Consider the following 144,179-nt stretch of genomic DNA (forward strand, 5'->3'; position numbering starts at 1 on the left):
CAATACCCATCACCCCTAACCATTGACCATGCCATCTGTGGCTGATGGTTGTTGTAGTCCAAAATATATGAAAGGCACCAGGTTAGGGAAAAGCTGTTCTAAGGCCAGGGTAGCTAACCTGTGATCCTCCAAATGTCGTTGGATGATAACTCTCGCCACCTGCATGGTCAATGGTCAGGGATGATGGGAGTTGTAGTACAGCAACAGTAGGCTAGCCACCCCTGATCAAAGGTATCTGGAAACTGGGATGTGATAGACAATAGAAAGGATTCCCCCCCCCCCGTAAAAAATGTAAATATGTCATCACACAGCCCCCATTGGAGGATTTGTAGTGTGAATCACCACAATCCTGGATTTGCATGAAGTCGGGGTGGGAAACAGGAGCAAAAGGTTACATGATATGCAGGTGGAAGAAGAAGCAGGAAGTCAGCATGGAGATGGTGCAGAAAATGCGAGAGAGGAGGCATGAAAATGGGTATACAAAGCCTGGCTGCAGAATAGAAGAGAGAGGTGGCTTCAGAAATGGGGTTGGGAAGGTGAAAAGCAAGCTTGGGGGGGACACTCTAGGAGGTCAATGTGGGGAGGTTGGAGCCAGCAGTGGTACAGCCCCAAGTTGGAAATATGTGCGGAAAGCTAATGCCTCTGATGGTTCACCCTGAGGTACAAAGCATCAGCTATATTGCCAGTGTACATTTGTGCAAACAGACAAGGATCTAATAAGTTCAAACGTATTTTGTTTAGCTGCTGATACGGATACGCTCCCCCATTATGCCTTAGACTTCATTTTGCGCCTTCTATGTATCGTTATTTGTATCCTATGGGGTAAATCAGACGTGTTACCAGTCTCCGTGAGATCGATGGAAATTTCTGATGTGTCTGCCGCCACACTTGAGCGCAAAGCACTGGAGGGCATTTCGCATGCCGAGAAAGGTCAGAGCAAGACTACATCAGTCTCTGAACCTAAGATATTCTGAACTCTTCGCTACCCATTAAGAAGAATGAAGAGGAGCTGTGATTTGATGTACACCATCCAAAAGAACTGCTTGAGGCAGGAAAAAAGTTACTGCTACTCATTGGGCGGAAACTAGGTCTCTTTAATAGATAGGAGTGTGAAACTGCTTTTTAAAGCAAGAATGAAGAGGAAGATCCTCCCTCTCAGTAATTCCTTGTCAGGGCTTTGCGGGGATCCCTCCTGAAAGCAACCAGCTGGAAGGGCCACAGGCAAGTAGACAGTCTAGGTCAGGCAGACATCAAGGACGCAGAATGGTCAGTTGAGGAGGCATAGGCAAGATATACAGCCAATTCTGGCAGATGGTCTGGATCCTGAAGCTGAGAGTCCATGAGAAGAAAAAGTAAGGCGAGGCACAGGAGCCTCAAAAGAAACTACTCCCTCTTATAAGCTGAGGTCCTGCTCATAGGCTTTCCCCTGGTTGGCCACTGTGAGAACAAGTTGCTGGGCTAGTGTGTTTTTAAGTTGCTTGGAATGAAGAACCAAGCCTGAAGAACCAATGGTGCTACTAGGTCAGCCACCCATGCCCTGATTGGCTCCCCAGGTCACCTAGTACAGAAGCTGTGGTACCCATCTCATCTCTCTGGACATCATCTGGGTACCAGATAAAAGAGTAAATAATAGTTCCATCTGCTCTAGAGCTGCTCTGGTGGTGCAGAAGGAATTGTAGTCCAAGGCATCTGGAAGGGGTACCAGGTTGGACAAGGCTAGTATAAACTGAGCATCCCTGCTCTACAGATAGCTTTGGTGAGGCGTACCTCGTCCCCTCTTGTCCTCTGCTTGTGACAGCTTGTGGTTTCGATTATGAGTATCAGTCTGTTGTGGACCGAAGTGTGAAAGATCCTGCCTTGCCTCCAGTCAAGGGATCGGAACGGATGACCTTCTCGTTCTTCCCAGTCCTATAATTCTAGATTAAGTAATTAAGCATAAGGCTCGACATGGATAATTAATACAAAATGTTCATCAGCCTAGTGGCTCTGGGAAGTAATAATTTACATCTGTAAATTAATCAGTTAATTAATTGGTTAAAAGCAAGAGGGATAATTGATTAAAAATCTTTAATCAGCTGGCAGCCATACTTACAAGGTGAGTTGCAAAGCTAACACCCTGGTCTTCCGCACACATACTCGGAACCAAGTTCTATTGATTTGAGTGGAATTATGCTCCCAGCGAGCATGCTTAAGATCAAATTTTGAATTTATAATCTCTGGTGAAATGAGTTCATGACTTATAGGAGCATTACATTCTTTCACTATTGCTATTCAGCTCATCGTTTAGGGAAGCGCATTGGAGAGTCGGCCCACACTATCTTTATCTCTGTGAAATAATCTCTCTAACTAAATACTTGCATTGGTTTGCCATCCCAGTAAACTGTTTCCAATACATTAATCTTGTTAACTCCGACAAATCCTAACCTTGTTATAAATGTGTCATTAGATAAAGAATTATTATAGAATCAGCAAACATAATGAAAGGAAAGCAAGGAGTGCAGATGTATGTGGGGGGGGGGAGATTGCTTTTGAAATTGTTGCAGTGTTTGTAGTTTTGTAATTCATTAATACATTATCATGGCTTCCGAATGTGGGTTTGGAGGATCTGAGCATTGTGAATCGCGCCAAAATCTATATATGAAATTGATCTGCAGGTGTGGTGCAAATCTGCAGCGATAAAAGAACAAATCCAAAAAATGACCCTGGCTTTCTCCTAATTGATATCCCCTCACCCCTTGCTTTCCAAAGCATAAGCAGGCTAGCAGCAAGAGCAACAGTGTTTTGCAAACTGGATCATAGATGTCTCATATTAATTGGTTATCAATAGGGCCTATTTCACCCACACCCATGTACCCGATACTACGCACATTTCTTCGATGGCCGTTTTGCCACCTGCATGCTTATTTCTCGGGCCTGATTTACCCATTTGGCAGAGTGAGGTGGTAGAATCCTGAGACTGTGCCCCATTAGTTTGAAGGGGTATACATCACCTTTGGAACGCCGTCTCTCATTTTTGCAGCGAAATGTAGCTCAGTTGCTTAGAGCGTGGTGCCGATAATGCCAAGGTTGCAGGTTCGATCCCCGTATGGGACAGTCGCATAGTGCTGCATCGCACGGGGTTGGACTAGATGATCCTTGGGGTTCCCTTCCAATTTTATAATTCTATGAAAGCTCCCTGCAAATCTGAAACACACAAACCCAACACAGGAGAAAGCTCAGCCAGTACTCTTGCTTCTGCTTGGGTGGTTTTGTTCTGCTTTTGGTTTTGTTTTCTTTCTTTCTTTTAATTAAGTAGGGAACTGTTTAAAACTGTAGCAAACAAAGTGATGCTCTCATGCAGCCAGAAGTAATATGGTTCATTTTACCCAGTGCTTTAAAAAAATGTATAGGGGTACTCTCATTTTCCTACTCATATTGAAATACTGCCCCTCAATGAGACCAAACTTAGATTCACAAAATGTTTAGGGGTATGCATACCCCTGCGTCCTCCGAGAAAAAAAAGCACTGATTTTACCACCTCAGGGCTCTACCACACTATATTTTTAAAGCAGATTCTTTCCCTCAAAGAATTCTGGGCACTGCAGTTTACCCCTCACAGAGCTAACTACAGTGCCTAGAATTCTTTGAGGAAAAGAATCTGCTTTAAATGTGCTCTAAAGGTATATAAGTGAAGTGTATACACAGCCTCATTGCTAAATGTGGGAAGGGGAAAGCAAAGAAGGGCCAGCTGGCCCCATCCCACCATAGCACCCCTGCTTGCCCCACTCGTCCTTCAGTGGGATTCTAGATTTTGCCATTACATGGGGCTCAGGAAACCCAGTCCAAGGATTATATGCAACAAGAGGTCTAGGAATGTTGTCAGTTGTTCTCACGATTATAATTTGCATTGTGATCATTTGTTGTGATCATGGAGTTGGAAGAGACCACAAGGGCCATCCAGTCCAACCCCCTGCCAAGCAGGAAACACCATCAAAGCATTCCTGACAGATGGCTGTCAAGCCTCCGCTTAAAAACCTCCAAAGAAGGAGACTGCCCCAGGTTCTAAAATTAATAGTTATAGAAAAGCAGTGGCTTTCTTGGCTTTAATGTTTTGCTAACTATGACACGGTCTAACATATCAAAGTGTGCTTTCCTAGAACCACAGGTATTTATGTTCCTTTAAGGGGACCGATGAACTTACTCCAACAGTTTATCAAACAAGCTACACTTTTCAAGAGCAGATCTGCTATACCAAAATATATGAACGTCTCCAGATGTATTCGGCTTATTGCCGATTCATTGGTGCACTATTGCTCCATCTGTCTACTTAAAAGGTTTTTATGAAGAGGAATGAATTAACTGTCCCTACAGGGAAAACTCATTGGACACTGTGAGCGCAATGCTGATGCCAGAGGAAGACCAGAAGGGGAGCACCTTCAGTCAAAGGACAAAGCGGAGGGGGCATATCTAAATTGATGCCGAGGTGAGTGTAAGGCCCGTGAAGCGATACAGACACAGAGTTGCTTTGCTGCTCTTAATGTTGTGCATGAGATAGCTAACAGAAGACTAAACTGATTGAGATGGCTGAGGAAATAATGGAAGGTTATTAGACTGGAGTGGGTATCGGGCACAAAACTGCTTGGACCTTTGCTTTCTAGGCATGAGACAACCACAAGTCTGGATGAACCCTTGTTTCATTATAAATGCATGGTGTATTATTATTATTATTATTATTATTATTATTATTATTTCTGTATTTTAGAATTTCTGTTTTGTTGGAAGCCGCCCGGAGTGGCTGGGGGAACCCGGCCAGATGGGCGGGGCATAAATAAATTATTATTATTATTATTATTATTATTATTATTATTATTATTATTATTATTATTTTACCTTAAGCAGAAAGGGGGAATTCATGTTTGATTCCTCTTGGCTTTGTGACCCCCTTTTTACAGGGGTCATTGTCAGGGACGGGGCAGAGGAGGAATGGTGGAGACTGCCTCCCCATCCTGAGCCTTCCAGGGAGGAGGAAGAGGAAGAGGAAGACAGTATAGATTTACAACAGGGTTGCAGCTCAGAGGCAGATGAGGGAGGAAGCTGGGAAATCATGGGACAGCCAGACCAACACCCAGCTGACGCGTTGTCATTAGAAAGCATTCCAGACACCCCCCCCATCTCCCGGAACCCGGCTAGCCTTAAACGTAAGATAGCAAAGAGCTCAAAGACAGAGGGCACTTAGAAGCACCCGTAGAGGAGATGATGGTGATGACGAAGTGGGAGAGACCGGGGGGTGGGGGGTGGAGATTCACTCGGGACAACCCCATTATCCAAGAGGCTGGGTTCTATAGCCTCTCTCTGTAAAGATTGAAATAAAAAAGGACCGTAGGAAACTTTCCCTTGTCTTTATACTTTCCTGGGCAACCACCCGGGAGCCGCTGACAGCATCCTGACAGTCATGGAGAGAAACCTAGGATCTGGGTTTTTTTTTTTCTCATGGTGGACCAAGCATGTATACGAAACTCTCCTCCGCTAGCTGCCAGGAGCCATTGCAAGAGTGCAGGGACTGTCTAAAATCCTGAAAGGCTCCCATTGGCTCTCCTCCTAAGTTCCGAACATGCCCCTTCCCTTGGAAGATTTGTAAGTCACCCCCTGAGAGGCTGCATGACCCCAATCAAGCTTGACTGGCCTGCTGGATCAGACCAAATATCCATTTAGACTTGGGATGAAGACACTGTGATCCTCCAGGTATTGCTGGACTACAAATCCCATCACCCCTGACCATTGGCTATACTGATGGTGCTGATGGAAGTGTGAGTCCAATGGTATTTGGAGGGCCACAGGTTCCCCAACCCTTACCTAGGCTGGCACCTTGCCAGACAGGTGCTTCAGATCATTAAGTCCAACATCTCAACCATATTTGTCCCCAGCACCTGGTAATTCAAGACTTAAGTTTTGCAGGTCTAGTTTAGGGATCTGAACAGTTTAGAAGTGCAGCAGTGAGAAAACAGAATTATGCTGGTCATTTTAGAGTCCCCGTCCTAACCTCCTTAAAATGATGTATGTGAAGTATCTGGGGCACGTGAGGAAAGTGTGCCTTGGAAATAATTAAGACGCGACTATTGAATTATTTTATTAAAAGTCCTTGGAATGTTAGAGCAATGCATTCATTCCTCTGCCCAATTCCATTGCTATTGTGGAATTCATTCTATTAGCTGGTATATATTGTTCAATCTAGTGGAGCTCGGCTGGTACAAATGCATTCGGGATGGCAGCCAATGTTTCCCAGCCTAAACATGTTGCTTATCTACTAGGCAATCGTTTGGCTCCGTTGATTACAAACCTCTTTAAATCTCAATCTTCTCCTGCAAGGGGAAAACAGAAGGAAAGGCCACCTTTTCTAGGCTGACAATGCTGTCATTTCCTCTGTGAGGAATGTTGAATAGTAAGAACTTTTGAGATCCCCCCCCAGCTTTGAAAGTTTGTACATCACTGAAGGGATTTCACCTTCAAAGATCCCTCATTCCAGAGGGAATCCCCTTTTGAGGATTTTCACCCTGCAGAGGAAACAGTCTCATTGCCTTTGATTATTTCCTTCTTCAGACACAGTCACATTGCTTGGGTATCCTCTTTGAAGTTGAGTTTCTTCTCTCTCTCTCTCTTTTCTCTCTCTCTTCTCTCTCTCTCTCTCTCTTTACACCTTAAAGGATTTCCCCTTTGAATACGTTCACATTGCTGAGAGGTGATCTTCCTTCACTGACATTGATCGTCTTTGAAGATTTGCAGAATGTGGAAGAGAATCCACAAAACCGGCATTGTGATAATAATTGCACTGTGGTTAAATGGGAGTGCTGTGGGCTTAGCCACTATTCACACTGAAAAGGATAATAGTGATACTTTAAAATATAGTCCTCTTTGTCCGAATTTGGTTATAACTCATTAGCATGGCACATCCTTTTCACATATGAGACACTGTCTCCAGAAATTACAAGTAGGAGCTGCCTGAGAACAGGCCAGATAATATCAGCTATTACATTTTTATTCCGCTCTTATGCCAAGGAAGCAAGTTGTCATACAAGTCACCATCCCATTTTAACTTTGCAGCAGGCAGAGGCAGAATGTTCCAAAATAGAGGCTGTGTTCACAGATCACAGTAAGCCAGGGTTTCTGGTTTATCGTGTTTTACAAGTCAGAATCTAGTTACAAGTAGGTAGCCGCGTTGGTCTGGCGTAGTCAAAACAAAATAAAATTCCTTCCAGTAGCACCTTAGAGACCAACTAAGTTTGGGGACGCAGGTGGTGCTGGGGGTTAAACCACAGAGCCTAGGGCTTGCCGATCAGAAGGTCGGCGGTTCGAATCCCTGCGACAGGGTGAGCTCCTGTTGCTCGGTCCCAGCTCCTGCCAACCTAGCAGTTCGAAAGCATGTCGAAGTGCAAGTAGATAAATAGAAACCACTACAGCGGAAGGTAAACAGCATTTCCGTGTGCTGCTCTGGTTCGCCAGAAGCGGCTTTGTCAAGCTGGCCACATGACCTGGAAGCTGTACGCCGGCTCCCTCGGCCAATAACGCGAGATGAGCGCCGCAACCCCAGAGTCGGTCACGACTGGACCTAATGGTCAGGGGTCCCTTTACCTTTTTAAGTTTGTCAATGACAAACTTAGTTGGTCTCTAAGGTGCTACTGGAAGGATTTTTTAAAAAAGTCAGAATCTGTAAGTCAACAATGAATTGTGTTTAAGGCCAGCTAGTGTTTGTGGCTTGCTGAGAGAGAAGCCGGATCTCAGATTCAGAGGGAGTAGGAAGCCAAGGCTTCTGGGTTTGTTATCACAGTTACACCAGGGAAGTTTGAGCTGCTTCTTCATAGTAAGCCACAATAAGCCAAAAAATCTGGTTTATTGTCGCATGCAGAGGCATCCACCGCGACGTTCCCAAGGTTAAGGCATTTGAACCAAGGTGTTTCTTCTTTCCATGACACAACACTGACTCTAATGATGGGTGAACACACGTTGATCTGATTTGGAATGCCTGCAGCTTATGTGAATTATTTTCCAAAAACACTTTTAAACATGACTTTATTCTACATGCAGAGAGTCATCCTCATTTGCATGTTGCACATTGTACCAGCTCCCAGGGCAGAGATTGTTCCTGCTTTGATCCTCTCTAGTCCTTTTAGTCAAAGTTTGGCTTTGCATGTCATCCAAATGTTGGATTGTGGTTAAGTTCTCTCCTCTTTAATGATGATTTGTAGCCAAGAAGAAACTATGGTTACAGATCTAGGTTAAAGAGGAGAGAGCTTAACCACATCCCCATGTTCAGACAACATATCAAGCCAAACCATGGCTTAGTTGCTGCATTGCCCTAAGCTAAAAGAAGCAGGGACGAATCTCCTCTCCAGGAGCCAAAACATGTGTGTGCTCATTATATCATCATCATCATCATCATCATCATCATCATCATCATTCCCTGATAGGGATCCAAGGCAACTTACAGATAAAATAAGAACAGCTAAAGTCATTGAAAAAGAACAAACATAAAAACAACAACAAGTAAACCTTAATCGAATTAAAACTGTCTCTCTCTCTCTCTCTCTGTGTGTGTGTGTGTGTGTGTGTGTGACAGAGAGAGAGAGAGAGAGATCTATTAAAAACATACAGATAATTCCAATAAAAACAGCATGACACCAGTCCTTTCATTAAAAACAACCAGTTTTCAAAAGCCTGTTGCTATAAGAAAGGCTTCACCTACCAGCAGAAGGACAATAAGGAGAGAGCCAGTCTAACTCATCTAGGGAGGAAGCTCCAAAGTTGTCTGGGAGCAGCCACCAAGAAGGCCCTCTCCCGCATCACTACCAAGTGTGCCTGTGAGGAGAGTGGGACCAAGAGAAGGGCATCTCCCATTCCAACAAGGGTGACTCTCTTTGTGGATGGCATTGTATTATTAGATACATTGCTGATATGGTATAAAGCTGGGGGTGGGGGGCATGGCCGGTCAGAGGTGTGTGTGTGTGTGTGTGTGTGTGTGTGTAACAGGTTAGCCAATCCTGTAGCTGTTATAGCCTGCAAACATTTTATATAGGGAAATCACAGGTTCATAGACAGATTTTCCTTTCCTCGGTCACTAAAATGGAAGATGTATCTCTACAAAGACAATAGGGTTTGTATTTGTGGTATCCCCTCTACTGAAGTTCAATAGGGGAAGTACAATCAAGCAGCTTCATACTATGCATGGGGACAGTCCTTGTAATTTGGATTGGATGTGATCCTCCATTCAGCCTACATGGTCCAGTCAACTCATATGCCACGGCGGTTTTCTGTGCTGGAGATGTAACACAGAAGGGTGGCCACGGGGACCAATTGGGTCTTATTGATAGCATTTTTGGAACTCTGCTGGCTTGCTAGCCACTTCAGATGGTAGGAAGGCTGGAGACTGGGAATTCTCCAAAATAGTTGTTTTTCTCTGAAAGCTTCTGCCATTTCCCCAGGGGTGCCGCAAACGGAGCCAGCATTTGTACATGGGCTTTGAGATCTCCAGATGAAATGGATTCCTCAATTGTTTGGCTTTGGAACAGTCAGAAAGCATCCCACCGCTGGCTCCTTCTTTAAGAGAGTTGGGGGGGGGGGTTGTGCTCAGTGGCATTCTGTCCAGCCATCTGCTTCTCTGAGAACACCTCTGAGAATTTTGGTCGTGAACAAAAGTAACACAGACATCTAGGCTGTCACCGAGAGCTTTTTATGTGTGAGACAAAGAAAAACCAATCTAGGGGACTTGAGAAACGAGAATTTGAATTTAAGCATCTGTACTGGGAAGGAAAGGCAGAAAACAATGTCCTGGGGCTCCTTTCACACTGCAGAGGATTGGATTGTTTCCCAGTTCTATTGTTTTAAAAATAATATTTGAAACCAGTGGGAAGGAAATAGCCTTGATGGCAAAGGAATGGATGTCTTCACCCACCCTCCAGAAGCCTGAGAAGGTGGAAGATGAACAGTTAAATCTTACATGTTTTGACCTGTAGATAGACAAGGCCAGGCGGCATGTCGTCCCGGAGAATGGCTTGTTTTTATTTCAGGGAAATAAACCATAATCTGCTAAGAAAGAAAATGCCAGAGGATAGCCTATAGGACTTGTTTTGACATTTCAGATCCCTTGCACTAACAGGAGAGCTTCTGATCTGAAGGTTGAAAGAAGAAGACCTTTATGGAGGCTTTTACCTATAACGTCTCCTTTACGCAGCAGCACGGCTGGGTCCACTAAAGCAAGTCAAAACCAAAGCTGACTTTTGGAAATGGTTAGTTTACAGGGCCACCAAATCAAATAAATAAAAAAGGCCTGGCTAATGGAGCAAACCGTCTAGCTTGTCAATTGTGCAAATTGACTACTGGGACAAAACTGATAAAACCCCTACTTGGGCTGAGATGATGAGTACTGAGCAATGAGGTTTAAAGGAGAGATGGATGAACACACGCTTCCATAAATTCTTACTCCATATGTTTTCTCAGTTGTAGCTTAATGGTTGTTCAGAGTTAGCAATGTGATGTGCATTAACTCCTTAAAGCCAACCTAATAATCATCATTGAGCTTCACACCCGACTCCTTTATTCAGAGACTGCATGCTTCATACGGGTCCCGAACCATCAAGTGAAGAAATGTAGAATTTACCATAGTTTTAAAGGCACATTTTAATTTCTATAAATTACTTACTAAAGTAGGACAGGTATGTGAATACTTTACAAATGGCATGAGAGAAAATACTTGCATGTGCTTGTGGTTATTCCTGGAGGAGGGGGTCATGGTTTTCTTAAGAATTCCCTTTTCTTTACCATGTCCAATACTTACTTTCTTTCTATCCATTCCATTTTCCACTGTAGATATGACATGAATTTATTCTCCAGTAAGCTCAGTATCTTGCAGCAGACTTATCTGTGCGCAACCCTTTCCTGTACTCACAACATGTCGTCTTTGCGTACAAGATCTTTAGGTATATAGTGGAGCTGAAAAGGTCCCCCTCTCCTGGTATGCAAGCTCTGGGAGCTTGTGGGGAAGATAAGCTAGAGGCAAAGAAATTCAGTAGGTTTCACAGGGAACACTCAGCATCCCATCAGTATTTCATCCCTGTCTCAGGTATTGAGCAAAGAGAACAGACTGAGTTTACTTTTTATCTGCACCTTTGAATTGAACTGTCTTCTCTTTCCATACCACATCCAGAATGACAGAAGCAGAAAATTGTACCAGAGAACTGGCGACGTCTGAAGATATGTAGTATTTTTATATCACTTACGACATGTGGTTGTCTATACAGGGCTGAAGAGTCCTTTTGTCTTGGATGAAGAAAAAGGAAAGTGGGGGGTGTTTCAGAAAATCAAATATTTCTAGTAGGTGACATCCATTTTGTAGCTGTTAACATGAAAGATCCCATTAGACCTCATCTAATTTGAACATGTTTAAACCGGCACATTTAACTCAACTTTGCTAATGACTCTGTCTTTAATGTGTTTCCCTGAACCTGAACAAATTACGTGATACATTTAAAATGCAAATATGCCTACTTAAGAATTAGGGCTATGATCCACAAATCACTAACTTTCTAAAAGCCCAGTTCTAACCACATTTATACAAAGGTCCCACTGTGTTTACTCCTGGGTAAGTTTGCAAGTGATTGTAGCCTAATCATCTTTATTGTGGTCAGTGGGGCTACTCCAGAGTAAGTGATATGAAATTCCAAGCTGTGGCAGGCTGATCTTATGCATGTATGCTTAGATTAATTTCAATACCGGTATGCTCAATGGAGCTTACCAACAAATGTGTGCACAGGATCACACTATTATGGTATACTGTGAAAAAACAAGCAAAACTTTCAAAATCTTTGTGGACCCTACAGATACTCATACTTTTAGTTATCATACTTCTTTACAATGTTCTAGATATTTACAGTGGTACCTCAGGTTAAGTACTTACCTGTAATTGGTTCTGGAAGTCCGTACTTAACCTGAAGCGTACTTAACCTGAAGTGAACTTTCCCGTTGAAAGTAATGGAAAGTGGATTAATCCGTTCCAGACGGGTCCGCAGAATACTTAACTTGAAAGTACTCAACCTGAAGCATACTTAACCTGAGGTATGACTGTACTCTATTTCTTAAATACCTTGATGTTGGCCGAGATACAGGCTACATTGTGTAAAATCTGTTATTGTTTCAGATAATATGTTATGAAGTACTATAGAGTTTCTACTTATGCTTAGGATAGCTTTTAATGCATAAATGGACTATGATCCACAATCCAGTTAAACCACAGTATTTTGTAAGGCACATTATATGTGTAGACTGGGCTAAACATGAAAACTTGCCATTATATCGTACATAATGGCACAACTACTTTCACTGTCATCAGGAGGACATCATATGATGTCAATGTCATACGCCAATGACATAAAAACAAATTATATTCCATCTTCATCACTGCACAACCTGTTGCATGGAGGCAAAGTGGTGGGCTCTCGTCATCTCTGTTGTCCATGCTGGTTGAGACTGGTGGGAACTGCTGAGACTGGTGGGAGCTCCAATCCAATGACTTTTGTAGAGCACCTCATAGGCAACTCCTGTATTATGGGGTGATTATATCTTCTGAAGCTTTCTTCTCCAAAGACCGTCTCACTTTACGATTTACACTTGGTTATGGACAGTGCTTTGTTTCTAGAATGAAAGATACACTGGGCGGTTACCCTGGGCACAAAATTTCCTCACGGCCAGGTGGTCCTTGGGGTATGCTGGATCTGAGTTGTTAAGGCCTTGTAAAGGAAACTTAGGGCTAACTACTTCTGAAGAAGATGCACTTGTGTGGCAATGTCCCTCCTTCCCGTCTAATAAAGACACAAGACGCGGTAAATGAGTTTAATTGGGTGGTTAAGGCCACAACTTTATTGATTACGAACGTTGATCGGAATTGGCTTAGGCGTTGGAACCTATCAGACTATATCTGACTCCAACCCGTGTGTTGGAGCCCGTGAGAAGTTAACCACTAGTAAGGAGCCCAGTGATGTACATCTACCGGAACTCCTCCTGTAGCCACCGAAGCGGCGTGCCCTACGGCCCTGGCATCTCCAGGCTCAGGACCAAGCCCCACCCCCGGAATCCTTTAATGGAATTACTTCTCCAAATTTGGGCAGTTCCTGACGTAACCTGCCCCTCCCTGTCTAATTGTTATGCAAATTTCCAACGCCTAACCACCACTCGAGCCTTATCCCTTCCACTGTTAGTATACATCAAAGAACTATGGTTGTGATCTGCTGATAGGAACGATGTGTGACTGTACAGACTCAAAGCTGATTCAAGTGGGAGAGGAGGCTGTTAAGGAATTAGTTAATTTTCCATAAGTTAGTGCAAAAGATTTCCCCCCAGGATGCAGCTGCAGAGTACTCCTGACTGTCTTATCCCTGTTGTTGTGCTGACTGGCCTATATCAGAGGCTCCAATTACAGCATTCTGGTTGTGGAGAGTAGTGGGAACATGTGGAGAAGGATTGTTGGAGAACTGGGAAGACTGAAGTTGTAGGACTTTGGCAACTATGGACTTGCTGGGAACTTTAAGCAAGGACTCTGATAGCTGAAAACCCTCTCTGGGCTCAGAGAGAGAAGCATTCTTGAAGCAACTGTATATAGTGTGTGTATGGTGTGTGTTGTGGAGTGGGTATTCAGTGATTTCAGCCCGGTGCAGATAAGAAGCTGGAGGCGAGGATCTGGTACAACATCTCTTTACTTCAAAGAACAGGTAAGAGCCAGAACACAGGAATGGGGAAAACTGGGGCTTATATAATAACAGAGGACTAGCAGGGAAAAGATACATTTTCTAGCAGGGAAAAGATACATTTTGGCGGGACCAATGGCACGGATTCCCTCCTGCGGAAACCAATCCGGCAGAGGTTCCAAATCCTGCACCCTGAACCAGCAAATGATAGACGTTCCCGCTGGAACTTGTACATTCAAATAAACTCTGTAATACAATACAATAAACTCTATATTACAATACATACTTGGCTGTGCTATTACTTTAATACACAACAGTGTGTTTCATGTCTACTGAGTAAAACTCTGCTACACTTTGTCTCCTGTGGGAAGTTTAATAACTTTGCTGAACTCCTGACTGCGCAGTCACCCAGCAGGTTATTGGGAACAAACATCCAACAGAGACATTGTGCATATACTCTTGAATCCTTGGAAATTTGCAGGTGTTCACATTTCGCAGAGCCCAGATATTCTGAATATTTCTTTGCCCATTTCTTATTTAGTCATCTAACAGAGAACTGAAGTCTCCAAAGGCTAGAGGAAAGCTGTTTTGAAATGAGTGAACAGTGAAACAAGTTTTTTTGAGCTGTGTTCTATTTCCAAGGATATGAGGGACTGTCCTTATTGTGGAGCCTCTGTTGGAATGCTACCAGACTTTGTTGGCCTTGTTGACATGCTTAAGTTTCTGATCAGATTAAGGCTGCATTTGAATTTTGAGTTTATTGTGTTAGTTTTACTTGTTATAATGCAAGTGCTTCTGTCCCAATTTCTAATGTTTATTTTACACCGTATTACCTGCTGTGTTATGGAACTGTGGATTTTTGATCAATATATTTCCATGCTGCCCTAGATTTCATTCACACCAGTAGACAAGGTGTGACACAAAAAACAAACAGCCTTGGATGTGTTGCTGTTCCCCAACCCATTCTGGGCATGCATATTTCTGTTCCCTTGTGATTCACTATGCAGTATGCCAAAATATCACCCAATTTCTTTGTTGCGTGAGCAAAATGTTATGGGTTTCCAGGGCTGCAAATGGACTCCTCCCGCTCCCTGTAAGCAACATGGGAATTAGCACTAAACTTCCACTCAGGTTCCAGCTGTGGATTTTATGTTGTGCGGGAGATCAAATAAAATGTGGAAATAAAGAGATAAGGAAAAGTCGGAAAGCTGGATATAGCGCACTCTGAACACGGCATAGTAACCATGTGACCCCCCCAAGATATTTGTGCAGGCTGTAGGGGTAGCAAGAAGGGTTTAAAAATATGTAACCAGAGGATGAGACATACACATATGTGTCAAGTACACTGAAGGCCTGCCTGCATGAATATTATGATTGGGAGTAAGAGAAAGGTAGTTAGTTAATTATATTTGTATGGGCTGTGGATTTGTATCTGTCTTTACTTTTTTGGCCTTTCTGGTCCATCCTGTTTTATTAATATACAAAGGAATATATTTTTATAATAAAAAAGGCTGAAGCTAAGGCAGAACGACCCCTGTTATTATTTCTCAAAGCAAGGCACTGCCACGGAGCCAGCCTGTTTGAGGGACGGTCTTGTCCCCGGGAAATTTGAGGCTTGAAGCATCACTACTGCTTTCCATGTTTTATCTTCCAATAGGAAGTCTCTGATCTCTGGCACATGCAGTCTTGGAGTTACATTATTGTGGTGTGGGGTCTAACAGAGGCACAACGTAAATGGACCCTGTGAGCCCTTATGGTTGCAAATATACTTATGCAGCAAGGCTGAAAGGAAAAATACCCAACTTCTACTCCTCAGTGCTCTGAATTTCTCCTTGCCCTTTCTACATCAATCTCATCTGGATACCTGTTCAGACATATGGGCTGCCTATATTAATTTATACAGTATGTTTAAATCAGGACCAAAGGAGTGTTTTTTTTATCCTTCATGTCAGCTGATGTTCCTGTCTTTTGTTTTACTGCTATATTTGCAAAAACAAAATGTAAGTGAAAATGGAGAAGACGTCGTGTGCAATAATAATTTCCCATTCCTAACTTGTCTTTCTGGAAGTAAACCCCACTAATGTGAATGCTGTATCTATTCACACACTGAGAGTCAAAATCAACGGAAAAGTTAGGGGGAAGGTAGTTCTTGAAGTAGGCAAAGGGGGCATAGCTGCCAAGTTTTCCCTTTTCTCGCGACGAAGCCTATTCAGCATAATAGAAAATCCCTTAAAAAAGGATAACTTGGCAGCTATGAAAGGGGGTGGGGGGTGGGAGAGGCCCAGTGTATGATAGGGTTTCTTTCTCCTTCAGGTCAAAGTCAGACAATTTATGGAGTCTCTCCCCGTGCAAATAATCATTATTAACAAAGAGATGCATATAAATATGCCCAGAGATGAAACTCCAAGGTGAAGGGATCCTAAATAATTTCCTTCTGAAATTGTGCTTTAACTCGTGCTTCAAAGCCCAATATAGGGAAATAAAGACAAATCCCGCTCTTTTTTCTTTTTGTGTGTGTGCGCGCGTCCCATTTCTCTCACCATCTCCCCCCCCCCCCGTTTGCCTTCTGAGGGCAAGAAATACATATACACAAGAGCCGTCAGCCGCGCGGACTGCGCATGTCCGAGGCCTCTCGCGCATGCCCACTGAGAACAAAGGAGTTCCGCGGGTCTGATGGGGAGAGTGGAGCCTCCTAGATAGAGCGCTCGGCAACCTTCGGCGGTTTCCGTTGGGGCCCGGCCGCCATTTTCTCGCTCCCCTCTCTCTTTCTCGCTGCTCGCTACCTGCGCGGCTCCTTGCCCTGGTCGCCAGCGCTTTGTCCTGTTCGGCGATGGACGGGTGAGTGAGGGAAGGAGTGAGGGACGGACGCCGCCACTGCCGCCGCCACCGGGTGGAAGAGAGGGAGGAGAGAGTTGCCGCCGCCGCCTCTCCCGCCTCCCTTCTCCCCCTTTTCCGAGGGGGGCAGGCTGCGCATCCCTTATGTGTCAGGGGCGCTTCCCGAGCTCCTTCCTTCCCGCCTGCCGGGCTCGGGGCGTGAGGAAAGCCTGGGGGTCCCGGGAGGAGGGGAGAAGAGGGGCGTGTGTGTGTGTGTTTTCCTCTCCCCGGGGGGAGATGCCTGGCGAGGCGGTTGTCACTGCCCCGGGTAAGGGGCGGTGGTTGGGGGGCCGGTCTTGACTTTTGACAGAGGCCTGGGCCTCTGGAAGGAGGCATCCCCGCTGGGATGCTGGGCTAGACAAGGCCCCTGTTTGCCCTATTACATCCCCGCGACCCGTGGCATCCCCGCGTTCACACATTACTGGCCCCTTTGCCCATGGGGAACGCCCTTTTCTTCCCTTCCCTTGTCCCGTCGCTCCCGAGCTCACCCCTCCCCATTGTTTTATTTGGGTTAGGGTGACAGAGGAGGAGGAGCAACAGCGATGCCCCCCATTTGGGGCAAAGGAAGCAGAGGAAGGAGGCTCTTTTGTTTCCATTGGGGCCTTGTGTGTGTGCGCATACCACCTCTTTTCTCCCAACCTCCCAAGGTGGAAAAAAAGATGCCTTTGTGTTTGCTGGAGACAAGGCAGACCAAGCCGAAGGAAAGGAAGGCAGGGATTGCAGGCGTCAACCATATGGAAACAAGGCAAAGGGCCTCCCTCCATTGGTAGTGAGGAGCTTGGGTGGGCAGCCTGTGGACGTATCGCAGGCAAGGCCCTCTTTTTATTGGAAGCTGGGAAGTCTGGCTCCTCAGTGACAGCGTAAATAGAGGGCTGATTTATTTATTTTACTGCCTTCGTCAGACCTGAATCTGCTTTTGAAATGAAGCCGGCCAGCTCTTGTGCACATGATAAAATGGTTGCACTGGCTTTTTATTTATATACATACATATACACACACACATTATATATATATATGAGAGAAATAAGATAACTGCATGATGGTTGGCGATCATAACAGGAGCATGATGAGCCCTGCTAAAACTTGGGAAAGTTAGTCAACTTCCGTGGGCAGCGGGCAAGATTATTATACTGTATGCACAAGTTGTATTCTCTTGAACAGCTATTTGCTACATCCACATTCAGTGTCGGGATCTAGTTCTAGGCTTTATGAAGTTTATTGCCCTGCCTTGCTAAAATCTGTTTGCTGAATTGCCTGTGCAACTCTTTGTTGACATTAAGGACATAAGAAGAGTCCTGTTGGATTAGGCCAAAGGCCTATCTAGTCCAGCATCATTTTCTCACATTGGCCAACCAGATGCCTGCAACATGAGGGTAGTACTCCTATTTCACTCTTGTTCCCCAGCAACTAGTATTCAGAGGTGTGCTGTCTAAAATGCTGGAGGTAGCATATAGCCATTATGTAGCCATGATAGCCTTTTTTCTCCATTAACTTTCCTTATACAGTCATACCTTGACATCCGAACGCTTCGACTTCCGAAGGTTTCGACTTCCGAAGTCGACAACCCCGGAAGTCTTTTCGCTGTGCGCAGTCTGCGCCTGCGCGGGGTCAGCACATGCGCAGAAGCACGAAATCGCGCTTCACGCATACGCACAAGCGGCGCTTTGTCATCCGAAAACCTCAACTTATGAAGATGGCCGCGGAATGGATCGTCTTCATAAGTCGAGGTACCACTGTACCTTTCTGAAGTAATCATCACATTTCATAGTAGCATAGTGTTAACTACGTACTGTGTAAAGAAGTACAGTGGTACCTTGGTTCTCGAATGGCTTAGTTGTTGAATAAATCAGCTCTCGAACGCTGCAAACCCAGAAGTGTTAAGTTTTGCAGACATTTTTCGGAAGCCGAACGTCCAACACGGCTTCCAATTGAGTGCAGGAAGCTCCTGCAGCCAATCAGAAGCCGTGCCTTGGTTTTCGAACAGTTTTGGGAGTTGAATGGACTCCCGGAACGAAATAAGTTTGAGAACCAAGGTACCACTGTACTTCCTTTTGTTTATCCTGATTTCCCCACCATTCAGCTTCAGTGACTTCCGACTCTAGTTTTGAGACATGGAAAATAACTTCCTCTACATCTAGTTTTACAGTATAAGCCTGGTCTGTTGTGCTTGATTAGATCTGGCTAGGATTTGCTCTCTTGTATGTGGTTTTAGAGTTGTAAAGAAAACATGAACAAAAGTTATTTTTTATCCTCTTTGGCTCCCATTATCACCAATCCCAAGTTTGGTTGTATGTGTGGCACCAAGGTAGTTCTTGCCACCTTGTTACTTCAGTATGTCATGAGAAAGTCTAAATTATTACAAATAAGCATTTTAATGCCAATATATTTAAAAAATATTGAATGTTTGGTTTCAAAGAGAATGCCTTTCTTATTAGAAAAGAGAAATAAAAGTGAATTTCCTATTTTAAACTTTCTTTTCTTTTTCAGCATTGTCACTGATGTTGCAGTTGGTGTGAAGGTAGGTTATGAATTTAATAAATAATCCCAAATTTGGTATGAAATGTTAATTTGTAATGTTGACTATTTGTCCCGGTCACTTTTGGTCAGGGGTGCCAGCAGCATTTTCTGCTTCTGGTACACTGTATGTGGATTGAACCCTCAGCCCTACCCACAAAAGAGGGACCAATCTGCAAATAACTTGAGTGTGTTAATTTATATTTATAGATAAATTTAGAAATAATTACTGTAACTTAAATAGAAATTGAATATATTTTGCCAGAGTGGGAAAGACTTTAACCAGGTCAGGTGACCTTGTAACCCTATGTGAATTTGATTGTTTGGTAAGTATAAGGCCGTGGTGGGAAACTTTTTCTTTCTATAAAGGGTCATTGACTCACCAAAACAAAATCATTCCAGGGGCCATACAGAAATATACTGCCTGACTGACAGAATGTCAACAGATGAAGCTTTTCCCATAATTGTATTTCCATCCCAGAAAGGGCTTAACCAGTTGAATTTCTGCCTGCCATGCAGCTCTTAAGGGCACAAGAACACCGCTGTCCATCCTAAAGTATGCAAAGAATACATGTTTCATGAATCCTAAACTGGCTATATTTTCATAGGTCTTTTGATCAATTGATCTCAGTTTGGCAACATTCTTTCCAAGGCCAGGCAGGATATTTCAAATGTTGATATCAAAAGAGATTTAAGATTTACAGCAACATAGGTTCAGTTTCCTGTGCTTGGATGATTCAATATGTGCAGAGCAATCTGTAAGGGTCGGTGGGGGACATAACTGAAAGTGGATGAACTGTGTCTTTCCATGCCCTGCCACACCCGTGGTTTTTTATTTTTTCTACTAGTTGTGTAATTTGTCCCATATTCCAGGTGTGTGTCTGGGGAATGGAGGAGATGTGGATCCACAGCCTCTTCTGGAATGCTTTCTTTCTGCACTTTCCAGTGCTCATGCTCTGTCAGAACAGCACTGGCTACGTACCTTTCCCTTGCCTCATACTGGAGGCCTAGGAAATCACATCTCCCTCTCCAAGGGCAGACCTATCTGCCCTCATAGTGAAAAATCTGATGACTTCCTGGGTCCTCCTGTGGGCTGCGTTGCAGGATTGGTATAACCCATGCTCTCACAATAACAGTCCACTGCCCTCTCCTTCAGTATATATGTGTGTGTATATACTAGTGATATATTCGGTATATATGTGTGTGTCTATACTAGTGCCTTTGCAGGGTAATTGTTGTCGTCGTTGTTGTTCACCTGTACCATCCTCTTGTCAGGCCTACTGTTATTCTTTTCTCAACAAGTTTTAACAAATGAAAAGTGGACGTTAGCCGTCTGAAATACCTTCCTATAGGTAGCAAATGTTTAAGTAACAGTCTTCTGTATCCAACCAGCTTTATGTCTGTGGAAGTAAAATATTTCTGTTTTGAATTGAAATACTTTGATATTTTTCTCATCATAGTTCCTACTGTAGGGACTGTGTGTCTTAAGTAGGGACTGTGTGTCTTAAGTGGAACTAGAATAGTTTTAAATAGATTTAATGCAGAGTTCATAAAATAGGACTGAAAGGAACTAGATTCTAGCTATATTAGGAACATTGCAAAGGTCCAGGATTCTAATCAGTCACCCAAACGAATCCATAATGTTCTCAGTTTCTGGACCGCAGACTGGAAGTATATTGTAGATTTATGCACTCATGTCTCCTTTCTTCCTTTTGTGGTTTGCTTTTACTGTGGTATTACATTACATGTGTGATTCAAATATTGCCAAATTGTGGTTTGACATTACATGCATGAGCAGACACCTCCAAGTCACCCTCTTGCTTCCCTTCATGTGTTATGATTTCTTTACTTAATCCTGAGTTCTGGGTTCTCTTGTATGCAAGCTTTGAAGTGGGTTTGCAAACCCTATGAAGGATTCTGCTTAATGTTAATTATGTATTTGCACCAATGTAACTATAATGTTACATCATAGCAAAAGCAGGCCATGAAATGGAAAGGGGAATTCACATGGAAGATGGGAACATGCAATCTCAAAGAATTCTCACAGGGATAAAAAAAAAAGCATGCTTGCACTGGACCTGGCAGTAAGAATCTTCAAAATTGTCTAATCTGAGAACAGATTATACTAGGAGAACAGGTAGTAATAACCTTTAATTTGGGGGTATTTGAGATCCTGGTTTATTTTGGGCAATCTTGATTAAAAACACTACTGCTCTGAAATTTAGAACTTGTAACATTGTAAGTTCGGATTAACATGGGATAAAGGCCAGGTGCTTTGTACTTATATACCATACTGTATCAGTGCTTGAAAAACGGTGGTGGTAAGAGAAAGTATTAAGCAACAATGTACCTCTGAGCATAGATTCAGTCTAGGAATTTGTTTTCAGTATCAGAATTACTTTTGAAATCCTTTCACATGCAAATCACTCTTATTTTCCCCAACTTCCTTTGTTCTTAAATATTTGATAGCTAGACACCCTTTAGATCCATTGTAAATTATTCATCTACCAGTGGATCCTGAGATGTCTGCTACCCCATACCTGACTTAAATAAAGCTTGATATGGTACGGTGCTGTGCTTATAAAATGAATATGCCTTTCTGGAATGTGAACATATTTGGACCAGTAACAGGAGTAGAATCTCTCATAGCTAAGCAATGCATATATACTTTGAGAATGGAATTGAATTCTGGAAGCACCCATCTTATATTCTTCAACACAACTGCCTCTAAGAAGAATATAAACTGTCATTCTTCCAGATGGCATTTTGCCTTTTGCAGAGTTGAACTGACAGTTTTGAGGAGATAGTTTAATTTGTCAAAAGCATCATTGGTGATATCAGCACAGTTCTGGTCAAAGGACTGTCTGGCTTGCTGCCTTCCTTCTTCAGCAGAATAATCATGTCATTAACTGCACCTCTTAACTGGAAATGACTTAAAATAAAGTAATACATATTAACTAATAACTTATAAGAATACAATGTAGTGGGAAGCAAAACATTTCCTGGCATGCTTTGTAGCTGACCAGCTGATTGACATCAACAAAACCAATTAATTGAATGGAACTGTGTTGTTAAATGGCTTTTCAGAAAGTGAAAATTGGGCAGTGAGTGCAGGTTAAAAATCTGCCTGACTGTATGGATTCATTGGACGCACACATCTTTCTGAAATGATCACAGTTTTCTTCCTCAAGGCAAGTCATATACAGTGGTACCTCGACATCCGAATGACTCGACTTCCAAAGGTTTTGACTTCCGAAGTCGACAAACCCGGAAGTCTTTTCGTCACACGCGCGTTCTGCGCCTGTGCAGAAGTGGCGCGCGTGGTCGGCACATGTGCAAAAGCGCAAAAATCGCACTTCGTGCATGCACAAAACGGGCACTTCGACAACCAAAGACTTTGACTTACGAAGAGCGCCGCGGAACGGATTGTCTTCGTAAGTCAAGGTACCACTGTAGTTTAATCTGTATGAACTCTTCTAACTAGAGCTATAGACCAAATTTTATAGGCCCTAAATGAGTTGTGCGAATATTCTAGAACATTTCCAAAAGCATGAGTCTAGGATGTACTTTTTGTGCACCTAACAACCTAATCTTGCTGTTCCTCCTTGGAACGTGTTTAAAACGGCTAGAGCTGGATACGACAACAAAGTCTTAGAGGAGGGACTGTATGGGTTGGGGGTTGGGAGGAAAGCTGGCCTTTGTTTGACTGATTTTGGTTTAAGGGTTTCCATCTGGCAACTACTTGGCTATGGTGATGATTCCATTTTTTGCCTGCAAAAAGTGCTAGCACAAGAAATTGCTGGTTTACAGTTCTACTTTACAAAATGTACCAGTATATTGCCTATTCCAGTTATCAGTGTAGGAATTGCTGTTTGAATAGTAGCTGATTATATGCTTTGCAGATTTATGTGGTCCTTGCTATAATGGGACAGGTACATTTGTACAGATATGAAGTGCTTCACCATATATTCCATTGCAGTTATTTCTGTTAGTGAAACTAGGCTATTAGTTTTGTAAATCAGTATTTGACTTGTAGACTGAATCACTTTTTGTTTGAAACCACCTACACAGATTCGTTTGGAAATATTTGGAACACACAACCCACTTGATTTTTTTAAAAAAAATATTTTTGAGGCATGGGAGATAATGACAAGAACATTATTCCAAGGAAGGTCAAAATCTGTACTGCCGTAGTGTATGAAAATATGTTTCAGGTCCAGGTTTCCATTCAAGAAAACAACCAGAATTCTTGGAACACTATAATCATAGTATATTTTTGTTAGGCAATGAAATGTTATGTGTAGTCTACAGAAAGCATTAGGAGGGCAGCTTAAATGATTAAGACTTGATTTATTTACAGTTGTCTGTAACATGATACAACCTATTTTATACATGATTTTTTTTTCATTTCTATATGATCACTGCCTATGATAGCGCAGGTTAACAAAAAAAAATCACTTTTCCTGTAAGAAATCCTTCCTGGTTAATGGCGCCGGAGGCAAAGTAATATACAAAAATTACTTTAACCTTCAAAGTTATGTGACTACTCTCATGCCTTTCATAAGAACTTAAGAGCCTTGCTGGATCTGACCAAGGGCCCATCAGGTCCAACCTCCTGTTCTCAAAGCTGCCAATCAGAGACCAATGGGAAGCAGAATATAAACAGGAGAACACTCTGCCCACTTACGTCCCCTCCTCCATAAATTAATTTGCCTAATCCTCTTTTAAAGCTATCCAAATTGACGAGCATCATAATGTCTTATGGTAGTGAATTCCATGGTTTAATTATGTGCTGTGTGGAAAATTGCTTCCTTTTGTGTGTCCTGAATCTTCCAACATTTAGCATAATTGGATGACCCTGGGTTCTAGTACTTATGTGAGATGGACAAAAACTTCTCTTTATCCACTTTTTCCACACCATGCACCTCTTACTATGTCCTCTGTTTGCTTCCTTTTTTCTAAACTAAAAAGCCCCAACTGCTGTAACTTTTTCTCATAGGGTAGTTGCTCCATCCCTGGAGCCATGATAGTCTGTTGCTGTAAAAAGAGCAAGAACAAAGACTCTTGTAGGACCTTAAGCCATAATAAACTTGTTAGTCTTTAAATCCAACAATACTTTTTTGTTTTTGTTTTTAAATAATTTTTGTTACCTTTTCCTGCACCTTTTCCTGCTTTCCTTTTTGAGGTGTGGCAAACAAAACTGGACACAGTATTCCAAGCATGGTTGCACCACAGATTTTTTTTTTAACGCCTTCTGTATTTCTGCAGTGTTCTTTAATCGTGTAGAAATGCCCTAGCTAAAATGTTACCATTCTTACTCTTATTCCAAAGTTAGTGGCTTAATGAAGTGATAAGGTTTTGAATACTTGGGAATTCAAAGTTTTTCTTCTTCTTGCTATTCAAAAACCTAAATGCCTGTGTTATGCTTCCCTAGTAATTAAAGAGATTAAAGGGTGAGTCATCACTTGACCTACTATGATAGGCTCAGAGAATTGGAGAGAATTTATGGCCCTGTTTCAGCTATGTGGACAGATGGCATAAAAAAATCTACTGTGGCAAATCTAGAACAGATGTTTTCTGTAGGCCTAGGAGACAAGAATGTCACGCCAAGATGCTACATCTTTGTGGGTGCAATAAGATCAATATTTGTAGAATCAGATCTTTGACTGTACCCAGCGTATTGTTGGCACTAATTAAGTACCTAACCCTCTATAATATGGTGCTTAAGGAAGGGAATACAATTTAAATTTCCTCTCTTTGGGGGATAAATTTCAAGATATGGAGGTGTTTGGAGGATTAAAGCCTAAATTCAACCTGTCTGTTCAATTCCATGCCTCTCCTGACTCATTTATGCCGATCAGAAGAGGGTTGACCAGTTGGATTCAGAGAGTGATTAATATCTCTTTTTGAGAAGAAATAGTTGCAGTCTTTTTGAAGGAGGTGGGTTTGAGGCCATTTCCAAAGGAACTCTTTCTAGACACCAAATATAGTCATGATTGTTGTCCAAATAAAACCTTCCCTGTACTGGAAAGGGGGGGTGGGGTGACTGTAAAATTCAGGCATAGTTTGAATGATGATGAAATAGATTGACTTCAGTGTGGCTTCCAGCTTGTCATCAGAACTGAAACTGCATTGGTTGTTATTTATATGAACTTTATTAGGAGAAGGAAAAGTGAAGTGTGATCCTGCTAATATGTCTGGATCTCTCAGCATTTCATAATGCAGTGTTCAATTTAATTTGGCACTGCACTCCCCCAAGTGGTGCCCTCCAGATGGTTTGGACTAAAACTCCTGTCATTCCTAACTATGAACCATGCTGGCTAGGGCTTTATGGAAATGGGTGGTGAACCTGTGATCTGAGGATCAATCTTGGCTTTCATATTTGGCCTGTGGAAACCCCCCCCCCCAATTATTGCATGGTGATTAATCTCCCTTTCAAGAGATCAAGCAGGTAGTGGCTGCTGAGCTCTAGGGCATTCCTGAGTGATCCTGATTTTCTAGATGTACTTTATTCTGACCTCTGCTTCATTTTTGAGACAGTTTGGTGGATGATTAATGCCAGGGGAAAGCATCCATGTTGATTTCCCATAATCTCAAAGTCACGTTAGATACCATTACCAATTTCATACTTTTGGATTGCTTGTCCAGGATGAGTTTTCCAGCTCAGTTCTGAGTTATACCAGAATCTGTCCACCAAGAAGGAACTGAAAGTGATTTTGGGAGACTGTAGCTCAGTATCATGGCATTTATTCTATGGTGTTCCTCATGGTTTTGTATTGTGCCTTGCACTGTTCAACACATTCATGAAACCTACTGGTAGAACTCATTTTGATGCCTGTAATCAATATATGGTTGATACCAAGCTCTCTCTCATTTCTTTTCATTAAATCTAGATGTAGCCATAGGTGTCCTGAATAGGTGCATAGCATGCTCATTAATAAACTGACAAGACAAGAGAGAAGTGCCATTAACTGATACTGTAATGGCATATCTTTCCGTGGAAGCGATATTGAACCTGTTCTGAATTGGGTTGGCTTCTTCTTGAAGTATCCACTTCACACTTTGATGTTCTTTTACATTCAGCATTGCTGATGGATGCATAGGTGACATCCATAATGTGTCGTGTCTTCAACCAACTTCAGTCGTAATGTGGTGTACTTAGGCTTCCTTTTGAAAACAATTTGGAAATTCAACTGATGCAAAATGTGAAAGTGGGACTGACTACTGAGACCATATGCCGCTCACAAAAACATCACTAGCTACCACTTTACTTTGGGGCTCATTTCTAAGTCATAGTATCCACTTGGGAGGCTTGGTCAATAAGTTTATTAAAAGATTATTGAAATGAGCAAGAAGAAAATTTGACTTAAATCATTGGTTTGAATTAAGATTTTTATTGATAGCTTCTTCATATATTTCGTAAACAGGGCTCCAAGAAAACAAATATCCAGGCAATTTCGTTCATTCATAATTTTCTCCAATGAGAACATAATCTGTGACTGCTTGTAACATACTTATATTCATTGCCCTTTGAAGTGAATTAGTTTTCTTTTTCATAGAAACAGACTTTAATTCAATGTTCTTGTTTGAACGTACTGCTAAATAATGGTTTAGAGCTACATTCCGACTTTAGCCTTAGTTTTAATTATGGTTCATTGGTCCAAGAGTGGTTTGTAAACCACCATTTTAAATTTACTTGTTTGGACAAACTATAGTTAAAGTTAACAATAGATTGCAATGGTTTTGATATATTGGCAAATCCTGGTTGGTAGAAAATTGAAGTAAATGCTTCTAGTCACCATTTGCAGCTGTGCCAGAGATGGGGAAATAGAATTGAATGTGTCTAAGGCTTGTTTATGTAGCACCAAATCATAGTTTAATGTTCCCCAAACTGCGGCCCTCCAGATGTTTTGGCCTACAACTCCCATGATCCCTAGCTAACAGGACTAGTGGTCAGGGATGATGGGAATTGTAGTCCAAAACATCTGGAGGTCCATAGTTTGGGTTTGCCTGGTTTAGAGGGAAACAAACTAGGAGTCCTAATTTGGATAACAAGCCACGCTCTGGTTTGTTTTGTCCATCTCATGGCAGGAGTACTCAGGAAGAAGGGGTTGAGTACTCAGGAATATTTGAGTTGTTTGCACTAGTGTGCTGCTCGTTCACATTAAGCAATAGTTTGTTTTAAACTTTTGCTTGATGTGACATGTGAATCAGGTCTCTAACTAGGTTTCCTAGATACTCATATTTTTAAAAAAGATCTGTCAAACTTACATGCTTAATATTAGTGTTTGCATTTTTAAATGGCAAAGTGCTTACTGTTTCTTTCTTTTTAGAGAGGATCTGACGAGCTTCTTTCAGGCAGTGTACTCAATAGTCCGAACTCTAACATGAGCAGCATAGTAGTTACTGGTAAGTGATGCTTTTTGAAAGGAGACTTTTTTCATTGTAGTATCAAAATGTATCAATGTTGCAGAAGAAGAATGGACATCTGGACAATGTTTATTATGCCTTCTTAGGATCTGTTTATTATGCCTTCTTAGGATCTGAGTTTTAAAATATCAAATGCGTAATACAATACTTGTAAAAAAATAAAATTCTGATGCATGGGATTCGGAGTTACCCAGAGCAGAACTACACTAGCTGGACTTTCACGGGGGCAGAATGGGATGGGGGTGGTGAGGCAATCTTCACCAATTCCTTCTGTGCACCCCCCCATGCATTTCCCCCTGAAAATCTGTTCTGGAGGGTTGGGAAACCCTCTTTAATACTGTGGGGAGGAGGCATAAAGGACTGCAGGGGGAAGGGAGAATCATTGGACATTACCTCCCCCATCTTCCACCAAGGAGCCTCCATTGGATCTTGGTCCCTTCTTTAAATTATAGGAATAAGGAAGGAAGGAATAATTTATTGGTCAAGTACAGTACTTGGAATTTTGCTTCGACTACATTGCAGTGTAAACGTACCTTATACAAAAATGACAGGAATTCTTATTTAGTTCAACACCAGGTCTGAGTCCAAACCTGCATAACTTTGAAAAAGGGATTCTCACAGTTTATTCTTAATGCCTTTTTTTTATTGGTTTTTGGAGAGGGACCTTCTGTCAGGCAAGGAAATACTCAGGCAGACATTTGCGCTTTCTGCCTGTCTGCACTGTGTCATCCAGCCAGGGTCTGTTTTGATATTCTGTGTTTCATTCATGTTGAAACCTCTCACCCACCCATTTTTTTTAGACAGGTTTGTGTTGCTTCAGGTAGTCAGAGCAACACATGTCGTTTGTACCAGGTCTCCTATTCCTCTTTGCAGGTTACCTCTCCTTCCCTAAGTGAAACACCATTTCAAAACAATGGCTATATCCTATTAGTTTGGGTAGCTTTTTGAACTACTGATAGTACTACTACTGCCCATAACTATTATACCTGGATGTAACAGGAGAGGAGGGGGGGAATACAAGCCCCCTCCAGCAATCTGGCCAGGATCAACTGTCATATGTCTCCTTCCCTCCAAGGACTCTGTTGTGTAGTCATTATATAGCTATTAGTAACTGGCACTTGAATCTGCATATTTTCACTGCCACTCCTCATCGTGCCTTCCCTTAGTGCAGGGAAGGGGCTTCCGCTCACATCAGTTGCAGGCAGCATGGACAGTAGTCAGGAGTCATGAAAGTTGTAGTCCAGCAACAGTTGGAGTGCCACAGGTTCCCCACGCCTGCTTTAGTGTCACATGTATCAGCTTGTAAGATCTGTTCTGATCATTGTACAATGCTTAAGAATGTATTAAGTGCATAATAGAACTTATTGAGAATAGTTACCCTTGAATACTGGTGTTAGCTTTCCAGATAGGTCTGAAGGGGGTACCTGCCAGAGTGGCTGGGGTGGGTATGTATGTATGTATGTATGTATAAATAAATAAATAAATAATAATAATAAATAAATAATCTGCATGAGCATTTGTCTCCCCATAGTATGAGGGAAAGAGAAAATCCCATGCTCAAGCCTTCATCATACAGTTGTACAGTGTCATAGATCTTGTGTGCTGAATTATTTCTTTTCTGTCACTTTACTAGCCAGTAGATAATTAATGTGTTCTTTTTATGCTGGACTTTTAACTGTCCATCAAATCTGGGTTTGTCAGATTTTATTGTTTTTATTTATTTATTTAGTAAGCCCCTCTGGGAGGTATGGCTGAGGAGTGGGTAATATATGTTTTGAAATCATATATAAATAAATTAAAATAGAATTAGAGTGGGAGAGCCATGTAGCTATATCCCTGCATCAGTGGAGACTTGTGCAGTAGCCTGGAGGCAATTTTTAATTGCTAGGTAAGTTGCTAATTATAAACTTGAGTTATGTAAATGTTAATTATGGAGCACTGTAAACACATTTCTTGTTTATAAGGTTTCAAGCAGGGATCAAAATTAACGATGTAGCAATATATTTAAAACTACCTTTACCTTAAGTATTGAAATTAGTTCTAAGTTGAAATGGAAGGGCAAGGGAAATAATTTTGTTAATATTTTCATGGACCCCTCCACAAGCTGTTCCTTGGGTGACTTTTTTGGGATGAAGCGGGGGTGAAAGGGTATAAAAAAATGTGTTTGTTGTGAGAGGGAAGTATTTCTTCAGTCTATCAAGATAGGAAGCAAAGTTTTTGCTGAAAATGTAGATTGCCTTGGGAGCTGGGAAGTTCCTTCCCCCTCTTCATGGACATCCAAACTGAAGTCAAAATACTGCTTCATTTGCTCTCAGTAACATAGTCTTTGGCTTTATCACATTCAGCACTTGATTCCTGTTTTTTGTTGAAGAAGAGTTACAGTATATTCCTGTGTATAAGACTACTTTTTAACCCAGGAAAATCTTCTCAAAAGTCGGGGGTCGTCTTATATGCTGGGTCGTATTTCTTATACGGCGAGTATATCCCAAACTCTATATTTTGACTGGAAAAGTTGGGGGTCGTCTTATACGCCCAGTCGTCTTATACACCGGATTATTTTTTTTCCAAATTATGTAGCAGCAGCTACATCTCTACAACATAAGAATAATAATAAAAGGCAGAAGGTCTGGAGAAATTTTTGCATCTTTCAAAGGTTTTTGTCATTAAAATCTAAGTGTTAGTATTTAGTGCAGCACTAATTGGAAAGAAGAGTCCCGTGTTAATGTTCCAAAGAGTAGCTCACCCATATATATATATATATATATATATATATATATATATATATATATATATATATACACATACACACACACACACACACACACACACACACACACACACATACTTGGTTGCAGCTCTTTACATGTCAGATGCTACTCTGGAGAAGACCTTCCCCCAAAAAGGGGCCTTAAAAGAACCCCCACTCATTTACATTCATGCTTGATATTTTGGTCACATATGCCAGGCTACTATTTTCTTGGACTTGTGTGATTTTAGGAAGTTTCTTGTAACAAAAATAAAAATAAATACTAGCTCTTAAACCTCCTGTTAGCACATAGCCATCTTAAAAATTATACCAGGCTTTGCTTACAGTAATTTAAAGATTTTACCACTAGGTAAGCATTTAGTTTCTGCTATTAAATCAGGAGTATCCAACATGATGCACTCTTATGCTGTTGGTATACACCAATGTTGTTTAAAACACAATTAACCCAGTTAGTATTGGCAATGGTCAGATATGATGGGAGTTGTAGTTTGGAGGTACCATGTTGGCTATCACTGACTTAAATGGTCATATATGAAGTATAATAAGTGTGGGGTTTGATGTGGTTGTCCTGCTTCTAGTATATTTGTAATCTTGAAAGTTGCTGTTCCTGTTTGGATGAGAAACAACATTGACACTTCCAATATTGGACTTTGTTACATGTGATATGAGTTTAAATATTTGCATATTCAGATTCCTTAAATTGAAAGAAAAGTTTCCTGCATTTCTCCAAAGATTCTCAGCATCATGAATAAGTTAAGATCCTAGACTGACTTAGAACAGACTCTCTATGTGGTCCTACTGTTGATTTTCTAATAAAGCAGAGATTTGTTTAACCTTTTGTAAAAGTGAGAGTGAAAATGTTATCAAGAAATTCCACACTAATACAGACGTCTTTCTAATGTGCACCATGAGGCCTACTGCAGTCTTGTAACCTCTGAAGCAACACTGGATTCACCCTTTGCCTTGAGAGGTCTGGTGTCTGATGAGGTAACAGTTGCTCTGCAGGCTTTCCCAGCACCCCTTGCTGATGATGCCAGGGATCACCATATGCTAAATGGGGCCACTGTGCCCTTTTTATTAGCAGGCTAAAATTCTCTCCTAAGCAGCTCACCACAGGAACTCTGGTAACTTTCAAGCAATAAACGATTGATGAAGGGAGGTTGCTTCATCAGTGGAGGAGGATGTTAGAACACGCACCAGAGCCAAGAAAATGAACAGCAAGGACTCTAATGGTGGTGGCCTGCAATGTGAGTTTCTTGCCTGAAAGCACATAGACCACACCAGCTGCACATATAACCCTGTTGCTCTGTTGGAAGAGATGAAAAGAGGATAACTGGAGCAAATTTCCATACTTCCATACCTCATTGGAGAATAGAAGGAGATCTTGACAGGAAATAGGAAGCATTGTAGCAAAGACAAAAATAGAAAGAGTATCTGAGTAGAAGATGACAACCGGAATTGCGAAGTAACCGCAAGAAAGACAGCCTATTAGGAGCAGGAGAATCAGAAGACAGTTTGAACAATAGAGCTAAGAAATCACTTTCAGTATTAATTCAACAAGAACAGCTCTGAACATCTTTCTGGATAGCTACAGAAAGATATTCTTTGTGGGAAGGAAGACTCTTGGTGCTTCAAGAACAAAGGTGACAGTCACAGCCTACAGAAAGAAGAAGAGAAGTGTTGTGGTGGTTGAAGACTCCCTACTGAGAGGTTCAGAGTGGCTTGTGAATGTACCAGACCTGTTAACTTGTGACATAAGCTGCCTTCCCATTGTGTGAATTCAGGAAGTGATGGACAGGTTTCCCAGACTTGCCAAACCTGCTGATTATCCCTTCTTGCACACCATGTGAGATCAAACATTACTGTCTAGCACAACTATGACTATCATATGTAAGTATGAAGCTCTGGGGATGAAAGTGAAGGACTTTGGAACTTAAGTAGTGGTCATGCCATTTCTACTTGTAAAAGATGGAGGGCTATGAAGAGAGAGAATAATACTTCAAGTTATTAGAGTTGATGGGAGAAGTTCTGTTTCTGGGACTGGTGTGAGCTTCCTTAAGGACTACTGGAAGGAGATGGGCTGCAACTTACTAGGACTGGAAAAATGTGTCTAGCAAAAGAAAAAGTATGAACCTGATCAAGAGCTTTGAACTAAATTCTGTAGCAGTTGGAGATAGGTAAGTTCAAAAGGTAAGCACTGAAGATGGGGATCTGTGTGCTGTAGGGGAACGGGGAATTGTGTGGCTGACTAGCAAACTAATAAAATCTCAGGAGAGAGATTGGAACAGAATTTTCAAGGCTTTCAGTGACTATATACTAATATGCAGCATATTGAAAATAAATGATTTTGAACTCCAAATACAGGAAGATAAATACAATTTGCTGGGTATAACAGACTTGGTGGGAAAACTCGTGTGATTTGAATGTAATAATTGAAGGTTACAAATTGTTCAAAAAAGAATAGGTGCAAGAGAAAGAGAGTAGCATTATATGTGAAAGATGCTCAGGCCTGCACAGAATTCATGAGAGTGAACATGTTAGCCTTGTCGATATACCATCAGGGTCAAAATAAATGGAGAAAAAAATAAAATTGTGGTTGGAGTTTTCTGTGGACTGTCAAACATATGTGGTGATGTGAATTATCCTTTCCTGAAACAATTTACAGATGTTTCATGTAAGCAAATTTAGTAGTATGAGAGGGTACTTCAACTGATGTCTTCTGACTGATACCATGGAAGATACTAGAACAGAGAAGAAGAGAATCCGTTTGAAAGTGCTTAGTAGAACCCAGCATTCGTCAAGAATAAATCTTGCTAGACTAATCTTATCACTCTTTAAAATCAGGTTAATGGATGGCGGGAATGCTGTGGGTGTAATCTATCTTGATTTCAGCAAAGTGTCTGACAGAGTACCCCTTGATAATTTTGTTAAATGTGGCTTAAATGTGGGCTAGGTAATAGTATTGTCAGAAGGATTCACAGCTGGTGAGGAAACCATACTTAGTGCTCATCAGTGGCTTCTCATCAAACTGGAGGGAGGTTTTGATTGGGGTTCTTCTGCAGGGCTTTGTCCTACCCACTTTCAATGTTTTTCATCAGTCAGTGACTTAGATGAAGGGGTAGAAATAATTCTTACAATATTTGTGGATGACACAGTTGCTAATTAGATAAAAAGTATGATTGTGTATATTATTTATAAAATCAAATAAAAATGTACAAGGAATTAAAATGTTTTAAAGGACAATCATTACTGTTTTTCCATCAAGAATGCAGCTTTCTAGCCTTTTAAGAAGAAGGTAAACATAGCTTAAAATGTGTGTCAGTGTAAAAGTCTATTCTAACTAAATAGGTCAGAAAATTGTATGATATGATTTCAAAAGAGTTACGGTACATTCTTCAATTCTTCTTTAGCAAGTGAATTCTCTTCAATATCACTCCAAATTTCAAGGTGCTTTTTTACCTTTATCATCAGGTATTGAATGACCTTACCACTTACTACATTGATGAATATAGGGTTCAATAGAAGTAAAAGTTTACGATGCTGATAAATGGCTGTCTTTAACATACTAAATTAGCATTTCATAAATATAATTTTGGGAATCATCATTTACTGAAAATGAGTATAAATAATTGGCTTCTATTTAGCTAGAATATTCCATCATAGATAGGCTTTGAGTAATAGCTTTATGATAAATAATATTTTTATTTCTTTTACAAATCGCTGTAACGCTGGAGTACAAAGTTTGGCTTTCCATATGTCCCTTGTATTCGAATTGGTAGAGGAAAATCAAGTAACCTGATTTGTACATAGTATACTGTCCAGTATGGGGACCCAGGTGGCGCTGTGGTTAAACCACTGAGCCTAGGGCTTGCTGATCAGAAGGTCGGCGGTTCGAATCCCTGTGACGGGGTGAGCTCCCGTTGCTCGGTCCCAGCTCCTGCCAACCTAGCAGTTCGAAAGCACGTCAAAGTGCAAGTAGATAAATAGGAACCGCTACAGCGGGAAGGTAAACGGCGTTTCCGTGTGCTGCTCTGGTTTGCCAGAAGCGGCTTTGTCATGCTGGCCACATGACCTGGAAGCTATACGCCGGCTCCCTCGGCCAATAATGCGAGATGAGCGCGCAACCCCAGAGTCGGTCACGACTGGACCTAATGGTCAGGGGTCCCTTTACCTTTATACTGTCCAGTAAGGTCAGCTCAGCCTCTGAAAAGTGTTGTCTTCCTCTCTTGCAAGCCACTCATGATAGCAAAGTTTTCAGACAGGCTGTGCTGAACTTGATTACTTTATGAATGAAAAGAAAGCAGGATTGTGGAAGAATTAAATCATGCCCGTATCTACTTCCATCAGTGTGCAACAACTTTGGTTATTTATGACTACGTATATGCTTTTCAAATGTTGCATTGGCAGGCAAAAAAACAACACAAAGAAACTTTTTTGAGTTAACAGGAGCTTTTGCAGGCACAGTATACCTATTTAAGTTGGGCTCTGTTCTTCCTGCATGTGCTCTTGTACAAGCTGTAGCAGTTTATGGATCAGCAACTTGGTCTTGCGTGTCTGTTTTTCTCCTTGGGTTTCAGCTCTTACCTGAGTTACAGTTTTTCGGTATTTAACTTCGCCAAGTTGAAGCCTATATTTCTCAGTTCAGGTTTGCTTATTTTTAGTTTTTGTATCTGCATTCTTCCTCATCTTTGGTAGATTTCAACAAATAGGATGTCCTGTTTACTCACTGTTGATGAGAATACTATCTTGCTGTGACCAACAGGGTACCAATGGAGGAATTTCCAGTTAAACACACCAGTGCAATTAACCTCCTTATATGTGATTATTGAGTTTTCCCTGCTTTGGGTAACTCTCCTGAGAGACCACTCCCTCCACCCCAACTATGGACTTTTGAAACTAAAACAAATACAGCTCAATAAAGTTTTCTACATCTGCTTTGGTCTTTAAAGCAGTGTGTAGTAATTAGGTATGCCCAAATAGCAAAAATAAGATTTGGAAGTACAGGGAGATTGTAGAGGAGGATTTGTAGAGGTATTGTAGTATATTAAGATTTAGATATAAGTGTTAAATAAGAATTGAAACGTTAAGCAATTAATAAGCGATGAACTTTGTTAGTTAAGGTAAAAATAAGATGATTGAAGTATGATATAGAAATTACTAAGGATGATATACAGTGAAACGCAGCAAGGAGGGACATGAGGAAGTCAACAATGTCAGGACATATGAATGATAAATATGGGTGTTTTTTTCTTTTTGTGTTTTATATGATTTTTTTGTATTTTTTGTTGTGTTTTATATATTTTTTCAGTTTTATAAAATCAATAAATATATTTGGGGGGAAAAACAAGTAGCAAAAATAAAACTGGTTGAACTTTTCTTCTTAAAATATAGGTTGACTTGAGTGCATGCTTATACCAAAACAGCAAGCATAAAATTCTAGCAAGCTCATGAGCAGTGGTGGAAAAGAAAGCCGATAAATGCTCATTCCCCCTTACAGTTTGTACATACCTCCTGAGTGTTTTTTTATTTCATAAAATTTATTTACTGCTTGGCTGTAAAAACAAAACTAAACCTCAAAGCAGTTTACAAAAAGAGTAAAACAATAAAATAGTAAAACAATTAAAAGATACAAAAAAATTGATCCAGCAATAAACTAAAAACACATCAGTAGGGTGTTTTTAGCAACTTTCATTTAACAGAATGAAAGCCTCTGGCCCATCTATCTAATCTATCTATCTATCTATCTATCTAATTTGTATACTGCCCTTCATCCGTAGATCTCAGGGTGGTTCACAAAAACCAAGATAGGAGGCAAAATTTGCAGGTGCTATTCTAACCATTTGTTTTGTGACAAACGTTATACAGTACCCATATTGCTAGGAGGTAAGTCTGAGAGGATACTGAAATAGAATAGTTTCCGAGCACAATTCAAAGTTTTGGTGCTGACCTTTAAAGCCTGAAATGGCCTCAGTCGAGTTGTGAGTGTGTAGACTGGTGGAATCACAAAACCAGCATGAAGGGGGAGTGTTAACCACCCATCCACTAATGCTGCTTGCTTCAGTTACCAACTTTGCTGTCCCCTTGTCTGTAGAAGTTACTATTCTTTTAGTGATTTGTTCTGTTTACAACTCTTTTTTTCTATTTTCGTAACTAGCAATCAGTGCTATGTTTACAGTTAAACTTGTTACATGGAAGCAAATTCAGTGCCAAATGCAAGTCCTGCTTAGATTGGTTCTGCTTAGGAGCTCCCAAGTGTTCTTCCAATTGTTTCTTTGCAACAGGGCTTGCATTTGGCGCTGTTTGAATTCAACATGGTATACAAACCCTGCTGCTTTCAAGTGGACTCAGAATCCCCCTGGCATCTTATGACATAAGGCGATTGGCAGAGCCACCCACCTGTTAAAAGACAAGTGGCCACTTTTTGATCTGGCCTGCCTGATAAAAAGTGGTTCCCCACCCTTGCTCTTAGGAGAAAGAAAAGGATAATTTTATAAGAGGCAACCTTTTTGAGTGGCATTCACAATATGAATATGCCCCTCCTTGTAATACTATGATGCAATTGTGTTGGGTTAACTTGGGGTAGGAAGAGGTGAGAGACAAATGGCAGTTTAGTGTAGATCACTAAGATGGCAGTCCTATGCACACTTGCCTTATGAGTAAATAATTATAGGATTGTGCTGTAACTATTCTTACAAGTACATTCTTTCAAAGGAGAATTTTTTTGCAATTCATCGTTTCTATGTATGTGTTGGGGAGGCGACCAAATGCTTATTTAATGCGGTCACTGGTAGGTAGAATTGGAGATATACTGCCTGTGATACGGAAGGTAGCACATAGCCATCAGGGCTAGTAGCTACTAACAGCCTTATCTTCCATGAATTTGTCTAATCCCCCTTTGAGTGCTTCAGGTAATTAATTGTAATGAGTGATCAAATTAAAAACCTGATAGCCATGCTACTAGGTTTTGTAGGACAGTATTATTGCATTCTTCACTTTGATTTTAATACATTATTTCTATTAAATCGTAGGAAAGATTGTTAACTATTCTCTACATTATGATAACCATTCTCTTTCTCACTGGTGCATTCTTCGTTGTTTCTAATCTAATTGCCTGTTTCTCAATTGCCAGTTCCTTCCCCCCCCCCCCTCCACAAGTAATTGATTTCACCTTCTAGTAGCTATTAATATCTGCTTTTTTCTCTGTGCCAATTGTGATCACATCCCTTGCTCACAACATAAATCAACCATCTCATGTTGAGTAGCACATTATGATAGCAGCCTGAATTTTGAATAGTATTTTTAGTATCATTTAAGGATTCTTAAACTTTTGGCATACTGTTCTATGTAACAGAAAACAAAAGGTGGAAGCAATGATGTCTGTTTGGAAAGAAATCGGGTCTTCACAGTGGTTGTCCATGTTGCTTGACTACTTAGGATGAATTAAAACATTTTTTCTGAAACATCTGAGAGCTAAAGCACTTTGTTTTTAAACCTCAATTAAAATTGAATGTAGATATCACACTCAAAGCCCAGGCAGTTTTCTTGGTTTAATGAGAATTGTCTGCCCTCAGAACTCCTTTTTGCGTGGTTCCTGACTGGAAAAAGGCCAAGCCACACCAGTAATATATAAAGACCCCATGAGCTACTTTCAAGGATAGGTTCTTTGATTGCACTAGGATGATGTAGATCCCACCATAACTGTGATGGAGCAGGACTACTTACCCCATTGAGCAGTGAAGGTTAATTCAAAGAAAACCAAGACTAGAGCAGTCAGCCATGCAGAAATACAGTGAGGAGGCTCCTTTCTTGCTGAATTATTGCCTTTTGGGCTCACCAGTGCTTTAATTTATTTTTTGAGGTGTGCTACCAGTTATCCCATGGCACATTAGTGTTTCCTAGCACATAGTTTGGGATAACCTGAAATGGTTATCAGTTATTGTACAGTTATCATTGCTTCTCAGTGCTTCAGGCAATTAATTATGTAATGGTTGCAGGAAAAATCCATGGTAAGTTGATTCGCCAAATATTACAGGGCTTTGTGAGGAAGCACATTAGCAGCTGCATTTTACTTCAGTTAATCTCCTTTTTAAAATGTTGGTTGAAAGAAAAAAAATACTCATTTCACATACTGATTTGGAAACTGTATGCATGCACAAATTGTATTTTTCTTGATGAGTTTATAATAAATAGGGTAGCTTTCAGATATGAAATGAATTATAAAAAAATGTCTTTCAGCCAATGGTAACGACAACAAGAAATTCAAAGGTGAAGATAAAATGGATGGGGCTCCTTCTCGTGTTCTTCATATCAGGAAATTACCAGGGGAAGTGACAGAAACAGAAGTTATTGCTTTAGGCTTACCTTTTGGTAAGGTAACCAACATTCTCATGCTGAAAGGAAAGAACCAGGTACTCTCTAATTTTGTCTTACTATTTTAGTATAGAAAACATCTACACACCAATCAGTCTAAATACTCTGTCTGCCTTAAGTTGAGGCCATACCCCAGCAACGGAGCCTACTCTACTAGCCAGGCTTGGAGAAATTTTTCAAGTTAATAAGTGCAGAATTCAGTGTTCATGGACACACACACACGCCTTCTACAAGAGTGAGATAAAAGGTCAGATTTTAAGCATCAGTACCCATTGGTTGGACATTTGCTTTTATTCACTTGATCCTATCTTCTGCTGTTGTGTTGCGGTACATAGGTTTGGGTCCTAAGCACAATTCAGTTAAAGGTAAAATCTAGCTCATGCTGATTTCAGTGGGAGAGAATCATGCACATTCTAATCTCCCCTTGAAATTGATTATGGTGGTAGATTTCAAAATGGTGGACTCAAATGTGTCTCCTCCCCCTGCCCCCAAGTCTCATTTTCCAAGCTGTACACAGGTCCATTCAGGCCTACCAAGAAAGGGCGTGTTTTTGTATGACCATGCCTCTCACTACCAGTTTCACCTTTCCCAAGCCTCTTGTTAGAGTGGGGGACTACCAATACAGTGGTCTTCTGGCACTGGGAGCTACCTTTCCCGCGTTTTGTGGCATCAATAGATGTTTCTGCAGATACAGTCATGAACAGGCCTTAAGTTTAAGTTCTCTGCTGCTGTCATCACCTTATGAGCAGCAATTCAGAGAGGGACAGCAGCAGTGGCCTGTGCTGTGGCCCAATCATATCCATATTTGATTGAGCCCAATACTGAGCTCAGTGAAACTCATCATGAAGAGCCTAACTAATGCTAACACTCCCCAATGTAAGAGCTGCCTGTTTGCTGAGCATTCTGAAGACTCTGAGTTCTGATGGAGATACAAGCTAACACTCTTAAGAAGTCTTTTTTCTGTTTCATATCTCTGTAACTCATTCATTTTCTCTGCTGCTGCCAACTTTAAAGGAAGGCAATCATTAAGGGGCAGATAAGTAAATACCAGTTCTTCCTTCCCTGCCTCCATTTTCTTGTACCTAAATAGGAGGAGGGAGATCACCACTTCAAATTCTCAGCAATCCGAGCCAAGCTGCTCTTTTGCTTAGCATATCAGGTTCTTAAATATGGCTTGATGGTTGCTTTTCTTTCTAATACTGGTTAATGCAGTGTCCCTTCAGTTATCATCCTATACTTCTATTTTTTTGTTTTAAAACGTGTGTCTTTCAATGTGTTTTGTGAAAAGCTTACATTTTGGTGTCTGAAAACTAATCTTATCTAAAAATATTTCATTTGAAGAAACCTAATTTTTTCAAAACGGAAATTCTGATATTACTTTACCAAATCTGGTATAACAAAGATAATAGTTCTGCTATGATAATAAAGACTTAAGAAGATGAAAACCTTTGAGGAACTTCTCCTGCCTCCTTAACATGGGATCACATTCACAGCCTAATTCTAAACATTCAGAAATAAGTTACACCCCTTAGGCTGTAATTCAGCCCTGCAAGCTTCTGCCTGTGGAGTGGCACCAGTGTCGCAATGCCAGTGTGGAGCTCCCTGTTCTGCTGCCAAACATGCGGGTGGAAGTGCAGGAAGTAGGAGGGACTGAACCAGCTCAAGACAGCTGTATCCCAAGCTGGCTCCACTGCCATCCCTTGCCACCATCAACCTTGATCTAGCCTTGAGTGCTGGTGTGGTGGTTTTCCTATCCACTCCCACCTTCCACCCTGGCCAGTGTGACCAAGGGGCTGTGGATGTGGAGGTGGCTGTCATGCCTTGCATCCGGGCTTTGGATTGTCATGTTACACTCATAGAGTTTACTCCTTCTAAAAGGGACTGCTATTTGTTCAAAGGGCTAAACTTGGAGAATGAGGATGAGACAACTATCCATCTTGTTTTGCTACTTAATTGAAAATTACATACGTGAGTTTGCAGGAAACAATAGACTTTGGGAACTATGAGATGTGATGTATCTTGTTGAGCAAGATTATTGAGGATGTTCTTGAGCAAGAAGCCTGAGGAATGCTTTCTGCTGAATAGTGTTTTTACATAGTTATTAGAGGATGCAATGAAAGAGCACTTAACTCTTTAACCAGCCTGAAGACTCATTTTAGGCGAATAGAATAGTCCTGCTTCATATTCTTTCCCCAAATATACCCAATATTAGTACATGATCTAAAGGAAACCTTTGTTTTCTTCACCATAATAGCTTTTGCAAAGGCCACTAAAAGCTCTCTCACATAGTTTGTGCATATTAGCTAAGGAAGGTGATTCTTATCCCTTCCCCGACTCACCAAATGATTGAACTGATGGCCAGACTTAAACCTCTCCATCCAGCCCAGCACTGTATCTTTTTTTTTTTGCAGTCAAAATCAGCATGGTCTCGGAAGACCCAAAAACTGTTTTGGGGCGCCTAGATTAGGTCCCCAGACCAGGAGTCAGCCCCTCCCTGCTGTAAGCCATTTCTGACAGCACATTATAAACTTTTGACTTCTTGGTCAGGCGTTCTAATAGCCAAGTCAGGAGATCACAGGCCTTTAATAACTGTTGGTAAAGGGATATAAATCCAGATCCATTCTCCTACAGTATTGGATGCTGTCTGTGGAAAATAACCTTTGCCCAATTCCCTCCTGTGGTTCGCAGCCACACAGCTTACTGGAGGTTTTTATATGAAGGCTTTTAAATAGTCACCTACCAATTTGAAACCTGTGGAAAAAATGAATACTTTCTATTGGGTCAGGGGAAGGTAATTGGCCACCATGTCTTTCAACATATTGCTGGAGCCTGTATATTTCTCTCAGAAATTGGGATAGTGGAGTAGTGCTCCCTTTCATTTAGGATCAGGTTTGGTAAGTTTCAAATAGCCACAGTGATCTGCTGATGGGTGTAACAAGTCATTTGCTTTTTAAGGTTATGGAGCTTGGAGCGCTGCTGCTTGTTCAGACCTCTATGCTTCTCCCTTCAGCCAGGCTGGTACTGATCCTCCTGTCATCTGTGTTTTGGAGAGGAGAACCCATGTAAAAGTGCCTTTCTTTCTGAAAATTGCTCTTGGGATTCCCCTCTGCCATTTTTTTTTTTTTACTGTTTGCCATGTTTTGGTTGTCAACAACCCATGGATAAGAGCAAGTCGACAACCTTAACTGTCAGACTGTAAATATCTCCAAGTTTGCTTCAAGTGGGTGTATCTGAAAAAAATTGTACATGCTCATTTCCATAGACATCAGAGCTGTGGCTGCTTTTGCCCTCAAGGGAAACTGTAGCATTTTGTGGACAGTTAGGGCACATTCTGACCTAGTCCTTGCTTAGTAAGATGTATAGATCTGTAATGTGTACAGTTTTACATTTTAAGGTCTGGGTTCTGAATGATTTTGGCAAGTGTTTTAAATGTCTCATCCTGAAAGGGCCTGGCAAATTCAGAAACAGAATATATTTATGTATGCTGCAAATACTACAAAACCATTTTTAATATTTTTATAGGCTTTTTTGGAATTAGCAACAGAAGAAGCTGCGATCACTATGGTCAATTATTACTCTGCTGTGACACCTCACCTTCGTAATCAGCCCATTTATATCCAGTATTCAAACCATAAAGAGTTAAAGACCGACAATACACTGAATCAGGTAACTTGTCCATTCTCAATATTATAGTTGTTAATGTTGTATTGATTCCCTGTGTGTAAACACCCCATCATCAGTCCCCGTCCACCATTCTGGTTAACGTAGGAGATTTGCATTTGGTATTATTTTATGGTAAAGGCAAATAGTGCAAATGCCTAATAGTGTTAAACAGTTAAACTCCCTAAACATTGTTTCCTCAAGTCAACTTGGACATTAATTTTGGCTCAAGAGCTCGAGTTCACCTATAAAAGGAACTTGTTTCCTTCTTATGTGGATAATGTGCAGTCTTATTTCCAGTATGTTTAAATAATCCATTTAAATTTCATAGCACTGGTAACCTTGCCTTATTTGATCTACTCTTCCCATAATGCAGTCACTGCAAAATATATTCATATTCACTCCAGGAAATAACTGAGAATATAGTCATTTGATCTTAAAGACGTTAAAAACCTATTCTTTCAGATCAAGACTGTATTCTTACTGGAGCAGGGAAACTACTGCTCTTACAGGTGCTAACTTTAAAGATCTTTTTATGCATTTGATGTTCCCATTTCCTATGAAGGGTGTTAAAGCTGCACTGACCCATGCTATGTCAAATGGTAATATCTTCATGTTCGTTTCTTGTGGTTTTTCCCTTGATCATACTAACAGTGCTATAACAAGCAACACTTTTTAGGACTCTTTCTGTTCTAGTCTTCTCTTCGTTAAGCCTTGCCTAGAGACTGGGCATGTCTCATTTGAAATATAATTGTCCAATCAACTTTTTAGCCAGTTTTCCATAGGTGTTAAAAACTTGCTTGTTACCTGTGGTGGTAATCCTTAGAAAGTGTGTATTTTCTGGTAAGACCTGTTGGCAATAAGCCTTCATTACAAAATAATTTTACGTAACAGGGGCAGGGCAAACTGTCTTCTTGATGGTTGCTGAATTCTGTTCTGATAACATCCGGTTGAATGACACTTTAAGTGTGAAAGCCAGAGAATGTGCTGCAATTTGAAGAGCTTAATTATTCCATAATAGGAGGCCAACACAATTTCCGGAAATTTTACATCTCTACTAGAGGGTCCACTGTACTTTAACAAACTGCACTTTTTAGTATATATTGGTTCCCTCCTCACATAGGATTCCCATTCATAACCCTGTAGTCACCATTATAGTAGCTGATATAACCCAATCTTATTGAACTAAAGAAATGTTTGCATATTAGTAGACAAAAGAGGGAACTCCTATTATTGCTGCTGTATTGAACTTGAATCTCAATCATGTAAGATGTAAAAAGTGTCCATGTAGATTGTAATGGGTTTTTAAAGATTGAGAAAGAGCAAATAGCAGTGCTAAAGTGAGAGTTCCGGAAGATTCCTTTCAGTCCAAAGCACATTTACTGGGAAGTAAGACTTACCTATGATATCCAGCTATCTTGCTTTTAATGAAATGTGGCATACAGTAATGCCAAGCACAGCTTTTTCAGTAGGATTTTATAATATTGCCCGGGGGGGGGGGATCTCCTATTGACTTCTTAAACATAAATCCATTTTGCTACCACAAAGGTTTTGTGTAAGTATTAGGAAAACAATATTCATAAAATAAAGTTTTAAAGACATAAACAAAAAGGTTATGTTCCATTGATTTCAGTGGTAACAAGACACCATTTTATTTACATTCTGCCCACTAGATCATAAAACATGTATATTTTATTGTTGGTGTTCTTATTGTTAAACCACTTTGGAGTGTTTTATGGAAAGTAAAATATGAAATAAGAGTGGCATTCCTTTCCGGCATATTTTATTTAAAATTAATGCTGGTGTGCTTAAATAGGCACATGTGTTGTTTAAGTTGTGACTAATAATAATAATATTGAGAATATTTATATACATTTTTGTAGCATCTCTATAATGATACATTCAGGCAAAATGGATCTATGGTTTATTTAAGAAGAAACCAGTATGGACAATTTTAGAAATGGTGACTGCATTCTGATTATCATATTTCAGCTTAAGAAAAAAAAGCTGAGATATGAACAAGCCTTTTGGCATTTTCATGCAGCCCCTTCATGTGAGTGAGCAAAAACAAACCAGGAAGTCTTTCATTAACTGTAGTTTCCCTTTTTTGACCAAACCATTAAACTTTGGTTAACAGCAGCACCACAAGCTAGACAATGAAGGTAAGGGTGGGTGGAGTGTTGGGATAGGTCCTGGTATACCAGGAGTCAAATCCCCACTCATATGTGCCTCTCTCTCTCTCTCTCTCTCTCTCAACCTAACCTAACCCATAGGGTTATAAAATGGAGAGAGAAGAGAGGCACATATGCCACATTGGGTTTTTTAGTGGAAAAGTGGGATATAATTTTAGAATAAATGGTTTGAAGTTGGACTTCAATCCTGGTTTTGCTGACGTTAACCATAGTTTCCTGATTTATCTGAAAAGAGAAACTCTAGTTAATGTAAGACTTCCTGGTTTGTCTGCTCCTGCTGTGAAGGGGCTGTATGCATGGACAGAAGTTTCATTCAGATCTTAACTTACTAATTTTGCCATTAACTATCTTTAAATCACTATTTAAGAAAGTACTTCACACACATTTCTGATTTTGTGTGTGTGCATACTCCCTGTTTGTTTGTTTGAGTGAGTAAGCACTTAGAACCAGCACAGTTACCAGATGCAGAATGGATAGTTATCTGGATTTTCTGGGCTGTACTCAAGATTCTCTATTCATTAGCTCTAGGGCTCTTAGGAGTTTTAGTGCTGCACTACAGTAGAATCCAATGCAACAGTTGCACTAGCGGAAACTTGTGCCGTCTATTTCCCCAAAATTTACCAGCAGTATGCTTATGCATTCTCTTGCACAACTACGTTCCAGTGACACAAAACATTTTGCTACAGGAACAAGTATACTGCTAAGTGACTAACTTAGTGCTACATTGGATACAACTCTTGGATAAACATTTGTCAAACCTTGCTTCAGAATACTATAGAAAAAACCCCTAAAGTCAACATTTGAGTGACTTTAAAAGTGACCCCCCCAAATAAAGATCAACCACTCAATGCCCCATTACCTTGAGACACTGACTTTCCCGCGGCTGCATAGGACTAAGATTCCATCAGATGCCCTCAATGTATTTAGAGGGGAGATACCTAGAACTCTACATGGAACACAGGTGCACTTATGGATGCAGTCAGGTTGAGGATGCTGTATGTTACTACCTGCTTTGCCCCTTGTATTCAGTGTCGAGAGATTTTTTTTAAAATCACCTGTTCTTGACTGTCCCTCAGTCAGATTCCCCACAGTAGGTGACAGTTGAGCTCCTAGTTGATAAAGATCTCCAGATTACATATCTGGTACCAATTTCGCTCTGGCAGCTAAGAAGCTCCCTTCTAGACACGTTAATGCTTCCTAATTTTAAAACCTCATGCTGTAAATCTTTATGTTTTAACTTTTATAGGTCATGTTGTGTGATTTCAGCATTGTTCTTATCCCCTGCTGTACATTGTAAAGGCCTTTGGATATATTCAATAAATTGATTGACTTTAAAAGTGTAAGTTCACTCCACTGTGTCAGTGGGAGTTCTGTCACTGTGTTGAGTATAAAGTTGATGTTGAGAAATGGTAAAAGATGCATAAATGTGAAATAAATTTATATGTACATTTATTGGATTGATAGATAACAGTGTACTTTTCACTGAGACCTTAGATACAGTGTTCAGGCTGCCTTCAGTTGGCAAACTGCCAAGAAACAGCTAGCCAAATACATTTCTAAAGAGGTGATTGTGTCTGTGTCCCGTGAGCTTTTTGTCAGTTGATGTGTAAGACCATTGCTCTTATGTCAGGTAGTGGAATCAGAAAGGTCAGGCTCTGATAGGTCCTTAGTGGACTTTCCAAACTCATTGGTTTAAAAATCAGTGAGCTGTTGAATTATCAGAGAGTAGCTTTTGCTTGGTTAAAGGTTTTTGGTTGAAGAGAATTAAAGTGCAGACACGCCACTTTAAGATTGTGTTCAGAGTTTGGAGAAGAAGCAGCTGGAGCAGGGCTGAGAGGCGAAAGGTCCTGGTGACATCAGGGAGAAAGAATTCAGGATACTAGGGCTGAAACCACAGAAGGCTGAAGCTGAAGAAGTGACTAGAGGGAAGACTTAAGGTTAAATCCTCTGCAAAGCCTGTGTGTTAACTTGAAGGAAAGGATAAAGGCTATTGACTTGGAATAGGGAAGAAAACTAGTGCAGAGTACTTTGAAATAACGGTAACATTTTAAAGTAAATATCAAACAAAATGTTTCACACCTAACTTGCAAGTATCATATAATCTGATAATATAAACAGATTGTTATAAATATTTGACTTTCAGTGTTAAATCTTCTGATCTGTTCATCACATACCGGTAGCCTAAACCAGGCATGGGCAAACTCGGCCCTCCAGATGTTTTGGAACTACAACTCCCATCATCCCTGACCACTGGTCATGTTAGCTAGGGATGATGGGAGTTGTAGTCCCAAAACATCTGGAGGGCTGAGTTTGCCTATGCCTGGCCTAAACCCAGTTATTCTGGGCTAATGGGAATCTTTAAAACGAAGGGAGATTAAAGAAATAAAAGCGGATACCTTCAATATATAAGATACAAATGGCAAGGATTCTGTACAAGACATTTACCTTGTACAGATAAAGGCAGGATCCTACGCTTAGAGATAAGATATAAAAAGTAACAAGGCATCACGGTGGATTACACCTGAATGACTCAGTACATTGATTATGATTTCCATACAGGCATCATTAGGCTGACTGGACACATGTTTGATACATGTGTAGATTCTCATTGCCATCCAGGGCCATTTATTGTTGCATGACTAGACTTGAGCTGAACTGGGACTAGAATTTTTAATCACTTTTAATGAGAAATCAGCGCTTTTGGCTTATAAGTGTCAAAATACTTTGGGATGCCTCATGGGGGGTGATTCATAAATGAAAAAACAGTAATACCTAATATTTTATTTCTTTATTTAAACTAATTACACATTGATTAACTACAATAGTCTCTAGGTGGTTTATGAGGATCTGATATAAAAAGTAAAAAATTAATTAAAACTATAAAATTGGTTAAAATGCCTTTTGAAATAATAATAAAATAGACTTCAGTAGGCACCACAGAGGTGGGCCGGGAGGAAACCATGGTCTGTGGGATCAAAAGCCCTGAGAGATTGAGAAGCAGAGTTGCACTCCCCCATTCACATCTTGATAAAGGTCATCCATTACAGCAAACAAGGCTGATTCATTCCCACAACTGCACCGGATCCCAGATGGAAACAAATCCAACTATTCATGTCCTCCAGGAATTCCTGTAAGTGCCTGGCCTCCAGCCTCTCCACTACCTTACCTGAGAAAGGGATATTTACAGCCAGGTAATAGTTGTAAACCATAGGATCCATGGTTCATTTCTTCAGGAGTGGGTGTGCCACTGCCTGTTTATGGGCAGCAGGTGCCACTCCATCACATAAAAATGCAATTCACCATGCCCTGCTCCCATTCGGTCAGCCCCTCTTAAGTGGATCCCGCTAGCCAAGGTGGGTAGGGATCAAGAGAACAAGAATCCTCTTTCATCACTGCAAGAGTCCTGCAATTATGAAATAGCATTTAACAATAATATGAGTTTTTCCTCTAAGTGGCCTTCTCCCATTCTTTTTCTGCTTGTTTAATTCATTTAAGGTATGTTGTGGGATCTTGAGTTTGTACAATAGCTTGGGTAAAAATGTTTAAATATATGGTACTGATCATTACCTGCCATGCTTTTTTTTAAAGATAAAATTGGGTAGTATCCAACCAACACGTTCTGTCAGCACAAGTATTTCTGCTCATGGAATGGAACTTTCCTCTCCTTTTCCCATGTGCTCCCAAGCCCTACCCAAAACCTGCTCCAGAGGGTTTGGGAGAACTCCAGACTCAGGGGGCATGTTGGAGGGGGGGAAGTTCCAGTGTGTCAATGGAAATCCTCGCATTGGTGGGAATGAGTTCATTGGATGCCACCCATTGATTTGCAGCCTTAAAACTCTCTGTGTGACAAAATCACTTAAACCAATTTGACCATAGTAGTAATTATGTTGACTTGTTTCCATCTGTGCTATTAATAGAAATTGACTGTGGTATCAAGATTTTTATCCCACGGTCAGGGGTGGTAGAATTTGCAATCCATCAACTCAAGGCTGAAGAACACTTGGTTAATCTGACCTTTATTTTTGACTGACTCCAGTTAAGTTTTATAGTACAAAGAACTGTCAAGTTACCTAAAACGCAAAAAGAGGGAGGGGTCCTTTTTGTTAAAACCGAGAGATAACATTATCCAGAAGTGTTCTCCTGTGAGAAAATAGATTATTCAGAATACAGAAGCTTGGATTCCTTTGCACTCTTATGTTCTCAGGCAGTCTTCTTATTTACCTCTTCCTGTTCAACAGCAAGCAGTAGTACTTTCTTTGCTGGAGGTTTCCTTCCAATCTTTGGAACTGCTTGGACTGAAGAGGAAAGGTGGGGAATAATGGGTCTCGGGCCCATCAATGAAAAAGAAAATAAAAAATGGCTAAGCTTACATTCCTGTGCATCTAGAATATACCCCAATCTTCTAGAGCTTGCTTGTGGCCAACTGCTGCACCTTATTTCAACAAAATGTACAGTGTTTTGTTGCTGAAATACCTATTCCATCTCTGGCTTCTCTTCAGCTGATGAGAATACTGTTATTTCTGATGCTTAGAAGTGATAGGTAAGTCCTGCAATAGCACAGATTTTTCCCCTTCCATCTTGATTTCATTTCAGAAAAATATACATCTGCTATGCATTAACAAATTTAGTCTAAATTATTACACTCTGATACACTATCAACATCCAGTTTAATGTAGGTAAAGAGTGTCAAGATGTGGTGCATGAAAGTATTCATACTGTCATATGGAGGGCAAAAATAAAAGCTAAAATATTTTTAGAAATTCTATTCTGTCATTGACTTTTTTAAAAGGTGCATTGAAGCAACTACGGAATATACTAATCTTTAAATCTAATTCACATATTCTCATTTTGAATGCTTTCCCTTCTCTTTTATTGTAGCGAGCTCAAGCTGTTCTACAAGCAGTAACTGCAGTACAGACAACAAATACTCCCATAAGTGGAACCACAGTTAGCGAGAGTGCAGTAACACCAGCTCAGAGTCCTGTCCTTAGAATAATTATCGATAACATGTATTATCCTGTAACTCTTGATGTTCTCCACCAAGTAAGTCTTTCTTTTTATGGGGATTTTTGAGCAGAGAACCAAGCAAATGTGTCAGCAAACATGGTCATTGAGTAAACAAAACAACTTCAGTTTGTGTAGTGGAACTTTCCCTCCCTCTCCTCCTCCTGTGTCCCTCCACTCTCTCCCCCCCCCCCCCAACCTGCTCTGGGGAATTCTTCCAACCTTCCAGAGCATATTTGAAAGAGGGGGAGAGGGAAGGGGAGGTTCTACTGCACAATTCAACCCACAGAAACTGGCTAGGAAATACACTTTCAGGATCTATGTAGAATGTTTGTTTTGCCCCCCAGATGTGGAAGGGGATGTAAACTTTTAGTAAGAATTCAGCAGAACCGTATGGTCCAAGATTCATGAATGTTTTCAGAAATGCACATTTGCATGAGTTTCATATTCCTGAGACTTCCTGAATTTGCCACACTGTTGCAATGAAACTGCTACAGAACAGCATTGCAAAATACAACGTGTTGGGTGTATCTCTGAGTGCAGCTATTGTATACTGTATTGACAATGACTGGTTGGTTTGACTGGTTGGCTTGCCTCCCATGATATCAACTACAAGCTGTGTCACCACAGTGCTATATTTTATTGTTCAAGTTTTGTATTTGGGTCTTTACGCTGGCTGTCGCTTAAGGTTATTGTGGTTCTAACGTTACTCACCCAAAAAAAGAATAAAAGTGTATTATGCCTAGATTGTTTCATTCATTTATCACAAATTGAATGAATGAATGAGTAAATGTACCTAACTAATTACCCAAGGGAATGCAACCCTCAATAGGAAAATAAATAAATAAATCTTACTCTGCTGTAAATCCATGTGTGTACATACCTGCCAAGCGAGCATAATGCTTCCTGCATCTGAAGAAGTGGCCTCTAGTCCAGAAATTATTCATTTTTTTAATGTGCCCCAAGACTCTTTCCAGCAACAGACCATTGCAGCTGCCCCTCTGAAACTAACCAGATTCATTGATGTGAACTTCTTAGGGGTTTGTGTGGCTGTGTTTTGTTTTGTGACTTGTAAAGTTGAGTACCTGTATACCTTTGATTGTTTTTCACAGATATTCTCTAAATTTGGTGCAGTTTTGAAAATAATTACATTCACAAAAAATAATCAATTTCAAGCACTGTTACAGTATGGTGATCCAGTAAATGCCCAACAAGCAAAGCTAGTAAGTATATTTAATTCTGTTTAGCCTTTATTAATAAGTATAGGGTTAAGTATAGTTGTCAGTACTTGTTTTGTCAAAAATGTATTTGTGTGGACAAAATAAGTAAAAAAAAAAAAGAACACCAGTGTCACAGTGGCCTGGGTGGGCTACTTCAGAGTAACAACTCTACACAACTCTGCATTTTATCCTTTTATTGGTGCTGTGTATTTACAGTGCTGAAAACAGTGCTATTTACAGAGGGTAGTACATGTTGTCAGTCCTCCACAGAACCTCCGAATGGCGGTTCACGCGTTTTCTTCCAACAAAGCAATCTTGGCATACTGAATCTCCTCCCCCTGCGCTTCTTGCGCAATTCCGGGGTAGCTGGGATCGGCCTCTTTCCCACTGCCTCCCTGCTTCCCTGTTCCTTTCCCCGGCGGTGCCTGTGCTCCGCTAGGGTACTCAAGCTCCTGTTTCCACTTCCTGAATCACCACTCGAGGTCTCCCCCTCCCCGCTGGGGGAGGAGCTGGTGTTCAGGATGGGAGGGGGCTTTCGGTAGCTCTTATCCCTCACATCCAGGATCTTACTGCCTGTGAGTAAACATTCTGTTCCTAAATCAACAGTATCATCACTGTTTCACTCAAAAATAACCTGGGACCAAAACGAATAAATGCTTTTCAAAGTCACTTCATAGAAAAGGAGTTTCTTACTCTAATCTTCATGTAAATTACTAAGTTTCTCTTAACTGTTTTCTTAAGGCTACAGCCTGCTTTCTAATCTTAGCCAGCATTTATAAACATTAAACAATCTAAACATTAGTTGAATTGATAAGTAAAGCTACGAAGCAGAAATGTGAAAAGATAATTTACAATGCAATCATTTGTGTATCTATTCTAAAGCAAGTCCCACTGAATTCTATTGGATTTGCTCCCAAGAAAATATGTATAGGATTACAGACCTTAGACATCTAAATACCCTGTTAAGATGCTTTTTAAAGTGGTTCATGATGTGCCTCTGGGTGATAAAATATCCAACATTCTGAAGGGTCAGTTTAAAAACCTACTATTGCAGAAGAGAAGCTAAATGAAATTTTCAGGTTTTTACCATAAAGGTTAATGGTAAAATTACTTTGCAGGTAGTGCTCTTTATAGTGAATCGGAATGTGGCCTTCAAAGAAATTGAAGGCTCAATAAGGAAGTTTAAAGAGCAATTTAAGAAAATCAAGCACCTAGATGAAGTAGCATTTCCTAAGGAGTCTGATGAAAATAGCCTTGTCAACATCACTGTTGGCTATGAAGTGCCTATGATGTTCAGACTTGCTATTCAGGTTGAAAAAGTGAATTCTGGCATAAAATGATTCTCTTTATTTCACATTGGCTCACGTTGGGTTATTTCCCTATCAGACTGTTGTTATTGTAGCTGAAGCATCTGAAGTTGCCATTGCCTTAAAACTCCTGCCTTTGCAAAGCACACCTAAATAAGCTCTTCTATGCATACCATCATGGTGGATAAACGTTGGCTTCTAAGATCAAGTGTGCAAATAATTTGTAGATACATATAAGATCAAATGTCTCCGTCAAAAATTACCAGCAATACATTAAAATCTGGATTTAACAGAAACATATGTTAGTCTATTCCTACTTTTAATCTGCTCAATTAATTGGAAACTCTTCCTTAATCAAAAAGTATTTAAGTGTTTGATTAATCAGCTATATGTTGCAGCACAGCTTATTGCCAATTAATTCTGAAAGAAAGGCCTTGATTAGTTCTCTTCACAGGAATATTGTCAAACTGACAAGTGTTGCAACATTGTTGTGTGTTACTTTGTTTTCAGATAAACACATTCCTTGATCCAGTCACTCTGTTCTCTGTTTTAATTTGCCCGGAGGACAGTGCCATTTCATTTTTTTTAGTACACCTGCTGTCCATATACTTTGACATTGCTTGGTGTTTCTTGACTGAGGTGGTGATAAGATACTGTTGAAGACGGGAGAGAGATGAGAGAGAAATTTGAGAAGAGGTGTGAGACAGGGAAAAGTGTTATCACCACAGCTATTCATAGTGTCAGAACTTGTGTTCCATAGGTTGGATTGGTTTCCTTGAGGTCTCAAAACAGATGGCAAATGTTTGCATCATCTAAAAGATGCTAATTATGTGCATGCATGCTGTGAGATGCTTTTATGGATGCTCATTTAGAGCCACTTGTAAGCTCAAGTTTTTCTTGTTTCCTCATTTTTGAAGTTGGAAAGGAACTTCTTTATTTATTTTTACAATTTAATAGGGAACATGACAACATAACATATATTTTATGCTTTTGTGCTTGTATGTTATCTTTTTTGAGCTTATTTTGGGGGCATGTTTTTTCATACTTATAATTTACATTATATTGAAGACTTGCAGGAGTTGGATATGAAAAGATGATAGTTTCTGCCCTTAAAACTACTATCATCCATCTGTGCCATTGGGTGTTTCATTCACCTGGAAGGCTTGCATTGATACCCCATTTCATTTCATCTGAGGGAAGGACTAGGTCTATCTGTAGTAGCCAGGTTCACCTCTATTTCAGTGGAAGGTATGATCACTGAAGTTTCGATTTGAGGAAGGAAATACCTGTTTTGAACTTTGTAACTGACACTAGTTGCTGGAAGCTGCAGGAGGGGAGTGTGTTCTTGTGCTCAGGGCCTGCTTACATGTTTTCCATAGGCATCAGGTTGGCCGCTGTGAGCCCAAACCTGAGCCTGGGCCATGCACATCAGAGCCCAAACCCAAGCCCAGGCTGCCCATGCCAGAGACTGAACCTGAGCCCAGGCCACCCGAGCCTCTGTGCATTTACTATCCATGTATAAGACAACCCCCAATTTTTGACTTAATTATTTTTTTGCAAAACCATTGTTTATACACAGAAAAATAGGGTAATTCTAGTTCCAATGGTTTTAGTAAAATTTCTAGAATAGCTAGGCTAACCAGTCTGTAATTTCCTGGCTCTCATTTTACCTTACATCCCCACTTTTTGTAAAATGAAAAATAATACAAAGTTAATAAACCAACTATAATTATATCAGCATTATCTAGCTGATAATGTCCAACTACTATTGAATATAATATTTGATAGTATCCAGTTCCATATGTGTGGTGATGTATTTTAAACATTTTCATATTTATTTCAGTGGATGTGTATATGCTTAAACCTCAGCTGTAACATCTGTCATGTGATCTTCATTAATATTTTCCTATTTTTCTAGGCGTTAGATGGTCAGAATATTTATAATGCCTGTTGTACCTTACGGATTGATTTTTCCAAATTGGTCAACTTGAATGTAAAGTATAATAATGATAAAAGTAGGGATTATACTCGCCCTGACCTTCCCTCTGGTGATGGCCAGCCAGCTTTGGATCCTGCTATTGCTGCTGCCTTTGCAAAGGAGACCTCTCTTCTAGGTATGATTTTGTTTCTTTCTCCATTCTCATTATTTACAGTGTCTTCTAAGACAGTATCTGCAGATTAACTTTTTATCCATGCAATCATTGAGAATACTGAATAAAGTAGACCCTGAGCTCTGAAGAATAGGTCTGTTGATTATTACTTTCAATAAACTTTTCTTCCCTTTCAACAAATTCTGCTCAGATTATCTGATTCCTCACTCATTTTTAACCTGTATCCCTTCCAGTCTTTTAGTTTGAGTACCTTCTACTGAAGCTAACAGGGCTGCCCATTATCTCAGCTTCTTTTATTCCATTTCTTTACTATGTATGTTTTATATTCATTGGGTACCCCCCCCCAAGAAACTATAAAATGAATCTTAATACATGTGCTATTTCATGTAAGGCCCTTTCTAGTATTATTGGATGGGGATTGCTTGGCCCCACATACTTGAGAGCAAGAGTATCTGGCTTTTCCTCAATCTCAGATGCATTAACTCCTATATCGCTACGGCTCCTCTTTTATGAAAACTGAAGCAATGTGGTCTTCCCATCAGAGAACTGATGAAACCTTACTGCTTCAGACATGACTTTAAACCTTCTCTCTGTATAGCATTTGCTCTGCCATTAAATTATAGCCACTCTCATTTCATCTACTGCCAGGTTTGCAGTCTCTCTATATGTATTACAGTGAAGCTCAGTGGCATATCAAGGCATTTTTAATAAGTTTGAAAATGTAATTCTTATGCTTACTTCTTTCTATATGTTCTTGCTGCAGAGCTGAGAATTATTTCTAATTTTCCTTTTGCTTAGCTCTCTGTGGTGTAAGCAGTGGGGTGGGGGCAACCTTGTTGCTGAAATCATATTACTCTTTCCCTTCATTGGGGCAACACATTGTATTGTCGAAAGACAATTAAATTTACTTTTTGCTTCGTGCTGATGAATATTGCTTCAAGGGAAAATGCACTGAACTGTGAGTATGGCTATAGGTGATTATGCATGCAATTCAATTCTGTTTATTTTATTTATTCTATACCATTAGATATAGAAGCAAGAATGTTCTCTTGAGAAATACTTAGGTGCACATGAGCTAGTGATTTTCCTGACCATGTGAAGTTTAGACATAATCCCTTATTTAAAAAAAAAACCCCAACAGCTTTGGGACTCTGCTGTCCATGTCTGCTATCTCCTGATGTAACATAATATTCAGAACTAGTGCAGTGCTATTCATACTGCCTCTTAACTTTCATTCTTTAATGCATCTGAGGTTTATACAGTCTGGTGCTATTTCTTGGTCTTTCTGGGTGTCCACAATTAAAATGATATCCATTAAAATTTTAATGGATATCATGGCCCAGATGTATATGTATGATATGTTTCCTCATACATTTTTTTTCTTCTACAAAAGGATAACTGCTCATTAAAAAGGATGGCCAATTTAAAAATAGAAAAACTCGCTTTCAATCTATTAGGAGAAGTGCTTGATTCCTATTGATGATATAAAATTTGTACTTTATTAAATAAAATTGGATGAGGTGCCAGAAGTTCACTATGTCTATTTGTGTATCTTAAGAGCAATAACATGATGGTGGTGACTTAATTTAACCCAGGGGATGGGGTGGGAATTAAAAGTTCACAAATTCAAAACTAGAGATGCATTTGAGTCATTCCTGTCTGCATTTGGATACTTTCACCAGAATTCGCTCCTGTATTTTCTGTGAATAAGCCAATTGCTATCAATCTTCAGTTAGTCCTTATACTACAAGTAATACCTGGTTGTAAGAAAGAATTAGCGTTGAATTGGCTCTAGTAAATTTATTCAACATGGCTTATTCAACATTTATTCAACATTAAAAACAATGGATACCAGCATGTAGCAAATCAGTACATTAAACAACAACAGCATCCACACAAAAACACAACTTTATCAGTAAACCAGAGCAACACAACTTTAAATTTATTTATTTATTGCTTACTAACTTAAAGCCTTGGTACAGCTGGATCATATTTCATCAAATGCATGGGAGAAAAGGGAAGCCATAACCTGGTGCCTGGGAGAAATGGGCACCAGACCAGTGTGGCTGGAGAGATGCTGTCATGATACCGTAGTAGTTGCAAATTATGTGTGCTTCCTCTGATGCTGTGGAGGTACCGGTAGCATGCCTCTGAATACCAGTGGTTAGGAACACCAATAGACGGTGTGTTTTTTGCCCTTCCATTCTGCTTGTGAACTTCACATAAGGATCAGGTTGGCCACTGGGAGCAGTAGGGTTCTTCTTAAGTTTTTATATTTGAATTTTAAAATACTGTATGGATCCATAATGCGAGAAATGTGGTTCAGAAGGTTTTGCCTACAAATAGCTTCCTTAATGTAAAAGGAGTGGGGGCTGTGCCAATACAGTATCTTCTGTAATGTTTCTATGTGTTTGCTCTTCTCCGGCCTTTAGTAGAAATGGCAGAAAAACAAAAAAAAATTTAAGCAATAAAATTAGGAGTATGGCAGAGAGTTGAAAAAGAGTAACTTTTAGAGGGTAGATAATTTTCAAGAAAACTATAGACTTTTTTAAAGCACCCTTTCATACAATCATAGCGGCTAAAAAGGGATTTAAGAAAAAATGACTTTAAAATGAAAAGGGTAATAGTGCTAAAGGCTGAGATCATTATCACCTTTGAGTGAGTTTTGAAGAAGAAGAAAAGCTTTGTATTCACTCACTACAGATTGGCAGAGTGCTTAAAGAGGAAGATTAAGAGTAATTTAAAGCAGTCTTCCAAAAAAAGCACCACCCTTTAAATTACCCCCTTTAAACATCCTCGCAAGTCACAGTAGCTTCCAGGATCAGCCAGCCACAATGAAGGTGGTAATATTCTTCCAAAATACACCTTGAGCCAGGAGACCTCTTGGTAAGGGAGAGCTGGGTGAGTCATTGGGTGAAGTTCGCTGTACTTCCGCTTTCTTGTGAGTTGATGGAGCAGAGGAATGACAGCAGCTGCAACTGGGCTTTTTTAAACTAGAAATGTTATGTTCTCAGAACAAGCACACATTCTTTATATGGAAGCTTTAATGTTCCAGTGTTTGTTTGTTTTTAAATAAAAAGCTTATTTTGTTAATTTCTAAAACATCCTTAGGTGACGTGAGTGCTGCAGATGGCATTGTGCACCTAGTAGCTCTTTAGCAGCTACAGTGCTGCTACAGGGTGTTTTCCCATTAATCCCCAAAGGGTTCAGCTGATAGTACGTGCACATTTTTCAATTAATCTCTGCAGCATTGAATAATTATTTATTTAGACTGTATTGAACAACCAACTCTTATAAGACCTTAGGTACACATGACTTCTACATCCAGCACAGGTAACTTGTGAATAAAGGATTCTGGGTGTCTACAGCATTTTCTTTTAGAAGGCATTTGATTTAAGAAGTTGTGGCTTCTGTGTTAGAAGGAGTGACTGTCTAGATTTGAGATTTGGTGCTTTGTGGCCCTGGGCCTTCTCTCTAACTGTATATCGTTGCAAGAAGTTGTGATGATTTCAGTGGTAGGAGGAATGATTTTCCTCACAGGATTTAGACTCAAGATTTAGACCCATCAGAAGTCAAGGAGATAAAGAACTATACAGCTTTTAGAAGACATCTGCTGAAGGCAGCCCTGTATTGGGAAGTTTTTAATGTTTGATGTTCTATTATGTTTTTCTATGTGCTGGAAGCCACCCAGAGTGGCTGGGGAAACCCAACTGGGTGTGCAGGATATAAATAATAAATTTATTATTATTATTATTATTACTATTATTTGATGGTTTGTGACTATAAGCCTTCCTTCACTATCTGTAGATTTTTGCAAACTATCAAGGGAGCAGGTCAGATGTATTTCTCTTGCCTTTGTTTTCTTATGAATAAAGGCACATTGGAGGCATGCCTTATTGAGTAGCTGAACTTGAAAGTCCTTGGCCCATTTGTTAGTGTGACTTGTTTTCATGTGCCATTGAAGCTGCCATAGATTTCTGATGAGTAAATTAAGCACGAACACCTTCAGTGAGCTATTTCTGCCAGGATAGTGTTTGTGTTAACTGAAATGGTAAGCTAAGGACTAATATGGAGGAAACTCAAGGTTCTGTGTCGCGTGCTAGTGAACTAGTAACGAGGCAGCTGCTTTTCGCTCTCAGGATTCTTTGGAACATTGGTTTGTCATAAAGAAGTGGAATTTCACATAGGTCAACCTACAAATGGATAGATCTGGACAAAGGCGCAAAACCAACACAACACTTCTAAATTAGATTATATTGGAACGACTTGTGTGTGTTTCGTAAAATATGCTTTATTTTAAAATTAGGGCTTCCTGTTGCAGCTGTTCCAGGAGCGCTGAGTCCATTGGGGATTCCAAATGCTGCTGCCGCCGCCGCCGCAGCTGCTGCTGGCCGTGTGGGTATGCCTGGAGTTTCAGCTAGTGGCAACACAGTCCTTCTGGTTAGCAATTTAAATGAAGAGGTCAGTGAACCTACTTGTTCACCCTTCTTTTTCTTTTTTTTAATACCATGCTTCATTTTGTAAACTGCATAAGTGCGTCTTTATCTCGAGCTTGCTTTTACTTTTATTTATTTATTAAGATCAGTGGCTCGCTCCGCCCCCATGCTACTCAAGATTGTTTTACAACTAGATACCAATAAATTGTTTCTATTATAGTTAAATACTTCTGTTTTCCTAGGTAGCCAGCATCTTTTAAAATACCCATTGCTATTCGGCTACCTATTTTTCCTAAGAAAAATATGGTAAATATTGCATGTTCTGGATGCCTTTTAATTTATTTTTCCAAGTACCTATGTGATCCATTTTGTAAATTAGTTCTTAAGAAAACTGCTGTTCTGTTTTGCCTGAGCTAATTATTTGCTTGTTCATTTCATGCTTACATGTCATTGCATTTTTGTAGTATTTGTGAACAGCTCTAACACATTTTTCTTTGAAGGTTCTCCCAAAGATCTTGCTGCAGCACTCTTCAATCTCTCTTAGTAATTTTATCTTTCCTTCACAGTTTTTATTCATCTTTTCTCCTAAAAACAACAACAGTTTACTTCAATACTTCTTTATCTCTGAAATCAAAAAGGTTTTCTTTAGTTTTGCATTTTATCATTTTGTACCTTTACTTTGACTTGCTGTGAAAGCTGGTATGAAATGTGGGATAGTTTGTATCCATTTGTCTCTTTGGAATATGTGTTTCATATTTTTTTTGGCCTCTGTTTTTTTCAATATGAGCCATTATGCTTTTCTCATTTTTGTCATTTACACTCTTGCACATTAAAATGCTTGGATCAGAGTGCCATTTTGAAAAACCTCTGCCTGCATTTCATAACCAGCCATGCTTATGCAGTTAAAGTTTAGAGTTGGGCTTGATTTTGTTTTAAGTTTCTATTGCATGGATTTTTCTTTTCTTTTCACATTCAGATGAGATGTAATTTACTGTTTGATATGGATGTACTTTACCCATATTTTGTCTTGGGTGACTACACTTTACTCAGTTTTCTTGTACAATACATAAACCAACCATTTTCTGACCAAATTCCTGCATTTCCTATGTACTGACCTATATTTTATTTTTTTTTGTTCCCCACTTCCTTATTTTTCTTCTGCATTGCTGTTTCCCTTCCCCGTTTCATCCTTCTCCCTTTGTTCTCACCTACCCTTTCCCTGTCTCTTCCCAAATTCCCACACCCTTCCCTGTCTTTTCCTCTGCCTACCTTGTCTACACCCCCTGTCTCCATTCCCCTATGTTCATGCTTCTGTGCTTGAACAAAATGTTCCTCGGACCAACTTGCCCCAATTAACCGCCTTGAACCATGATCCATGACCACCTCACCATTCTGCGGGAACCACCCTTCGTTATGGATGATCTGTTCATCTCCGCTCTTCCTCGACTCTTCTCTCTTCTTGTCTTATGCTGCTTGCTCTTCTCTCCTTCTAAAGATGGTTACGCCCCAAAGTCTGTTTACCCTCTTCGGTATGTTATCGTTAGCACTATACTTTTATTATTGATTTAATTATTTGTTTCACCTTATTTGTAGCTAGCACTTTGGCTTTAAAGTTGAATAGTAAATCTTTTGCTATTTTTCTTTTGCTGTTTTTAAAGCTCTCCATAGATGCAAATTTTTCTTTTAATGCATGCTTTTTTATTTTGCATGATCTTTAATTTAATATCATTCACATAGCTTTGAGGGTTTATAAAAAAAAAAAGCCTTCCTTTTTTCAAAATTCACCTATTCAAAATCTTGTTCTTCTTTATTCATTTGCGTGAATGTTGGGAGAAGTGAGAGACATGTTCCGAATGTTTCATTGATATGTCAAAATGTGCTGTTCAGCTATCCTTAAAAACGTTGTTTCTTTTGGATTTACTTCTCTGATTCTAAAAAGGTGTTTATGGGGATGTGCAGCGTGTGAAGATTTTATACAATAAGAAAGACAGTGCTCTTATACAGATGGCTGATGGAAACCAATCACAGCTCGGTGAGATTAGTGGGTTTTTCTCTCTCTTATTTGCCACTTAAATGTTAGTTTTTGGTGTCCTTCAAGCCATGCTTAAATGTCAGTGTTTGCTTCTAATCTTTCTAAAATCTGAGATTGTGTAGGAAGAATTTTTTTCCCCTCAGATCACAACTCCTTACACTGCTTTGGAAATCTGATCCTGAAGTTCCCCTTGCTTTTGAGTGGCTTGCTAGGCCAGAGAGTTCCTTGTTATTAACACGAGCTACTTTTGTGAATACCATGGTTGGGATCCAAAGACCCATGTGTACACATAAAATGCTTCCTTGCTTGCACAGGTGGAAAGTTGAAGCTTTCTCCCTTCCTTGTATATCTCCCATGTCACATCAAATATAACTGCATCTTTAGGCATAGCTTTTGGGAAGGGGGGGTAGGATGTGAGGTTCTTGAAAAACCTGGTGTATGTGGAGCTCAATGTGTATGGCCTTTTGGATCCCTGCCCATAAACGTAACATACGTCTGAAGAAAATAAAGCCCTGTTGAAGTCATAATTTGTATTAATACAATGACCATAATAATGACTTACTAGAGTCTGGCAACGTATGAAAAAATAATTTGTTTATTGCTTTGCTGGGCACATTTGCAATATGAACACATCTTTTAGATTAGCTGCCAGTAAAATTTAGACTGAAAGATTTTGTCAATTTATCGAAAGAAAATTGCCATCAAATGTTCCACCCCAAACACTGAACAGATTAGAAATTACAATACTGGATTCAATAGAAGAAACACTGAAATGAATAATTTGTTTTGTTTTCCAGCCATGAGCCATCTGAACGGACAGAAAATGTATGGAAAGATTATTCGTGTGACTCTTTCCAAACACCAGACAGTTCAGCTACCTCGAGAAGGGCTTGATGACCAAGGACTGACTAAAGACTTTGGCAATTCACCTCTTCATCGCTTCAAGAAGCCTGGGTCAAAAAACTTTCAGAATATTTTCCCTCCATCTGCAACTCTTCATTTATCTAATATCCCGTAAGTGTGGGGAACACGGCTGAAAGATTCATAAAAGATCCAAACGTTAGCTTCTAATCGTCTCTCTCTTCTCCCCTTTGTCCCCCTTTTTGTTTAGACCATCAGTATCCGAAGATGACCTACGCATGCTGTTTGCTAATACTGGGGGAACTGTGAAAGCATTTAAATTTTTTCAGTAAGCATGTTTTCTTTGAAACTTCATTTAAAACGAGAGAGCAGCTGCCTTTGGTAAGAACAAGGTTTATGTTACAATTTTCTAGTGCTGTTTTGGTATCTAATTTTATTGCTTTGTTCCAGAAGAGATCACAAGATGGCTCTTCTTCAGATGTCAACAGTAGAAGAAGCTATCCAGGCTTTGATTGATCTGCATAATTACAATCTTGGAGAAAATCATCATCTGAGAGTTTCTTTTTCCAAATCAACCATTTGAAGTGCAAGATCAAAATAATAAGGTTGTATCACGTTGTTTAGTGTTGTCATCTATGACTGTTCGGGAAAGCGGGGACCAGAGATGGACATCTGTTTTTCATGCTGTTACCATTCCTTGATTGTTTATGTATAAATGAAAACAAAAAAGGATTTACAAGGAAGAAGCAGTGGTATTATCTGCTGGTTTTACATATGTTTATGAAAGGATTTTGTTTAAAAAGGGATTCTGAGGAAATCCCATAGTTTTTCAACTTAGTTAACATACGTGCCTTAAAAAAGGAAAACCTAGAGTTGCTAGAATTGCATTTACTAGTTTAAAAAATTGGTTGTCTGGGGCACATTGTTACATGGGAATTAATGGGTGCAATCCAGTAAACATTAGGTTTGCCTACATCCCATTGAAATCTATTGATTTTTTAAAGCATTGATTTCAGAGGGACATCGCTGCACCTAACTTTTGCAGGATTATGCCAAATGTGTATTAGGCAGGAGTGTGTAAAAAGGGTTAAGCTTTGTTTCTCCTGCTTGGAATTTATTGGCTTTCATGAATCTTTTTTTTTTTAAATGAAATATGTTGCGTTACTTTAAGAGAGAGGCAACACATTTGACTTGTGCTTCTCTCTTGTATCTTTCTTTTTTAATTAAGTAAAATGGCCTTGTGTATTCCAGATTTAGTTTGGTCAAGGATATAGGCATAAGTCAAGAGTTAACAAGATGCAGAGAAATAATTTCTTTTAAAGACAGGATTATTATTTTGTTTGGGGTTTGTTAGTTAGTTTGTTTTATCCCACGGGCTTTGAGCCTCTGTGGGGAAAGCATTGTTAAGTCTTAACCTTTTTTGTACACACACTCTGGGGGCGTATCATATAAATGTTGGCACTAAGTAATGTCTTGTTTGTGGCTGAATATTTTTTGTAGATGTTTTTTGAAGTTGACATGACTTATGTGCATTTAAATATATATTGCCATTTTTAGTTAGTAATTACAATTTGAAATATGGTTGTGGATTTCTGAGCATGTGCAGACCGGTCTAGCTAGTTCAGGAGTTGGTGCATGTATTTCAAGGATGAAGAAAGTGTATTGCAAACTTTTGCAGGAAGATTAATAATTTTTGTGGCAGTTTTCTTATAAAACAAAAACAAAACTGACAACCAGGTGGGACCAAAGTTTATGTGCCTTTAGTCTTAATTTACCTTGCATTGTAATATTCAGTTTTAATAAATCTCTTCAAAATATTTTGTATCTAGAAATGGATCTGACTTTACTATAAACATGACTCAGAATCTACAGGAAAAATTAATTGATTTGAAAGCAGTTCCTCTGTCAGTCTGAACTGTTGTCTTGATTCTGTTCAAATGACCAATACTTTTTGCAATTGATGTACTTAGTTCCAAGAGTCATAGATTCTGTTATCTATGTAGAAAAAGGTCATGTATATTTTCTATTAGTTGAGTTTTTACATCTTTAGAAATGTAATATTTCAGTATAGTTTGAAAGCGGCACAATTAAAAATTAATTTTCTAACAAAGTTGGGAGGTTTGATGGTTGTTTAATTTCTTCTTATGTGTACGCTGCTTGCCTCTGTAGCATGCTCAATAAACACTTCTGTAGCTCTGTATTCACCTCTTCTGTCTTTCTCTGCTGCCTTTTCTCTCTTTTCTTCTTTGTTTTCCACTTCCACTGTGCTTCTGAATTCATGTTTATTCTCTGCCAGGGTGGGAAAAGCATAATAATCTGATTTTTATAATTGTCTGGATTTATACAATATGAAAATCAAATGCTACGGAAAATGTAGCATCTCTTAAAGTGTATATATTTCACCAATTTAAGATTGTAAATGCTTTGTTGAAGCACAGATAGAAATCGATATTAAACATTTCCCACCCTGTTATATAACCTACAGCTTTAAAGACATAACTTTTATTGTAGCTTGTAAGTTCTATCTTTTCTGTTTTTTAAATAGATTTATGCACTAATTGACCTTTCAGGTTTGCCATGCTTTTGCTGCAGTTTCATCTTCCATTTTCTGTGTCTGCTAAACAAATTTCCACTAATCATAAGATAACTTTCATGGGTTCAAAGCAAAATAGCCAACTTGCTCATACAGAAATTTAGCAATGACTGTGTTCAAGATGCAATGAAGGGGTGGGAGAGGGATGGAAGGAAATGGTTGTGGGGACATGTCATCAACTCCATACTCTAAACAGTGCTGAAAAGATTAGTCTGACATTTTTCAGAAAAAAACTGGCATCAAATACAGACTTAACTTCCTATATGTTCAAACTATAAATACTACTACACATTTCCTTCATTTAACTTCAGCTGAACAGTTTAGTAATTCCAGATTACTTTGAACTTCATGTTCTTTAGGATAACATCACCCGTGTTTAAAATATACATATCAACGATGGTTGCTTATTAATTTCAGTAGGGTCTACCTTGGACTAGTCTGCTGATTTTTCAGCCATCATCTGTATATTGGTCACAATGTGTTGATAATTTGGACCTTGATATCTTAATTCCATTTACTTTGTTAATGGGCCATGTTTCATTATAGTGAAAACAACACAGCACAGACTAATTACATATAATTGCTGCTTACTTGTGTGGCAACATTAACACATTGTAGGTTCTGGTCCTGCTTGATCTCAGAGTACACAGATTAGGAGACAGGTAGGCAAAGTATTCTACCGATAGTGAAGAGAAGCCTCCCTAGCAGTAACAAAAAGTGTGTGTGTGTGTGTGTAACCCCAATCCTCACATCTAAATACATGTGTTTTAAGTTGTGTGCTTGTGTTGTTTTAGACATTTTATTCCTCCCGATCTTTTGAAAATCTCTAGGCAGCTTACAATACAAAAACGGACATTATAGTGCAAGAAGCAGAGTACAAAAGATGTTCACTACCATGCAATGCAGCTTCCACACACTATTAGATAATCTTTTTGAAAAGTATTATGCCAGAGATGAGAATAACTGCTTTAGGAAAAAAGCCAGAAGTCGCACTAGACAGGAATGAATCTTTGCACCCACATAAAGGGCATCTTAACTTTACAGCATATGATTTGCTGGTGAACCCATTACATTTACTCTGCAACATTTTTCTCATACAAGTCACTCTCAAAAGTGTGAAACTTGAAACATACCTTGCCAGATCTGGAGAGATGGACTTGAGGATTGAAAAGAAGAGGATTTTGGCTTCCTTCAACATGTCTTTTTTATTCCTGATTCTTCAGGAACAAAATGTCTTCTTACGTTAGAATTTTTTCCCATTAAGTTCAACATTTTATTTTAAGCTTTCTTGATATTTAAGAACAAGGTTGGCTAGAACAGTACATTTTTCATTTTCCAAGAAAGCTGGTATTTTGAGAATTTTTGCGAACTCACACTGGCTTGTAGAAAAATATATCAGTGGCTACAATTTACTATTCCTTGCTTTAAAGCAGGAGTTATAAGATGACAGTGTTCTCTTTAAGGTTTTAGTTGTTGACATTGAGTGACTCATCTCTTCATTTTGTTCATTATGGGTCTGTTAAAAGTTCACAAAATTAATAAGCAATTGGTACGATGCCTTTGTCAGGTGACATGCAAATGATGTGAATGTCATTTGCAAAGCCAGGTGAACCTTTTAAAAATGTAAATAACTTCAGATACCATGGATTTAGTTGATGAAGAGCAAATGTACCGTTGAATGATTTATTAGAATCATTTTTCCTGATTAGTAATTGCATCAAATTTTTCATTTTGGAGTTGCGCATTATTCGGAGGGTGTTTTTCTGTGCAACAGCAACATATTTCTGAACATCTATCAAATTTCTAATAAGCACTTGAACATTATTAGTCATATATTTGGCATTTACTGGAATTCATTATTGGATCTCTCTTTGTATAGAATTGCAAGCCTGGATTCAGGTTCATGCATACAAATCTGTACAATGAGTTCTTCCACATTGAATTAAGCATTGGGCAGTGTTTAGAGTTTGGATCATTCACTTGACATTGATGTCAGGGAGAAACTCCATCTCTGCTAACATTGGATTCTGTATATATCTATTTGTCTTTGGATCCCTACCAAAGTCTCTGGGCCAAAACAAACATTACAGAAAACATTTATCCTTGCTGAGTCACCTCTCCCTACAAGATCTAGATTAACTTATCCTAATGTCATTATGATGTGTATGTCTCTGACATCGTATATATTACACCTTCCTCCAAAACTCCTAAAGACAACCACCAACAGCTTCATATATATGTTAAATGGCATTGCTGGGAGAATAGTTCCCTGTGGAAGCCATTGGAAGAAATCCCAGGCGGCAGATGAGCCCTCACCCATTTCTCCTTTCTGAACATGGGCCTGAAGATAAGAATGGAGCCATTGTAATACGGTGTCTTTGATATATCCATCCCACTGAGCTAGTGGAGGAAGATACCATGGTCAATGGTATCAAAAACTGCTGAGAGATTGAACAGAAGTAACAGGGTTGCACTACTCTTGTCTCACATGATAACGGTAATCCATCAGGACAACCATCAGATTGTAATAATCAGCCTCATCCAGAAATATCTGCAGTTGCTCCACAATCACCTTCTCCACCACCTTTGCCAAGAAAGGGGCTGGGGCCAGTTATTACAGCTAATTACACTCCGCTGGGTCCAGTGTGGGATTTTTAAGGATGGACCAATTCCGCTTTAAGGGTAGCATACAACCCCACATCACATGGAGATAGGTTTACCGCACCTGTGGACCCATTTAGTCACCCCACTCTTGGCTAGCTTTAAAAAGGCAGGATGGTTTGTTTGTGTGGAAATTGATATTGTCAAGACATCAGATTGCAAAGGAGCTTAAAGTAGATGCAAGGGGAAGCTCAGATCTGCCGTTTTTGGTGATTCCCCTGTTAAGGCAGGAGTAGGGTACCTCAGGTTCAAGAACAAAATGCAGTTCTCCAGGCCCCTCTGTCTGACTAAGCTGCATTGTATCCTTGAGTTCTGATAATGCTTCTTGCTTGCCTGGGTGAAAGATAGGGTTGGAGGCAAGCAGGAAGAAAGCCTACTGCACAAAGGTCACTCTCTACTTTACCTCTATGCTGACACATCAGCGGCATGTGAATATTGGAAGGTTGCCTCAAAGGGCTGAAGAAGATTCCCCATCTCTAGCATAAGGGGAAAGATTGAGGCACTCATTGTTCATAACTTACCCTTCCAAAATCCTAAACGATGTACATCCCAGTAAAAAGCTCATTGAAGAATCTTCTCCTGGCAGGGGAATTGTTAAAGGTAAGCAACTGTTTACTTGCTGTATATAGCATTTTTCAGTGAAATGTCAGATCATCTTCTAGATCCTCCCAAAATTTTACAGTCAATTGGAAGTTTTTCAATTATTAGAAGCAATAGGCAAAAGGAATAAGCACCCAGAATGAAGAAGTATTTTAGTATGTGGCCTAGATCTGGTTCATCTCTTGCGCCTTGGGTGAAACACTCGGGTGTCACCTTATTGCTTTAATGAAATCCTGCAGCTCTCATATAGTGAGAAAATAATAAGGTAAGCAACTTTATTCCACTCACTGGAAATTAGATATTTCAGGCATGAGACTTAGTAGTAGATATTCAGCCTCAGGGAAATGTCTGGTATAAAAATATAGATTTTTAACATTCAGTGGGGGACAAGGAATACCATAGATACCCGAGATACTTTTATAGTAAGCAAACAAGACTAAACAGCTGTCTGCTTTTAATCTAGATATCTTGGATCCATTTGTGCTGTGTTATGCAGCCTGTAGAATTATGTCTGTAGAATTATGCTAAGTTGTACCATGCACATTGTGTGTGTGTGTGTGTGTGTGTGTGTGTGTTTAAGATGCATACTTTGCACACTGGTGTTTCTTGTTTTTAAGAGCGAAAATAGTGTCGAGAACAGACTGTCCGCTTTGGGAGTTAAAATGTTGCACTTGGATCTGAAGACAACTGCAGAAAGATTCCTTCTATTTTCCAATTTTCTGGTTTGAGTTCCACCACTTGTATAGTCAAAATGGCACCACAAATGCACAAGAGGGATTTATTAGCAGGAGTGGGGGAGCCCCAAGCTTAGTAGTAGTAGTAGTAGTAGTAGTAGTAGTAGTAGTAATATCTTTTGGGGGGAACCCTAAAGGAGAAGCTCTACTCCTGAGCTATGTCCTTTTCACAAGCACATGTGCTCTATATCCATAATGCTTAATAGGCAATAATAATTTCATTACAAGGTTTGATCAGAGTTTCAGATTTTGCGGCAATGAATTCAATCCAATTCTGTGCATTCATATCTATTCAAAAGTAAGGTTTTTTTCCCAGTGGCGCACCCTAATAACACCCTAGTGGAGGTGGGGAGACTGCTAAAAGTTTTACCTGCTAAAATAAAACATCAAGTACAGATTTCTTCTTTTTACTTTGAAAAAGGTGATAACTATATCTAATAAACCTATTAAAACTTGGATCCTAGTGCCATGTTATTCACAGGGTATTTCTTGATGGTACCAAATCCTGAGTCACGAGCAGAATGTGTTGTTACCTCAGTTCACATTGTGAGCATCTCTGTGTATGTGTGCATACTGTAAGCTGTTTTGCAATACTGTGAATCGTGCATTTCTTGACTCTGAAGAACTGGCTCATATATTTTATCCTAACAAGAGAATAGTCTCTTCCAGCTACCTAGGGCTCCATATGCTTACCAGGAAGTACGTTCCACTGAACCCAGTAGGACTTAGCTCAGGGGTTCCCAACAAAATTTTCTCGAGGACCCCTCATCGAGCCGCTATTGTGACAAGGACCCCCATTAATTCCTAATCCTAAAATTAAAAAGTGAGAGCCAAATTAAGAGTCTTTTAGTTACAACAGAGTACTCCAGTTAGTTTAATTTTTCAGTTCTTAATGAGATGAGTTAAATCTGTCCTTTGAGTCCATTATTTCTGAAATATTAGGTTCCAAACTTGAAACTTTCACTCTGAAATCCGACTGCATGTCGAGCCGATTCCTATATTTGTTTTTCATGAAACACATGGAAGAAAATGCTTGCTCACACCGATATGTGGTTGCAAATAGAAGGATCTTTTTCATTGCCTTATCTCCAAGTTTCTTGTACTCCTTGCGTGCTGATGCCCAGAAGTCTGTAATTTTATCACTGATGAAAATGTTTTTCATCGTACCACAGCTGGACAGATCCACAAGTTGATCTTGCTCTTCTTTTTTTTGTGTATTTCTTCACAGCTGAAGGGATTTCGGTCAGGTTCAGGGAAATACTCTCTAAAAGTGGTGGCTAGGCTGCGTAGATGCTCGGCTACATTGATCTTGATCTGGTCAGGCAAACTCTCCTCTGATGACTCCAAGAATTGTTTTAAAGTAGAAAAGTTAGTTAGTGACTTGTTTTCTATCCTTGACGCCCAGATCTGACACTTTTTGACCATAGCACTAATCTTATCCTCAACTTTGAACATGTTTACATTTTTTCCTTGTAAACTCAAGTTTAACACATTCAAGTGTTCAAACACATCAGCTAAGTACGCAACTGAGCAAAGCCAAGAGAAGTTAGTGAGAAAATCCGCGTACTTTGTGTCAAGAAGGAAGAGACGAACCTCGTCTCTAAGTTCAAAAAATCTTGACAAGATCGTACCTCGAGAAAGCCATCTTACTTCCGTATGAATAAGAAGTTGCTCATGCTCACTGCCGATCTGTTTACACAACAAAGAAAATAATCTGGATTGCAGAGGTCGAGTTTTAATGTAGTTGATGATTTGAACTACTTTAAGTATCTTTTGCAAGTCTACACAAATCCAGAGTGGACTCCCTGAGTGTCTTGCACACTTCCTTCTGGCAACTCCTGCAGCCCAACTGGTGCCAAATGTATTGCTCGGCTTTCCTTTGGACCACATCAGCGAGGCTGAAAAGGGGGTGTCTTATAATTTTGCAGCCCAGGACCTCCATATACACAAAGTGACCCCCAGGGAGGTCACTTTGGTGCAGAGGCACACTCCATTAGAATCATAGAATCATAGAGTTGGAAGAGACCACAAGGGCCATCCAGTCCAACCCCCTGCCAAGCAGGAAACACCATCAAAGCATTCCTAACAGATGGCTGTTGAGCCTCCGCTTAAAGACCTCCAATGAAGGAGACTCCACCACACTCCTTGGCAGCAAATTCCACTGCCGAACAGCTCTTACTGTCAGGAAGTTCTTCCTAATGTTTAGGTGGAATTTTCTTTCTTGTAGTTTGAATCCGTTGCTCCGTGTCCGCTTCTCTGGAGCAGCAGAAAACAACCTTTCTCCCTCCTTTATATGACATCCTTTTATATATTTGAACATGGTTATCATATCACCCCTTAACCTTCTCTTCTCCAGGCTAAACATACCCAGCTCCCTAAGCCGTTCCTCATAAGGCATCGTTTCCAGGCCTTTGACCATTTTGGTTGCCCTCTTCTGGACACGTTCCAGCTTATCAGTATCCTTCTTGAACTGTGGTGCCCAGAACTGGACACAATACTCCAGGTGAGGTCTGACCAGAGCAGAATACAGTGGTACTATTACTTCCCTTGATCTAGATGCTATACTCCTATTGATGCAGCCCAGAATTGCATTGGCTTTTTTAGCTGCTGCATCACACTGCTGACTCATGTCAAGTTTGTGGTCAACCAAAACTCCTAGATCCTTTTCACATGTACTGCTCTCAAGCCAGGTGTCTCCCATCCTGTATTTGTGCCTTTCATTTTTTTGCCCAAGTGTAGTACTTTACATTTCTCCTTCTTAAAATTCATCTTGTTTGCTTTGGCCCAGCTGTCTAATCTGTTAAAGTCATTCTGAAGTGTGATCCTGTCCTCTGGGGTGTTAGCCACCCCTCCCAATTTGGTGTCATCTGCAAACTTGCTCAGGATTCCCTCAAGCCCATCAAGCCCATTGCCTCTTGATACAAATGGATGCCAACAACAACAATTAATTATAATATTGCATTTTATTGTATTACACTTTGAATATTATGGAAGTAAAAGAAGCAAAGAAAAATACAATTAAGGAATTATACAGCATACCACAATTTCTACAACTGCAATAAAATTTACTAAGTGTTCCCCCAAGACCATCAGCAATATTAAGGTGGTCCGTTGGCACATCGCCCCAAGGAATCCTGGGAATTGTAATTTGTTAAGGATGCTGGGAAATTGTAGCTCTGCTATGGGTAAACTAGAGCTCCCATAATTTTTTGGGGGGTGGGGGTTCGTGTTTTGAATCTGCTGTAAAGGTATGTATCATGTTTCACAACGGGCAAAATGCTTGTTTTTTGGGGGGAGTAATATCCATTTCCATTTGGTTTTTTAAAAAATGTTTTTAATACTGAAATATTGCACACAGTGATATTTCTGTAACAAAGGCTGCCAAGACCTCTTTATATATAAAAAAGAATTGTGGCCCGTATTAGTTAGTACAGTATGATGGGCGTTCCTTTTCCAATTGGATATTTTACATCAGGCTCCATGTCTTGGGCCTGACCTGATCCCACCCAGATCAAAGCTCCATCCCATTGACCCACACAGCCTGTTTGCTGTCACTTTCCTCGCTGGGCAACATTTGCTGGAACTGGGGGAGCTGGAGGCACGAGGGAAGCGGCTGGAGGAGGAGGGGGAGGTCCTGATTGTTCCTGCGTCTTTGTGTGTGTGTGTGGAGAGAGAGAGAGATGTGTCGTCGGCTTCTCTTCTCCTTTGGAGAGGCTCCTGAGTCGCAGGTGTGACGTGAGCCGCAGACAATGGGCGCTTTGAGAAAGGAGGCCGCGCTATGGGGGCAGGGAAGCGGCGCGCGCTTTGGGTCTGGCGATCTCCAAAAGCTACGGCGCAGGGCCGAGTCAGGAAAAAACTTTATAAAACACCTTTGCATCCATTTAAACACCACCGCATTCCGTTGATTCAAGCTACAGGACCGTGAAAGAACTATAACAGTGACAGAACGCTAACAGAACTCTTCCAACAGAGCAAAGCCTCTTCTCCCTCCTCCCTATGTCCCAGTGAGGGAGAGGGTGGCAGCAGCAGCGCGTTCGGGGGCCCTCTGATGTGGGCTTCAGCGCGCTCGGAGGCTCGGGGGCTCTCTTTCTCCACCGGAGCGTCGGCGCTCCGCGATGTAGCCTGCCCCAAGGCCACGGCCGGGCGTCCTCGGCGCCGATCCGGCGTGGTCGCTGGGGGGGGGGGTTCGGCTAACAACGCAGCAGCGGCTGCGGTTTGGGTTGCTTTTTACCGTTTGGGGGCTGATTTGGCGGCGCTGGCACGGTTGAGTTTAGGAGCTCCACGCCAGCGTGCCCACCGCCATCTTGCCTCGCCGGAAGACCCTGTTGCGGACCCCTCCGGCATAGCTCGCGGACCCCTGGGGGGTCCGCGGACCACCAGTTGGGAACCTAGGACAGCTCATTCTTCTGCCCTTTCCACTTTCCATAGAATCATAGAATTGGAAGGGACTACAAGGATCCTCTAGTCCAATCCCCTGCAATGCAGGAATCTTTTGTCCAATGTGTAATGGCTCAAACCCATGACCCTGAGATTAAGAGTCACACACCCTATTGACTGAGCTACTCCAGCTGTGCTATCCCAGCACATAGAATCACAGAATCATAGAATTGTAGAGTTGGAAGGGATACCAAGGGTCATGAAGTCCAACCCTCTGCAGTGCCGGAATAATCTTCAAGATTATATATATATATATATATGTGTGTGTGTGTGTGTGTGTGTGTGTAAAACACGCTTTTTGCCCCAGGATAGCATAGCAAAGCAGTGCAAGTTATTCTTTCTTTGGGTACAAAATTCCTATTAGAGCTTCAAATGTGAATATCCTAAAAGCAACAGTGTTGTTTTTCATAGTTAATAGATCTCCGATGAAATTTGCTGGGGTTGCCAGGGGACATTTGGAGGGACTAATAATCTCAAAATGCTCAAATTGCAGCCCAATTTGAGAAGTTGTGGTCTTCTTTTAGCAGCACTGGAAGTAAATACAACCACTTCCACTAGGGCTATTCACTCAAGCTGCCTGCTTTTCTTTCTTTCTTTCTTTCTTTCTTTCTTTCTTTCTTTCTTTCTTTCTTTCTTTCTTTCTTTCTTTCTTTCTTTCTTTTACTACTCAGGACAAGGTGGAAATCAGACCGGGCATGAGCCAAATCATGGCCCCACACTTTTTTCTGTGGAAGATGATAGGTGCTCTGCAGGTTGCTATGGTCTGGCAAACTCTAGCTGGATCCCAGTACTTTTTTTTTTTTTGCATACACATCATAAACTGCAGCACCTAAAAGCAACTATGGAGAGGAGGGAAATAATGCACCTTCCAAGGCAGCTAATTAACACTCTTGGAGGAAAACACACTTATCGCAGTGTTCAAAAAAAGCAGCGAGCACGTATGAATAGTGAACTTATTAACCTGTGGAGAGGGCACAGTGGCCAGAACAGAATACAATTAGTGTCCCTGTAGCTATAAACACGATTCAACCAGCATGACTAGAAAACACCAGGGTGATTGCATAAATGCAGAAGGGGAAGCTATAATCCAGGGATCTCTTAAAAAGAGAAATATGCGACTCTCATTTTGCAAACTTTATCTTATTTGTTAGCTGCTTGGCACAGGGCAGTCTTTAGGTGACATGCAGTTGAGGTTTAAAACTTCACATTTTGTCAAATGCCTGGGTGAAAAGGTGACCGGAAGCCAAAAAGATGTCAGTATTGGCACCAGACAGACCTCACATTCCACAGACAAGGGGACCACAACAAAACAGAACCTCTCCCTCATTGTCATTCTCCAAGCCTCCCTTGGAGGGGGCATAGGGTTACAGATGGTGCTCATAAGGCCTGGCTATGTTCTTGTTGGGAGAGATGGTCAGTCAGGTATTCTGGATCCTGAGCCATTTAAAGCTTTGCGGGTGTCACTGTGGGTTAAACCACAGAGCTTAGGGCTTGCCGATCAGAAGGTCAGTGGTTCGAATCCCCGTGATGGGGTGAGCTCCCGTTGCTCGGTCCCAGCTCCTGCCAACCTAGCAGTTCGAAAGCACGTCAAAATGCAAGTAGATAAATAGGAACCACTACAGCAGGAAGGTAAATGGCATTTCCGTGTGCTGCTCTGGTTCGCCAGAAGTGGCTTTGTCATGCTGGCCACATGACCTGGAAGCTGTATGCTGGCTCCCTTGGCCAATAATGCGAGATAAGTACGCAACCCCCAAAGTCGGTCACGACTGGATCTCATGGTCAGGGGTCCCTTTACCTTTACCTTTAAGCTTGAATTGGGTCCAGAAATGTATAGGCAGCCACTGCAGTTGTGCAAATACTGATCAGACTACTTAGAATTGTAGAGTTGGAAGGGACCACAAGGGTCATCTTTTGCCCAACGAGAGGCTTGAACCCCCACCCTGAGATTAAGAGCTTCATGCTATACCGACTAATACCTATCAGCAGTCTGGCCACTGGCAGAGGAAAGCCCAGATGAACCCTCAAGCTCCAAGCCTGGTCCTTCAGGGAGAGTCTGACCCTGTCTGGAACAGCCAACTCCACTCATGAACATGGAAGATAGGGCTAAATCTTGCCTAGAAATCACCCCCTGTCTCAAGGTCTGATTCCCGTGTTTTAAAGAGAAAGCATGAGACCCAGGCCTTTTAAGACCAAGGATGAACCTGCGGCTCTCCAGATGTTGGACTTCAAGGATTTGGGGAATCCAGCAACAGCTGAAAGAGCCGCAGATTCCCCACCCCTGTTGTAGACTGTACCATGTGTCCCCAGATGTTGTTAGGCTACAACTCCATCGTATGATCACTGGCCCTGCTGACTAGGAATGATGGTAGTTGTGCTCTTAACAGCAGGCTTCCTCAAATTTGGGCCTCCAGCTGTTTTTTACCTACAACTCCCATGATCCCTAGCTAGCAGGACCAGTGGTCAGGGATGATGGGAATTGTAGTCTCAAAACATCTGGAGGGCCGAGTTTGAGGAAGCCTGCTTAACAACATATGGGGGGGGGGCAAGGTCATGAAACACTGCTCTAGAACATAGGCCGGTTAATAAAAATTTCTCTTCCAAGTGCTGGCTTTTTTTCTATGCAAGAAAAAAAAACATTCAAGAGAGATTTCCCCACCATTTGTGTTCTGTAGCATCAGAAGTCCCAAAGAAAGGAAGGCCACGTTTGTTTGTTTGTTTGTTTGTTTGTTTGTTTTTCCTGATTAGTTGTCTACGATGACTTGTACTGAATCCAACCAATGGTCTGTCTAATCTAATACGGTTGGTGCTGACTAGTTTTGGCTTTTCATGTCTTGGGGTTTCCCAACTCTGTTCTATTTTATCCTTTAGCTGGAGATGCTGAGATTTTGAATATGAGGCCTACAAAAAGCATGTGGGTTAGCAATGAGCTGTGCACTACTTTCTTGAACGTTTGCATGTTTCAAGTCTGAGCGCTGGCATGAACAGCTGACTATGGTGCTAAGCTGCTCTAAATCCTGATCTTGACAGCTGGTTCCAGTGTTAAAACTCAGAAAGCCCTGAACCAGACACATCTATCACTTTTTTATTATTGTTATGAAAAAGCAACTTGTTCCATTTGCAGTATCATCGCAAGTGAGGCCACTCCAAAAACAAAACAAAACTATAAACAAGGACATGTAGGCTCATGCTTCCTGCTCCTCTATATATTCTATTTCATGAAAAATAGAACATTTGCATCACCCTTTGGACAAACTGCCCCAACAGTGTTTGCTTGCCAAAAAGGAGAACTGTGAAAATTCACATATGGGATAATAAAGATGGGCAGGAGACTGGATGTACAGTCGTACCTCCGTTTACGTAATCCTCTGGGTACGTAAACTTCAGTATGCGCGTGTGGCAAACCCGGAAGTATTTTACCAGGTTTTGCCAAGTGTGCATGCGCAGAAGCAGCCCTCAGGTTGTGGAAACCTCAGGATCCGACCAGACCTCCAGAACGGATCCCGTCCGCAACCGGAGGTACCACTGTATTCGCACAAAACATTGCATCTTCTGCCTTGGTTCTCAGCTGAAGGATTAAAACTGTATTTGGGCAGTACATATTCAGGTTGCAGGCAAAGGGCTCATGTGATGGAATGGTTCTTCACAAAACACAATCCAGAAAACTAGATGTTGGAAGAGAAGCATTCTAGTATAGCTTTCTTCCTGTCATCTACTTTTTGGTATGCTTCAGAGTCCCTTTCCATCCTTCTGAAATGATGCCGCCCACAGAATAGTTACCTCAAGTTCAACCAATTTGTTCATGGCTATTTGGAGGAGCACAATATGAGTAGATCCCCCACCCCCCCACCCCCGTTTTAGCAAGCAGATTTACACAGTCAGAAGCAACACTTAAGATGCAGTAGGTACTTGTCGCTGACATCAGAAAATGTCAAGTTCATCAGGCATGTTAAAGAGAAGAAAGACTATTTTAAGCCTAAAAAATTAAATTGGATCCTACTTATTTCATAGCAGCAGTACACAGATTTGATTTTTTGCTGTTGATTTGCAAAGAACAAGCAAGCAGCGTTTTCACCAAGCAGGCAAAATGTAGGGTCTATTCCATAGATGGAGGAGAAATAGGAGGGATGGGATGGGATGGGATGGGATGGGAGGGAGGGGTGTAGCCAGGACTGGGGCAAGCTGGGGATGGGGAAGGAGAGGTTGGATGGGGGTCAGGAACCAGAGCAGCAGGACCCATCACCAGAGCCAGAGGGCCCCCTGTTTCCATGAACATGGTGGCCTCTGAGGCATAGGGAGCAGCAGGAGGGGCACTCTAGGAATCAGAGGCAGAGAAGGGCCCACAGCCCAGCTCTCTAGCTGGCCAGGTAGGGCTCACTAGCTCTGGAAGGAGAGAAGTAGGTTTGGAACAGGTGAGCCTCATCAAGCCCAGGTGCTGCAATCAGCATGGAAATTCCAAAAGGAAGCAGAGCTGAGGTGCCGTGTCTGCTTAGCTGCCCATATTGATGGGCCTTGGCTTGGATGCTCCATGATTTCTGTGGGACTGTGCTTTGGTTTGGACACTGGGCACATGGATTAACCCTCGACTGGGGTCTCAACATGCTGATTTGCTGTCAGGTAGGCCAAGGGTTCAGGACAACTTGCCTGTTTCCTTCACTATGTTGCCGCCCAGTAAGCATTTGAATGGAACCAGTTCACAATATGCCAATTAAGTGTACTGAGCATTAGAAATTGCTCATTTTGTTTTTAAAGCAGCTAATGGAATTCTAACAGAGTGGTGAAACTTGAAAGGAATAACTGGCAAGGGTCTGAATAAACATGCGGTTGATGGTATTAATTGTCATAATATTGATCATATTTGATTCACCAGGCAATGATCTACAAAAGGTATTTTTAATGATGGGGTTGTAGTGGAATGTTCTGAATAGGAATAGCTCTGTTCCACACCAGTTGAAGATAACTTCAGCTTGGAATGTGGAGAAGAACAATTATATCTAGGTCAAAGAGCTAGTTCCCACCCACCCAAATACTGTATAGACCCAAAGGTGAGAGGGCCTCAGGCTCAGGGACCAAATGAAACCCTCCAAGAATCTCTGCCTGGCCCTTAAGACTTTCTCCAGGCCACAACCCTTTACTGCCCCCACTTTATGCCCACCTTGGATGTTTCTGCCTGACTGGAATATGTCCTCAAACTCTGAACGTGTCTTTTGCTTGCCTGCATGAAAGATAGGGAGGAGTGTGTGACTGTGTGTAGAAACCAGCCTACAATATACAGTCATACTTCGGCTCCCGAACACCTTGGGAGTCAAACGTTCCAGCTCCCAAACAATCAGAAACCAGACGTGAGTGTTCCGGTTTTCAAACATTCTTTTGTAAGTCGAATGTCCAGCGGGGCTTCCGATTGGCTGCACTTTGGTTTTCGAATGTTTCAGAAGTCGAACGGATTTCCGGAATGGATTCTGTTCGACTTCCAAGGTGCGACTGTAAAGGTAAATTGTACATCGGTTGCTCCACTCAGTGTAGCTGAAGGAGTGTCTCCACCCCCAACGTTCAGCCCAGACACTGAGGTCCAGCGCCAAGGGCCTTCTGGTGGTTCCCTCACTGAAAGAGGTGAGGTTACAGGGAATCAGGCAGAGGACTTCTTGGTAGTGGCATCCACCCTGTGGAACACCTTCTCATCAGATGTCAAGGAAATAACTATCTGACTTTTAGAAGACATCTGAAAGCAGCCCTGTTTAGGGAAGTTTTTAATGTTTGATATTTTATCGTGTCTTTAATATTCTGGCGGGAGCCGCCCAGAATGCCTGGGGAAACACAGCCAGATGGGTGGGGTATAAATAAATTAGTAGTAGTAGTATTTCTCAGGCTCTGCCCGCCACTGCCACCACGTGGTCCCTGGGAGGTTTCCCCGAAGGCAATGTGGCCCTTGGGATGAGAAGGGTTCTCACACCCTGCTCTAGAAGTTCAGCAAGAGTACAGCACCAAGAGCCAGGCCAAACCCACAGCAAAGTTAGGAACTGAGTTTTCTCCCTATAGATAAGGGTTCGTTTTCCCACTAGGTTGGAGCAGGAAATATCTCTGTGCATTTGGAAGAGAGCAATGCTCCCTACCTCCCAGCTCTGTCCTCATGTTTTGTCATATCAGTATTTCTGGAAGTAAACAAAAAATTGCAAGAACTCGGGCCAGAAAGGATAATTTCAAAAAATATTCACAAAGTTTTATTCAGGATAACTTCCAGTAAATATCAACATCAGGACAAGGCCCTGTTTCGATGATTCTTCATCAGCGAGGTTTCTTAGGGCTAAGTGTTGCAAACATACTTGGTACACTTAGACCTAAGAAACCTCGCTGATGAAGAATCATCGAAACAGGGCCTTGTCCTGATGTTGATATTTACTGGAAGTTATCCTGAATAAAACTTTGTGAATATTTTTTGAAATTATCCTTTCTGACCCGAGTTCTTGCAATTTTTCGTTTACTTCTGGACTTTACCAAGAACTCCAATTTCTACTGTAATATCAGTATTTCTGCCTTTGGAGCTGATGCGCTCTTCATTCCCACTTCTGTTTGTTCCCACCGCCGCTGTCATCCTGCGCTGTTTCAGCCATACACTATTCCGGGCTTTTTAATCTATCTTCTGTAGTTCATTTTCCTTTCATTAATAAAACAATGACCTCTGCAAATAAAAATCAAATCAGTGTGAAAGTCTCATTTGATCAGGGTTACTGTTAATGGTTACTTAGAAAATGAGTTCTTATTTCAAGTGCCTGATTAATGGATCTAAGACTTAATCAATTACAGATTCCTGATTACTTTTGCCAGAGAGTTAATAGGCCATTGATTACCTTGGGTTGGGTGTCTGAGTGCACACGGATCAGAACAGTACGTGGACTCCTTGCTTCCCATGTCCCGTCCCCCTGTCCCCCCCCCCCCGGGCAACCACCACAGGAATAAAAGTGGTGCCTCTCAGCTTATGGCAATCTTTTCGTGTGCTCTAAAGTCTTTGCCGCCTTGCCATCTCAATCAACCAATAATAATGACAATAATAATACTTTTATTATTTGTACCCCGCCCATCTGACTGGGTGGCCCCGGCCACTCTGGGTATCTTCCAGCATATATAAAGACGTAATAAAACTTTAAACATTGAAAACTTCCTTATACAGGGCTGCCCTCAGAGGTCTTCTAAAGGCTGTGTAGTTACTTGGCACTTGATGGGAAGGGCGTTCCACAGGGTGGGCACCACTAAAGAGAAGGCCCTCTGCCTGATTCCCTGTAACCTCACTTCTTGCAGCGAGGGAACCGCTAGAAAGGCCCTCGGAGCTAGAGCTCAGTGTCTAATGGGGATGGAGACAGGGCTGAGGCTGTTTAGGGTTGATTGAGCAAGTCCCGTTCCATTCTTTGCAGAAATGACCCAAGCCATTTTGCCGCCTGAGGCAAAGGACAAGATGTTTTATTTCCCGTTCTGTGCACAAAATTTGACTAGACCCCCAGGTTGACTCTTCCTTCGGCACTGGTGATGGAACAAATCTTCCACTGCACCCCAGGGCAGCAAGCTAGCTTAGGGGCTGCAGGGCAAAGGACACACATTTCTAGCCACTTCCCACCCCTCAGAATTTGCCACCTGATACAGCTGCTTCAAATTGCCTCATGCAAGCGCTGGCCCTGGTTCTTTGACTCGTTTTTAGCATTTGTGTGAAATTCTTAAGGATGCAGCCATTAAACCATCAAAGCATTTGCCTATTTAATTGGCGGGAAAGTCCATGAATTAGGTGCTCAGTTGCTTACTTTGGAGGCTGTTTTGGGTGTGTGAGAAATGTATGTTTCAACTCTTGACCGCCCTTCATCTGAGAAGACGGTATATGACTATATTAAAAAATATTGCAAAAAGTTTAAAAATCACAATATTTAAACTTCATAAAATATACATTATGTGGCAGTCCTCTTTGGAACTCTTAAGTGTTATGTGCAATATTCATCTAATGTATTCTGTCTGCAAATATTTTTGCTTGCGCAATGGAACTATCCTCATCTCCACACACATTGAGGCTAGCCAGCGACCCGGGATTATGGGAGTTGTAGTTCAGCAATGTCTAGAGAGAACCACAGGTTAGCCATCCCTGAAACATATACAGTGGTACCTCTACTTACGAATTTAATGCGTTCCGAACGCACATTTGTAAGTCGAAAAAAATTGTAAGTCGAATCCCATAGGAATGCATTGGGAGAAAAAATTCGTAAGTAGAAGCAACCCTATCTAAACCGCATCCAAGATGGCGGACGGAGCTCCATTCGTAAGTAGAAACATTCGTAAGTAGAGTTATTCGTAAGTAGAGGTACCACTGTATACCTAATTATCTCTCCAAGAAGAGAAAACCAGCCTGTTTAATGTCCTCGGTGCACGTGGCTGTACTACTCTATTTCTTTCAGCGACAGAGTAGTTTTCTAGAGCTGAGAAAACTGCAAGATCGGGAAATGCACACTTCGTTTGGTGCCAGCAACCTCATAATCATTTAATATGGTTGCCAGCCACAGTATTTACACACTGCAGCTGTTTGGAACGATTCAGCTAATCAAGGAGCATTAAAATGTGGTTGGTTTCTCCCCCCTCCCACCACCCTCTTCAGCCTACCAGCTTGTATATGATGATAACAAAATAGTTGTAGCATCTCTTTGAAGCTGACATTTCAGCTACACAGTCATTTCCATGTAGGAAACTGCCTTTTTCCTATATGCATGCCATCAAATCTGACAAATCAACATACAAGTATATCGTTCATTGGTTGTACAAGTGATGGGGAAGTCTTGATTTTATTTAGATTTTGGATGTGTTTCTTTTAAAACTTGTTTTTAACTTTGACTTCAATGGACAATTTCAATGTATAGTTTGTAGTCTTTGTAAAGATCTAGAGGTTTTATTTACAACTGAGCGGTATATGAATTCTATTAAATAATTCCTGATTGGCAGTGATAAAGTAGGCTTTGACTACGAAATGTATGTGCTGTATATTCATCACATGCTAATGTGTACATTAGGTGCATTTCCCTTGTGGAAACGTTACCCATACAGAAATTTCCACCCCGATCAAAGGAGCTGCAAAAACCTATTTTCCGTTTGCAATGTATGTCCTTTGTGAAAGTGAATGTGGTATATGGATGCTTGAAGGGAGATTTTGAAGTTATTCTATTCCACATGGTGTTTGGGGAAAGCAGAAACTAGAGCAGAGAGGGGGGAGATTGTGTTGCCAAGAAAATGGCTAGAGCTACAAGCCTAACCCCAGTGTGGGGTAAGCCCCATTGAATACAATAGGGACTTCTCAGCAGACAAGGAGAGGATTGTGCTGTGATTTATCAGTTAAGTAAGGTCAGCCATTAGGCTGTTGGAATGTCAGTAGATGTACACCCTCTGCACATGAAATTTCAACAGGGGCGGAGGAAGGGGTGTGGTGGGGGCAGGCCGCCCTGGGTGTCACCACTGAGGGGGGTGACAAAATGCCGGGCGGCACTCACTGCGGGGCCTGCAGCGCGCCAGAGCCACACATCTCTCCTGAGAGTGACGCGATGGCTTGGGCGCCTACAGGCTCCGCGCTGCCCCAAATGGTCCACCTGCAGCCTCCCCCACAGTTGTAGGGCGGCGGAGTGGGAGGAGGCAGGCTGACTCATTGGAGCCCTTGCAGAGTGCCCTGCCCTCACTCACCCCACCCCTGCGGGTGGGTGGCTCTCCTCCTGGGTGCAGGGCACACACGCCGCCCCAAGCACCCGATTGGCTTGCTCCGCCGCTGAATTTCAAGAATGAAGCCTAACAACGATTGCTTGATGTGTTTCTTTCTACATGTTTTTTTTCCATCTCTCTGTCCTCCCCCTCTCTCTTCCCCCAAATAATTGTTCCCTTGAAATGTTTACCCAGTGCCAGTGCCACAAATCTGCTTGAGTACACACCAGTCCTGGTTCCTATCCCTTTCTCAAGCCCCCTGATCTGTGGTAAATGTCTGAGAAGCTCCAGAAGGAAGATGCACCTCTGCATCAGGTGCATTTGGCCACTTGATGAACTCTGTACGTTCTCAGAGTCTTCGAACAGCAACATAATCGGCAGAATCTCAGAGAGTAGCTCTTCACCGACTGCATGTTGGGAATGGATTATTATTACATACCTCAATGTAGAATAGTAAATTCTCAAGAAAAGGGGTTCTAGTCTGTTTGCTGGCTGTTAAATGATATATATATATGCATCTAGGTCGCCCATTTCACCATTTGACCCCTTCACTTGTAATTTGGCTCTTATTTCTACCAGCAGAGGCTGAAGATAAAACCTCTTATGAGAAGCTACCATATATAGCAACTGCCTAAACCAGGGATGGGTGCCCTATGGCTTGTCAACTCCCATCAGCCCCATCCAGGAGGGACAATGGCCAGGGGATGATGGGAGTTGTAGTTCAACACCTGGAGGATCACAGTTTCTCCATTCCTGGCTAAACCTTTTGCCCTTGCCAATGCACTCACATTGCAGGCTTGGGTTCATTTGCATCCGAGTGCTAATATTTTCATGTAGCAAGATGTGCTTCCACTTAACTTACTCTTGAAGATTTTAGATGGCTTCTTGTCCTCTCCTGGTTGTTTTATCAGGGAGCTGATAATTGAAACTCTCGGAGAAGAAGAGAGCAATTTCTGCTCAAGGCAAGCAATTGGAAGGAGCGGGGTGAAACCTATGGTTATTTGGTTACAATTTTAAAGTGCTTTATATAATATCTGAGGTATACTTCTGTTCAGGTCCAGCAGGCTTCACTAAATCAACTTCCCGCTCTGTTCAGTTAATGTTTCCCTCCACCCCCCGTGTCTGAGGAGACTACAAGGCGGGAGGTTTGGAGAATAAAAACACAGAAGGTAAGATTAAAGAACCTGTCGAAAATTACCAGAGCCTATTTTAATAACCCGCTCTGATTGCTGTGCACGAGAAGTTGGGAGGCAGGAGGTTTAATCTCAATGCAGGTGCCTTTGCAATTATAATCGGAATTGAGCAGAAATACTGGTCAATACAGCCTGCACTCCTTAGGGTAGGGAGAGGACAGTAAGTGGAATTAAGTCTTGGTACTTTAGGGAAGGAAACATAAAAAATGAACCTAAGTGGTTATGGAGTTCTCTCTGATTCAGAGATGATAATTACAAAGAATATGTGAGTTTTTGGTTGTGTACACGTACACATATGCACACACATGCATAATCGGCAATAAATTAACAAAGACTAGATTATCCAGGGCAGCTGCAGAGCAGAAATGTTGGTTTTTCATTAATGTTTAGTGAGTTTTGATTGAAGAGAAAAGAAATGCTTCCAGCTTTACCTTTAGGGATGATGCGTGTTCTCCTTTTCTTCCAATTTAGGGTTAAATTGGTGTGGTGTGTAAGGTGGAGGGAGGAAGTTCCATTAATTTTAGACAGGCTAAGGGTTGTGAAAACATATAGGGTGTTAATTGAAAATACCAGCCTCCAGGCTGCCTTCTCCTCGATCTCTCTAAAACCTTGCTCTCTTTTCTACTCTCACTCCCTTTTCTTCGGCCATTTTTTCGCATAATGCCAGTCAAGGGTGTGTGTTGTTGCTGTTTTTAATTAAATGTGGGATGGAGAATGGCTGAGGCAGTACGGTATAGAATCTAGCTTGAGGAAGCTTTTCAAGGCCTCCCTATGCCTTTTCTGCCCCTTTGTCAGGGTGAAATGCAGATAGCTCAGGTTCAGCAGTTCAAGCCTACGAAAAACCTTCAGCTCCATAAGTGAGATTCCAAGGGAATCCCCAAAGACATATAAATAAACCTCAGATAGCATGTAAATCGTTTTTACAAATTCCACCAACTTCAGACTTGCCACCCCTTTCTCACCTGCCCATTGTGATTTAGCGTTTTTTAAGTCACTGGAGAGAAATGAGAGATTCTGTAGCTGAAGACGAGCTTTTAAAGCATTGCGCCTTGAGCCGACAGTATGTTGACATTAATAAAATACTTAGGTATCTAAGGAGAGTGCCTAGGTTTGAATATTCCGTCTCTGAGCTCTTGCAGTGGAACAATTTGGTCGAAATATTACTTTCGTGTAGCAGTGCAGACCTAGTGTGTAATCGTGGTTAATCTGAGCTACATCTTGTTGCCTTAACCCTGATTAAGACTCACAAGTGGGCTGCATACAAGCTATATATTTAAAGAACATCAGTTCCCAAAGAATCGTAGGAATTGCCATGGAGCTACAGTTGCCAGCACACTTAACAATCTGTAGTTCCCACAGTTCTTTGTGGGGAGTAGTGTTCTTTAATGATTGGCGTCCATGCAGTCACAGTGAAAGGCCTCCTGGCTGTGAGGAACAAGTAAGCAGATTAGGCAGGGTGGCCAGTTTCAAGGAGGCTTTGATAGTATTAAAGTTAGAGATGTGTCTCTATTCTCTCTGCCCTTTTAGTGCATGATTTACCCCACGGGCAGGTAACCTGTTTTGGTCAGGGACTACAGTATTTCTTCGTTATCCTTCTGAGGGTCTTCTTCAAATATCTGAAGGGCTGTCACATGGAAGATGGAGGGAGCTTGTTTTCTCCTGCTCTGGAGGGTAGGACATGAACCGATGGCTTTGAGTTGCAAGAAAGGAGACTCTGACTAAACATCGGGGGAAACTTTCTGATAGTAAGAGCCATTTGACAGTGGAACAGTCTCCCTCGGGAGGTTGTGGACTCTCCTTCCTTGGAGGTTTCTAAGAGTGGTTGGATGGCCATCTGTCATGGATGCTTTAGCTGAGATTCCTGCACTCAACAGAGGGTTGCACTCACTCTTGGGTGGGGGGGGGGTCCCTTCCAACTCTATGATTCTATGTGCCTGTGGTGGGTGTGGCCAATATAAAAGTGGGTGTGGCCACACACCACATAAATCCCCCATGCATTCCTACATATGCACTTCCCATACACTCACACCTGACATTTGTACACCACACACACACACACACACACACACACACACACACACACACTCCGCTACACATATGCCACCCACTCTCCTCCTCCCAACATTTAGACTCAGAGAAGATGTCACAGGCCGGATTGGAAGTACCCCTTCCTACCCTGGTTTACATGAAATGAGCCCACGTGTTGGATTCCACATGCACCTCTTAAATCCTCTTCATCTGGAGACTCCCTTTTCTTTCCTTAGATTTGGATAGGTCATGTCTGTGATTTCTAGATCTTCTTACCTGCCCCCCTACACCAAAAGCTGATGATTGGCTTATTTACTTGAGTCTTCTGGGCTATTTCTCTAGGAACCTGTGATACAACTTGTGAGCTAAAGTTTCATGTCAACTATTTCCATCCTTCATGGGGTGCCTGTGTTTTTAAGAGCTGGACAGCTGTTTAATAGATGGAGCATTCCCTCACTGCATTTCTTTGCGGAGCATATATTCCACCTGTTCCATTTTTGCCTGTTGTACAGTAGCTAACAGCAAACCTTTCTACCTGGACATCTATAGGAGGGTTGTTTCATCAGAGAAAACAAGAACAACACATATTTGGATAAAAACCCAAAATATATCAAATCCTTAAAAATAACTGCTACAATCCTAAACCTTCTTATTTCGGGTGTAAATCTTATTGAATAATTGGAACTGTTTAAATACGTTGAGGGGAAAAGTATTTGATTCAATGTGAAATACAGAGAGGTTTTCTGAGTCAGGGCTTGACTCCTCAGTATCTGCTATACCCCTCCCTCATTCTGTTTTCTGACTCACTTCAATTAGAAATGCCACAGAAGTTCTTTTTACCTGTTTAATTAAATGCACATCCTGCCCTTCCTCCCAAAGGAGCCCAGGGTGACAAATAAGAAGTGGTGAAACAATTTTTAAAATATCAAACTATTCCGATACAGATGCAGACTGATCATTCCCAAGCTGTATAGGGCTTTGTGCACCAAAAACCTATTTGCAAATTGGCAGCCATTGCAATTCTTCAGACTGTGGAGTCATTAGGAGTTGGGGTTTGGTAACAGGCCTATTTCATATGTGCAGAGTGTGGCTGTACAGGTCTGGGCACTACACAGTATATAGACTGAGTGTGTACCCTAAAACAGGTGTGGGGGATATTTTTCAGCCTAGGGCCCCCATTCCTTTCTAGTCAAACGTCTGGGAGCCAAAGGTGGGCAGAGTCAGAGGTGAAAGCTGGGTGGAGCAATGTCAGTTTTCCCTTTGAACAGTAGGCTAGCACACACACACACACACACACCTCTGGCCTCCATTCAGACACATAAAGGTGCATTATCAGAACTCAATGACATCTTCCAGCCAGGCAAAAACACTCAGGGACAGTGCAGAGCAGATTTGGGTCAGGAAGGTGTGCAGCCTAGGGAAGAGTATTGAGGGGCAGGCAAAGAGGCCCGCAAGACTGAATTTCGGCCCCAGAAGCTGAGGTTCCCCTGGCCACCCCCTTAAATAGGCTAGGTGTGGGCTGGTTGCAGGCCCCAAGGCCCTGCATCCAACTGGCAGAGCAGGTATTGCCTGCTCTTACCTGAGGGCCTGATGCGCCTGGAGGTGGGCAATGCCTGCCATCACCTCTCCCCGCCATGCCGGAAGATGGTGGCCTTCCTGGACCCACCGCAGTCATGCCATGTGGCAACAGCTGCCCGCCTGGAATCCCAGTTGAACGGATAGTCTCTGCCCCTTTCCTGTCCCAGAACGTGGCCTCTCCAAGTCCTCCATCCCATGTGAGGGTTCTTTGGTAGGCAAGCTGACGGCTTTGCCTGCAGGAAGAAAGTATAATTCCAGTGAAACGGAATTATACTGCTTTGTCTTTTGCATGGACCTTAAACGTTGACCAGCTAAATTTGACTGGTCAGAATTTTATGCAGCCACACTAGAATTTACGTATTGGTGGAAGCAACCTTCCCTCTTCCCTTGTAGCTTTGGCATTTGGTTTTTGTGATATGATAGAGCGTGCAATTTAAAAAACAAAAAGGGGCTGCTTTTTGTATTTTTATACCACTAAGAGCTGAAAAACCCATTTACATTACAATGAACATTTAGTACGTTTGCGGATCCAGGATATAGCATTTGAGATCTGCAAAGCAATATACCAGTATTAGGCAGAGGCCTCTTCTGATGTAATGGCGGGTGCTGCCATTACATAAGATGGCTTTTAGAGATTGATGAGTAGATATTTCTGGAGGGCGGGGAATGCATTGGAATTCATTATCCGTGCACATTTTTCTGCAGGCAGTTCCAGATAGCACAAGCTTTTGCCTAGGAAAGTTAGACAAGTATAATGAAAGTTGAACACATAGGTACTTAAGAGGTTGTTTCCTAAAGTCATCCTGAGTGGGATAGAACTGATGCTAAAATTACCTTGTAACAAACCCCATTTCCTGTTGCCAAAGCAATCTTTAAAAGGCGGGGATATTTTTGCAAACAGTTTTCCAAATGTGTGCTAATGTGTCTTTTGGATGGGTAATTTATCACAACTGTAGTGCTTTTATATTCTTTACACTGCAGTGCTGTACGAATGCCCATTACGTACCCAGGTGTGCGTATTATACCATGCCTAAAGTTTGAATAAACTCATTAAGTTTTCCTAAGGTACAGGAGAAGATCATTAAAAATCTCGCTTCAGACAGCTGACAACTTAATATTTTTTACAGCATTCATAAAGTTATCTGTTCAGTCACAGTGGGACCAATCCTGATCATGGGAATTGTGGGTACAAAACAGCTACAGACTGTGGTCCAAAATGTATGCAAAATAAGACGCTTAGAAGGCTATTAATATTCAGACATGAGTAGTGTAATTATCCAGCCTTATTCACATCTAGACTGTACCTCTTTAGCTTAAAATTAGCATCAATCGTTTGGAATTCTTAAACATGCTATTAAGGAATTAACATATTATTAGGGAAATAAAGTTATGTTGTTCCAAGTTTACTCTTGGCATAAAGATGCAAAGACGCACAGTGTTCCTAACAAAAAGGAAGTGAATGCAGAGTTCGGTGAATGTATGGCTTGTGGACATGCCTGGCCTAATAAAAAACAGGATTATTCCAGATGAAGTGATATACAAGTGTCTTGCTTTAAACCAGGGATGGGAAACCTGTAGTCTATTAGTAGTAGCAGCAGCAGCAGCAGTCATTCTTTATTTCTTTGACATCTGATGGGAGGGCGTTCCACATCGAGGGCACCACTGCCAAGAAAGCCCTCTGCCTGGCTCCCTGTAATTTTACTTCTCTCAGTAAGTGAACTGCCAGAAGGCCCTCAGAGCTGGACCTCAGTGTCTGGGCTGAACAATGGGGGTGGAGATGCTCCTCCAAGTATACAGGGCCGAGCCAACTTAGGGCTTTAAAGGTGAGCACCAACACTTTGAATTTTGCTTGGAAACGGACCAGGAGCCAATGTAGATCTTTCAGAACCAGTGCTATTCTAGGCCCTTGTTGGGACTCCATCCACATCAGTAGCAGCCAGTATGGCCAATGGGAATTACATTATATCAGGGATGCTGGGAATTATAGTTCAATGGTAGCCGGAGGTCCTCGGGTTCCTCACCCCTGCTCAAAACCCTGACAGAGGAACGCAGAGGACATATGCAAGAGAAGGGATCCCCTTTCTCTTCTGCAGAGTTTATCTCTATAGAGTTTAGTCCAGGGTAGCCAACATGGCATCTCCCAGATGTTTGGGGCAACAACTTCCATAAGTCCCACTCAGAATGGCCAATGGCCAAGGGTATTGGGTGTCCCAAACATGTGGAGGGCACCACATTGGCAACCCCTGGATTCGTCCATAACCAGCCTATTTATAACCCAACTTTTCATAGCAGGATTAAAGTGGTTTTTAACCCCTCGTCAGTGTACTTTCCTCAAAGCTAAGCATGCTCAGTCATCCACCCACCCACCCACCCACTTTGCTACATTGACACCAGTAATTTGATGTGGTCATCTTGCACCTTAATTTTAAGCAGGTGCAGGGGAAGAAAGCAACAAAATACAGTGCCATGCTTGTTTGTTTATCTGCTACACTTAGATCCCACCTTTTCTCTCAGAACGTGCTGGTTAGTAAATCACACACTTCAAAGTTGGAGCTAACTCTTTATTATCAAAAACACAATCTCTGCAGACTTGGCTGAGTTGTCAGGCCTAATGAGCAAAGCAGCTCATTCCCTGATTCCATGAAATCAGTCCCCACAGCTGTCTATGTCTCCTCCCTATAGGGCTTTCCCCAAGCAATCATAGACAGTGTGTATGCATGTAGCCAATCTCTCCTCTGCCCTTTTCATGCCTCTTCTGGTTCTGGGAGACAAGGGAGGAGGGCAGCTAGTTGCAGCAGGAGGGGGAGACTCTTGTGGCTCTTCATCAGCCTGACTCATCTGACTCACCAGCCTCTTGACTTCTTTCTGCCACAGACTCTCCCAGCTCACTAAGCCCTATTACCCAATATTATTACCCTAAATTCCATATTTAGGGACCTACGGGACCGCCTCTCCTGGTATGCCCCGCGGAGGACCTTAAGGTCCACAAACAACAATATTCTGGAGATCCCGAGCCCTAAGGTGGCTAGATTGGCCTCAACTGGGGCCAGGGCCTTTTCAGTATTGGCCCCGACTTGGTGGAACGCTCTTTCACAGGAAACCAGGGCCCTGCGGGATTTGTCATCTTTCCGCAGGGCCTGCAAGACAGAGTTGTTCTGCCTGGCCTTTGGGTTGGATTCAGTCTGACCCCTGTGTTTTCCTCCCTCATGGTTTGGATTTATGGACTACTTAAAATGAGGCTGCATTTTAAATTTTAATATTGTATTTTAATCTGTATTTTAATTGTTTTCTTTTCTTTTATGTCTTATTGTAATTTTATTGGTGTTAGCCGCCCTGAGCCCGGTTTTTACTGGGTATAAATAAAAATTATTATTATTATTATTGTTATTATTATTATTATTATTATTATTATTATTATTATACTTCACCAAAAAACAGGGGACTGATTCACACACACCCATTTGCAGGCATATCTCTCATGCATGTACAATCCATCAGGGAGCCAGGATGGTGTGAAGCTCCCCAATAAATAAACTAGATGCTAAATGGAAGTGGCTGAGCATATCTTCATCTCTCTTGGAAGTAGACACCATTTGCAAACCTGTTCCGCTTTTAGAAAACAACGGAACTGCCTGTCTTGCTTTTTAAAAAATTATTAATAAAAAGTCACTGCCCTAAGTGTGCCCAGCAACAATATTGTTATGTGGTGGGGTGTGCTGCATTTCTAATAGAAAGATAATTCTTTTTTTTTTAAAAAAAAAATCCCTTCAAAATTAGACTTCAGAGCAACATCCTATACATTCCCATTGTGAGAGCACGTCTGGTGATGTCCCTGCACTGACTGGCTTATCTCCTACCTGCAGAGCTCTGTGCATTGAGAGGCAGCAATAAATATTTCTTTTACACCATGCTCTGCTGAAATGTAATCCATTTGGAAGGGACAGGTGGGTATTCCACCCCCACAATGGTTCTTCCACTGTAATCTTTTTGGAGAACAGGGCAATGGAAACTACAGGCACCATTCTGCTCTAATATCCTAGTAAATGGAAGTTGAACCCTTCAGTTTCCGTAAGCAACAAGCACCTCCCACGATGCTCCAAAGGCTGCGAGGAGCCAGTACAGATTCCAGTATACTGCTCTTGCACCATTACCTGTACCATACAAAAAGGTAAAGGACCCCTGGATGGTTAAGTCCAGTCAAAGGGAACTCGGGGGTTGCGGCGCTCATCTTGCTTTCAGGCCAAGGGAGCTGGTGTTTGTCCACAGACAGCTTTCTGGGTCATGTGGCTAGCATGACTAAACCGCTTCTGGCGCAATGGAACACTGTGACGGAAGCCAGAGCACGGAAACACTGTCTACCTTCCGCCACAGCTGTACCTATTTATCTACTGGCATTGGCGTGCTTTTGAACTGCTACTGGTAGGTTGGCAGGAGCTGTGATAGCAACGAGAGCTCACCCCATCACGGGGATTTGAACCGCCAACCTTCCGATCGTCAAGCCCAAGAGGCTCAGTGGTTTAGACCACAGCACCCACCCGCACAACAGTGTATACTAAATCAGGTTTTCTTGCCTGAAGGCCACAAATACTTTCCTGGAGATCTTCCTTATCTAGCAAATCTCAACATTTCTGATCTACTGTGGATGTCCATGCACAGTTTACCCAGAAGTCTGTGGCCGCTGCACAGTTTTGCAGAAAAGGATATCGTGGCTACGTCAGGCCACGGGAAACCACAATTCATTCACCTTGACTCAGGCAAGTTCCAGTGAGCCAGCTTCCAGTGAGCCAGTGATGGTGTCAGCTTAGAATATTCTGGAAGCTCAGTGCCACATTATTACAGGCTCTAGTCTAATGAAGGATCAACTGCATCTCTCCATTCTGGCATTCAAATTGAGCAGGTTCCTTTCCCCACTGCCCACATCAGAGGAAGAGGTTCTGTGCTTTGCCCTCTCTTAGTAGTCTGCCAGCTAAATGCAGAATTGGTTTCATTACCTGGTCTGACTACTGAAGAGGGTGACTCAGGCAGGGATGATGTTCTGTGCTTCCTGCAATTTTTCTTCCATGCATATAGCTGGGTTGTTAAAAGGCTATTTTTAGCAGGCACTGGAGTACAGTGAAGTTCCTTTTTTAAAAAATAATAAAGACAGAGTACGAAGCGGAAGGTGAGGAGCACAATGGATCTTGCCCTGGAGGGTATAGGACTTTAATCACATTTATATCTTCATCTGAAGAAAGTGTCTGAGAATTATTTGCCTCCTGTAAGCAGATGTGATGTAGTGAAGGGAAGAAGGGGGTTTGAAATCCAAAAACACAGAAAACATGAAGATGCCAATATTCTGTGTTACATAACTGTGTGTGTGTGTGTGTGTGTGTGTGTGTGACATATAAAACAGAAGTGTTAAGCTAAAATGGTAAAAACCATACTGTCATAGATATACGGTAGGATGTCAGAATCTGTTAGTGAATGGTAGAAACTAATACATGGTAGCATTTAGATAATACTTGGGATATGAATAATAGAGTTGGTAGGTACCCCAAGGGTCATCTGGTCTAACCCCTTGCAGTGCAGGAATCTCAACTAAAGCATCCATGACAGATGGCCATCCAACCTCTACTTAAAAACTTCCAAGGAAAGAGAGTCCACCACCTTCCAAGGGAGTCCGTTACACTGTCAAAACAGCTCATACCATCATAAAGTTCTTCCTGATGTTTAGATGGAATCTCCTTTCTTGCAACTTGTTTGAGTTCTACCCTCCAGAGCAGGAGAAAACATGCTTGCTCCATCTTCCATGTGTGACAACACTTGAAATATTTGAAGATGGCTATCCCATCTCCTCTCAGTCTCCTCTTTTCCATGCTAAACATACCTAGCTGCTTCAACCGTTCCTCATAAGACTCTGTTCCCAGACCCTTAATCATCTTGGTTGCCCTCCTCTGCACAAATACAAGCTACAGAAATGCGTCAGACAAGAAATTCCTGGATTGGCTCATGCAAAGCAGTCTGACTAGGCTAGCTAAGCGCAGAGCCATAGTGAAACAATGTGGAGCCAGGTGCTGGGCCATTTATGACAACGGGAAATGCAAAGAAGCATCCTTGCCCCAGGAGTGGACAAAGAAAGGAGATTTGGGAGGCTGCCATGGTGACTGGCACAGAAAAATGTGTCCTTTTTGAAATCTAAAGGTGTTCTGGGAACGAGATGGAGGAAGGAAGCAGAACCATTTTGACACTGGCTGGAGGTGGCTGCACAAAGAGACTGGGAGCCATGAGTGATAGCTGCTTCGAACCCAAGGTTGCTGAAACTATGAGAGTGGCAATAAGAGACATTCTTGGAGTTTAACTGGTGATTGGGAGTGGCTGCTGAGACTATATAATACCGGTCCTGAAAGACCTGCATTGGCTCACAATACGTTTCCAAGCACAATTCAAAGTGTTGGTGCTGACCTTTAAAGCCCGAAACCACCTCGGCCCAGTATACCTGAAGGAGCGTCCCCACTCCCATCATTCAGCCCAGACACTGAGGTCCAGCGCCAAGGGCCTTCTGGTGGTTCCCTCGCTGCGGGAAGTGAGGTTGCAGGAAACCAGGCAGAGGGCCTTCATGGTAGTGGCATCCACCCTGTGGAACACCTTCCCATCAGATGTCAAGGAAATAAACAACTATCTGACTTTTAGAAGACATCTGAAGGCAGCCTTGTTTAGGGAAGTTTTAAATGTTTAATGTTTTACTGTGATTTTAATATTCTGTTGGGAGCTGCCCAGAGTGGCTAGGGAAACCCAGCCAGATGGGCGTGGTATAAATATATTATTATTATTATTATTATTATTATTATTATTATTATTATTATTATTTTATTTAATGTTCCACACCCCCTCCAATGAAGAGTCCCGGTGTAAATATGTGTACAGTGGTACCTCGGTTTATGAACACAATTGGTTCCGGAAGTCTGTACTTAACCTGAAGCGTACTTAACCTGAAGCGAACTTTCCCATGGAAAGTAATGGAAAGTGGATTAATCTGTTCCAGACGTTCCGCAGAGTACTTAAACTGAAGCGTTCATAAACTGAAGCGAACTTTCCCATTGAAAGTAATGGAAAGTGGATTAATCCGTTCCAGATGGGTCTGCGGAGTACTCAACCTGAAGCGTACTTAACCCCCGAAGCATGGGTGTAATTAGTTCTGGAAGTCTGTTCATAAACTGAAGCGTTCACAAACTGAAGCGAACTTTCCCATTGAAAGTAATGGAAAGTGAATTAATCCATTCCAGATGGGTCCGCGGCATTCGTAAACCGAAAATTCGTAAACCGAGGTGTTCATAAACCGAGTTTCCACTGTAAAACAAATCATATTAAAAAAAAACGCTAGCCTCTGCTGTCCCTCAATTTTCCTAATTTAAACACAATGCCCGGAACCCTGTGGAATCTTGCTGCCACTTGGCAGAGTTTGGGGGTGACATGCAACCTTACTACCGGTATATTTTCCCCCTCTGGATGATAGTAGAGTAAAGCCAAGTTGCCGCATGCACGCACGCACACACATCCATAGCTGCTGCATTTGCAATGCTTCCTCCGTTCCCTTTTCTTCTAATCTAGTGCCCTTTCTTCCTTATCCAAAATAAGCCTCTGAAAGTTCAGGTTAGCTTCAACTTCCCTGTTGCTTTGGCAGGTGAACGGAAAGCTGAGCGGACTGATCACACACTTCCCATCTGCCAGCTCTGTCGCTGTTGGTAGGTGCTTAAAGGAAGCAGCACTCATTTTCTCAGGTGCTACGTTAAGACAATTCATACAATAAGCAGAAGTCTGCTTACAAAAAAGGAAGGTGAAATGTTACGAAGTGTGTGTTTACAAGAGTCCATCTCTGGGCTTGCTGAAGGTGGTGGCATGGCTGTCCTGCAAGGTTCAGCTTTTCCTTAGGGCGTCCCTATTTTCACGGGAGAAATGTTGGAGGATATGGAGTTATGTGACCCCCCCCCCCAAACTATCTGAAGCAGCCCTGTATATGGAATCTTTTTTAACGTTTAATGTTTTATTAAGTTTTTATATACCGTACTTTTCCGTCTATAAGACACCCCCATGTCTATAAGACACACCCTATTTTGGAGTACTCAAATTTAAGAAAATGGGGGGGGGAGAGATGGCACAGAGTTGTTGAGCTTTTTTTAGGGAGATTGCCCAGGGTTGTTGAGCTTTTTTTAGGGAGGACTGCCAGAGCATCAGCTAATCAACCCCACCCATTGATGCAGCAACCAATCAAATGTCCACCCTATACACTAACCATGTATAAGACAACCCCCGCTTTTTAGCATGATTTTATACACAGAAAAGTACGGTATGTTGGAAGGTGCCCAGAGTGGCTGGGGCAGTCCAGTCAGATGGATGCGGAATAAATAGTAAAATAATTAATGTAGGGTTGCCATACGTCCAGAATTTCCCAGACATATACAGAATACTGTAGTCGGCAGCAGTGTCTGGGTGGAAACTGGCAAAATGTCTGGGGAAATCCAGATGTATGGCAACCCTACAAGTTCTGTCTGGATTTTTCACTGTTTGAAATTCCTAATTTATGACATAGGGGGTGTCCCTATTCTCATTGGAGAAATGTTGGAGGGTACGAGATGCTCTAACACTGAGCTACAGCCCTAACCTTAAGGGAGTATGTCCAAGTATACTGAATGCCAGAAGTCACAGTTCCATTTCAGTTACTGTTCATTGAACGAATCATTTTCGAGTGGGGCTGGGAGTGCTCCGCAGTCCACTTGAACAAATAAAGTCATTTATGCCCAAACTCCCACCACCACCACCCATTAAGGCAGTGAAATACAGCAAAGAGTTTACTGCTGTTGGCCCTCTTGAACTTGCTAAGAGGGCGGGCTCAAGCACTTTTGTCTAAAGGTGTCTAAAAGTCGCTTAGTGGCCGCCTGGAACTTTTGACAGAGGCCTCTGAGAAACCATTTCAGCAGCTTATGGTGGCTTAAGAGCTTAATTCATCACTGTAGGCTGTCTCAGCACTTTGCTGGTAGGAGGGGGGCGGCAATTTTTTATTTATTTGCTGACCATTGTTGCTTTTCTCCCCACTTACAATGAGCTTGTTGCTGTTGGAGTCAGCTTTTATATTAACTGACGGAAAGCAGCCAAATGCACATCTGCCTGCAAACGTTCAGGGAGGGCTTGGGAGGATGAACTGAAATGATCCTAGTTTAAGAGAGATGGAGGTGGGTGGCGCTTCTGTGGTTGCACAAATGTTAGCATTTGTCCTTGTCATTTATCGCTTGCTTACCCTAGTGTCACCAGTGAAACAGGCAAGGAGAAAGCATGCAAGAGGTAGGTCCCAACAGGGAACTATATACCCTGTACCTACAAGGAACTTAAATCTACATTTAGACTAGAAGAACGAGAGGACAATAAAGAGGTAGAATGGAAAGGAAGAGAGGTAAAGGTAACAATGGGTAAAAAAATAAGCCAATGCATTTATATTGTAGGGCAGGGTCATCAACCCTTTTTCTCTTCCAGACCCTCCAAGTGCCCCTATTTTCCAGGGACAATCCCGAATGTACAGAAGCCACCCCAGTTTCTGATTTGATCCCCGAATGTCCCGCTTTTCCTTAGGACATCTCTATTTTCATTGGAGAAATGTTGGAGGGTATGGAGTTAGGTGACCTCCGAGCCAAGGAGACCAGTAATTATACAACCTGTAGAAGACACCTGAAGTCAGCCCTGTATAGGGAAGTTTTTTTTAATGTTTAATATTTTATGACATTTTTATATATGTTGGAAGCTACCCAGAATGTCTGGGCCCTGGGGCAACCCGCTCAGATGAGTGTGGTGTAAATAATAAATTGGTGATTATTATGATTATGATTATTGAATGGGACGCCCCTATTTTCATCAGAGAAATGTTAGATGGTATGCCCTTCTGGTCAGCCCTCATAAGGTTATCCTCTTTTTGCTTCTGCTTATGTTTTGCTTAGTTTTTTGATGTCCAGTTTAATGAGGGTACGCACACGAAGGCGATGGAAGACTGGTGAAAGACCCTGTGTGAGAGGCAGGGAAGGAAAGATCTGTCAAGGTGGGAGAAGAGAGGGAAGCTGCCATGTGAGAGCTGGGGGGCAGGGTCCACTCCCCATAGCTGCCAAGTACCCCGTATTCCCCGGGAAACCCCCGTTTTTCCTTACCATTTCCCGGCGGTCTCCCGTTTGAGCTCCTCTCCCTTAAATCTCCCTTAAATTCGCTCCTGCTGGCAGCCATTTTTCTGGGCATTTTTCCCCTAAGATGGCCACCGCCATGCGGTCACCCCCAAGATGGTCACCAGACAACGTCTGGTGCAACTTCTGGTGCCGCTGCTGCTAATACCGTGTTTTTCTGCTGGAGACTTGGCAGGTATGCCACTCCCTTCTGTGTGAGACAAGGGTAAAATAATGGTGGATAGGTCCAACATATATAAAAATTTCCTCTGTATATTAAGCTCATTTCTTGACACATGCTCACATCGCTCTCTGTCATCCATCCTGCTAGGAGAGGATATATTTATTAGATATTAGACATTTGTGAGTTCAGCAGAGTGCAACCCTTTGCAACTCCCACCCTCAGTGCATTCCCTGAATGCAAGTGTGTGTGTGTGTGTGTGTGTGTGTGTGTGTGTGTGTGTGTTGTCTGAATGCCACACTTGAGTGTATACGTCTGCATGTTGCTTTTAGCCAAGCTCTTCCATAATCTGTCAAGGGAGAGTTTTGCTATTCGAAACAGCCATTGTGGTTTATCCGTGGAGAGCCATCTCTCTTCTTTGCATATGAACATTAATGGAAGGAAGCTGGCGGGGGCGGGGGGGGGAGTAAGAAGTTTACATGGCACTTACTGACGAAATGAGTTTTGTGAGCTGAGACTTAATCAAAGGAGGGAGGTGAACTGAAAAATTGCATCTTCGCTACATTAGCTAATACAAAACAAGAGTTTCGGGGCAGTAAAAACAGGGCTCTGTCTTATTGCCACATAGCACCATGACGCCAATCCTAGAAGGGGTTCCATGGAACATTCCATCACCTGGAGAATGCAGAGGTGTGCCTTTGGTTGACGAAGAGCTTACAGATTCTTCAATATCTTTGTTATGTCCATTTCCTCCTTCACAGTCTCTCACATCCTCCCCCCCCCCCCCCCGTTCTTACTCTCACACACTCATTCCTACTAACATGCGGTACTCATATACCTGTGCCATTCACACAGGACCTCACACATGTGTCAACAGTGACTGAACATTTGGATGGTGGGGCCTAGTCCTCGGATGAAGTCCTTCCCACACACAGTACACCTGAGGTACAGTGGTACATTCTGGGGTACAGGTACTCTTTGTGACAGTCGCCACAGCCACATCTTCACCCAACAATTCTGATTTATTTTATTTATTTGCCAATGCAGACAAGTTGGCTTCAATATAAAGCCAGCTCTCCCCTGCCCCACATGCCCAGTCCTATTTAGCTTTACCGCCTGATCAAGAGCTTGCTAATTTGTGACATTTTGGCTGGTCCTGAGAAAGGGGCTTTGCATTCCAGCCCTTTGTGAAATCAAAGTGGTTGTTCAACCCTTTTCATACATGCAATTCCCCTCTTCCTCTTCCTGGCTGATCTGGTGAGTTCCTCTCTGGGGGGTGGGGAGGGGGAATTGGCATGTAGAAGATTGGCAAGTCAGGACACCCTTTAGCCATCTCCCACTGCCTTTGGCTTGTAGGCTTAGTACGCACACTTTAGTGAACCATGGAAAAGGGTTGTGGGGTGTGCGTGCCAGGTTCACATAACAAAGGAGGAGAATTTCTTCCAATTCTTTGCTGTGTTACCACAGTTTGCAGCTGTAAGTGGGCCTAGGACATGAGAGGTGTGTGTGTGTGTGTGTGTGTGTTCTCCTCCCTTGTTACATAAACCCACTCCTTTGATTTAGTTAATGTGAGTAATTGTTTTTGCAAATCTTCTCATTTTGTTATATTTAATAACGATAACAATTCTACCACTCTGTTTGGCTGTCGAGTCTCCTTTATGGGTGTGCTGGCAATATTCATTTACATACTGTGCAATATTCTGTCTGCTGGTTTGTTTTGTTTCAGCTTGCTGTTAAATGCACAAAACAGCCTAGCCATGCCATTTCCGCCTCTAGACAATCCAACTCGGTCCCTTAGTCACAAGCCATCATAGACGAGTAGGCACCTTGATTTCCACATAATCTATTGGATAGATGCTTACTGTATATACTGGCCAGTGGAGCATTAATGTATTCCTCTGTGTGTGTGTGTGTGTGTGTGTGTGTGTGTGTGTGTGTGTTTAGCACACTGCACTGACTCGAACTGCAAGCAACCGAAAGGCCCATTAAAATTAATTTAAAATCAATGTAACCACTTGTCAAGCTTAAATATTTCCACCTTTCATTTTTTCCCTCTTAGGCACCTAGTAAATAATTCTCGGCTGTGAAATAAGTAAGTAAAATGGTCTACTTCGCTACTCCCTCATGACCTGTATTTTCCCCCTAATCTGGCCTTTGTGCTCTCCTGAACACTCTGCTTAAAAACCTTGTTCTTGCATTCTTTCTTAACCTAGTGCAAATTATTTGAAAGGTTTCTCTTGTCCTCCAAAGCATTTGAAGCTTTCAGCATTAATTTTGATGGATGTCATCCCTTCCTCTCCCTTTTGCTGGCAAAACAGAGAAGTCAAAGGCAGATTGTTCCATCACGTATCTGATCTGATTTGGGATCTGGGGTAGATTGCAGGGGCAAAGTGTTCAAAATTAACTCTTGGAAAACTGGTCTTTTGATATCTCTACGTCAGCTTTCGTCAATTTGCGAGTTGCTAAATATTAGCTTCCACAGTGGAGTCAGGGCCTACTCCATGGGGACACCCCTGTTATGGGCCATGGCTCTGCTGAACAACATCTGCTTTGTACACAGAAGTCCCTGGTTTAATCCCCAGCATCTCTGGGCAGGACTGGGAGACCCTGTGGTCCACTGCCAGGCAGTGTGTAGACCAGTGATGGGCAACCTTTTGAGCTTGGTGTGTCAAAATTCACCAAAAAAAAACCCGAGCATAACTCGGATGGTGTGTCACTTCGAGAAAAAACCCATACTTTCACGATATTTGTAGTTTAAATAACAAAAATGTATAATTGTTTCCCCTTTTAAAAAAATGAAAAAGGGGAGGGCCGCGTGTCACCGAAAATGGCTATGCGTGTCAGTGCTGACACGCGTGTCATAGGTTCGCCATCACTGGTGTAGACCATGGGTAGGCAAACTAAGACCTGGGGGGCGGATCTGGCCCAATCACTTTCTAAATCTGGTCCATGGACGGTCCTGGAATCAGCATGTTTTTACATGAGTAGAATGTGTCCTTTTATTTAAACTGCATCTCTGGGTTATTCCTGGGGCCTGCCTGGTGTTTTTACGTGAGTAGAATGTGTGTGTGTGTGTGTGTGTGTGTTTTATATCTAAAATGCATCTCTAGGTTATTTGTGGGGCATAGGAATTGGTTCATTATTTCCCCCAAAAAAATATAGTCCAGCCCCCCCACAAGATCTGAGGGACAGTGGACCAGCCCCCTGCTGAAAAAGTTTGCTGACCCCTGGTGCAGACAATCCTGAGCTAGATAGAACCAATGAGCTCACATAGAATAATAGAATTGTAGAGTTGGAAGGTCCCACCCCCAGCAATGCAGGAATCTCAGCTAAAGCATGCATGACAGATGACCACCCAACCAAAAGCCTCCAGTGAAGGAGGGTCCCTCACTTCCCAAGGGAGACTGCTCCACCCAGTATATGGTAGCTTCCTATGTTCCTAGGAATATCCTTCCCAGGGAGTCCAGCACTGATCTGTTTGATACTTGACCACCGAGTTAAAACCTACTCATTTGCCCACGCCAAACCTTAATATCTGTATTAGTTGTTGCTATTGTAAGAGTTGCACTGGTTGCACAATATGTTTCTAGGATTGCTTACAATTTATTTTTAGGCAGGGGTGTGTGTGTGAGTTTGCTAGTTTTTCTGCTAGGTTTTTTGGTTGGATTGTATTATATTTGCATTCCCATTTTGTTGTAGCTCACGGGTGGGGCAAATATATGCTAAATAAAAAATACAGTGAGTTAAAGCATGGGGAATTCTTAAATCAACCATTCAATAATTAGAATGGCAAAACGGTGTTTTAAAGGGAACGGGCCAAAGTTGTGATAGTTGATCATCACTATAGAACCTTAATCAATTTTTATTATGATACCATACAAACCTTATTATCTACAAACCTTGTGGTTAGAGCCCAAACTTTGGATTAATGAGGGATGCTTCTTTTATTGCTGTTATTTAAATCAGTAATGCATTTTTAAACATTCATTATATCTAATATTAAAAACTAATAACAGAAATGAAGGAGAATAATTATAACTAAAAATGGAACAAAAAATAAATCCATAAAATCATTACTATTGCTCTGGCTGGTATATACAGTCAGGAAGAGGTTTCTTATAACATTAATTATTGCAATCTAGTGACTGTACAGAATTACAGAATATCTGGGCTCCCTTTTCCAATCTCGAATTCATAGAAGTAGTAAGCTGAGCAGGAGGGGGGTATATTTTTGCTTATCAGCTGAACAGTAAATCATATTTCTAAGTCACAGCAAACATCATTTTTGACAATAAAATTTAGGGCAATATTTTGTAGTCTAAGCACTCCTATGGTGTTGTTGTTTAGTCGTTTAGTCGTGTCTGGCTCTTCGTGACCCCATGGACCAGAGCACGCCAGGCACTCCTGTCTTCCACTGCCTCCCGCAGTTTGGTCAAACTCACGTTCATAGCTTCGAGAACACTGTCCAACCATCTCGTCCTCTGTCGTCCCCTTCTCCTAGTGCCCTCCATCTTTCCCAACATCAGGGTCTTTTCCAGGGAGTCTTCTCTTCTGATGAGGTGGCCAAAGTATTGGAGCCTCAGCTTCAGGATCTGTCCTTCCAGTGAGCACTCAGGGCTGATTTCCTTCAGAATGGAACTCCTATGGTACTTCTGGTATAATTTGCCTCACCATTTTCAACTTGCAGTACTTTATGTAATGTCCAAAAAGTTATCCCCCCCCCAAAAAAACCTCACAAAAAACCAGCAACAGAACACACAGCAGTTCACACTCAAAGACGAGGAGCTGAAGTTTCTTGAGTGCAATAATTACTTTCCCAATGTATCCCACATCCTGTAATGCATTTTGAAAAACAAATGTTTGACGACCCAGACATTAAAAATTTACAGCATTTTTGAGGTTCCTCAAAGAGTCATTAACTTTTTAACCTGTGTTTGGACACATTTCCTTTCCATTCATTTCTTATCTCCAACTGACCTCCAATAGGTTAACTGTCTGAAATGGTCTCCATGTGCAATTTTTGCACCAGACAATCCTCCCCAAGCTTACTGTCATCTTTACATAGCAGGCTGAACGATCAATTGGTTATACACTATATATCTGACAGTAGTGTTTGTTTGAGAATTCATACTATAATTGAGGGTGGGCACCATTTTTTCCTCTCCATGGCAGTGTGCCACTGGTGGGTGGCATCGGTCATGGGCAGAGACAGAGACCAAAAAGTGTTTTGGGTTAACTAATCCAGAGCGAAGTCTGCCTTGCTTCTGTTTTCAAAACAAATTCAATACCTTGCTACGCAAATACAGTAATCACAATATGTAAAGCGCAACAGGCTGAATAATAACAACTAAACATTTTATTGGCCTGCTGATCTATAAGCAAAAAACATTTGTGTACTATCTTTTTCAGTAATGATACAGGAGATATCTTATTCACTATTATTGTACCTTGGATACCAAAAATTGTACAGTGGGACCTCGACTTACGAGCTCCTCGACATCCGACGTTTTCGACTCACGAGCGGAAAAAGTGGCGGCACTAGGGTGATGACTTTCATTTTTTTCCTCAAAAAATATTTCCTGTAGCACAAATGGATGAACTTTTGCCTATTAATGACTAAAATGAGGTATATTCCATTGAAATATTAAAAAAGGTTACACACAAACCGTTTTTAATTTTTTTGGTATGCCGTTTTACTATTTCATAAAATTGCATTAACAATTATGTATATATTTTGTATCAAATTTGGACACAACACCACATTCCACAATGGGCAGTGTTCTTAGCAACATAGGGTATACAAATGTCACACCTGCGGAAGGTAAAAGCCCCTTTTGTGGACCTCAAAACTCAGCCAGCAGACCCTGCTGGGCATGCTGGGAAAAGAACCTACAGGAGAGGTAGCAAAACATTGCCCTCTAGCAGTGTCTATACTCTTACTGCAGCTAAAAAAGCTTCCTTGTGTGTTTGATGACCCTATATAATGTTGTATATATGTGACTCTAAAACAGGCATCCCCAAACTTCGGCCCTCCAGATGTTTTGGACTACAATTCCCATCATCCCTGACCACTGGTCCTGTTAGCTAGGGATCATGGGAGTTGTAGGCCAAAACATCTGGAGGGCCGCAGTTTGGGGGTGCCTGCTCTAAAGCTTGGGTTCAATTTTATATCTGCTTACAGTGACTTCAAAAATGGTCAAAAAACTGATAAATGAAATTTTTAAAATCATTTTGTGCGTGAGGTTTTTTTTTAATATCAAATCTCTTTGAAAGTAAGATTTTATCTAATCTTTAATGAAAGCTCATCAAATTATGATACAGGGAAAGGAGGTTGTAAAAAAGTCATCACCCTAGGCTTACAATTTTCTCAACATCTGAACAGAAAACCCGTTAGTGGCTAGATGCGGTTTCCTCGACTTATGAATTTCTCCATTTCCAATGCATTCCTATGGGAAACCGCTTTTCTTATGGGAAACTTGACTTACGAAGTTTTCAACCTACAAGTGTGCATTCGGGATGGATTAAATTCGTAAGTCGAGGTCCCACTGTATTGCCATGCGTTTCTTTATATTGCATAGATCTAATATCAGCTGAGGAAGCCCTTCAGGGTGAAACAAGGGAGATATCCAGAAACCTTGTTCTGCCCAAGTTAGCAGTTTGCAGTTGCACCAGCCACCTTGTGCCAGCAGTCTACATCAGCTGTGTTGTTCTCGTTACCTTGAGGACTTTACCTAAGGATTGTGTTATACAGGAACTTACAAGAAGAAACAATAAGAAAGCCTAAGGATTGTGTTTTACACAAAGTTATAAGAAGAAACAACAAGAAAAGATAAGAAAAGAAGAAATGTATTGATATTGGAATTAGTCTCATAGGTAATATACCATGCATAGTAACTGTATATGTTGCACACACTGGGCTAGATCTTTACGTTAGGAAATAACCAATAAAATGTTTACGGTTATTATTATTCAGCCTGTTTGTTGCGCTTTGTGTATTGCTTCTGTTTTCATTATGGCTACTTCATCTTAGAATTCCCAGTCCTGTGGAGGGATAGGAGAAAAATTTGATCAGGTTTACATTTAAAGATGCTTATCTTATTCACATTCTCTGAAACTGACGTGTGAACCGAAAAACAGCCACCCATTGAAATTTGCACTTCTCCGAATTTTGCAATGGCGATTTCCACTCAGCGTGTTCAAAGCTGCATATACCAGAGGAAAGTGTACATATAAATGCATATGTAAGAGTGGCGGAGGAATACCAGAATGCATTGTGGAAGAGGAAACTGCTTTGCAAAAATGTGTATGCCAAGCAAAATTGCACATACCAAAAGTGCACATTAGAATAAATTTGCACTAAAATGCTGATGAATTTTCATGAGGAGATCACCCAAAAGTGTGTGGGGGGGGGAGGGAGAGAAATCACAAAACTGGTGTGGAAATATGATGTGGAAATATGGTGATTCCTTTCAGAATGGAAAAAGGAGAAACCGAGAGAATGGACAGATTTGCCTTTCCCTACTCAGAGGTAAGCCCCACTGGGTTTGTCCTGGTTACTTTAAAATACAGATATAGAGGATATCCACCACCACCACTATAATAGACTAATTCAGCTCCTGTTCTGGAAAGTGAACAATGGTAATTCCCCACCCACTCCTGGCTTTAGTCTGTTACACATACATACACAGCAGAAGCCTACCAATTTGTTCTCAGAAAACCACCTTTTCCTCAAGCCATACAACCAGGGTAAAAGAAAGAAAGAAAAATCAGTGTGCTTTTTATCAAATACAATACTGCCCCTTTAGATTGTTCAGAAACTGCATACAAAGAAGGAAGAAACCCATTAAAAAGCCTGGAGTCACAAGAAGGAAATGTGGAGGAAGGAAGGCACTCTGATGGGATGAAAGAATGATGCCTTTTCAGGAGGTGTTGGGAGCCGCAGAAAATGAGGTGGAGGCCGCAGGCTGCCCACCTGTGCTATGACAGCGAACCTGAAATACATTAGCATTTGGTTCAGGACATAAGAAGGGGTGGAAAGCGCTTCTTCATTCTTAAGGGGTTGGGGAAGTCAAGCTACTATGACAGCTTAGATGGGTTAAAAATGTATTAGACAAATTGATGAAGGATAGGTCTTTTAAGGGAAGTTAGCCAAGAGAGCAAAATGTGCACTCCTAAATTTAGATCATTTATGAACGAGTTAAGAAGCACAGGTCCCATGACTGACCTTGGGGGACTAAAGGGTAAAGGGACCCCTGACCATTAGGTCCAGTCGTGACCGACTCTGGGGTTGCGCGCTCATCTCGCATTATTGGCCGAGGGAGCCGGCATATAGCTTCCAAGTCATGTGAACAGCATGACAAAGCCGCTTCTGGTGAACCAGAGCAGCACACGGAAACGCCGTTTACCTTCCCGTTGTAGCAGTCCCTATTTATCTACTTGCACTTTGACGTGCTTTCGAACTGCTAGGTGGGCAGGAGCTGGGACCGAGCAACGGGAGCTCACCCCATCGCAGGGATTCGAACCGCCGACTTTCTGATCAGCAAGCCCTAGGCTCTGTGGTTTAACCCACAGCGCCACCTGCGTCCCTGACTTACCTTCCTACATCTCTCAATTCAGAGTACTGTCCATCCAGCCCTACTCTCTGCTTCCTACGATCTATTCCTGGTCCACGATAGGTCCTCTCCTGTTATTCCCTCCCTGCTTGCAGTACTTTATATAAATTTTTGTGAGTTAAGATAGATGTTCAGGCAGAAAGCTGCATACCCTCCTCTCCTTACTCTGGGATACTCAGTGGCAGGGGGTGCCCAGAGGGGGGAGGAGGGGATATAACGGAACCTTGGAAATGCTGTGCCCTACAGGTTCCTCTTGTGGCAGGAGGGGGCCTGTGGGAGGGCAGCATGGAAAAGAAGGAGGATTGAGTTAATATTATAAGAAAAGGATTTTAAATTGGAATAGAAAACCCGCCACAAGCAATTAGAGTTTGTTAGGAAAACCAGGAGGAAGACTATCGAGGGAGTCACAATTATAATGTTAAGATAATAAGAACTGGGAAGTTGTAACTTTTTTTTGTTGTGTTTGTATCTGTTTAAATATGTTTATGAAAGAGCTGGGGGAAACCAATCCCCAGAACTTCTCCATCCCTGTCCTTTCAGTGGCAGGGGGGGGGATGTGGGGGGAGGAGGGAGGGGGGATTGGACCCCTTTGATTCTTAAAGCACACGGGTACCACTGGTGGCAGAAGTGGACCGGTGGGTGGCGGGAAAATGAAGGGACAGTGCTATATTGTATGTTTTGTTTGTGTTTGTTTTGTTTGTATAAAATTAATAAAAATTATTATAAAAAAAAAATATTCCCTCCCTGCTAAGCTTACTCAGGAGTCTTTGGTGATGGACCTTGTTGAAAGCTTTCTGAAAGTCCAAGTTCACGAGGGAACTGTCCACACCCTGGCTTATGGTGGATTGTGAACATCTTGCGCCTTCTTTAACCACCACCTATCCATGTGGTGTCCTTCAACTACTGTTGTCCCACACTTTCTTCTCCCTAAATATGGCGATTCCCCATACTTTGAAAATTGGAGTAGGAGAGCTAAGTTTTTCAGGGAGGTTAAGCATTCCTTTCTGTCTGCTTGCAGAGCTTTTATTTTTACAAGAGTTTGTGTTCCTTTTTGTTCTCTTCAGGTGGACAAGTCTTCCATTTTTTGAAGGATGCATTCTTGCCACTAATAGTTTCTTTGACCTGCTGAATGACCACACTGCTATCCTCTTGGCCCTCACAGTAGCGTTCACACTCTACTTGAACTTCTAATATTGTGTGGTTTTTTTTAAAATAACTCCCAATCATTTCAGAGTGATTTTGACCCTCTTGACTTTTCCTTTCAACTTCCTTTTTACCAATCTCATTTTGGGGAACTTTCCTTTTTTAAAAAATAAAATAAAATGTCCCTATGTCAGATTTTCTTGACAATTGGCCATTTATGTGTATATCTAATTTAATGGCACTGTGGTCACTGCTCCCAGTTGGCTCGACAACACTTACATCTGACACCACATCCTGGGCGCTATTCAAGAATCCCCATGACAAAGTCAGAAATCCATGGTCTGGCACTACTGCATTCAGACCAACAAAAATGTCATAAAATAGTAAGCTTTCAAGTTATGAGTAACATAGAAACATAGAGTTGGAAGGGACAACAAGAATCATCTAGTCCTGGGTTTCCTAAACTTGGGCCTCCAGCTGTTTTTGGACTACAACTAACATCATCCCTAGCTAGCAGGACCAGTGGAGACGGATGGTGGGAGTTGTGGTCTAAAAACAGCTGGAGGCCCAAGTTTGGGAAACCCTGATCTAGTCCAACCCCTGTAATGAAGGAATATTTTGCCCAATGTGGGGCTTGAACCCACAGCTCCAAGATTAAGAGTCTTGTGCTCTCCTGACTGAGCTACATGCTCAGGACAACACACAAAGAAAGGTCCCACTTAATTTTTTTCACCTATTTATCAAGACAGCACAACCTTGGTGGGTAATCTCTCCCCCCACCCCCCAATTCAAAGGAGGGTGGCATTTTAATAAACTGTATTTTAAAAAGGCACTACATAAAACTAAAATAACAGGTGGTGGTATTTATTAGATGTTTCTTTTATTTACACAATTGTCTCTATTTTTAAAATACTACACACACAGTGCAAAGAGTTTAGCAGTTGCCTGGGAAAAATAATAATTGAAGTCTGTCCGCTATCCATTTAGAAAGCCACTTCCGCGCCTGCGTCGGAGGTGGGGTTGTGGGCTGCCCGACTGAACCATCGCGTAGGGGATGAGAGCTCATCCCCTACGCGTTGGTAGCTTCCCGCCTGCGTCACCCCCGGCCGACCAATGAGGTCGGGCGGGGCGGGGCCACATCTTTCGGTTGGCAAATAAGATGGCTGGGGAGGTGGCCGCTTTAAATTATGACGAAGCCTTTCGTAGGAACGCGTCCCAGAACCCAAAGACCCGATGGGATATGCGCCATCAGCATTTTTGGAGTCACCACGTGGTTCCATACGTGGAAAGGAAGCAGACGGATCCCACTAAGTTGGGGAGGTTAGAGCCCAGGAGGGACCCGCGCCGTAGGGTCTGCTGGGAATTTAATAAGGGCATCTGCCAGCGGCCTAACTGTAAATATACGCATGAATGCGAAAAATGTTTGGGTCAGCACCCAGGAGTGTCATGTTTTAAAGGTAGGCAGTCCTTTCGGGGCGGTCGGGCCAACGGGCCCCAGGGCCCCAGACACACTACCGGCGCCCCCCAGGGAGCAAGTGGTAATAGGTTCCAATAGATCCCTCTCTCTGGCTTTCTCCCCTATAAAGCTCTGCCCCCTCAAAAAGTTATTGGATCTCTATCCCAATAAAAAAGCGGCTAACTACCTTTGGGAGGGGTTCTCCTCCGGTTTTCGTATCCCAGTAAAAATACCACCCCTTTCAAACAACCCCCCCAATCAAAAATCTGTTAGAGAAAGGCCCGACATAGCGATTAAGAAAATTAACAAAGAAATTACAGCCGGTCGGGTGGCAGGTCCTTTTGCACTTCCACCTATATCTGAGCTCCATATTTCCCCATTAGGTATAGTCCCTAAAAAAGCGCCAGGCGAATTTAGGCTCATTCACAATCTCTCACATCCAAGGGGTAGATCCGTAAACGACGGCATACCTCAAGAGCTTTGCACAGTGAAATATGCTTCCTTTGACCAGGCGGTGAAGCTGGTAAGGCAATTTGGTAAGGGCGCCTTGATGGCGAAGTGTGACATCGAGTCAGCTTTTCGCCTCCTACCTGTCCACCCAGAGGACTTCAGATGGCTGGGTTTCAGGTTCAATGGGGCATATTTCATTGACAAGGCAATGCCGATGGGTTGTTCCGTGGCATGCTCCGCATTTGAGGCCTTCAGCACGTTCCTGGATTGGGCACTTCAGTTTAAAACTGGGCTGTCGGGAGTCTCGCATTATTTGGACGATTTTCTCTTCGTGGCTAGGGCTAATAGTTCGGAGTGTGCAGCCCTTATGCAGGCATTCTCGGCTCTTGCGCAGGAACTGGGGGTGCCGCTAGCAGCAGAGAAAACGGAGGGTCCCGTCTCCCGTTTGACTTATCTAGGCATAGAATTGGACACCGTTGAGCAAACCTCGCGTTTGCCTGCCGATAAAATTAATTGTCTCAAGGAGACGATTACACAGCTCATCCCTTGTAAGAAACTCACTCTTAGACAAATCCAATCTCTACTAGGTCACCTAAATTTTGCGTGTAAGGTAATATCACCGGGCCGCCCCTTCTGCCTGCGATTAGCCAGACTAACGGCAGGTCTAACAAAACCGTTCCATAGGAAGCGACTCCCCCGTGGCGTAAAGGCTGACCTGGAGTCCTGGTTGACTTTCCTAAATGATTATAATGGGGTATCCCTATGGCAGGACAGCATGGTCCTGCACTCGGACTTCCAGGTTCAGTCGGACGCGGCAGGTTCCTTGGGTTTCGGAGTCTACTTTAAGGGTAGATGGTGTGCTCAGCGCTGGCCAGCCAGCTGGCAGGGTACTGACATTACGCGCGACCTAACTTTCTTAGAGTTCTTCCCCATAGTCGTAGCGGTGCATTTGTGGTCAGAGGAATTCAGGAATCGACGAGTCTGCTTCAGAACCGACAATCAAGCGGTGGTCAGCGTCCTAGCTCGCCAATCATCAAGATCTCCAAGAGTGTCATCTCTCTTACGCCATTTTGTCCTACTGAGTTTGAAATTCAACATGCATTTTTCAGCCAAATTTGTACCAGGGCTTAATAATAACATCGCAGATGCTTTGTCTCGCTTCCAGATGGACCGCTTCCGCTCGTTGGCACCAGAGGCATGCAGGTGGCCGGAGCTGTTCCCGGAACATCTATGGAACCTTGGGAGCGCGAAATTCTAAAGGGAGTATTTGCGTCGGTCGCCCCCTCCACCCTTAGCTCTTATAAGCGGGCTTGGTCGGAGTTCAATATGTTTAGGCAGAAAGGTATCACTGGTCCTATCCCTGGACCGCCTACCCAGGAGGAGGTCATGCGATACTTAGTGCATTTGAGGAACCTGGGTCGAGCCGCGAAGACCCTTCAAATTCACACCTCGGCCATAACTTTTTTCTCAAAATCACTTTATTTCATAGACCCGTGCGATAGCTTCCACGTACGTAGAGCCATGGAGGGCTGGCGTCGCCTCCAGCCTCCAGCCAGTGATGTTAGGCGGCCTATCACGTTTGACATTTTGGTTCAAATACACAAACATCTGAGGACCCTTTGCTGGTCAAAATTCGAAGCGCGCTTATTTTCAGCAGCGTTTTCGATAGCCTACTTCGGTGCGCTCAGAGTAGGGGAGGTGGTCTGTGAGGACCACACAGACGGCATTACCCGGGGCATCCTGGTAGGGGATGTGTCTCTGTTTGACGCCCAGGTGCTAGTACACATCCGACGGTCTAAGACTGACCAAAAAGGAAAAGGCGCTGTGATGCGCCTCCCGGCGACAGGGGCTGCTGGGCCGTGTCCGGTAAAAGATACCAGGAGGTTCCTTCACCTGCGCCCTGCCGGCCCGGGCCCCCTGCTTATTCATCAGGACAAGGCAAGGCTTACCCGTCATCAATTTACTAGGGTCCTGCGCAAGGCCATTGCCTGTTGCGGGTATGACCCCAGCGAGTTTTCGGCCCACTCCTTCCGGATTGGCGCGGCCACGTCAGCCATGCACCTGGGCCTGTCGTCCGAGAGGATTCAGGACCTGGGGAGGTGGAAATCAAGCGCATACAAGAAGTACATTCGCACATAGCATTGACAGGGTAGCCACAGCTGATCCCTGGTTGTCATCTTTTGTTTTTCCAGGTGGCCAGACAGTGCGCATATGGATAGCTGGGCACAGCATAGTCCATTGGGCCCGCCGTAGGGCGATGGAGTTGGGCCTGGGGAACGGGCTGGGCCTCCCAGAGGCTGTGGAAGTGTCATGGATCGCAAAGAGAGGCATGAGGTGGCACGAGTTGATGCCGGTCATTGAAACCCGGGCTGCTTCGCTCGGCTATCCCGACCTGCTAGTGCTGCAGCTAGGGGAGAATGATCTAGCTTACCGGAATGCAGTGGACTTGAAACTGGAAATATTCCGCGACCTGAATATCCTATTGGATTCTGCCCCGGGGATGACGCTGCTTTGGTCCTCCCTGCTGGAGAGGCGCATTTGGCGCGATGGACGCTGCCCTATTGCTATGAACAGAACCAGGCGGCGCCTGAATTCCTTCGTGATCCGCAGGGTGATATCCCTGAATGGCCGTGTTGTCTCGCACCCGAGTTTGAAACAGAGCGAAGCAGCCCTTTATCGCTATGACGGCGTGCATCTGTCACCAATGGGGAATGATGTATGGCTCGAGGACGTCATTGCTGAAATTCGAGATTGGTTACAAGCTAGAGTATATAACTAGGTGAATAAGAGACTAGGACCATAGCCCCGGTAATAACGATAATGCTTAAAATAATTAATTAATTAACTTGGTATTTCGGTGTAGGGTGGTATCGCGGGAAGCGGATTGGCGGCGAGCCGGGGGGGGCTCGAGTGGCGGTTAGGCGTTGGAAATTTACTTAACAATCAGATGGAGGAGGGGCAAGTCACGTCATCAGCTGCCCTAATTTGGAGAAGTAATTCCGTTAAAGGATTCCGGGGGCGAGGCTTGGTCCTGAGCCTGGAGTTGCCTGGGCCGTAAGGCACGCCCCTTCGGTGGCCACAGGGGGAGCTCTAGTAGATTTACGTCGCGGGGCTCCTCGCTGGTGGTTAACTTCTCATAGACTTCAACACACGGGTTGGAGTCGGATATAGTCCGTTAGGTTCCAACGCCTAAGCCAATTCCGCTTTACATGGATTAATAAAGTTGTGGCCTTAACCACCCAATTTATTAAATCTTATTCCGGTGTCATGAGTCTTTATTCTGGGGAAGGAGGGCATATTGCCACACAAAGCCACTTCCGCGCCTGCGTCGGAGGTGGGGTTGTGGGCTGCCCGACTGAACCATCGCGTAGGGGATGAGAGCTCATCCCCTACGCGTTGGTAGCTTCCCGCCTGCGTCACCCCCGGCCGACCAATGAGGTCGGGCGGGGCGGGGCCACATCTTTTAAAGGCCCCCGCAGGCGGGAATAACTTCCTCTTACTTCCCTGTTCGCCGGAGCGAACGATTCACCCACCCGCCCACCCCTTAAAAAGAGGAAAGGGGACGCTGCTATGGACGTCAGTTGGTTGCCCTGGCTGGCCAGGGGGCTGGGTAGGATTTTTCCCATACTGGAGTAGCCATGATGGGTTTTTCGCCTACCTCGTAGCATGTCGTCACAACTTAGGTTAGGCGGTTAGGCGTTGGAAATTTACTTAACAATCAGATGGAGGAGGGGCAAGTCACGTCATCAGCTGCCCTAATTTGGAGAAGTAATTCCGTTAAAGGATTCCGGGGGCGAGGCTTGGTCCTGAGCCTGGAGTTGCCTGGGCCGTAAGGCACGCCCCTTCGGTGGCCACAGGGGGAGCTCTAGTAGATTTACGTCGCGGGGCTCCTCGCTGGTGGTTAACTTCTCATAGACTTCAACACACGGGTTGGAGTCGGATATAGTCCGTTAGGTTCCAACGCCTAAGCCAATTCCGCTTTACATGGATTAATAAAGTTGTGGCCTTAACCACCCAATTTATTAAATCTTATTCCGGTGTCATGAGTCTTTATTCTGGGGAAGGAGGGCATATTGCCACACAATTAGCTCCTCTGGTTTGTTCGGTTCGTGGATAAATGGAGCTAGCAAATCTTAGCCATTCAGGTCATGGAGATGAGGAAATAGCCTGACTGATGTGAGGAAACGGGGACTTATATTCTGATGGGCTTTAAACTGAAATAGCACAATTTGAAGTCAATTAAGGCACACAGCTTCTCTGCTGTATAATAGAAAGGAAGTCATTTTAATAAAATTAACGCTGGAAAAAGAGAGGAGAGGGTTATGGCAAGGGCTCTGCAGTGGAGTTCAACAATGACAGAAAGCTGTACTGCGAAGGGGAGCAAGACTGCTGAAAGGATAGACATCAGGCACATTCCCAGCTTGACTTCTGGGACACATATATGGTGCAGATTAGAAGTAGGTCGGAATCAGCTTGAAAGGAACCCTGGCTTTATCATTGAATACACCTCCTCAATCTGTCATTAAGTCAAGATGCTTCTCTCTGTGGAGTAGTGCGAAAGCCCAGTTCTTCCTCTAAGAGTGTGAAATGTAAGCATGACTCATCTAGACCAGCATCCTGTTCTCACAGTAGCCAACTAGTGTAGTTATTTAATTCACTGAAGTTGTAAGTGCTTGCATGCATTACTATGTGTTTTAATTTTTACTGGTTGGTAACTGAATGCTAGAGAGTTCTCTAGTAGTTCTCATGTGAATGGCTAATGTTGGCTCACATAGGAGGTATCTCGTGAAGGAGAGACTCCATTTTATGTGAAGCAAGATGACTGCGTTTTAGAATCCACTGTGAACACTGCTAATTTCAATAGAGTGTTGGAGTGCTTCCTCTCTACTTGAAAGAAAGAGAGCAAGACTGCAGAAAAAGGTAAAAGTGGAAATCTCTCCTAGGAGCTGCAAGGCATGGCCTAAAAGAGATACAGAAGGCTCTGGAAAAAGAGGAAAATACAGTTGTTTGGAAGTTAGAAGAAGAGACTGCAAACCCATGCTTGGAGAAGCATGTGACTGCAAATATCATGTTTTGATTCATCTATAACTCTAGGTTTCTGCAAGTAAAGTTTTTGAATGTTAAAGTCTAGACATTGGTTTAATTTCCAAAGAAGGGTGTCAGTCATGTATATGATTTGAGCTTCTTAGCTGCGATTTTGCTACCCTTACCTCAACAACTAGATGCTGGCAGGAAGCCCGCAAGCAGAACCCGAATGCAACAACACTCTCTGTTACCTGAACTTCAAAGCAACTGGTGTTTAGAAGCACACTGCCTCTTGACAGTGGAGATCAAATGGGTTTGCATTAACCAGAGAAGACCTTCAGGTCAGAGGCTATGGCTTTCAAGCAAATGTGAGCCCCGACACCTCTCAGTTAAACACTAATGGGTGTGTATGAGTGAAGGCGAGATTGTGATCAGAATGAGGCAGTGAAAACAAGCTCTTTCCTGACATTGGTACATGTAGGTCTTGGCCCCCCCACCCTGCAAGCTATTTGGCTTCCAAGTTTTGCAAAACATTTTGCTCTCTGGCAATTAGTTGCTTGCAGCCTGGAGCTTCAAGATTCACATTTTAAGCCTGAAAATTAAATAGAACTACAGTCTAGTCCATTCTGTCAGTGACAATTGTGAGAGCTGAAAGATAGAACATGATTAAAGAATGGTCGTCCTCATCGAGATAATATTTAGTTGCATATCCTGATCTATGGATCTGTGAATTAGGACATCAAATATACAACACTGGTAGAAAAAACTTCTGATCTGACCTACATGATGAAAAGCTATGGTGTCACAGTGGCCGGAGTGGACTACTTCAGAGTAACGACGCTACGCAGCTCTGCATTTTATTCTTTTATTGGTGCTGCATATTTACAGTGCTCAAGTCATTGCTATTTACACGGAGCGATGTTGTCAGTCGGTTTCAGAACCTCCTAATGGCTTTTGGCGCGTCTTTCTCCAACACAAAAGCTTTGGCAGACCCATCCTCTTGCCCCTCCTCTTCCTGCGTAATTCTGGAGTTGGAGGGATGGGTCTTCCCCCCTTGCTTGCCCCTTCCTGTCCCACCTGGGACCCTGGCTCCTCTACCTTGCCTGAGCCTCGGACACGACTTCCTGCTTCCCCACTGGAATCGGAACTCTCCCTGCTTTCCCCTTTGCTCGGGGACGGGCTTGAACTCAGGAGGGGAGGGACTTCGCGATATCCCCTGTCCCTCACATCCACCCCCCTCCCAAGCTCTCCTTCACCCCTCCCCAGGCCCCCCCCATGTGTCGGTGACGACTGGAAGCCTAAGAACTCAGTGCTCTCCGAGCCCGTTGGTGTGAATACCTCCCCCCAGTCCTGCGAGCCCCCCCCTTCCGCCTGGGCGGACGGGAATCCCAAAAAGTCCGTGGCGTCAGAGCTGGTGGGGGTAAAAACGTTCTGCCAATCTGCTCCTTCCTCTGACTGGGTGGATCTCGGTGACACCCATACCTCATCCTCTGGTTCCTCAAACTCCGCTTCCCAGCGCCATGGTGAGCTGCTCTCCCGTGCCTCCTCCTCCTCCCCCTCCCTTTCCATGTGCCAGGGCTTGGGTCTGTGGGGAAAGAGGGCGTGAAATTCTTCCACCAAGAATTCCTCCTGTATCTGAGTGGCTGGGACCCATTCATTCTGGGACGGTGGAGCATCCTCCCATGCCATGAGGTACTCCAGTCCCCCCACCCCCCACCTTGAATCCAGGATGGCCGTGGCCTCATTGAGTTGCTCCCTGCCTTCCCTCTCCCCCCCTCCCTCGGGGGTTTGTTCGCTGTCTCGGAGCCTGCTGCTTTCCCTGTACGGCGACAGCAGCGATCTATGAAACACTGGATGCACCCTCATGTCCTCTGGCAGTGCCAGCCTGTATGCCACCGGGTTTACCTGTTGCGTGACCGTGAAGGGGCCCAGCCTTTTGGGTGCCAGCTTTTTGCACCTCCCTCTGGTGGGAAGGCCCTCCGAGGACAACCACACCTTGTCCCCCACCCTGATGACCTCCCCTTGTCGCCTGTGGCGATCTGCCCCCTTTTTGTACGCTTCCTTGGCCCTCTCCAAGTGTTCTCTGAGCTGCTGGTGCACCGTCTCCAGTTCCTCTGCCCAATCCTCAGCCTGTGGGCCCTCCTCCTCCTCCTCCTCCCTCTCCCTCTCTGGGAAAGATCTGAGGTCGCGCCCGTAATTGGCCTTAAAGGGCGACACCCCTGTGGAGACGTGCACTGCATTGTTGTAGGCAAATTCTGCTAGTGGCAAGCGATCCACCCAGTCCGTTTGCCGCTGGCTGACGTAGCATCTCAGGTACTGCTGCAGAATGGCGTTGACCCTCTCCGCTTGTCCGTTGGTCTGCGGGTGTCTAGCCGTCGACAAGCTGACCTCCACCTGCAGGAGGTTCATGAGCCGCCGCCAGAACCTGGAAACAAATTGGCGGCCACGATCCGAAATAACCCTTAAAGGTAATCCATGCAGTCTGAAAATGTGATCAACAAACAGTTTGGCTGTCTCTTCTGCCGAGACTGCCCTGGCACACGGTATAAAGTGACACATTTTGGACATAAGGTCCACCACCACCAACACTGCAGTCTTACCCCTGGACGAAGGCAGATCTGTGATGAAGTCCATGGACACCACTTCCCACGGCCTGTGTGGTGTGGCTAAGGGCTCCAGCAACCCTGGTGGCGCTGCTCTGACCACCTTCGCCCGCTGGCAGGTGGTACAGCCCCTTACATAGTCTCGAACATCTTCCCGCACCCCTGGCCACCAGAAGTGTCTCATGACTAGGTGAGCGGTTTTGTCCCTTCCAAAATGCCCCGCTGTAGGGTTGTCGTGCATCTGCTTGAGGACCGTACGTCGAAGCTGGGTGGTGGGTAGGTACAGCGCACCCTTGTAGAAAAGCAGCCCTCTGCGTTCTGCAAAGTCTTTTGCCTGCTCCCTCCCCCCTCTCAGTTCTCTGAAGATGCGGTCGGCAAATTCATCCGCTGCCGTCAGTGCTGTGAGTTCTGCCTCGCTCACCACAGCTGCTCCGCAGGACCATGCCGACGGGGGGAAAATGTGCCTTGGGGCTGGTGGCGCCTCCTCCTCCATGTACTCTGGCTTGCGGGAGAGGGCATCCGCCCTGACATTCTGCTCCCCCGGGATGTAGTGGATGGAGAAGTTGAAGTTCGAGAAGAACTCTGCCCACCGTATCTGCCGCTGGTTGAGCACCCTGGCAGTTCTCCAGAACTCCAGGTTCTTGTGGTCTGTGCACACCTGGATGGGGTGCTTCGCGCCCACCAGGAAGTGTCGCCAGTGCTGGAACGCAGCGTAGATCGCAAGAAGTTCCCTATCAAACACTGTGTAGTTGCGTTCAGGCTGTGTCAGCTTCCTGGAGAAGAAGGCACAGGGTCTCCACTCCCTGTTGGCGTCCAGTTGCAACAAAATTGCGCCCACAGCTTTTTCAGAAGCATCTGTCTCAATGCGTAGGGGCGCGTCCTGCACCACATGGAACAGGTTTTGGTCTGAGGCGAACACTCTCTTGAGGCTTTCGAACGCTGCTTGCGCCTCTGGTGTCCACTTGAACTTCTGCTTGCCTCTCAGGCAGTCCGTGATGGGAGCCGTAACGCGAGAGAAGTTCTTGATGAACTTCCTGTAGAAGTTAGCGAAGCCTAGTAGGCGTTGGGCATCTTTGCGCGTCCTGGGGCTGTGCCAGTCCAGGATGGCCTGCACCTTGTCCTTGTCCATCGCCAGCCCCTTGTCTGACAGCTTGTAGCCCAGGAAGTCCACCTCTTTGGTGTGAAACTTGCACTTCTCCAGCTTCACATACAGGTGGTGCTCCTTCAGGCGTTGCAACACCTCTCTGACATCTTTCACATGCTGCACTGGGTCATTCGAGTAGATAAGGATGTCATCTAGGAAGACCAAGCATTTCCTGAAGAGGAGGGACCCCAGGACGTGGTGCATGAAGGCCTGGAAGCATGCTGAGCCCCCTTGCAAACCGAAGGGCATCACCAGATATTCAAAAGAGCCCAGAGGCGTGAACATCGTGGTTTTCCATTCATCTCCTTCCCGGATCCTGATCAAGTTGTACGCCCCCCTTAGGTCCAGCTTGGTGAAAATCTTGCCCCTGCGTGCCGCTGTCAGGAGATCATCCACTCTGGGCATGGGGAAAGCCACGGGCTCTGTCACCGAATTCAGCCGTCTAAAGTCCACCACAAGACGGCGCTGTTGCGTGTCTTTCTTGTCCACCCAGAAGACCGGGCTGCCCCCTGCTGCCTTGCTTTCCCTTATGAACCCCCGCTTGAGGTTCTTGTCGATGAAAGCGCGCAGATCCTCCAGCTCCTGGTCTGACATGGCGTACAGCTTGGCTGGGGGTATCGTCGCCCCTGGCACCAGGTTGATCTGGCAGTCAAAAGGCCTGTGCGGGGGTAGGTGGTCGGACTCCGCTTCGCTGAAGACCTCCTGCAGGTCCCAGTACTGCTTGGGTATTGCCTCACCCCCTTTGATATGCATGGTGGCCACCGTGGCTATCGGAGGCCCCTCCCCTGGTTGGTGCTGCATGCAATGTTCCAGACAAAAGTCTGACCCAAACGTGATGCACCTCTGGTGCCAACTGATGGAGGGGTCGTGGCGCGCCAGCCAGCTCATGCCCAAGACGATGGGGGGGTCTGAGATGGTGGTGACGTTGAACGCCAGTGTCTCTGAGTGCCTTCCCACCGTCATTCTCATGGGGGGGGTTTGATGTGTGATGGCCCCTCCCAGCAGCTCCCTGCCGTCAATGGTTGCTACGTGCAGAGGAAAATCCAACTGCAAAAGCTGGATTTGGTGCTCTTCTGCAAAGCTTCTCGAGAAGAAGTTGGCGGACGCCCCACTGTCAATTAAGGCGAGGACCGTCAGGGGATAGCCATTTGGGAGCGTTAGCGTCACTTCTAGAACCACTCCTGCTCTGGGAGGGGTGGGCTGGCTCTGCACCTCTCTGTGCGGGTGGGCGGGCTGGGGCTGTTGTCTGCTGACTGTGCCTGGCTGCTGCCCCTTGTCTCCTGCAGCCAGGCTTTCCCGTTTCCCTGCTGTGGTGCTGCGTCAGTGGGGGAGGGCACCACCGTTCCCGCCTTTCCTTGCCACTCCCTGCGATGTGGGCAGTCTCTGACGAGATGCTGGGGTGAGTTGCAGAGAAAGCAATTCCCGCCCCTTCCCTCCTTGCGTCTTGGCGCCGCTGGGGTTTGAAAAGCCCGCGCGCGCGCGCTATCAATCTGCATGGGCTCCTGGTCCTGGCTGGCTCCAGGCGTGGCCTGAAAGGGTTGTTGAGGGAGTGGCTTCTCCTGCGACCGTGGGAACCAAGCCCGCTTTGCGCGCGTCGCTTGCTTGTCGTTCCACCGGGATTCCTGCCTCACCCCCACCGCCAGAGCTGCTTTGCTCAGCTGATCCATAGTACTGGGCTTTGGACCTCTCGAGAGTTCATCCTTCACCTCCTCGCTCAAACCCAAGTAAAACGCAGCTTGCATGGGAGGCGAATCCAAAACCCACCCCAGTCTGTGCACCAGCATGGTGAATTTCGCCCAATATGCGCGAACTGTCATATTTCCTTGGCGTAAATTATGCAGTTCCTCCTTAGTCTGGTCCAAATGACTATCGGACGAATACATCGTCCTCAAACCTTCTAGAAATTGTTGGACATTTTTCATGCAAGGATTCTTGGTTGCGATTAATGGTCTTAGCCACTCCCTGGCTGCTCCGGTGAGATGTTCCACAATAAACGCTACTCTGTGCTCATCATCGGGGAACTCATTCTGGTGCAGCTCAAGAGCATACACGATCTCAGTCTCAAAGCCCTGAAACTCCTTCGGGTCTCCATTGAACTTGCTTACAAGGGTCCCTGCTCTCCTTCCTGGCAGCACTTGGACTTGGGGAGCCCCTCCCGCCTTGTTTTTCTCTGCATCCAGCTTGTTTTGGAGGTCTACCGCCACCGCCCTTAAATGCTGCTCTTTTTCCTGGAGCTCTCTCACCTGTTCCGCAAGTTGTAGCCGGTCGTCCTGGACCTTCTTAGTCTCCTCTTTAGCTGCCTTCAATTCTCCCTGCGCCTGCAGCGACAGCTGTTGCAGTTCTAGCTGGGCTTGCTCAGCGATCTGCCGCCACTTCTCCGCCTCGGACACGCTCATCCCGGCAACTCCGAAGTAGCCCAAAAATGATTAGGAGGTTGCTGTCACAGTGGCCGGAGTGGACTACTTCAGAGTAACGACGCTACGCAGCTCTGCATTTTATTCTTTTATTGGTGCTGCATATTTACAGTGCTCAAGTCATTGCTATTTACACGGAGCGATGTTGTCAGTCGGTTTCAGAACCTCCTAATGGCTTTTGGCGCGTCTTTCTCCAACACAAAAGCTTTGGCAGACCCATCCTCTTGCCCCTCCTCTTCCTGCGTAATTCTGGAGTTGGAGGGATGGGTCTTCCCCCCTTGCTTGCCCCTTCCTGTCCCACCTGGGACCCTGGCTCCTCTACCTTGCCTGAGCCTCGGACACGACTTCCTGCTTCCCCACTGGAATCGGAACTCTCCCTGCTTTCCCCTTTGCTCGGGGACGGGCTTGAACTCAGGAGGGGAGGGACTTCGCGATATCCCCTGTCCCTCACATATGGTTAGTAAAGTAGCACTCAATCCATTACAAGAAAGGGGGCCTGCTTTTGCTCAACATAAAGGAGATGGTTAATTAAGGTTTCATTTTTTTCAAAACATTACATATTGATTTACAGATGTTCAAGCAGCAGGCATAAAGCTCTGTTGGGATAGCAGTCATTGAAATATATATACATATATATATGGAGAAAATTCTCTATGTAGAATTTAGTATTTTCTTTTAATTAAAAATGTATGAAAGAAGGGTTAAAAATATTATGAAGTCTTTCAAATGGGGAGTTTGTTCCACCCTCTGAGGCCCCTTCAAATGGAAACGGATACATTTTTGAGAAGCTTTATATTGCCTTTTGGTTTATTGAAGTGTCAAAGGGTTTATGAACTCTTCAGCTCAAGTTCAGATTGTTTTACCCAACTGCTGTCACTTCTTATCACAATTAAAGGCAGGGATCGAAGTGAGGGACTCAGGAGAGAGATAGAGGCTCCCAAAAACGCAGAGTGGCTCGGTCTATGCCACAAGCTTTGCTCACTCTAGGCCTAAAAGCGGATCCCAGTGGTTGGGAAACAAGGTTAAAACTCCTCATGCCACATGTGTAATAATGGTCTGTTTTCTTGGTTATGTATGGTTACAGAAGATAGGTGTCTCTGCCAGGTTGTGGCAAGAGTCCATGGGTTCTGTGCACTCAACCAGGGTCTGTGTTCCTTTGGAGAAATTAGGCATGGTTGGTAGAGACTGTCGGAGCTTTCAGAAATGTGGGTGGCCATCTGTCATGGATGCAGTGGTTGAAATTCCTGCATTGCAGTGGGGTTGGACTCGATTACCCTTGGGGTCCCTTCCAACTCTACAGTTCTTTGATTCTATGATCAGGATTATTGTTTTTGGTTGCGAGCTCTCATGGGAGCCAGCTGACTCAAGTGAGAGCAACAACAAAAAATGAGTGTCTTTTGGTCTGCCGCTATGGCGTGAGCCAGCTCACTCGCCCCAGAGTGCCAGACAAAAAATAAAATAAAAATGGGACATTCCAGGATCTAATCAGAAGCTGGGATGTCTTCTTTAATTCAGAGATGTCTCACTCAAATTGGGACGATTGAGGGGTATGTTACAAGAGATGTAAGGGATCGACCCTGGGATGTTCTGCAGGCAATTATGTTGCCAAATGATGGAACCATGGGGGGCTCTGACCTCTTGTCCAAGCTGGCCAATAGGGATGCGGGGAGATGAAGATCTAGCCTGCTAGGCGAAATGACCTAGAGTGATTGCTGCTCTCATGCCAAATAATTTTAACCTCCTCCATTTAAAGTTCTGTAGTACTTTAAATTCAAATTGTCTGTAGCCTTTTTACTGCATTTTCATTAAAAATGTATATATTTTAAAAAGTTATGTAGCTGAACTACATAATACTGTCTAAAGGAGACAGTATTTCAGTTTGCAAATATGCGAGGATACTTGAGACTATAAAAACATGCCACCTCGGCAGCCATTTTGCTGTTTTAAATTGTATAATTTAATTTGCCATGTAGCCTGCGTTTGTTTACCAGAGGATTTCTCTACACCCCCCCCAAAAAAAAACACCACTACGTACCTGATAAAATCTCATAGTCTATTTTGCTTTCCTGATTTCCCCAAATATATACAATTTGCAGCACATACAATTCACAATTGACTGTTTAAGGTTGATCTGATCCATTTTGGAACGTTCTGCAGGATATGCAGAATCACTTTATGCAAGGTGGGGGGAACGCGGCCTTTCTCACCGTTGTATCAGTTTATTAGGTTTTCATGAATGTATTCGCTTTGCTATCAACAACAGTAAGTAGGAGAGAGGGAAGGGAAATGACAGAAAATCCATTTGACAGAGTAAATGGGCTCTCTCTACATGCATGTATATGAGCGAGAGTGTATATAGGGAAAGTAACCTTAGGAGTGCACATAGAAGAGGCACCTTTTAGCATTAGAATGGCAAATCATAAAGATGATGTGCGCTGGAGACTTTATTCTTTCATATCCAAAGCAAATAGAAAATTGACTTAAGCTTGAGAATCCGGCGACTTTGGATCTGAATGCAAAATTTAGTTGTAGCTACACGGTAAGTAAAAAATAATTCAAAGGACAAGACACTCATGTGACCCAGGCGAAGAGGATGCTTTGTAGAGAGAGAGAAAGGCAGCCCATCAGCGGAGGATGACTTCAGTCAATATTTAAATCTTTAAATCTTGGACGCCTGCGGTTATAAAGGGAAATTGTTTCAGCTTGGAAGTACTGCAAGCCCCATAAAGATGAGGCATTCGCAACAGTTTATTCAAAAAGATCATAATACAGTGGTACCTTGGTTTAAGAACAGCTTAGTTTATGAACAACTTGGATTAAGAACGGTGCAAACCCAGAAGTACAGTCATACCTCGGTTTAAGTACGCTTTGGTTTGAGTACTTTCAGTTTAAGTACTCCGCGGACCCGTCTGGAATGGAATAATCCACTTTCCATTACTTTCAATGGGAAAGTTCGCTTCAGGTTAAGTACGGACTTCCAGAACCAATTACATTCGTACTTCAGGTTAAGTACGCTTCAGGTTGAGTACTCTGCGGACCCATCTGGAACAGATTACAGTGGTGCCTTGCTAGACAAATTTAATTTGTTCCACGGGTCTTTTCTTATAACGAAAAATTCGTCTAGCGAATCCCATAGGAATGCATTGAAATTTTTTTTGAATTTTTTTTTTTTTGCCCATAGGAACGCATTAATTGAATTTCAATGCATTCCTATGGTAAACCGCGATTCGCTAGACAAATTTTTCATAAAACGAATTCGTCTAGCGAGGCAACCTCCGCTAGAAAAAACCCTCCGTTAAGCGAAAATTTCGTTAAGCAGGGCATTCGTTAAGCAAGGCACCACTGTAATCCACTTTCCATTACTTTCAATGGGAAAGTTTGCTTCAGGTTAAGTACGCTTCAGTTTAAGTACGCCGCGGACCGTCTGGAACGGATTAATCCACTTTCCATTACTTTCAATGGGAAAGCTCGCTTCAGGTTAAGTACGCTTCAGGTTAAGTACAGACTTCCAGAACAAACTGTGTACTTAAACCGAGGTACCACCGTAGGTGTTTGGGTTTGTGAACTTTGCCTTGGAAGCAGAAGATGTTCCGCTTCCTGTTGAGTGTGTTCCGTTTGTAAACTGAGTCCCCCGCTGCTATGGGAAAGGACACCTTGGTTTAAGAATGCTTTGGTTTAAGAACGGATTTCCGGAACGGATTAGGTTTGTAAACCAAGGTACCACTCTATTAAAAAAATGTATATTACGTCTGTAGTATTATGGGCTTACTAGTGAAGGGCTGATCATTTCCAAGGCTGTCGACTATCACCTTGTTGGCTTTGCCATGAACAGGGAAGGAAGGAAAGGGTGGCCTTATGGGTCTGCTGCCTTTTCCTTCTAGCAGGCTAATACATTCATTATGACAAATGTGGTTTTCTGCAGCCAACACGACCACCTCTCTTTTAGACTAGTACAGTGGTACCTTGGTTCTCAAACTTAATCTGTTCCGGAAGTCTGTTCCAAAACCAAAGTGTTCCAAAACCAAGTCACACTTTCCTATAGAAAGTAATGCAAAATGGATTAATCCATTCCAGACTTTTAAAACCAACCCCTAAAACAGCAATTTAACATGAATTTTACTATCTCACAAGACCATTGACCCATAAAATGAAAGCAATAATCAATGTACTGTACTATAAAATAAATAAGGCAGTATTGTAGATGATTTAAAAAATTCTTGTTCTTACCTGCATTGATGATAGTCATTGTTTGAATTGGGGGCTTTTATCCATTTCCACTTTGGCCACCTTATGAGAAGAGAAGAATCCTTGGAAAAGACCCTGATGTTGGGAAAGATTGAGGGCACTAGGAGAAGGGGACGACAGAGGACGAGATGGTTGGACAGTGTTCTCGAAGCTACGAACATGAGTTTGACCAAACTGCGGGAGGCAGTGCAAGACAGGAGTGCCTGGCGTGCTATGGTCCATGGGGTCACGAAGAGTCGGACACGACTAAACGACTAAACAACAACAACAATCCATTTCCACAGTCACACAATCAATCAGTAGTTGAACTGGGTTCCACACAGTCACAAAAACAAATTACGGTAACTGAAAAAGCCTCAAAAAATAAATAGCAAAAATAAAAGCACCAAACTTAATCCGTTCCGGAAGTCCGCTTGGCTTCTGAAATGTTCAAAAACCAAGGCACAGGTTCTGATTGGTGCAGGCGCCCCGGAAACAATAGCTGACAGCCACATCGAATGTTCAGCTACCGAAAAATGTTCAAAAACCGGAACACTTACTTCCAGGTTTTCGGCATTTGGGAACCAAGGTGTTTGAATACCAAGGTACTGCTGTAAATGTTCCTGACCTAAATACATTTTTGAGAGATCAGAAATGTACCAACTGACCCACTCTTAACTATTGTTGAGAGGAGGCTTCCTTGGTTGGTGTGATATGGCTGGTTTCTCTCTTTTGAGTTGGGTAATGATGTGCAGGCAGAGAATCCTCCAATTACCTGCTCATGCCTCACAGCTGGCTTGAGTCCTGACATTAGAGTCCTGACATGGGGGTTCATCAGGAAATGAGCAGCCCATTTTAATTGTTGCTTCTAGCTCAAACCATGTCCGGGAGGTTTTGACTGGGCACAACGGCAACTTGTGGCAGCCTTTGGGAAATCAAAATGGTGGGGGCAAACTGTCCCAGAGCAGGTTGACTCACTCTGTTTTGGGACATGGTGGCGGAATTCCAAGAGGTTAGCCCTCACTAATTTCACTCCATTCCCCCCATATAGGAACACAGGAAACTTCCTTAGACTGAGTCACACCGTTGGTCCAACCAGCTGAGTACTGTCAACACTAATTGGCAGAGACCCTCCTTCCCAACCGTACTTGGAGATGCTGGGGGGGGGGGTCGAACCTGGGAACTTTAGCATGCAATGCATGTGCTCTGTCTCTGAGCTGTGGCCCCTTCCCCAGCTTCTTTGGCTGGAAGCTCAGCTGTGCGGAATTGCGTCTGCATAATTTGTGTGCCAGGAACTGCTGCCATGCTGCCACGGGGACCCGTTTTCTAGCTTCGCTATGGAAATGGTCCGGACTTTTCACTCTTAATTGGGATATATTTTAAATGGGAGAAAATGGAATAAGAACACAGTAACGACGGGAAAGGCAATCAATGTTCGGGTCAGTGGGAAGCGGGTGATGCCCACTGCTTCTGATGTGGACTCATTCCAGCAGCCTTCAGAAGAATGTATTTGTCCGTGTAAACACAAAGCAGCCTCCCCCCCCCCCCGCCGGTATTGGTATGTGGGGAAGTTTATTTGGCTATGAAAATGTTAGATTCTCTCCAACCAAGTCTTGGCCGATAATGAAGTGTTCTGGGATGAACCTGCATTCCGCACTGACATTTTTGGAATGCTAAGTTTTGCATTTTGATGGTAATGCATTCTGAAAAGAGGGCAACACGGCTCGTTTAATAATGTATACATCATTTACAGTTTGGAGAGTTAGCCAGCTTTGGGGTGATGAGACCTCTCCCAGCCAAATGGTTATCAATGTGGAGTTCTAACATTTTTAAATAGGTGGTAAAAAAAACAACACACACACACACACCAACTGAATGATACACGCAAAATGATCCATGAAGAGGAAAGAGTATGTATTGCAGCATGGGAGAATATTTGTGCATTATTTAACAGCAATAATGTTTGAATTCATACATTATGCAAATATCTTTATAATCAGGGAGAATGAAAGAACTTGGACCGCTCTGGCCTCTTTAGATCTGTCATTAGCAACTTATTTGTGCATAACATTTAGTCTGACAAAACTGCTGCAGCCTGTCAGTTGAGAAGAAAGGTTATCATCAGAACTTAATGGTCCCGCTAGAAGGAAAAGGTGACAAATCACAGGCTCTTACCTTGAGGCTGTCTTCTGCAAACATATCGGCAACAAGTGTTAAGGAGGGCTTCTGAGGCCCAATCCAGTTTTGAAACATAGAGGTTTCCTTTTGGGGGCTTCCGATACTTGCATGTACCAGCTGCAGAAAATGTGTCTGAAAACGGGAGCTTGCTGTAATAGGCTCATATTAAAGTATCAGCAAACCTGTTCTGTAGCAGTCAAAGCAATCAGTCACTCTCCCAGTAAAACCATGAGCATTCACCTCTTGTCTCCTTCCAGAAATAACCCATTCTTTCCCATCTAAAAACATACCCATTCAGATCTTCAGCATATTTTTTCTTAGTGTGCTATATAGTGTTGTATTTGGCAGGGGGACACAGCTAGGCTGTATGTCTGAGTCCTTTCTAATTTCTTAATCATAGAGTTGTAGAGTTGGAAGGGACCATGATGTGGTTATCTAGTCCAACCCGCTGCAAAGTAGGAATATTTTGCCCAGTGTGGGGCTTGAACCCACGACCTTGAGATTAAGAGTCTCATGCTCTACCGACTGAGCTATTTCTGAGTAAACATGCTAATAATAAGTTTGCCAAAATGAAAGCAAAGAAGTAGTCATTCAAGTAGTATTAAATGAGTCATTAATTATTGTAATAGGGGAATTTTGTTTGAATTATGCTAATGTTCGATAATTTCTGCTCTTAATTTTAGTAGATGTAAATAATGTTTATTTGATACTATGTTGATTCGTAATTCCTCGAGACGGGCAAGATATTCATTCTGCATTCCATTAAAGGAGGTTGGATGAGGCAGATACATTCATTAATAACCACAAATGCTGATTCACTAGATGGGCAAACTATTCACGTAACTAGTGAATCGTCGTTCAGGGTTGCTAGGTAACATATCACCATTAAATACAACAAATTGAACTATATAAAAATATATATTGTGTTGATATTCCATATACTCAAAAGAGGATCTGCCTACCTTTTCTGTCCACAGGGCACATTTCAAATTTGGGGTGAGCGCTCGGAGCGCCACTCACAAAATATTTGCTGGGGAGGGTTGTGTTATGTGGCATAACACAAAATGGCTGCCATGGAGAGCATGGCAAAACAAAAAACTAGAAAGACAGTCACTCCCAACGGCATTATATTTATCATGAGAAGTCAGCCACATCCTGCTAGCTCTAATTGTCTTTGCTCTTCCTTTCCGGTGAATCTTTTTAAACAATGTTCGGAGGTTTTAATTGGTAAATCTGCTCACCCACAAACATTCACAAGTCAGTAGGGCTTATTTCTGAATACATGCCGATTCAGAAGGGACCCCCCACGGCAACCTAAGGGCCTGTTTATACTATCAAGTAGCAATTGATTTTCTGGGCTGCACTACTTAAATTCAGTACTATGTATATGTACGATATATGCACACAGAAAACAAGCATGCCAAGGGAGAAATGCTCAGCCTAGCTTTCTAAATGCAGGCAGATTCTCCCTTTTTCTTTCTAGTGGGATTTTGTGCTGTGGAGCAGAGATATTCTACTTTGCCCACAGCCCAGTGCCATTCTGTTACTACTAGTAGACTCCCAATGAAATCTCTGAAAAGCCACAGGCCTCGTTTCCTGTTAGCCGTCTCTCTTCTGAATTCTTACCATGTCAGTCGTTGCTCTAGAGGAACGCCAGACCTTTGTTGAGCTACAATGTCCATCATCCCTGGCCATTGGTCATGCTGCCCAGGATTGGTGAGCAGTGGAGTCTCACAACACATGGGGTCCCAGAAACCTACATCTGCTCTGATGTTTTGGATGCCTTCATAATGATACACAGTTTTCACAGGGAGAGCAAAAAAAAAAAAAAAAAAAAAGGAGACGCAGACCTTATTGAACACTTTGTATGAAATGACATCTCTGTGGCATATTATAAACACGCAATGATGTTTCTTCTGGGAGTCCATAACTAATTTGGAGCCTGATGAAATAGATATTTCAAACATTTTTTAATGTGCTTCAGCTTCAACTGAAGTGCGTTTGGGATTATTTCATCAGATTTCCTGTTGTATGACTGGTTTAGTGGTATGGCAACTCTGAATTCACTGCCAGTTCCTTTAATAAGCAAGACTTTTTCTTTAACAGAGCTTCGTGTGTTGTGTAAACACTGTCGTCTCCAACATAGCAATGCCGAGTTGCAATCCTTCCAAGTGTCCCTATTTTCCAGGGACAGTCCTGGATTTACATAAAACCAGGGTTCCCAAACTAGGGCCCGGCGGCCGGATGCGGCCCAATCACCTTCTAAATCTGGCCCGTGGACAGTCCGGGATGTTTTTACATGAGTAGAATGTGTCCTTTTATTTAAAATGCACCTCTGGGTTATTTGTGGGGCATAGGAATTCGTTCATATTTTTTTTCAAAATATATTCCAGCTCCCTACAAGGTCTGAGGGACAGTGGACCAGCCCCCTGCTGAAAAAGTTTGCTGACCCCTGACATAAGCCATCCTTGGTTTCTGATTTGATCCCCGAATGTCCCGCTTTTCCTTAGGACGTCTCTATTTTCATCAGAGAAATGTTAGAGGGTATGGGATTATTTGACTCCTGAGCCAAGGAGATAAGTAACTATACAATCTTTGGAAGACATCTGAAGGCAGCCCTGCATAAGGAAGTTTTTAAAAATATTTTTTTATTATTATTTATATGTTGGAAGCTTCCCAGAATGGCTGGGGCATCCCAGCCAGATTGGTGGGGTTTAATTAATAAATGTATTATTATTATTATTATTATTATTATTATTATTATTATTACTGCTACTACTGAATACGACACCCCTATTTTCATCAGATAAATGTTGGAGGGTATAGAGTTGCTAGCTGTTGATAGATTCCTTTAAAAATATTCTTTTAAAATGCCTTTTTAAAAGAAGATAGCTCTGAATATAGTTGCCATAATAAATGCACATTTTTGATGATATTCTTTTCTTATCTGATAAGCAGGAAAAGGTCAGCCTGACGTTAAATTGGCTACTGAGCGAGGGATCAGAGTGTAAATGGAATCTTGAAAGTTGGTAAGCAGGAGTGTGATAGTGTAAATAATGTATTAATTATTGACAGCCAGGGGACAGGAAATCCCTATCCTGTCCCAACAGCTTTTCTTTTCTTTGACTGACAGCATTTAAGGTATATTACCGGTAATTAAAGGGGCCTTCCCCAACTCTGAATGGGCATGATCCTGCAAAGAGTTAATGATGTTTAAGCCCAAAAGAACACAGAACAATATGTTTGGGACCTGCTTGGCTGCAGGAGTTGGCAGAAGGAGGAATACAAGGCACCACCCAACCATCTTAGGGACTCCGCTCTGGATTTGTGCAGGGTTTACTCCTTAGATTTTCTCCTGAAAATATCCCACAAAGCAGCAGAGGTTTAGGATCAGAGTTTTCCTTCTGAGCTACCTTGTCGAGCCCCATCTGCCCCTTACTTCCTCCTATAGCATGTGCAGGAAACTGCCTTATTGACCATTGGATTCACTATTGTCCTCATCCTAGAGATTGTCTTCGCATGCAGGGAAAGTCTCTAACTCATTGAGGGTTTGAGACCCATCGGCTACCCTCACCTGGTTTAGCCGACCAGTCAAAGCCATTCTCAGGGTGTGGCTGCTGTCACATGCTGAAGAAGAAGAGAAGAGTCTGGATTTGATATCCCGCTTCATCACTACCCCAAGGAGTCTCAAAGCGCCCAACAATCTCCTTTCCCTTCCTCCCCCACAACAAACACTCTGTGAGGTGAGTGAGGCTGAGAGACTTCAGAGAAGTATGACTAGCTCAAGGTCACCCAGCAGCTGCATGTGGAGGAGCGGGGAATAGAACCCGGTTCCCCAGATTACGAGTCCACCACTCTTAACCACTACACCGCACCGTCTCTCTCTGACAGCTTCTAGGAGCCACAGATGAGAGTTGAGTTCGGGATGGGGACCAAAGGTGGACAAACCACCACAGAAGGACCATAATGTGTACCCCCTCCCCTAACACGCAAAGCACCTATATGGGACCACAGTGAGACTGACTTAGCTTGGGTCGGGTAGAGAACCATGGCATTAGACGACCCTTTCCCCCTTTGTGATAGGTGCTGGCTTCAAGCCCAGCAGGGATGCACTTTAGAGCTCCCAGTGGGAAACGACCCAGGGCCATTGATCCCAGCAGGCTTGGCAATGACCAATTGAAAACACAGCTTAAGGCTCTGACAGCTGTGCTTCTACTTGCTCCATGACTGATGTTTCGTGGGGTGTGTGGTTTTGTAGAAACAGCCTGGTGGGCCAAGTTGGTACCTAGGCTAAGCCTAATTCTGCCCACAGGCCAGACACTCCCCATCCCTGCTATATATTCTCAAGGAAGGACTGGGCCGGGCCACTGTGTCTCATCAGCAGAGAATTCTGCACCTTGCAAAAAGAACGCCTTATCTCTTCGCCTTTCATAAATTGAACCTAATCCAAATTAATGTACATGCAAGATTTAGGCTCATTGCTGCTATTGTTTAATGAGATGCATGTGAAGGATCTTATTAACCCGGACACCCAATTCTCTCATGCTCTGCGATGTAGAATATCTTCATACAGACTAAACGGTGCTGCTTTTAATGGGGCTAATAACAATGCATATAGCTGCTACATCATGGAAGTAAACACCCATTGAACTCAGCACCCCAAGGATAGGTATTTGTCAATGCACCCAGAACTGGGAAATTAATTGCCGGAGTTTTTCTTCCATTATGAAACAAAACAAAAATGGATTTTTTTGTTTTTTGTTTTTTTCATTTTAAAGTGCGAATGACTGACTGGAGCAGAGAGGAAACTGTCAGAGGAGGGTGGCAAAGGGGTTGGGGGCCAGTGCACAGGAACCAGAGCAGAGGCATAGAGAGAAGCAGGAGGGGTGCTCTAGGAGGCAAGGCCCCATAGCCCATCTCCCTAGCTGGCCAGGTGGAGCTCGCTAGCTCTGGGAGGAGGGATGTGATTCCTCAGCTGGAGCAGGCTGAGAACAGGTGAGAGTCACCTGCCTCATCAAGCCCAGGTGCTGCAATCAGCAGGCAAAGCAGCAAAGGGAAGCAAAGCTAAAGGGCTGTGTTTGTTCAACTGCCCACGTCCCTAGACCTTGACTTGGCTGTTCCTGGATTGTGCTTCAGGTTTGACTCTGCACTGTATCCTGACTGCTGGACTTCAGACCTGGCTACTTGGATTGACCCTAGACTGCATTTCCTAACCATTGGACTTTGCTTGTGTGGATTGAACCCCCGCCCCGTACCCCAGCTTTGAATTTTGGACTTGACTTGCTGCAAGGTAGGCCAGGGGTTCAGGACAGAGGTGTTTATTTTGCATTGTTTAAAAACATTGGTTTTTCTGCCATTTTTAAAGCTACTTTTAGCTACTTTATGGTATATTTGTAAATTGCCTTGAAATGCATGCAAAAGCATTTCTCTTTAATAATGGCGACAACAATAATATACCTGGGTTTGGGGCCCACTGATATTTCTTTCTTTCCGTTTTGTTATGTGGCGTGGGCCTCTTTTGGGTTGAATGAAACCATCCTATTGCAAGCAAATTAACCCTTATGTGATATATGCTTGGAAGGCCTTCACCTCCTGATACTGCTGTGCTATTCCTCTCATCACCCTGACCACTGACCATGCTGTCTGGAGCGGTTAGGGGCTGAAGTCCCAATTATGCCTAGCGGGCACCAGTCTGACAAAGACTTTCCTTGCATTGAAGTGATGATTCAGGATGGGGGTAGGATCAGCACCTAGGGAGCATTGGATCATTCATCGTGGTTGGTTTTGGGTGTACTATTTACTAGATACTCAATTTTGAATTTGGCTAATTCAGTCCCAAACCTGTTATTTGCAACTGCCAATGCTTTTAGTGGAAAGTTTGACTTCTGGTCACTAGAAATCCACTGCTATTTGCAGAACCTGTGCATCAAAAACATTTTTTTTTTACCAAATGCCATTGTGGCTGGATATATTAATTTCTCTGCCTTTACTTCCTAATATAACTTTGTTAGAACGAGGCTTCCTGCACTCTTAAGCCGGTTGCCATGGCAACTGCATTGTTCACCTGCGATCGGGCAGGCACAAGCTGTTGGATGAGTCACACTTCTCCCCCATTGATGGTGGAACAGGTGTACTTCCTATGCATCTGCAGAATGTGTGGGAGCCTATAGCACATGGGGAATGTACTTCGTTTATGTGAAGTGTGGCGATAGCATGTTGACGGTGCCTTGGCTTATCGACAAATGCATGATTCTTAATATGTAAGGGGACCCTGAGGAAGTTGCAAGTGAGGGAGGTGGAATTGTGTTTGTGTGGAGAAGGTGGATGGAGAGTAGTTGTTCTCCCTCTGTCGTAACACTAGAACCCTGGGTCATGCAATGAAGCTGAATTTTGGGAGATAAGAGGGCAGGCAAAAAGAAGCATTTCTTTGCACAGCCCATGGTTACAGCAGATGTACTGCTGGCCACCAACGTAAGTGGTTTTGAAAGAGAATTGGGGAAATTCATGGAAGAAAAAGCTAGCAATCAAGAAGGTTGTTGCACTGCCTCTACTATTTGAAACACCTGTTGCTGAGGATCGCAAGTGGGAAAGTGCTATTTTGCTCATGTCCTCCTTCTGTGTGTCCCAAACAAGCATCTGGTTAGTCACTATGAGAGCAGAATACAGTACTGTACTGTACTGGATGGGCCTTTGGCCTCATCCAGCTGGGTTCTTTGTATGTTCTTAGGTACACTGTCTTTTGATCTCTCTCCATGAATCCCTGATTTTGTGATCGGCGCAGAATGAAAGCACAGACTTGTTGCATTCGCTTAACAGAATAGCTGCTGCAGAAGGATGGGTTAACCTCAGGCTCAGAGGTCAAATGTGGAAGCCCACTCAGGAGTGCCATTATGTGCCCTAGACCAGGGACACAAATTGACTTGAGAAATTACCAGATCTTTAGTGCTTTTCATGTCCAAGTTCTGAAATTCACTGGATTACAGCCATTGCTTTGAGCTGGGCCACATTCTCACAATACATTGAAAGCCGTAGTTTGTTCAGGCTGTTGGGAGTAGCTAGGAGACCCTTCTTCCCCTCACAGGGCTACAACTTCCAAAGTTCCCTGTGAGAAGGAATTGATTGACAAACTTAAAAAGGTAAAGGGACCCCTGACCATTAGGTCCAGTCGTGACCGACTCTGGCATTGCGGCGCTCATCTCGCGTTATTGGCCGAGGGAGCTGGCATACAGCTTCCAGGTCACGTGGCCAGCATGACAAAGCCGCTTCTGGCGAACCAGAGCAGCACACAGAAACACCGTTTACCTTCCTGCTATAGCGATACCTATTTATCTACTTGCACTTTGATGTGCTTTCGAACTGCTAGGTTGGCAGGAGCTGAGACCAAGCAACAGGAGCTCACCCCGTCGCGGGGATTCGAACTGCTGACCTTCTAATCAGCCAGCCCTAGGCTCTGTGGTTTAACTCACAGCGCCACCCGTGTTCCTAAAATAAACCCAATTCTGTGTGTGCGAATAACCTCCCTGCTTTTATTTTATTACAATTTTAATGGTGAGCTGGACACAACACTAAATCCCTGGGGCACCCAAATGGAATCCAGACCCTTGTGTATCCCATAGCTTGTAATGAGATACAACTTGCCAATAAGAAACAAATGCTCATGTTTGGCAAAAAGGTGAAATTTATTTCCCGGAGCCTTTATTGAGATCATTACATAGGGAGATGCCCCTATGCTGGTAAAAGCAGAAGAGTGACCGTTACCTACCAGCACTGGATATTTTGAGTTGCAAAAACTGCTTTTAAATGAATGCAAACTTCAGAGTGGAATGTTTCTGCTAGCACTGAAATTATAATTAGTGCTAGCAAAATATGAATGGGTCCCCCACACCTGAATTATGCTGGTAAGCTTCCTTGCCGCTATGCTGCTGCCTTTGCTCTTAAAAACTCCCCCCCCCCCGCTTAGCTTGACATTGTGAATTCTTGACTACAGGTCAAGCAAAGAGGAGAGACAGAATGATCTATGATGGAAAGATGTTCAAAACTGATTGCTACAGGTTGCTCTGAAAATGTAGCACGCTGTCCTTGACATGAAATACTCCCCCCCCCCTGCTTTTATTATAGTTCTCATTTCAGTGTCAGTGTTTACACTTCTGATGCAAGCCTTCACCTCCACGTTCATTCAGGGAGTGGAGAGGCAAAAGCCCTTTTCTTTTGTATTATTTTAATAAAGGAAAAGCGGGAGCTGGGTGACTCATCTGAAAAGCTGCCGTCAAGTTAGCTCCGTGGCCGTGTAGATAACTTTGGCTGAAAAGGAAAGCCAGAATATTAGGGGTTTAAAGAGTGGGAAGAGAACTCCCTCTCCCTCCCTACCACTCTTTGTGTCAAAGTGGTCTCCCTGGCACGGTATGGAGGTTGTCCCATTAATGTCAGTGCCAGCGCCGTCGATTCCAAGGACATTTATTTGGAAGCAAGTTCTACTGAAGTCAAGAATGTGTGTTTGAGTGGGGTGTGAATGTGCTCATAATGGTGTGAAGTGTTGCAAAGCCTCCGACCAGAATTTTTCAGCCAGAAAAGAATAGTCTGTATGATGATGGAGAACGGCCATAGCTCCATGATACCTTTCTAGGCGGAAGGTCTCAAACCCTAATGAAAACCCAGTGTAAACAATACTGCGTCAGATGGACCCCTAAGTATAAAACAACTTCCTGTGCTATTTTAAGGGTTCTCCTGTCCCATAAGGTCCTTTAATCCCCGCACCCAGCACTGTATTTTTAACAGCACACATGAATGGTGGTCAACAAAAAAGGTTTAAAGACAGTCTCAAGGCAAATCTAAAAAAAAAAAAAGTAGTATAAACACCAACAATTGGGAAACACTGGCCTGCGAGCGCTCCAATTGGAGAACAGCCTTTACCAAAGGTGGTATGGGCTTTGAGGACGCAAGGGAGAAACGTGCTAAGAGGAAGGCATGCTTGGCTGTTGTCCCCACTGTGGAAGGACGTGTGGATCCAGAACTGGCCTCCACAGTCACTTACGGACTCATTGTTAAAACTGTGTTTATGGAAGACAATCTTACTCGGCTTCGAGTGATCGCCAACGAAGAAAGAAGGTGTACAGTATGTGCCTTCATCGTCCTCAATCCAGAGCTCCTGCAGAGTCCCTGCACAAGTATGCTGCACCAGTCACTTTCTTGAAAGCCAGTGTGCTGTAGTGGTTAGAGTGCTGGGCTAGGATCAGGGAGAACCAGGTTCAGATTCCCCCTCCCCTCCCCCAAAGGTGGCTTTGTATATCTTCTGGAAAACCCGGGGGTTCCCCCAAGCCTGCTGATACCTCCCACTTGTGTGTGGACATCGCAGTTGGACTGCCAAGGGATCCACACTCGGAGAGTGAATGTGCCACTGGTATATATAGGATGAGCAGCTGCAGCAGAACGTTCAATGTCAACTTCCACCCCGCATATGCCTCTATCTAGCTTTCTAGGACTGTGGCCAATGGGGCTCCTGCCAGCGTGGTTTCCAGCAGTAAAGAAGATTATTGCAATCCATTCAATTCATGTGTTGTTGTTTTGCAAGGTGAGAGGAATCTAGGGAATGCTGTCTATTGACCAAGTATCTTCAGTTAGCGAATTATGTCATATTGCCGTGTAGTTTGCAATGCAGATCTTCGCCGTTTCCCTGTTAAAATGAACCGGCGCTCCGGCAAAGTGAAATTCCAGCTTGTTGATCCTGTCAAACCTGCTTCTGATATACGGCAGGAAAGATGAGCCCTGATAAGAGCAGGTGAACTTGTTCATGCGAAAGTCAGCTTTAAAATTAAAACCGGGTGAGTGGCGGCAACATATTCTTCCTGACCCCATGCCAGGCAAAAGGGAAGGGAAGGAAGGAAATCTCCGCTGCCTTCAGTGGCTGTAACGAAAGCTGAATTGTTCCCCCACTCTTTGAATGCCCTAAAATAATTTCTTGGTTAATTTTATGCCTCTTGTTTTGACTGTGAATGCAAGCCACCCCTCCGCCATACCATTAATAGGGTCAGTCTGTTTACTGGTGGTGGTTACCATGCCTTCAGTCATGTGGAATCCTAACAACCATTATAATTTGTTTCTAAACAGATCAAGAGCTATTTACCAGCTCAATGTTTTGTGCACAGCTGGGTGCCTGGCAAATGTCCAATACCCATTAACATTTAAAAAAAATTAGTCCCATAATGCATCTTTTCTATGGCTTGAGGAGTATACACACTGACACATGTTGGGAACCAATTAGACTTGCACCACCATTATGCTGGCTGCATTCAACGTCTCTGTAAATGAGGGCTAATTTAGTTGCCAGAATGGTCTATCTTGAAGGCACACAAACGACCTTCGGCTGCAAGGGGCTAAGAGAACACACAGGGGGGGGGGGGAGAGAATGCTCATTTCCTCCCCCATTCCTCTTTGGAAGCAGAAGCGTGGGTGCACTTGGTGGGCTGATCACTGCACATTAGCCAGAAGTCCATCAAATGTTGGAAATGTCTGTTGTGGTCATAAAGAGGGGCTGTCAGTGAGTAGACCAGTCAGCCCTACCTTCCTAGCGGATTGCCCAACTTTTCTTTCCCTTGGCCCCCTGATTCCTTTCTCTTGTCTGCATTGTTGGCATCGGTCTGTTTCGAAGGACAATGGAGTGGGCCTCTGGGTGTGAAATCAAACTGCTGGAGAATCACAGCACCTGTTGTGGCTGCAGATGCTGGTAACTGGTAAATACTGCCTCCCTTGTTGTTTTTGCTGCCTTAGCAGCATCAAATAAACATCTCCGGGGCACAAGCCTGGACAGTGTGCATGGAGGTCCTGGGCTGCCCAGACGACAAGGCCCCCTCTCGGCCTTGCTGATGAGGTCCAAAGGAAAGCAGAGCCAGTGCCGATTTGATGTATAAGCTAAACAAGCTATATAGCTTAGGGCCCCACTCTCTTGGAAAGGGGGAAAAAGGGGAAAAAAACACCTTGATGTACATTTCCAAAATATAAGATAAAAAACAAATAAAATAAAACCTACATACCTATTAGGTCCATAAATTACCACATAGCATGTATTCAACACAAAAAACAGTGGCAATTTGTTGTTGACCAAGGACAGCTGGACATATAAAGGGCCCCATTACCTTCAGTAGCTTAGGGCCTCATCAAACGGCCCTGAGCAGAGCAATACATTTGGCACCAGCTTGGCGGTAGGAGTTGCCGAAAGTAGGTGTTCAAGGCGCCATCCAGCCGTCTATAGGGACTCCACTCCAGATTTGTAGGGTTTACTCCCGAGCCTTTTAATTCTCCCGACGATGTTCCTCAAGGCAGCAGGTACAGATTTTATCTTGGGGTTTACTCCTAAAGCTTTTCTCACGAATGAGTTTAGTCTCAAGGAAGCAGAGGTTTAGGATCAGTGTTTTCCTCCCCCTAGATGGGCTACCTTCCCAGGAAGAGGGGCCCCATCCACCCCTCTGTCTGCATGCATGCCATGCCATACATTTAAAGCACATGGCTTCACCTTGAGGTAAGATTAAGAAGCAAAATAAACCCTGTAAATCTTTGTGGGCTTCTTCTGAAGTCAACAGTTTGTTTAGAGAATAATATTTTGAAGAATAAGAAGAGGTAATTTAAGCATGTTAACAGAAAAATGTATCCCTTCTGCTTAATTGGTTAGTCTCCTACTAAGAAATAGCTCCTCAGAGGTCAGTTATTCTTCAAGGATCCCTTGAACAAAAAGGGAAAAAATCGCCTTGATTTTCTCTTGAATGTGGAGCTTGTGACACAGTGTGTGCTGAGAAAATGAAAACAAAAAAAAACCCTCAAAGATATCGGGAGTGATTTTAAAAAGAATTGTTATGTACTGTGATGAGTTCCCTCTAATTACAACTTTATTTATTTTTCAAAAAACCTGCTACAATACAATATCAGCCTCACAAAGGATCTCTCGTCCCACAATATTTGGGATTTGAAAATGTAAAGAAGAAAAATCTCATGTAAAAAAAGCAAACTCTGGTATTTCTCAGGTGCCCGGAACCCTGAAAGAAACACTATTTGATCTGGTGGGGAAAGACATTGAGTGTTTGAGTTCTAACGAAACAACCACACACTAAATATGTGGGAAACAGCATGAAAATGTCACTTGTGAGTGGATACTATACGTACAAATGCCTGTGTTCTTGGTACATCCCATGCAGTTCGGTGGGAGGAGATATTTTGGGTGGCTGAGGGAAATTGTGCATATTTTGCTAGGTTATTTGTGTGTGTGTGTTTTAAATAAAAGGAATTGCGGCAGGAGGGACCGTAATTGATCCTGTGTCAGGATGGGACACCACAAAGCAGGAGATCAAGATCCCTGTCAGTTGTCTGTGGTGCAGCAAGCTTAAGAGGATTGCTCTCATTTTGTTGTATTTTGATTGTTACTCACCTTGGGATCTAATGATAGACAGGAGGAGAATATTGTTGTTGGAGAATATTGTCATTGCTAAGTGATACACAACGTTAGTCGTACCCAAAGTTGACCTATTGAAACCAATAGACTTGAAATTGTGCTTTATGTTACACACCAAAATCAGACTTTTTGCAGCAATGAAAGCAACAGGAAAGTGTTCTGGGGAGTGTGGAATAGCAGTTGTTTGAGACAACGTCATATAACCTCCCCACAAACAAATAAGGATGAATGATTGATAGCAGCTCCTCTGGAAGCAGCTTGTAAGCTGTGGGGTTTTCCTCTCTTCCCCCCCCATCTGAGGGAAAGCTGTTTTAACTTAAAAATGCTATGTCCTTTTTGGCAGGCATAGGCTCTAATGAGACGTGAGAGTCTTCTCCCCTCCCTAGCTGTGGGGCAGTAGCAAAGGGCTGCCCTCTTGCACAGAAGACAGTTCTGTGAAATCTTACATGAAGTTTCAGGTGGGGAGAGCTAAACATACGCCTGCGCCTGAGACTCCTCCGCTGTGAAACTCTCTGGCAAGTTGGGTATTTTCATGGATCTACATGGTTCTGCTCTGTAAGGTAAAGAAGGATGGATGGGATGATTAAGGGAAGGAAATATGGATGTAGTCCATGTAAGAAAAGGTGGTAGTCATGCAGTGCTCTGGAGCCTTGCCTCTTTATTTGAATAATATGGATAATTTAAAAATGTGAGCTATGAGCCAGTCCTGTTCTGGGACTGAACACTGTTGGTTACCAGCCAGGCAAGTAGGCATGGTGTGTGTGTTTGAACGAAGGCCTATATTTTCCAGAAAGCAGCATTTGCTCCAACACCAGATTCTGTATGAAAAACTGCAGATAATTATTTGGGACAAGGAAGCAAGTGTACATATCTCTTGGAAGCCGAGGGGAGTGGTGGTTAGCCAAGGGATTTAGACTCCTGTTGGGCAATGTTGGCTGCTAGAGTTGGGCACCTGGAAGCCACACATTTGAAATGTCATCGGTGGTTTAAGAATATCACATTATGTCCACAAGCAGATTGCATATTCTTCAGCAATATCGGTTTTTTTGGCTTTCAAACGACGCCTGGTTTTCAGACATCCAAAAACGCTTGATTGCATGGCTTACTTTCAGAAATAGCACGTTGAGGAGAATGAGTTAATCAAACTGCACAAGGGGAAACTTGAAATTCTCATAATGCGAACATCCAGGCGGTTTGGGGAGAGAAAGTTGTGATGCTGAAGTACAATGGTCGTACGCCAATGATTCTCACGTAGAGCAGTGGGCTGAATGCTTGAAGCCGCACACAAGGCTTGCTCTTTCCCCCACAACAAGAGGCTCAGCGCTTTCTGTTCTAACTGGGCTGGACATTTGTTAGGCCCTGAATCAAAGTGTTGACTGTGGGGTCCCCACCATAACGTGCAGGGCCTGTCTATGCATTGGAAACGTTGCTTAAGTGTTAATAGTAGTACTAGTGATTATAATTATAATTTATTATAATTTAGGGAAGCTTGTTTAGGGAAGCTTTTAATCTTTAAGAAATTAGTGTATTTTAATATTTTTGTTGGAAGCCGCCCAGAGTGACTGGGGTATAAATAATAATAAATTATTATTATTATTATTATTATTATTATTATTATTATTATTATTATTATTATTCCACCCATCTGACTGGGTTGCCTCAGTCACTCTGGGTGACTTCCAACAAATTAGACACATTAAACACAGCAAAACATTGAACATTAAAAGCTTCCCTAAACATTTCTGCCTTCAAATGTCTTCTAAAAGTCAGATAGTTATTTTCTTGACATCTGATGGGAGGGCGTTCCACAGAGTGGGTGCCACTACCGAGAAGGCCCTCTTCCTGGTTCCCTGTAACTTGGCTTCTTGCAGCGAGGGAACTGCCAGAAGGCCCTTGGAGCTAGACCTCAGTGTCCCGACTGAACAATGCGGGTGGAGATGCTCCTTCAGATATACGGTGTATTTTTAATGGATATGAAACACACACATTATTGAAATTATCTCAATAATGAAAATGGCATGGAGAGATAAATACTATGGTTATATTTATCATTCCAGTATTGAATAGATAGGTCCCATGCTTCACGAACCTTTTCTACTAATTGGCAGCCCCTTGTCAATAAGTATCCAATAATCTTTTTGAACTGCTGAACTGGGGCCCTCACATATATGACCTTCTAATGAAAGAAAGCAAAATGACCGCAATGGCCATTTATACCAGAGGTAATTGCTATCATTTTCTTTTGTTCTTCTATGAGAAAGTAATATGTGTTAGGGACCCAGTCCAGCTCAAATTAGTCATGACTAATGGCACAATACTGTGAACATTTACACAGAAGCAAATTCCATTATTTACAGTGATGCTGCCTCCCAGGTAAGTATCCCCAGGGTTGCAGCCTAGATAGCAGTTAAAGACTTAAGTCTGCTGTGTTTAATCATAGAATCATAGAATTGTATAGTTGGAAGGTACCCCAAAGATCATCTAGTCCAACCCTCTGCAATGCAGGAATCTCAACCACAGCATCCAATGACAGGTGGCCATCCAACCTCCAAGGAAGGAGAGTCCACAACCTCTTGTGGGAGTCTGTTCCACTGCCTAGTTTCAATGGGATTTTGTCATGATGTCTAGCCATAGATGGAGTAGGGTTTTGAGATTAACTCGCTTTCCAGGCAGCAGGCGTAACCACCCTAGCAGAACAAAGCAAGCAAATTTTATTTTTCACCGCTAGGTCTCCTAATAGAATTGTTCCTGGATCCATGATTTCATGATTCCACTTGAATACATGGACTCCAGTTCACCATGTGTAAAACAGCACTTATTTGTGTTCTTTTTAAAGGTGGTTAATTTGAAATGCAACAGCCAACATCACATAAATAGTTATATACGAAAGCTTGGGAGTCCCAGAATGGCTTACTGATTTTGAGGCTATCAAGATTCTTTGAGTTGGTCCCAGTGAACTAGAATGGTGACATTTGGTGTATATCTATAGTCAAAACAGCACTTGTGTCTAGTGTTCTAGGCAGTTTATGAATAGCAACAAGACCTTTGCCTTCTTGAATGACCATTCAATGTCTTTAAACTTCAAATCGCAAGAAATTCTCTTTTTTTTTAAAAAAAATATTTTTATTAATTTTCCAATTAAAACCAATTATATCACATTCAATATTTCAAATTATACACATATATATATCAATCAAACCGAATGTTATGCCAAATCATCTAAAGAATTTTTTATTTGGGTTCCCATGCTTCAAGAAATTGGGAATTCCTCGCAACTGTCCACTGCCGTCTTTTTTCTAAAGTTCAAATCGTCCTCCAAGTTCATAATAATCCAGATCTTCCCCTTACAGTCACATAGATGTTTTCCACTTTCATCCGATTGTTTCCCAGCTGCTGAGATAAATATCAAACAAAGTTTCACAGATGTTCTTTCTCCTGTGTGAGTTAATCAGTCCAGCCTCCCCATAAATCTTCTTAATGGAGCTCCCTGTTGCGTCGAAGCAGCACGAAGCAGCGCCATCTTAAAAAGCTCAAATCACTTTCGTTTTCTCTCATAGCCATGAAGATTTACGATCATTATAGAATTTACAGCTTTTCCAGGCAGGAGACCCAATCATCAAACCATAAACTCTTGGTAAATTAATGGATCTCCTTGCCCTATAGCTGAACTTAGCTTCAGGTCGCTGCTCCAATTTAAAGTGCGTCACAGCTCATAAATCCTCCGAACGCGTCCAGAACTCCTTCCGTCCGACTAGGGGGGGGCTTTTCTCATCGGCAACTCCACATCTTTAAAAAATATGCTCAGTAACAACAGTTATAAAGTTCAACTCACACAGTCTTTTGCTTCTCTTTCACTCCAAACAAGCCAGGACATCGCGTCCGGGAAGGTACGAGGCAACAATATGAAGAAAAAAAATAAAAACTCACTTCCCTTATCGCTCCGTCCCCATCAATCCTTCTTCCAGATGCTGTACAATCTTTGACTCCTTTCCCTCAGCAGCATAAATTTCTCAGCAGTAAACAGCGCTTCTTCCCCTCCTTCTGAAGTATGTCCATAGATTTAAGCCTAATTATCTTCTTTAACCATGGAAATCCCCGCCATGCAGATTAGTGTCCGGGAGTCCTGGCCCTCGTAAGTGCTCAGCCCAAGCTCCCCCCACTCCAAAAACAGTCGGGGTGGGTCTGGGGGCATCGCGGGCCAGCGGCCCCTCTCCGTAACCCCCGGAGAGGGTAGGGGGTTGCCATTTACTCCCCTAGCAACCGCCAAATTCCTTACGAAGGTCAGAGAGATGGAAAACAGGTCCGCCATTCCTGCAGGCGGAAACCGGAACCATCAAATCGCAAGAAATTCTCATGGCACCTAGGCTGACTGCTGCTTTAATGCGGGGAGTTGGGCAGAGTTGTACAGATAAAACATTTGATAGTGCTGCAATAGGGTATAACTTGTGAACCTTTAATTGGGATTTAAAGTTCAGTACCAATAAATCACGCTGATTTTTTTATGGGAAAGTTAAGCATGCACTCTCTCTCCTGTAGTAGAAACTGACAAAACTTAAAGATGTTTCCATTTAGCTGGATCGCTGTCTCTGTAAACCTCAACTTTCAGAATCTCAAAGCATGAGTTTCCTTCCATGAAATGTGACAGTGATGGAAGACAATACTGTATTAATTTAAAAAGTGCATTCCACTTCACAATAATCATCACAGAACTTTTAGGAACAGAATAATCCGTTGTTGTAAACTGGGTTTTTTTCTGGAAAACCAAAGAAGTGTATTACTTTTTAAAGTGAAATTCAAACACATGGGTTGTAAGATTTTGTTTATTTTTGGCTTGGACTTCCATTCACACTACTTGAAACCTTGGAATTTGGATAGATTTTTCTTAACTGCTGCAACTCAAAAGATAATCCTATATGCCCCGTAGATCTGAGCCAACTGGGAACATACTAAGTTCAGTGAACCTCAGATGCAAAAGGGAAAAGATTTAGGAGGACGAAGCAATTGAAATCCGCCTGGGTAAACTTTATCGTGAAGCAGCTTGCCTCTCTGCCTATGTGTCCCATTCAACGAGCAGGCACAATAGCAACAACTCATATGGAATTTGTAAAGTTCACTGCATTTC

General features: G+C 42.8%; 1 protein-coding gene and 1 non-coding gene across 6 annotated transcripts; one reads left to right on the forward strand and one right to left on the reverse strand.

Moving 5' to 3' along the window:
* Positions 1-16,357: 16,357 nt before the first annotated feature.
* PTBP2 (polypyrimidine tract binding protein 2) lies at positions 16,358-63,210 on the forward strand. Of its 5 annotated transcripts, none has more exons than XM_035121618.2 (14): positions 16,358-16,544; positions 19,068-19,098; positions 27,428-27,503; positions 38,527-38,699; positions 42,184-42,327; positions 49,392-49,556; positions 50,630-50,740; positions 53,963-54,158; positions 58,462-58,616; positions 60,087-60,120; positions 60,531-60,623; positions 61,421-61,637; positions 61,735-61,812; positions 61,935-63,210. In XM_035121618.2, exons 1-14 carry the CDS (start codon positions 16,537-16,539, stop codon positions 62,065-62,067), a joined length of 1,614 nt encoding a protein of 537 aa, XP_034977509.1. In that variant the 5' UTR covers positions 16,358-16,536; the 3' UTR covers positions 62,068-63,210. The 5 variants fall into 5 exon arrangements, with proteins under 5 accessions (XP_034977509.1, XP_034977508.1, XP_060132709.1 ...); XM_035121617.2 differs by lacking the exon at positions 16,358-16,544 and adding an exon at positions 16,555-18,307; XM_060276726.1 differs by lacking the exon at positions 16,358-16,544 and adding an exon at positions 16,555-18,307 and having other exon boundaries at positions 61,938-63,210.
* A 63,878-nt stretch (positions 63,211-127,088) lies between these two features.
* Positions 127,089-127,163, reverse strand: TRNAK-CUU (transfer RNA lysine (anticodon CUU)). Its single transcript has one exon. It is a non-coding gene; the product is annotated as a tRNA-Lys (tRNA).
* Between the last annotated feature and the right edge of the window lie 17,016 nt (positions 127,164-144,179).

This window comes from Zootoca vivipara, chromosome 7 (genome assembly GCF_963506605.1).
Source record: "Zootoca vivipara chromosome 7, rZooViv1.1, whole genome shotgun sequence".
Lineage (NCBI taxonomy): Eukaryota > Metazoa > Chordata > Lepidosauria > Squamata > Lacertidae > Zootoca > Zootoca vivipara.

Bases quoted from the DNA above. Each gene is read 5' to 3' on its own strand.
- PTBP2 (XM_035121617.2), top strand. From the start codon at position 18,285: ATGGATCGTCTTCATAAGTCGAG. The intron at 58,617-60,086 runs GTCAGTGAACCT...CTCCTTCTAAAG, and splicing joins TTAGCAATTTAAATGAAGAG to ATGGTTACGCCCCAAAGTCT. The intron at 60,624-61,420 runs GTGAGATTAGTG...TTTGTTTTCCAG, and splicing joins TGGAAACCAATCACAGCTCG to CCATGAGCCATCTGAACGGA.